Source organism: Rhinichthys klamathensis, unplaced genomic scaffold (assembly GCF_029890125.1).
Source record: "Rhinichthys klamathensis goyatoka isolate OS25496 unplaced genomic scaffold, OSU_Roscu_1.1 h1tg000079l_1, whole genome shotgun sequence".
NCBI classification, from domain to species: Eukaryota; Metazoa; Chordata; class Actinopteri; order Cypriniformes; family Leuciscidae; genus Rhinichthys; species Rhinichthys klamathensis.
In genome coordinates, this window is record NW_026606621.1 from 3428085 (window position 1) to 3572263 (window position 144179).

General features: G+C 40.4%; 2 protein-coding genes across 2 annotated transcripts in view; both read left to right on the plus strand.

The window, feature by feature from the left end:
- The first annotated feature begins 58887 nt into the window (after positions 1–58887).
- fam199x (family with sequence similarity 199, X-linked) lies at positions 58888–115455 on the plus strand. Its single transcript, XM_056251237.1, has 7 exons — positions 58888–58971; positions 64950–65123; positions 90018–90237; positions 90367–90519; positions 91342–91503; positions 99081–99329; positions 115056–115455. The coding sequence occupies exons 2-7, from the start codon at positions 64957–64959 to the stop codon at positions 115227–115229; spliced, it is 1125 nt and encodes a 374-aa protein (XP_056107212.1). The 5' UTR covers positions 58888–58971; positions 64950–64956; the 3' UTR covers positions 115230–115455.
- A 15775-nt stretch (positions 115456–131230) lies between these two features.
- Positions 131231–144179, plus strand: part of il1rapl2 (interleukin 1 receptor accessory protein-like 2) — a 524364-nt gene continuing 511415 nt past the window's right edge. Inside the window, exon 1 of the mRNA XM_056251238.1 lies at positions 131231–131597. The gene's annotated coding sequence lies outside the window, so the exon portion shown is untranslated. The remainder of the gene's footprint in view (positions 131598–144179) is intronic.

The window sequence follows — 144179 nt, forward strand, 5'->3', positions numbered from 1 at the left end:
AGGCATACAAAATAACTAACTCATTCCCATATGCCGATGCACATTGCTGTCATCTCTTCGTTGCACAACGGAATTAGTTATTTACGGTTAGTTATTGTTAATCCATTGTGATACATTCTGATTCTTCATTGCAAACATTTTCTTCAATACACAAATAAATAGTTTAGTTGTAGTATGCAATACGATGCGAATGCAAATATGTTGTTTGGTTTATTTTTCATTGCACCTGTGCTATGTTAGATCTTTTATGCAATGGAATGCAACGAGCTTACATGCTATTCTTTAAAGCGTTGCAACGTTAGATCACATTGTAATGGAATAGCTATTTCAATGATTTCCATTCAATACACAAATGTTAGTTGTGTAAATGCAAAAAGCATGTTGTGTATTTTCATTGCCGAGAAGAATAAGTTAGATATTTTATGCAATGCAATGTAACACAAGTTATCAGTATATTGCATACATACTAACTCATTCCATTCTGCATTGCAATTAACTAACTTAGTCCTCTGTGAAATAAAAACACATAACATCTCTTTCGCATTGCATTGCATACTACGTCTGAACTATTCATTGTGTAAAGGAATAGCTATTGCAATAATTTCTCTTCATGCAATGTAATGCAAAAGCACAGAGGAATAAAGATAGATCTTCTTTGCAATGCAATGCAACAGTAAAAATCCTATCTCTTCATTTCAGATCGGAATGAGCTAGTTATTGTAAGTATGTTTGCAAGCTTACATGTAATTTCTCAATGCAAACGTTAGATCATTTGTGCAATGCAACAACACATATGTTATCTCTTTAATGCACATTGGAATGAGTTATTTTTGCTATGCAATGCAATGCAACAAGTGCATGGCTTATATGTTATTTTTCAATGCACAACCGTAGATCGTTTGTGCAATGAAGTGCAAAAGAATCTATGTTATCTCTTCTTTGCACAACGGAATGAGTCAGTTCTTGTATGCATTGTAATGCAATTAGGCGCTTAGATTGTATGTTATATGAACATCGTTAGATCCTCTGTGCAATGCAATAACAACAGCACTCAAGTTCTCTCTTTAATGCACAAAGGAATTAGTTAGTTCGGGCATGCATTGAAATGCAACATGTACTTGGCTTATATGTAATTTTTAAATTCACAACGTTACATCGTTTGTGCATTGCAATGTAAATGTAATGAAGCGCTTAGCTTGTATTTTATTGTTATATGAACATCATTAGATCCTCTGCAATGCAATACAACAGCACTCATGTTTTCTCTTTAATGCACAAAGGAATTAGTTAGTTCGGGCATGCATTGAAATGCAACATGTACTTGGCTTATATGTAATTTTTAAATTCACAATGTTACATCGTTTGTGCATTGCAATGTAAATGTAATGAAGCGCTTAGCTTGTATTTTATTGTTATATGAACATCATTAGATCCTCTGTGCAATGCAATATACAACAGCACTCATGTTTCTCTGCAATGCACAAAGGAATTAGTTAGTTCGGGCATGCATTGAAATGCAACATGTACTTGGCTTATATGTCATTTTTAAATTCACAACGTTAGATCGATAGTGCAATGCAATGCAACAACATATGTTATCTCTTTAATGCACACGAGAATGAGTTAGTTCTGGTGCAATGCAACCAGTGCATAGCTAATATGTTATTTTTCAATGCACAACATTAGATCGTTTGTGCAATGCAGTGCAACAGAATTTATGTTATCTCTTCTTTGCACAACGGAATGAGTCAGCTCTGGTATGCAATGAAATGGAATTAAGCGTTTAGCTTGCATGATTTATGAACATCGTTAGATCCTCCGTGCAATGCAATAACAACAGCACTCATGTTTTCTCTTTAATGCACAAAGGAATTAGTTAGTTCGGGCATGCATTGAAATGCAACATGTACTTGGCTTATATGTCATTTTTAAAGTCACAATGTTAGATCGTTTGTGCATTGCAATGCAACAACACATGCTATCTCTTTAATGCACACGAGAATGAGTTAGTTCTGGTATGCAATGCAACAAGTGAATAGCTTATATGTTATTTTTCAATGCACAACATTAGACCGTTTGTGCAATGCAGTGCAACAGAATTTATGTTATCTCTTCTTTGCACAACGGAATGAGTCAGTTCTGGTATCCAATGAAATGGAATTAAGCGTTTAGCTTGTATGTTATATGAACATCGTTAGATCCTCTGTGCAATGCAATACAACAGCACTCATGTTTTCTCTTTAATGCACAAAGGAATTAGTTAGTTCGGGCATGCATTGAAATGCAACATGTACCTGGCTTATATGTAATTTTTAAGTTCACAACGGTACATCGTTTGTGCATTTTAATGTAAATGTAATTAAGCGCTTAGCTTGTATTTTATTGTTATATGAACTTCATTAGATCCTCTGTGCAATGCAATACAACAGCACTCATGTTTCTCTTTAATGCACATTGGATGGAGTTAGTTCGGGCATGCATTGAAATGCAACATGTGCTTTGCTTAAACATTATTTTTAAATTCACAACGTTAGATCGATAGTACAATGCAACAACATATGTTATCTCTTTAATGCACACGAGAATGAGTTAGTTCTGGTGCAATGCAACCAGTGGTTATTTTTCAATGCACAACATTAGATCGTTTGTGCAATGCAGTGCAACAGAATTTATGTTATCTCTTCTTTGCACAACGGAATGAGTCAGCTCTGGTATGCAATGAAATGGAATTAAGCGTTTAGCTTGCATGATTTATGAACATCGTTAGATCCTCCGTGCAATGCAATAACAACAGCACTCATGTTTTCTCTTTAATGCACAAAGGAATTAGTTAGTTCGGGCATGCATTGAAATGCAACATGTACTTGGCTTATATGTCATTTTTAAAGTCAGAATGTTAGATCGTTTGTGCATTGCAATGCAACAACACATGCTATCTCTTTAATGCACACGAGAATGAGTTAGTTCTGGTATGCAATGCAACAAGTTGCATACCAGATGCATACCAAAGTTTATATGTTATTTTTCAATGCACAACATTAGATCGTTTGTGCAATGCAGTGCAACAGAATTTATGTTATCTCTTCTTTGCACAACGGAATGAGTCAGTTCTGGTATGCACTGTAATACATTATACATTATTCTTCAATGAACACTGTTTGATCGTGTTTGCAACCGCATATAGGATATCTCTTCATTGCAAATGGAATTAGTTAGTTATTGTATGCATTATGACAATGCTCATATGTTCTTATCTCTTCAATACACAATAAAATCAATTAGTTGTTGTATGCAATGCAATGCAATGAAAGTCCTCAATCATGTACTTTATAAAATATTTCTGGCCAAAAAATACTCGAAACTTGAACTTTCTTGTTGACACCTTTAGAATTTACATTAGCCCTACAGCCATATTTGACCCTCTGAAAATATTACTGGAAAAAGTGTCCTTGATCTTGAAAAATCCGCGAACAATAACTCACAGATACAGATAACTCACAGATAACTCAATCATACAGACAGACTTCTCGTAATGTTATATCAGGTAGACAGTAGTCCAAATCTGACCTTTTGAACTTTAAGTTCAAAGGGTCTCAAAAGGTTTTAAACTATATAATTATATATAGTGTTAAATTATAATTATATATATGATGTTAAATCAGAAACACAGAGGTTCATATCAGGCAAACACTAGTCCAAATTTGACAGATTGAACATATTTTTGGCCAAAGAATCCTCAAAAGTTTTTTTACTATTGTGAACTTATAGACTCTTTTTAATGTTAAATCAGCCATACAAAAGTCCATATTTGAACTACTGAACATGTTTTTCGCCAAAGATTCCTTAAAGATTCATTTACATTCAGATTGATTTCTTCTGATGTTATATCAGCAAGATGCCAGTCAATTTTAACTACTAAACATATATCTTTTCAGTAGGTTAGATGTCCACTTAGTTCTGGTCAAAGGGATTATAAACTGTATAAAGTTACAGACTCCATCTGCTTATAAATCAGCCATACTTAGGTCCCTTTTGACCTACTAAACATATTTCTGGACAAAGAGTTCTTGAACATTTACTTAATATGAATTCAAATTGACCTTGTAATGTTGTGTGAGACAGACAGTAGTACATTTTTGACCTACTCAACATAGTTCTGCCCTTAGAGTATTTGATCTTGAACTTTCTATACATACTCATAGAGTCCTTCTAATGCTTCAAAAGCCATTTAGAAGTCAATATCTGACCTATTGAACTTATTTCTGGTCATAGGGTCCTGATGAGGTTTTAGAATATATAAACTTATAGTCCTCCTGATGTTAAATCAGCCATAAAGCAGCCATTTTTAGACTTTTTCCAGTAATATGTTCAGGTGGTCAAATATGGACTTTTAAACTACTGAAAATATTACTGGCCAAAAAGTCCTCAAAAGGTTTTAAACTATATAAGTTTATCGACTCCTTCTGATGTTACATCAGAAATACAAAAGTAAAATTTTGACCTTCTGAACATATTTCTGGCGAGTCCATGAACATGAACTCACTATACATACAGACTGACTTCTCTTACTGTTATATCAGGCAAATTTAACAGATTGAACATATTTTTGGCCAAAGAATCCTCAAAATGTTTTTTACTATTGTGAACTTATAGACTCTTTTTAATGTTAAATCAGCCATACAAAAGTCCACATTTGATCTACTGAAAATATTCCTGAAAAAAAGAGTCCTCGATCTCTTTGGCCCGCATATTCTTCAGTAGGTCAAAAAGGGTCCTTATGTAACATCAGAAGGAGTCTTTAAGTTTATATATTCTAAAACCATTAAGGACCCTTTGACCAGAAATTAGTTCAATCGATCAAGATATGGACTTCTAAATGGACTTCACTTTTAGTAGGTCAAATATGGACTGCTGAATGGCTAATTTAACATCAGAAGGAGTCTATAAGTTTATGACAGCAAAAAGAGTTTTTTTTTGGACTCTGGCCAAGGACTCTTTTTGAGGACTCTTTGGCCAAGGATTTGATCAATCGGTCAAATATGGACTACTGTCTGTCTGATTTAACATTACGAGAAGTCAGTCTGTATGTATAGTGAGTTAATGTTCACAGACTCTGGCCAGAAATATGTTCAATAGGTAAAAAATGGACATATGTATGGCTGATGTAACATCAGAAGGAGTCTATGAGAATGTATAGAAAGTTCAAGGTCGAGTATTCTCTAGGGCCAGAAATAAGCTGAGAAGGTCAAAAATATGTTGAATAGGTCAAAATGGCTCATATACAAGAAGTCAATCTGAATGTATATTAAGTTAATGTTCAAGATCTCTTTGGCCAGCATATTGTTCAGTAGGTCAAAAAGGGTCCTTATGTAACATCAGAAGGAGTCTTTAAGTTTATATATTCTAAAACCATTAAGGACCCTTTGACCAGAAATTAGTTAAATCGGTCAAGATATGGACTTCTAAATGGACTTCACTTTTCTCAGTAATATTTCAGTAGGTGAAATAAGGACTTCTTTATTGGAAAATTCAACATCAGGAGTCTATAAGTTTATAATAGTAAAAAACATTTTGAGGACTCCTTGGCCAAAAATTAGTTCAATCGGTCAAATGTGGACTAGTGTTTGGCTGATATAACATCACGAGAAGTCTGAATAATAGGATAATTATGTATAACAAGTTAATGTTCAAGGCAACTTGACAGAAATAAGTTCAGTAGGTCAAATATGGACTGCTGAATGGCTAATTTAACATCAGAAGGAGTCTATAAGTTTATGACAGCAAAAAGAGTTTTTTTTTGGACTCTGGCCAAGGACTCTTTTTGAGGACTCTTTGGCCAAGGATTTGATCAATCGGTCAAATATGGACTACTGTCTGCCTGATTTAACATTACGAGAAGTCAGTCTGTATGTATAGTGAGTTAATGTTCACAGACTCTGGCCAGAAATATGTTCAATAGGTCAAAAATGGACATATGTATGGCTGATCTAACATCAGAAGGAGTCTATGAGAATGTATAGAAAGTTCAAGGTCGAGTACTCTAGGGCCAGAAATAAGTTGAGAAGGTCAAAAATGGACTACTGTCTGGCTAATTTAACATCACAACAAGACAATATGTATGTATACTAAGTTAATGTTGAAGAAGTCTTTGGACAGAAACATGTTCAGTAGGTGATAAGGGACCCCTGTATGGCTGATTTATCATCAGGAGTCTATAACTTTATATAGTTTAAAAACTTTTGAGGACCCTTTGACCAGAAATAAGTTCAATAGGTCAGATATGGATATCTTATGAAGCATCAGGAGCCTATGAGTATGTATAGAAAGTTCAAGATCGAGGATTCTTTGGCCAGAGATATGTTCCTTGGGTCAAATATGGACTTCTGTATTGCTGACGTAACATCAGTAGTCAAAAAGAATGAATAGAAAGTTCAAGTATCGAGTACTCCTTGGCCAGAAAAAATTTCAGTAGGTCAAATATTGACTTTTTTTAGGCTGACATAAAATTAGACGAAATCAATATGAATACGTAGTATTTATCCTAAAGGACTCTTTGGCCAGCAATATGTTCATTAGGTCCAATATGGAATTCTGTATGGCAGATTTAACATCAGAAGGAGTCTTTAAGTTTATATAGTTTAAAACCATTTAAGGGCACTTTAACCAGAAATTAGTTCAATCGGTAAAGATATGGACTTCTAAATGGATTTCTATATGGCTTACAAAGCATTAGAAGAAGTCTATGAGTACGAATAGAAAGTTCAAGATTCAGGACACTTTTATCAGTAAAATGTTCAGTAGATGAAATATCTACTGAAATATTGACTTCTGTATGGCAGATTTAAAGATCAACAGGAGTCCATTATTTTATAATAGTATAATAGTATAGTATAATATATAGTATATAATAGTATAATAGTATAATAGTAATTTTTTAACATTTTGAGGACTCCTTTGCCAAAAATTAGTTTGATCGGTCAAATATGGACTAGTGTCTGGATGATATAATTTCACGAGAAGTCTGTATAATAGAAGTAGACTCTAGCCAGAAATATGTCCAATGGGTCAAAAATGGACATATGTAACATCAGAAGGAGTCTATGAGAATGTATAGAAAGTTCAAGGTCGAGTATTCTCTAGGGCCAGAAATAAGCTGAGAAGGTCAAAAATATGTTGAATAGGTCAAAATGGCTCATATACAAGAAGTCAATCTGAATGTATATTAAGTTATACTCTGTGCAATGCAATACAACAGCACTCATGTTTCTCTTTAATGCACATTGGATGGAGTTAGTTCGGGCATGCATTGAAATGCAACATGTGCTTTGCTTAAACATTATTTTTAAATTCACAACGTTAGATCGATAGTGCAATGCAACAACATATGTTATCTCTTTAATGCACACGAGAATGAGTTAGTTCTGGTGCAATGCAACCAGTGGTTATTTTTCAATGCACAACATTAGATCGTTTGTGCAATGCAGTGCAACAGAATTTATGTTATCTCTTCTTTGAACAACGGAATGAGTCAGCTCTGGTATGCAATGAAATGGAATTAAGCGTTTAGCTTGCATGATTTATGAACATCGTTAGATCCTCCGTGCAATGCAATAACAACAGCACTCATGTTTTCTCTTTAATGCACAAAGGAATTAGTTAGTTCGGGCATGCATTGAAATGCAACATGTACTTGGCTTATATGTCATTTTTAAAGTCAGAATGTTAGATCGTTTGTGCATTGCAATGCAACAACACATGCTATCTCTTTAATGCACACGAGAATGAGTTAGTTCTGGTATGCAATGCAACAAGTTGCATACCAGATGCATACCAATGTTTATATGTTATTTTTCAATGCACAACATTAGATCGTTTGTGCAATGCAGTGCAACAGAATTTATGTTATCTCTTCTTTGCACAACGGAATGAGTCAGTTCTGGTATGCACTGTAATACATTATACATTATTCTTCAATGAACACTGTTTGATCGTGTTTGCAACCGCATATAGGATATCTCTTCATTGCAAATGGAATTAGTTAGTTATTGTATGCATTATGACAATGCTCATATGTTCTTATCTCTTCAATACACAATAAAATCAATTAGTTGTTGTATGCAATGCAATGCAATGAAAGTCCTCAATCATGTACTTTATAAAATATTTCTGGCCAAAAAATACTCGAAACTTGAACTTTCTTGTTGACACCTTTAGAATTTACATTAGCCCTACAGCCATATTTGACCCTCTGAAAATATTACTGGAAAAAGTGTCCTTGATCTTGAAAAATCCGCGAACAATAACTCACAGATACAGATAACTCACAGATAACTCAATCATACAGACAGACTTCTCGTAATGTTATATCAGGTAGACAGTAGTCCAAATCTGACCTTTTGAACTTTAAGTTCAAAGGGTCTCAAAAGGTTTTAAACTATATAATTATATATAGTGTTAAATTATAATTATATATATGATGTTAAATCAGAAACACAGAGGTTCATATCAGGCAAACACTAGTCCAAATTTGACAGATTGAACATATTTTTGGCCAAAGAATCCTCAAAAGTTTTTTTACTATTGTGAACTTATAGACTCTTTTTAATGTTAAATCAGCCATACAAAAGTCCATATTTGAACTACTGAACATGTTTTTCGCCAAAGATTCCTTAAAGATTCACTTACATTCAGATTGATTTCTTCTGATGTTATATCAGCAAGATGCCAGTCAATTTTAACTACTAAACATATATCTTTTCAGTAGGTTAGAGGTCCATATCTAACCTATTGAACTTAGTTCTGGTCAAAGGGATTATAAACTGTATAAAGTTACAGACTCCATCTGCTTATAAATCAGCCATACTTAGGTCCCTTTTGACCTACTAAACATATTTCTGGACAAAGAGTTCTTGAACATTTACTTAATATGAATTCAAATTGACCTTGTAATGTTGTGTGAGACAGACAGTAGTACATTTTTGACCTACTCAACATAGTTCTGCCCTTAGAGTATTTGATCTTGAACTTTCTATACATACTCATAGAGTCCTTCTAATGCTTCAAAAGCCATTTAGAAGTCAATATCTGACCTATTGAACTTATTTCTGGTCATAGGGTCCTGATGAGGTTTTAGAATATATAAACTTATAGTCCTCCTGATGTTAAATCAGCCATAAAGCAGCCATTTTTAGACTTTTTCCAGTAATATGTTCAGGTGGTCAAATATGGACTTTTAAACTACTGAAAATATTACTGGCCAAAAAGTCCTCAAAAGGTTTTAAACTATATAAGTTTATCGACTCCTTCTGATGTTACATCAGAAATACAAAAGTAAAATTTTGACCTACTGAACATATTTCTGGCGAGTCCATGAACATGAACTCACTATACATACAGACTGACTTCTCTTAATGTTATATCAGGCAAATTTGACAGATTGAACATATTTTTGGCCAAAGAATCCTCAAAATGTTTTTTACTATTGTGAACTTATAAACTCACTTAATGTTAAATCAGCCATACAAAAGTCCATATTTGATCTACTGAAAATATTCCTGAAAAAAAGAGTCCTCGATCTCTTTGGCCCGCATATTGTTCAGTAGGTCAAAAAGGGTCCTTATGTAACATCAGAAGGAGTCTTTAAGTTTATATATTCTAAAACCATTAAGGACCCTTTGACCAGAAATTAGTTCAATCGATCAAGATATGGACTTCTAAATGGACTTCACTTTTAGTAGGTCAAATATGGACTGATGAATGGCTAATTTAACATCAGAAGGAGTCTATAAGTTTATGACAGCAAAAAGAGGTTTTTTTTGGACTCTGGCCAAGGACTCTTTTTGAGGACTCTTTGGCCAAGGATTTGATCAATCGGTCAAATATGGACTACTGTCTGTCTGATTTAACATTACGAGAAGTCAGTCTGTATGTATAGTGAGTTAATGTTCACAGACTCTGGCCAGAAATATGTCCAATAGGTCAAAAATGGACATATGTATGGATGATCTAACATCAGAAGGAGTCTATGAGAATGTATAGAAAGTTCAAGGTCGAGTATTCTCTAGGGACAGAAATAAGCTGAGAAGGTCAAAAATATGTTGAATAGGTCAAAATGGATCATATACAAGAAGTCAATCTGAATGTATATTAAGTTAATGTTCAAGATCTCTTTGGCCAGCATATTGTTCAGTAGGTCAAAAAGGGTCCTTATGTAACATCAGAAGGAGTCTTTAAGTTTATTTATTCTAAAACCATTAAGGACCCTTTGACAAGAAATGAGTTCAATCGGTCAAGATATGGACTTCTAAACGGACTTCGCTTTTCTCAGTAATATTTCAGTAGGTGAAATAAGGACTTCTTTATGGCAAATTCAACATCAGGAGTCTATAAGTTTATAATAGTAAAAAACATTTTGAGGACTCCTTGGCCAAAAATTAGTCCAATCGGTCAAATATGGACTAGTGTTTGGCTGATATAACATCACGAGAAGTCTGTATAATAGGATAATTATGTATTGTAAGTTAATGTTCAAGGCAACTTGACAGAAATAAGTTCAGTAGGTCAAATGTGGACTGCTGAATGGCTAATTTAACATCAGAAGGAGTTGTGGTGGCAATTTTAATGATATTCATTGATCTTTAGTTAAATATAGATGATTCAAAGAATGTCACATGTGTGTCTCTCACTTGTAGTGAGAGAAGATTCTGTTTATGTACCTGGGGAGGCAGAAGAGGGAGACACTCCAGAGAACAGACGAACAAGGACCTCTGACCTAGATGTCAGAAGGCCATTTGGTGCAGGGGAGCTTAGTGGGCCAACTAGTGACGTCTATGGAAAACTACTGGGAGGAAGGCTCTGGGGGGAAGAAGGCCTTGAAACTAAGATAAAAGCTAGTTCAGTCTGTCTGGGGGTGTGTCACTCTTCTGCACAGGGTAACAACTGTGTATTAGACTGCTCCTATTATTGCAAGAATAAATACTTCTATTTTATATAATTTGACTCTGAGTGTCTCTTACGCAGTGATGTTTGTTTGAGACGAATTTTTGCCACAACAGTTTTGGTGTCAGAAGTGATATTCCTTGGACGTGCCTCCTGGACCTGAGATCGGACGGTGTTTGGCCACCTGGACTAAGTAAGTTCCAGCTCTACCTCGTAAACTTGAGAGAGAGGGGCCGACCGATATCAGGGCCGGGAGAATCGACCACTGGAATCTAAAGAACCCGCAAGTGGCATGAAACAACGTCTCTGGTAAGGGTCATTTAAATTCGGTTTAATTGGGAGAAGAGTGAAATTGAACCATATTGGCTGAAGGCTGTTTCTGTGGTACGTAATCTGAGATTAATTGAGTTCCCTTTCAAAAGCTACAATCGATGCTGCGCTGCTTAGCGCATTGGGAACGTCTTTAATCGTGACCCGCTGTGAATATAGTGTGTAAACACGTCGATAGAATCGACCGGAAGTAATATAGCCTCGGTCGGTGACGTCATCGTCGCGCGCCCGCGTGCACTCGCGCACACTCGCGTGCACCCGCGAGGCTATAAATAGATGAGCCGCAGGTGCATCGTCAGGTCTTTTGTCTTCAGAGACCTCTCTGTGTTGGTGTGCAAGCATCTATTTTCTCTCTGCTACAGATCTTTGTTAGGAGTTATTTAGCTTTATACCTGACAGTGTGCAGAATTTTCACTCTTTCTCATCTCTTAACGTCATTTAAAGAGTTTAAAAAGCAAAAAGAGAAATGAGTCAGCAAGCTAAGCGCTGTGTCCCTCCATGTTCTCGACCCATGTCAGAACTGGATACACACGCTTACTGCTTTGTGTGTTTGGGGGAGGAGCATGCGGCCGCTGCATTGGAGTCAGGGGAGTGCGAGCATTGTGAGCTGTTCACTGTTAAAATGCTTCGCGCTCGTCTTGGCTACTTTCAGTCCGCAACCGCATTATCATCATGGGGCTCCCGAATGGATTTGGCTGACGAGCAAGAGACGGGTCCGTCCCTTTCGCTTGCTTGTTCACCAGATCCACTCGTTCCCTCGCGTGATCCCGAAGCGCATCCCGGTGCTTCTTCGGCTCACGCGGGGGACGATAATTAATCTCTTGGGTCTACGGACTTCGAGCAGCCAACTTCTGAGCGTTCCTCGCGCGACGATAAATCTGTCGAGGAGCTTCTCGAGGTGGTTACTCGCGCGGTGGCCAGATTGCAGCTTGACTGGCATCGTGAACAAGAGACCCCCAAACGCAGTAAGCTTGAGGATAGGTTTTTGTCCGGTGGCAGGGGGGAGGGACCTCAACATCAGTCTCTCCCCTTCTTCGAGGACCTCCATGATGAGCTATCTAAATCATGGAGAAAACCATATACCTCTCGTGTCTTCGTGCCTTCGACGTCGACTTTTTCGACTATCGTGGGTGCAAAGGCGCGAGGGTATGCGGAGATGCCCCAGGTTGAAGAGACGCTCGCCAGCTATCTCTCGCCTGGGTCTGCATCTTCGCTTAAAAAACCTACCCTCCCCTCAAAGCCGTGTAGAATAACATCTTCGCTTGTGGGTAAAGCTTACCAAGCTGCAGGTCAGGCTGGTGCTGCGCTGCACACAATGGCTGTGTTACAGGCATACCAGGCTGACCTCTTGAAGGACTTGAGTGCGGGTACAACGATAGATGAGGAAGCATTTTCTGAACTGCGCCGAGCCACAGATCTGTCTCTTCGTGCCACTAAGCAAACGGCCCGTGCCATCGGCCGTTCTATGTCCGCTTTGGTAAGCACGGAGAGGCATCTGTGGCTCAACCTCACAGGCATCAAAGATAAAGATCGTGTCTTTCTTCTTGACTCTCCAGTTTCTCCCTCTGGCCTGTTTGGCGACTCGGTCAACTCAGTAGTCACCAGGTTCAGGGAGGTCAAGAAGCATGAGGAGGCGTTTGTTCAGTTCCTTCCTCGCCGCACTCAAGGGGAGGGGCCATCGGCCACCCAACCTCTCTCTGGTCCTTCAAAACCTAGGGAGGTTAAAAAGCAGAGCGTGGCGAGCCGTGCTCCTCCTAGTAAGAACTGGAGACAGGCTCGTCAGGCTCAGCAACCTCCCAAGCCAGACCTCAGGACTATCATCAACAGAAAGAAGAAGTCCTGATGGTCTGGCGCCCAGTCTGGTGGGGGTAGCCCCCCGCGGGACGGGGCGCGTATTATATCTGACCGCCCCTTCTCGTTACCCTCACAAAACCTCTCCATCCCCGCCACCTTTGGTGCTTCGGGGGGCAGCGGTTTCCAGCGAAATGTTAGATGTTCCGTTGCTCCCTGCTTTCATCCAGGGCACGGAACATCTAACATCCCCTCAAGAGGAAGTATTAAAACTGATACCACTATCAGAGAGTCTGGCAGCGTGGCAACTTCTGCCAGGCATTTCTGCTTGGGTATTAAGCATAGTACAAATAGGATACAGAATCCAATTTATTCATCGTCCTCCGCGTTTCAACGGCGTGGTCTCCACTTCCGTAAGACCGGAGCTGATGCATGTACTATCACAAGAGCTACAAACTCTTCTGAGCAAAGAGGCCATAGAACATGTTCCTCTGCCAGAGAGGGAGTCAGGCTATTACAGCAGATACTTCCTGGTCCCCAAAAAGGACGGGGGGTTGCGTCCAATCTTAGATCTTCGAGGCTTAAACCGTACAGTCAAAGCGCTCAAGTTCAAGATGTTAACCGTCAAGACGGTCGTGTCGCAAATTCAACATCACGATTGGTTCGTCACGATCGATCTGAAGGACGCATATTTTCACATACAAATATTGCCACAACACAGGAAGTTCCTGAGGTTCGCTTTCGGGGGCGAAGCATACCAATTTCGGGTTCTTCCATTCGGCCTAGCCTTATCACCCCGCACGTACACAAAATGCATGGATGCAGCACTGGCTCCATTGCGACTCCAGGGCATTCGCATTTTGAATTACATCGACGATTGGTTAATACTAGCACAATCGCAAGAGATGGTGCTTCAACACAGAGACATCGTGTTGGCTCATCTAGTTTCTCTAGGGTTGAGACTCAACACCAAGAAAAGTGTTCTTTGTCCTGCCCAGAGAACGACTTATCTCGGAATTGTTTGGGATTCGATTACGATGCGGGCACAATTGTCCCCCGCTCGAATCGAGACCATTCGGGTAACTATGAGCAAAGTCAGGCTAGGTCAAGATCGTACTGTTCGTCAGTACCAAAAGATGTTAGGTTACATGGCTTCAGCATCCACGGTGATTCCTTTGGGGCTATTGCACATGAGACCCTTTCAGTTGTGGCTAAAAGCCAGGGGATTTCATCCAAGGGCCAATCCTCAAAGGCAAATAAAAATGACGCGCCGCGGGCTACGCACACTATCTCTGTGGCTCAGACCCCGGTTCCTCGCCTTGGGTCCCACTCTAGGGGCGCCTTGTCGTCGCAGATTGCTAACGACAGACGCCTCCCTGTTGGGCTGGGGAGCGGTCTTAAGTGGTCGTCCAGCTCAAGGGGAATGGGAGGGTCATCAGCTCGATTGGCATATCAACTGCCTCGAGCTGATGGCTGTATTTCTGGCCCTGAAATACTTTCTCCCTCAGTTGAGAGGCTGTCATGTCCTGGTGCGGGTGGACAACACAGCGGCAGTTTCTTATGTAAATCACCAGGGAGGTCTGCGCTCACGCAATCTGAACAAAATAGCGAGGCAGATTTTCCTCTGGGCCCAGGAGAAGTTCCTGTCACTCAGGGCAGTGTACATCCCTGGGCACCAGAATGTGGGAGCAGATTTACTGTCCAGACAGAAACTGCTGACGGGGGAATGGAAACTCCACCCAGAAGTAGTCGATCAGATCTGGACCAGATTTTACAAAGCGGAAGTGGACCTCTTCGCCTCCCATCAGACAGCGCAATGTCCCCTCTACTTCTCTCTGAGTCACCCAGCCCCCCTGGGTCTGGATGCGATGGCGCACACATGGCCCAAAATGCGCCTGTATGCGTTTCCTCCAGTGGCTCTGCTCCCGGGAGTTCTAGCCAGAGTTCGCCAGCAATTGTCTTGCCTCTTATTGATAGCGCCGCGTTGGCCGAACAGAATGTGGTTCTCGGAGATAATATCTCTCCTCAACGGCTCGCCATGGGCGATTCCGGAGAGGAGGGACCTTCTGTCCCAGGCAGAGGGCACAATATTCCATCCCAGGCCCGACCTGTGGAACCTTCATGTTTGGCCCCTGATGGGTACCAACTGAGGGACACTGGGCTTTCGCCTGCCGTTATTGAGACTATTCTAAGTGCTAGGGCTTCCTCCACTAGAAAGAGTTATGCCAACAAATGGGGTGTTTTTGAAAGGTGGTGTGTTTTACATAATGCAGATCCGGTCAACTGCCAGATTGCTTCAGTTCTGGGTTTCCTGCAGGAAAAATTATCAACAGGCACATGCCCCGCCACTCTCAGGGTTTATGTGGCCGCTCTTTCGGCTTGCCACGCCTTGGTTGACGGGGTGCCACTTGGGAGACATCCTTTGCTCGCTCGCTTCATTCGTGGGGCCAGACGACTGAGGCCTCCCGTAAAACCAAGATCCCTTCATGGGACTTAGCTATAGTCCTAGAGGGTCTGGTTGAGACCCCCTTCGAACCTCTAGAGTCAGCTTCTGACAAACTTCTGACCCTAAAGATGGTTTTTCTTATGGCTATAACCTCTCTAAAAAGAATCGGGGATATGCAGGCTCTGTCAATATCGCCATCCTGCTTAGACTTTGCCCCAGGAATGGTGAAAGTGATTTTGCATCCTCATCCTGATTACCTGCCTAAAGTACCGTTTTCAGCTGTACATCCGGTCACTCTTGAGGCCTTCTGCCCTCCACCGTTCACAACGCTGGAGCAGGAGAGATCTCACAGACTGTGTCCAGTCCGTGCTCTTCAGGCCTACGTTCACCGTACTAGCCAGTGGCGTAAGTCAGAGCAACTATTTGTTTGTTATGGGGGCAGTAACAGGGGTGCTGCCGCTACTAAACAGACCATGTCACATTGGGTCAGGGAAGCTATTGCTCATGCCTATGAGGCGCGCGGCCAAGCTTCGCCAACGTGTCTAAGGGCTCACTCCACCAGAGGAGTCGCCTCCTCTACTGCTTTGGCAAGGGGTGCCCCCTTACAGCATGTTTGTGATGCGGCAGGCTGGTCCTCTCCGCACACATTCATAAGGTTTTATAGTTTAGATGTTCATGCCACTCCGGGCTCTCATGTCCTTGAGTCGACATCACAAGCTAATGTCTAGGGCTTTCTTGCGTTCTTGTGAGCACACCTACACAACCGTAAGGAGTCCAGACACCTTCAAGCACGGCGGCGTGGGTATTCTCGTTCCCAATGCGCTAAGCAGCGCAGCATCGATTGTAGCTTTTGAAAGGGAACGTTCCGGGTTACTTGACTGTAACCCTGTTCCCTGAAAAAGCGGAACGAGATGCTGCGCTGCTTTGCCGTGCTGATGATGTCCCAGGACTGCTCTTCAGACAAAATATCCTGACGATGCACCTGCGGCTCATCTATTTATAGCCTCGCGGGTGCACGCGAGTGTGCGCGAGTGCACGCGGGCGCGCGACGATGACGTCACCGACCGAGGCTTTATTACGTCCGGTCGATTCTATCGACGTGTTTACACACTATATTCACAGCGGGTCACGATTAAAGACGTTCCCAATGCGCTAAGCAGCGCAGCATCTCGTTCCGCTTTTTCAGGGAACAGGGTTACAGTCAAGTAACCCGGAACGATCTATATAGATCAAGAAATTTCAAACAGATACGAGGGAAAAATCTGAGATTAATTGAGGTCTGTAACAGAACAAGAAATTTCAAGCAGATAAATAATCTGGGATTAAGTGAGAACTGTAACAGATCAAGAGATTTCAAACAGATAGGTACCCTGAAAATTAGTTGTTCCACGACGGAGCAAATTGTTTTTAGGTACTGAGGCTAATTAGGGGGAACCAGAATTTTTTGGTAAACCATAGTTAGGAGGGCACTAATAGTGCAACCCGACCGATTTGGGTTAAAAGAAAAGAGTCGGATTTGTTAGGGACGCCTAACAGATTAAAGAAAACGCGCGTTGAAGAGAAATCCACAGGGAACAGAAAACAGCCAGTATGGGAAAATCTCAGAGTAAGCATGCCAAATTTGATACACCGGTTTTCTGTAGAACTAGGAAAGTGGGGATTGTTCAAACAATCATGTACTGGTTAGATAATGAAGGAACTGGCATGTAGGGAAAAGAAAGGAGAAATATAGTAGAAAACTATATGTGATGAAAATAGACATGGTCTGACAGAATTTATGGAAGTCAAATTAACTGTTTAAATGATATGAAAAGTTTTCGAATAAAATAAGGCATTGTATGATTGACGGGGATTAACATGATATGAAGAATGTTTTAAGCAGAATGGGGAACAATTCTAGATTTTGATAAAATAATGATTGAAATGATGATATATCTGCCTTATTTTATTAATGTTAAGAAAATAAGGGTATTGAAGCAAGTAGCTATAATGGTTGTCTGTGTAATTTACGGACTGAGTAATATAATCTGTTTTGGAGAAACAGTAGAGATAAGACTGAGACAATAATGATAATATTAAGTTGAATCTGCAGACTAACCATGTGATGGAAGAAAAAAGGCTTTAAACCAGTTGTAATGAAAATAATGATGTACAAATTGTTACACTTTATGAAGAGTAACGGAACAGTCCGGGAAAATAAATAAGTAAATAAATAGTGAGACAGAAGAGAGCAAATGCTGTAAACAGCTCTGCTCTGAAGATCTCCCTTTGAAGAGATTTGCAGATGATATTTTGTAAAAGATAAGCTGGGATAACAGCAACAGTACTTGTAATTAGTGTTGTTGATGATAATACCAAATTAGTAAGGTGTAAAGACAGCTATGTCCAAAGATTCTGGAAATCAATAATGTATAATGTTCTGCCAATAATAATGATGAAGATTATGATTTGGCTATTGTGATTAAATCCGCCATTGGTGGACTGTAAAAAGAATACAGAGAACTGCTTATCAGTGGCTCTGTTTACATTCCTGAATGGGACACACACTGCTTCAAGGGCGTGCAGTTAAGTTGAAGCCCTTTGGAAGCTCACAGTGATCAAACTGCAAGGTGTCTGATGCTGAAGTTGAGGCTGACACACGAACCAACCAGATGACAGAGAGTGTCTTGATTGTGGTCAGCAGGACCATTTAACACGTGACACATTTCTGATAATAATGTGGGGTTGAAAATAGATCAGTGTTTAAATGACGACAGTGACAATTTTTGGTCTGAGAAATAAGAGATAAAAAAACAAGGTCAAAAGATTGAAGTCTTAAAGTTAATCCTTTTGTGACTCCAACAAATGTGAGTTGCAAAATATGTAAAGGTAATATAGAGAGACAGATCTCAAAGATGATTTATAATAACTGCAAAAGATGCAGAGTAGCCTTGTCAAAGTTAGTGTGAATCCTGATTGGAGACTGATAAACTCCTAGAAGAGAAAACTTTGAAGTCAGAGATTAAGCTATGGTAATTGAGATTGAGAAATGTGAAACGTTATTGAGAACTAGAATAATTATCATTATGTAAGAACAAATAAGCAGAAGCAGTAGGCTACTGAATTAACAGTTGCTAAATGTAAAATGTGTTGAAAGGCATCTGATTAAACAAACAGCTTGAAAAGTTGACCATGAAAGAACTAGAAGCTGATGTTTTGCTTTCAAAAGATAAGTTTGTTATGGGCTGTAATGAAACAGTTCGCTTAACTAAAATCTGATGTGTGCTGTGCCTGAAACTGCCAGTGTGACAGAGACTCAATCTGAGTGGAAATTTGTAATGTCTAAATTCCCTGAGGTGGGCAAAAGACAAATATAAATAATATGTTTATTTGAAACCGTATGTAATTTCTGGCAAAGATGCCTTAAGCTGGGATAGAGTTAAAAGATAATAGATAAAAGTTTGATGTTAGAAGTATATGAGAGAGCAGTGTACCATCCAATAGAGTCTCAGAGTCTCTCTCATTCAATGAGTCAGCTAAAAGCTGGTATCTGTGATAATAAGTAAAGCACAGTGTTTCAGTTGAAGATCATAGACACAGAGATTTTTTAAAAATAAAACTGAATGACTTTAAAGAAGTATTTAAAATAATAATACAGATAGAGATGACATTTTGATTAGCTTATTTTAGGACCAGTAACTTCTTTGTCTCATTTAGTCTCCACCATTCAGGACCGATGGCTCCGGCTACAGATGAAGTACACTGAATGTACGGTTGTGATCTAAATTCACTGAGTATAATCTAAGCAGCTAGGTTTCTGCTTTTAAGATGGTTAATGGATTTAAGTGATTAAATACTGTTGTTATTGACCTGTCTCCCTGTGTGAACACTTTTAGGCAGTCGGAATGGCTCTGCTGACTCTTGAACGTGCCTTTCCTAAGCTCCAGAAAACAGCTGAGTTCTGTTGAAGAGAACTGATTGGGTGATGGGAAAGAGCGGTCACCAGTGGGCACGAGTGACCATCTCGATGACGGGTAAGACCTTCTTTGGCCAGACAGGGGGCAACCTAAGCCAGAGTGGATCAAGTAAAGTCATTGGGCATCTCCTGAATGGAGGTGTGTTATGTGAGACAGGTATGAGGGTTGAGCAGGAGCTGTGAGGCCAGCAGCGTCCTTATGCCGTTAAGGGGAGATGACGCGGTGACGAGTTACGGCATGTCTCCCCAATAAAGCAAAGCTCCTCTATATATACCACTCGCCAGAAGAAACCGCATTAGTTGTATGGCTTGTTTTTTTTATTGTGACAAGCGTCTGCAAATATGCCAGGGGAAAACACCCTGATGGAGATTATAGATAAAGGCTAACAGGAGTGGGCGAGCAGGAGCCAGCTGAGGCCATTGAGTGATTCCCATTAGTTGTTGTGGAGACAGTAGCAAAAAATTTTTATGTACTGGTTGCCTTATGGGCAAGGAAAATCATAGTGTTGATTTTGAACTAATAGGTCTATGACATAGTTTTAACTCTTGAAGGTCGTTAGACATGGTGGTGGCTAAAGATGAAGACAGCTTTTGATTTAAGGAAAGTCTGGATGACAAAGGTGAATGGTCAAAGGTTATTGTAATGAATACAAATTTTGTCTAAGTTACAGCCTTAGGAGGCTGGTGGGAAAATTATTTGTTTATAGTGAGAGAGACTGACAAATGACAACTTTTAAAGAAGCTGATAGTTGTGATGAAAAGACAATACAGAACATGGGACAAGCTTTAAGTTGATTGGCCATCAAGCTCTGTCTGGTAGTAATACTTTTGTCATACATAATGTAGATTTGAAGATCAGTTTAAGTAAATTGGAATTGTGTAGTTGTAGATCACCATCTGGCATGGGCTGAGATAAATGAAAATGTTGTAGATTTGAGGGAAACAACAAAGTGACATATTGGCTAAGTCAACATGAAATTATCAAGAGAGCCCCTCACATTTATGATTATTGTGAACAAAGGGGGAGAAATGATTGACTGACATTGACCAAGTCTGCACAGCACGACCTGACCTGATAGGGAAAATTGATGACTTTGGAAATGTTTGTAGATGACTGACTTGAAGAGACCGAACAACAGGCCTGAAAAGCAGAATACGCTGTGAGACTGAGGGCCGTTGCCTTTCAAATACTTCGATAAGAAGATGAGATTGTGGCTTTAAGTGAAGAATGTAATATTTTTGTTTCAGAGGCAGAGAAAGATGTCTGGAGGGAATTTGTCTGAAGGACAACGTTTGGGTTAGTGTTGATGGCAAACTTTATAAAAAACACTATGTTAAATGTTATGTTAAATTGATGCTCGAGTTGTGTCGTGCATCAAGAGGAAGATGGTAGAACAATTGCCAAATATGGTTTATTAAGGGGTTCACAGTTGCTGAATAAATGTTGGGAGAACACTAGGGGTAATTTGATAAAAGCCCTGAAAGAAGCCATTTTTTCTGCCTAACAAAATTGATGTCTGTGAGTGTGCACAAACCAATAACAAAGATTGTTTCAACAGGAAACGCCAGGGCATCGAAGGACACGGGAGAACAGTAGACAAAAGAAACTACGTACTTTACTATCTGACAATAACCTCGAAATTTGTTTCTCTTTACAGAGAGCATGCAGGATTGGGAGACAGGGCAAAATGTGCCCAATAAAATGATGGTTATGGATGAATTTGGCTAACTGTCCTAGCCTGGGTTATTATTGTGGCAGAAAGGTGCTACACCTGCGCAGCGCATAACTTAAAATTTTCCTTTTACAGAATGTCAGGATGGATTGGATCAAACAGAACTAATTCTATTCCAAATGTATAAATATTGTGTGGACATGAGCAAAGTGGGTTGAGTGTTTTTCAGGGTAAAAGGACCCCGAGTGCTATTAAGTGAGCAAGAAATTATCCGGTGATAATATGTTTCAGGTTGTTGATTCCACAGGTCACACCAAAGGGGACGAGCTGCTAGACAAGCGGTCACTAACAAAATACTTAAGGTCTCCATTCACAGGTGACAGTTCACTCCAGTGGGGGTGCGGTCGTGATATAAGGGAAAACCTTATAAGGATCAGAAAATGGTTGGAGAGTGTGACACCTGGGTCCAAGCCTCTCACCTACACCAACAGGCCACAACCATCCCACAGTCCATGGGGCGCACGAGATGATCAACACGCCTGGAGGAGGATGTGAACCAACTAATGGTTTAAGAATGTGGTTTTGTGATTATTTTGAGGATTTTATTTGATTAAATCAAAATAGGGCTTAGTATTGAAATACAGTAGATCAAAAGATTTGATTGGTTACTTATTCATTAGGAAATATTTAAGGAAAATGTTTTTGGGAAGAGAAGATCTATTAATTAATGTAAATTATAGGGATAATTGTTGAAACTTATTAAGTAGAACCACAGCATGTTTGAATTAAAAGTTAAAGGTAAAAGAACACGGAACGTCCGTGGGGCTAACGAGATGATCAACAAGAATCTGTTTTTGTGATGATTTTGTTTGATTGAATCAAACTAGGTATTGATTTGATTGTAAATGTAGAAAATATATTGATTGTGTCCGTAATGGAAATATTAGAGTTAATATTGAACAACTGCATTGGTTAGAAGAATGGATAAAATTATAAGACTTCTCTGGTTAGATTTGGTTAAATATGGCATTAAATAGAGCTTACTAAATTGAATTAGAAGTGAACAAAATATGGTTAGGAAAACCAAGGTGAAATATGGAGATGGGCGTAGATTAATGGAAAAGGCTTAATGATAGGAGTTAGGATTGTTATTCTAATAATTTTGTTATTCATGGGGGAATATGATTACAGTGACAGGTGAAACATGCTGTCTGTTCAATTGGTGAAAATGACAGTCTATCCCAAGGATGAACAAAATTATGTGACGATACAGGTAGCGGGAGCTACAGTGAGATATGTGTTAAATGTATGTTCTGTTTGTTTTTCTTCTATTTGTTTATTTTCTGAGAAAGATTAAGGGCAAAAGATTTAAAGAAGGTTACAAGCAGCGGTCATCCGTGTTACGAGATGGCGTACAAGGACAGGGGTTGAAACTGAGGGATTTTTTTATTATACTTTTTCTGTTGGTTTCCTTATTGTGTTATAACTATTTACTCCTTACTGGTGTGACTGAGGGTCTGTTTACAGGAGCGCAGGAACAGAGATTTCTCGTTTAGCCCGGCCCAGTAAAAATGTTTACTTGCTTGCTAAAATATTACGGGGCCTTTCCCCCACAAAAACAGCCTTATGCTTCTTCATTCTAAACTTTTCTTCACAGGTTCAAGGAGAGTGATCATTTATGGAAAAATCAGAGATGAAGAGTATATGATATGACTTAAAATTTGTCTTATTGTTTATTATTGTGATTATGGGTAATCAGAATGATAAAAAGTGAGGAGTTGTGGTGGCAATTTTAATGATATTCATTGATCTTTAGTTAAATATAGATGATTCAAAGAATGTCACATGTGTGTCTCTCACTTGTAGTGAGAGAAGATTCTGTTTATGTACCTGGGGAGGCAGAAGAGGGAGACACTCCAGAGAACAGACGAACAAGGACCTCTGACCTAGATGTCAGAAGGCCATTTGGTGCAGGGGAGCTTAGGGCCAACTAGTGACGTCTATGGAAAACTACTGGGAGGAAGGCTCTGGGGGGAAGAAGGCCTTGAAACTAAGATAAAAGCTAGTTCAGTCTGTCTGGGGGTGTGTCACTCTTCTGCACAGGGTAACAACTGTGTATTAGACTGCTCCTATTCTTGCAAGAATAAATACTTCTATTTTATATAATTTGACTCTGAGTGTCTCTTACGCAGTGATGTTTGTTTGAGATGAATTTTTGCCACAACAAGGAGATGGTATGTCACAACAGAGTCTATAAGTTTATGACAGCAAAAAGAGTTTTTTTTTGGACTCTGGCCAAGGACTCTTTTTGAGGACTCTTTGGCCAAAGATTTGATCAATCGGTCAAATATGGACTACTGTCTGTCTGATTTAACATTACGAGAAGTCAGTCTGTATGTATAGTGAGTTAATGTTAATGATCAAAAATATGTTGAATAGGTCAAAATGGCTCATATACAAGAAGTCAATCTGAATGTATATTAAGTTAATGTTCAAGATCTCTTTGGCCAGCATATTGTTCAGTAGGTCAAAAGTAGTGATGGGCGATACTGCAAATTTCTGTATCGATCCGATACCAAGTAAATACAGGGCCAGTATCGCCGATATCGATACCGATACCGATACTTTTTCATTTTAAAAGCATGCATTTGAACTTGTATGCACTTTCCTGTGCTAGAGCAGTGTGTCATGATTTATGAGGTGAATGCATCATTAATATGCTAAATCTGAACACGTTTTCATGACTACTAGTCCTATTTTGTGATTTGTGCTCTCAACTCCCCTTTAATTAGTCAGTGACTTTTACAAAACTACCCTAATTATAGTACTAGCCTACTGTTTAAAAGTTTGGGGTCTGTAAGATTTTTATTTCTCTTAGTAAAAACTGTAATATTACAATTTAACATAGGCTATCTGTTTTCTATGCCATAGTAAACTGTAATTTATTCATGTGATCAAGGCTGAATTTTCGGCATCATTACTCCAGTCATGATGATAATTCATTTTAATATGCTGATTTGCTGCTCAGGAAACATTTCTTATTATTATCAATGTTGAAAACAGTTTCATATTTTGTCGGAAACTATGAAACATTTTATGCAGAATTATTTGATGAACAAAGTTGAAAGAACAGCATTTATATGAAGTAGATTTTTTTTAACAGTGTAAAACCCTTGACTGTCACTTTTGATCAATTTAATGCATCGATCCTTGTTGAATAAAAATATTAATTTCATAAAAAAGATCTTACTGACGTCAACATTTTAAATCGTTATGTACAGTTTTGGTTTGTTTATTGCGAAATAACTCCCGATTGTTTCTCTGTCGTCTAAGCAAGGCTTCGTTTCCCAAACGCACTGGGCATGTGAGCTCAGCGAAGCACCAGCAGCGAACGCTCTCTGTGATTGATTGGTTTCGTCTTGTATACAGATGACTAGGAGAAAAGGTTCTATCCTACACAATTACCCGCTAACATTCGCTTATTTTTCGCACTGAATTGCGTGCTAAATTAATAAAAAAATACTGGTAAAAAAAATACCCATTTGGATCGATATTTTTATGTGAGGATCGATCCTTTTCGATCCCACGTCAGTATCGAAGTATCGATACTTTAGGATCGATCCGCCCATCACTAGTCAAAAGGGGTCCTTATGTAACATCAGAAGGAGTCTTTAAGTTTATATATTCTAAAACCATTAAGGACCCTTTGACCAGAAATTAGTTCAATCGGTCAAGATATGGACTTCTAAATGGACTTCACTTTTCTCAGTAATATTTCAGTAGGTGAAATAAGGACTTCTTTATGGCAAATTCAACATCAGGAGTCTATAAGTTTATAATAGTAAAAAAAAATTTTGAGGACTCCTTGGCCAAAAATTAGTTCAATAGGGCAAATATGGACTAGTGTTTGGCTGATAGAACATCACAAGAAGTCTGTATAGTAGGATAATTATGTATAGTAAGTTAATGTTCAAGGCAACTTGACAGAAATAAGTTCAGTAGGTCAAATATGGACTGCTGAATGGCTAATTTAACATCAGAAGGAGTCTATAAGTTTATGACAGCAAAAGGAGTTTTTTTTTTTACTCTGGCCAAGGACTTTTTTTGAGGACTCTTTGGCCAAGGATTTGATCAATCGGTCAAATATGGACTACTGTCTGTCTGATTTAACATTACGAGAAGTCAGTCTGTATGTATAGTGAGTTAATGTTCACAGACTCTGGCCAGAAATATGTTCAATAGGTAAAAAATGGACATATGTATGGCTGATGTAACATCAGAAGGAGTCTATGAGAATGTATAGAAAGTTCAAGGTCGAGTATTCTCAAGGGCCAGAAATAAGCTGAGAAGGTCAAAAATATGTTGAATAGGTCAAAATGGCTCATATACAAGAAGTCAATCTGAATGTATATTAAGTTAATGTTCAAGATCTCTTTGGCCAGCATATTGTTCAGTAGGTCAAAAAGGGTCCTTATGTAACATCAGAAGGAGTCTTTAAGTTTATATATTCTAAAACCATTAAGGACCCTTTGACCAGAAATTAGTTCAATCGGTCAAGATATGGACTTCTAAATGGACTTCACTTTTCTCAGTAATATTTCAGTAGGTGAAATAAGGACTTCTTTATGGCAAATTCAACATCAGGAGTCTATAAGTTTATAATAGTAAAAAACATTTTGAGGACTCCTTGGCCAAAAATTAGTTCAATCGGTCAAATATGGACTAGTGTTTGGCTGATATAAAATCACGAGAAGTCTGTATAGTAGGATAATTATGTATAGTAAGTTAATGTTCAAGGCAACTTGACAGAAATAAGTTCAGTAGGTCAAATATGGACTGCTGAGTGGCTAATTTAACATCAGAAGGAGTCTATAAGTTTATGACAGCAAAAATAGTTTTTTTTTGGACTCTGGCCAAGGACTCTTTTTGAGGACTCTTTGGCCAAGGATTTGATCAATCGGTCAAATATGGACTACTGTCTGTCTGATTTAACATTACGAGAAGTCAGTCTGTATGTATAGTGAGTTAATGTTCACAGACTCTGGCCAGAAATATGTTCAAGAGGTCAAAAATTGACATATGTATGGCTGATCTAACATCAGAAGGAGTCTTTGAGAATGTATAGAAAGTTTAAGGTCGAGTACGCTCTAGGGCCAGAACTAAGCTGAGAAGGTCAAAAATATGTTGAATAGGTCAAAATGGCTCATATACAAGAAGTCAATCTGAATGTATATTAAGTTAATGTTCAAGATCTCTTTGGCCAGCATATTGTTCAGTAGGTCAAAAGGGGTCCTTATGTAACATCAGAAGGAGTCTTTAAGTTTATATATTCTAAAACCATTAAGGACCCTTTGACCAGAAATTAGTTCAATCGGTCAAGATATGGACTTCTAAATGGACTTCACTTTTATCAGTAATATTTCAGTAGGTGAAATAAGGACTTCTTTATGGCAAATTCAACATCAGGAGTCTAAAAGTTTATAATAGTAAAAAAAACATTTTGAGGACTCCTTGGCCAAAAATTAGTTCAATAGGGCAAATATGGACTAGTGTTTGTCTGATAGAACATCACAAGAAGTCTGTATAGTAGGATAATTATGTATAGTAAGTTAATGTTCAAGGCAACTTGACAGAAATAAGTTCAGTAGGTCAAATATGGACTGCTGAATGGCTAATTTAACATCAGAAGGAGTCTATAAGTTTATGACAGCAAAAAGAGTTTTTTTTTTGGACTCTGGCCAAGGACTCTTTTTGAGGACTCTTTGGCCAAGGATTTGATCAATCGGTCAAAAATGGACTACTGTCTGTCTGATTTAACATTACGAGAAGTCAGTCTGTATGTATAGTGAGTTAATGTTCACAGACTCTGGCCAGAAATATGTTCAATAGGTTAAAAATGGACATATGTATGGCTGATGTAACATCAGAAGGAGTCTATGTGAATGTATAGAAAGTTCAAGGTCGAGTATTCTCTAGGGCCAGAAATAAGCTGAGAAGGTCAAAAATATGTTGAATAGGTCAAAATGGCTCATATACAAGAAGTCAATCTGAATGTATATTAAGTTAATGTTCAAGATCTCTTTGGCCAGCATATTGTTCAGTAGGTCAAAAAGGGTCCTTATGTAACATCAGAAGGAGTCTTTAAGTTTATATATTCTAAAACCATTAAGGACCCTTTGACCAGAAATTAGTTAAATCGGTCAAGATATGGACTTCTAAATGGACTTCACTTTTGTCAGTAATATTTCAGTAGGTGAAATAAGGACTTCTTTATTGGAAAATTCAACATCAGGAGTCTATAAGTTTATAATAGTAAAAAACATTTTGAGGACTCCTTGGCCAAAAATTAGTTCAATCGGTCAAATGTGGACTAGTGTTTGGCTGATATAACATCACGAGAAGTCTTAATAATAGGATAATTATGTATAACAAGTTAATGTTCAAGGCAACTTGACAGAAATAAGTTCAGTAGGTCAAATATGGACTGCTGAATGGCTAATTTAACATCAGAAGGAGTCTATAAGTTTATGACAGCAAAAAGAGTTTTTTTTTGGACTCTGGCCAAGGACTCTTTTTGAGGACTCTTTGGCCAAAGATTTGATCAATCGGTCAAATATGGACTACTGTCTGTCTGATTTAACATTACGAGAAGTCAGTCTGTATGTATAGTAAGTTAATGTTCACAGACTCTGGCCAGAAATATGTTCAATAGGTCAAAAATGGACATATGTATGGCTGATGTAACATCAGAAGGAGTCTATGAGAATGTATAGAAAGTTCAAGGTCGAGTATTCTCTAGGGCCAGAAATAAGCTGAGAAGGTCAAAAATATGTTGAATAGGTCAAAATGGCTCATATACAAGAAGTCAATCTGAATGTATATTAAGTTAATGTTCAAGATCTCTTTGGCCAGCATATTGTTCAGTAGGTCAAAAAGGGTCCTTATGTAACATCAGAAGGAGTCTTTAAGTTTATATATTCTAAAACCATTAAGGACCCTTTGACCAGAAATTAGTTAAATCGGTCAAGATATGGACTTCTAAATGGACTTCACTTTTGTCAGTAATATTTCAGTAGGTGAAATAAGGACTTCTTTATTGGAAAATTCAACATCAGGAGTCTATAAGTTTATAATAGTAAAAAACATTTTGAGGACTCCTTGGCCAAAAATTAGTTCAATCGGTCAAATGTGGACTAGTGTTTGGCTGATATAACATCACGAGAAGTCTTAATAATAGGATAATTATGTATAACAAGTTAATGTTCAAGGCAACTTGACAGAAATAAGTTCAGTAGGTCAAATATGGACTGCTGAATGGCTAATTTAACATCAGAAGGAGTCTATAAGTTTATGACAGCAAAAAGAGTTTTTTTTTTGGACTCTGGCCAAGGACTCTTTTTGAGGACTCTTTGGCCAAAGATTTGATCAATCGGTCAAATATGGACTACTGTCTGTCTGATTTAACATTACGAGAAGTCAGTCTGTATGTATAGTAAGTTAATGTTCACAGACTCTGGCCAGAAATATGTTCAATAGGTCAAAAATGGACATATGTATGGCTGATGTAACATCAGAAGGAGTCTATGAGAATGTATAGAAAGTTCAAGGTCGAGTATTCTCTAGGGCCAGAAATAAGCTGAGAAGGTCAAAAATATGTTGAATAGGTCAAAATGGCTTATATACAAGAAGTCAATCTGAATGTATATTAAGTTAATGTTCAAGATCTCTTTGGCCAGCATATTGTTCAGTAGGTCAAAAAGGGTCCTTATGTAACATCAGAAGGAGTCTTTAAGTTTATATATTCTAAAACCATTAAGGACCCTTTGACCAGAAATTAGTTCAATCGGTCAAGATATGGACTTCTAAATGGACTTCACTTTTCTCAGTAATATTTCAGTAGGTGAAATAAGGACTTCTTATGGCAAATTCAACATCAGGAGTCTATAAGTTTATAATAGTAAAAAACATTTTGAGGACTCCTTGGCCAAAAATTAGTTCAATCGGTCAAATATGGACTAGTGTTTGGCTGATATAACATCACGGGAAGTCTGTATAGTAGGATAATTATGTATAGTAAGTTAATGTTCAAGGCAACTTGACAGAAATAAGTTCAGTAGGTCAAATATGGACTGTTGAATGGCTAATTTAACATCAGAAGGAGTCTATAAGTTTATGACAGCAAAAATAGTTTTTTTTTGGACTCTGGCCAAGGACTCTTTTTGAGGACTCTTTGGCCAAGGATTTGATCAATCGGTCAAATATGGACTACTGTCTGCCTGATTTAACATTACGAGAAGTCAGTCTGTATGTATAGTGAGTTAATGTTCGCAGACTCTGGCCAGAAATATGTTCAATAGGTCAAAAATGGACATATGTATGGCTGATCTAACATCAGAAGGAGTCTATGAGAATGTATAGAAAGTTCAAGGTCGAGTACTCTAGGGCCAGAAATAAGTTGAGAAGGTCAAAAATGGACTACTGTCTGGCTAATTTAACATCACAACAAGACAATATGTATGTATAGCAAGTTAATGTTGAAGAAATCTTTGGACAGAAATATGTTCAGTAGGTGATAAGGGACCCCCGTATGGCTGATTTATCATCATGAGTCTATAACTTTATATAGTTTAAAAACTTTTGAGGACCCTTTGACCAGAAATAAGTTCAATAGGTCACATATGGATATCTTTTGAAGCATCAGGAGCCTATGAGTATGTATAGAAAGTTCAAGATCGAGGATTCTTTGGCCAGAGATATGTTCCTTGGGTCAAATATGGACTTCTGTATTGCTGACGTAACATCAGTAGTCAAAAAGAATGAATAGAAAGTTCAAGTATCGAGTACTCCTTGGTCAGAAAAAATTTCAGTAGGTCAAATATTGACTTTTTTTAGGCTGACATAAAATTAGACGAAATCAATATGAATACGTAGTATTTATCCTAAAGGACTCTTTGGCCAGCAATATGTTCATTAGGTCAAATATGGAATTCTGTATGGCTGATTTAACATCAGAAGGAGTCTTTAAGTTTATATAGTTTAAAACCATTTAAGGGCACTTTAACCAGAAATTGGTTCAATCGGTAAAGATATGGACTTCTAAATGGATTTCTATATGGCTTACAAAGCATTAGGATGAGTACGAATAGAAAGTTCAAGATTCAGGACACTTTTATCAGTAAAATGTTCAGTAGATGAAATATCTACTGAAATATTGACTTCTGAATGGCAGATTTAAAAATCAACAGGAGTCCATAATTGTGTAATAGTAAAAAACATTTTGAGGACTCCTTGGCCAAAAATTAGTTTGATCGGTCAAATATGGACTAGTGTCTGGATGATATAATTTCACGAGAAGTCTGTATAGTAGAAGTAGACTCTAGCCAGATATATGTCCAATAGGTCAAAAATGGACATATGTATGGCTGATGTAACATCAGAAGGAGTCTATGAGAATGTATAGAAAGTTCAAGGTCGAGTACTCTCTAGGGCCAGAAATAAGCTGAGAAGGTCAAAAATATGTTGAATAGGTCAAAATGGCTCATATACAAGAAGTCAATCTGAATGTATATTAAGTTAATGTTCAAGATCTCTTTGGCCAGCATATTGTTCAGTAGGTCAAAAAGGGTCCTTATGTAACATCAGAAGGAGTCTTTAAGTTGATATATTCTAAAACCATTAAGGACCCTTTGACCAGAAATTAGTTCAATCGGTCAAGATATGGACTTCTAAATGGACCACGTTTATCAGTAATATTTCAGTAGGTGAAATAAGGACTTCTTTATGGCAAATTCAACATCAGGAGTCTATAAGTTTATAATAGTAAAAGACATTTTGAGGACTCCTTGGCCAAAAATTAGTTCAATCGGTCAAATATGGACTAGTGTTTGGCTGATATAACATCACGAGAAGTCTGCATAGTAGGATAATTATATATAGTAAGTTAATGTTCAAGGCAACTTGACAGAAATAGGTTCAGTAGGTCAAATATGGACTGCTGAGTGGCTAATTAAACATCAGAAGGAGTCTATAAGTTTATGACAGCAAAAAGAGGTTTTTTTGGACTCTGGCCAAGGACTCTTTTTGAGGACTCTTTGGCCAAGGATTTGATCAATCGGTCTGCCTGATTTAACATTACGAGAAGTCAGTCTGTATGTATAGTGAGTTAATGTTCACAGACTCTGGCCAGAAATATGTTCAATAGGTCAAAAATGGACATATGTATGGCTGATCTAACATCAGAAGGAGTATAGAATGTAGAATGTATAGAAAGTTCAAGGTCGAGTACTCTAGGGCCAGAAATAAGTTGAGAAGGTCAAAAATGGACTACTGTCTGGCTAATTTAACATCACAACAAGACAATATGTAGATGTAGCAAGTTAATGTTGAAGAAATCTTTGGACAAAAATATGTTCAGTAGGTGATAAGGGACCCCTGTATGGCTGATTTATCATCAGGAGTCTATAACTTTATATAGTTTAAAAACTTTTGAGGACCCTTTGACCAGAAATAAGTTCAATAGGTCAGATATGGATATCTTATGAAGCATCAGGAGCCTACAGCGCCGCCGCTCCCACCACGCGCATCACGCGCTGTGCGTAGGGCACCAAGTGCTGAGGGGGCACCAAAAATAGCCTAATGAAAAACCAATCATCAAACTTCTTGTTATAATCAGATTCAGCGCGTTCTTCCTCTTCATTCCGCAGCGGCGCCGAGCAGAGACAGAGAGCACGTCAGAAACACAGGACAGGGTGTGTGCGTGTGTGTGTGTGTGTTCGTGTGTTCATCTGAGCCTCATTGGTCTGTCACTGCTCGTCAATGTCAGAATATTTGAGATGACCAATCAAATCAAAGTAGGCGGGCTTTATGTTCACAGACGCTGAGCGCGAATTTGAACAGTGCAACTCGACGCTTCAGTGTACGGTCAAGTGCGAGATAAGATGTAAGTAGCTAAACTTAACTTTATTTGACAGTTTTTTTTAGGTCATAAATGTTAAACGAATGACAAAAAATAATTAGGCTAACTAATATAGTTTTGTCTAATTTCGCCATTTTGAACTGAAAACAGGCCTATGTAACATGTAGCCTATAGTGTAATAGTTTAGGCTACTGTCATTGTGAGGGGACAAGAAACATGAACAAAGCCGTTTTCATCATGTTAGGCACAGGATTTATAATGAATGTGTACATATTGAGAATAAAATACAAATTGTAACCTTTAGTAAATTAAAAAAGCCAACTTTAGGAGGGGAAGAGACAGGGCAAGATAAAAACAAAGAGAAAAAGAGTGTGATGCTGATGAGGAGAGAAAAATAATCAGCTGCCCACTGACATGGTTTTAAAGCTGTTGTTATCGATTTTTTTTTTTTTTTTTTGCCTTCACAACATCTTAAAATGCACATCTGTAGTTCAGAAAAATCCAAAATTTCCCCCGAACACCCCTAACTAACCTGCCTCAAATTCGGGATCCCAGTGATTATAAAACCATGCCATTGCATGGTAATGAAACTAGTTAATAGTAAGCATTAGACCCTAATCTAAAGTGTTACTTTTTAGCTTTTTATTTTTTTTTATAAATCATACCCTAAATTTTTTTTTAGGGGGCGGGGCGGGGCGGGGGGCGGGGGGGGGGGCATCATAAAGGAATTATGCTTAGGGCACCAAAATGGCTAGCAGCGGCACTGGGAGCCTATGAGTATGAACTACAAAAGTAAACGTCTGAACTATTCATTGTGTAAAGGAATAGCTATTGCAATAATTTCTCTTCATACAATGTAATGCAAAAGCACAGAGGAATAAAGATAGATCTTCTTTGCAATGCAATGCAACAGTAAAAATCCTATCTCTTCATTTCAGATCGGAATGAGCTAGTTATTGCATGTATGTTTGCAATGCACTCATAGCTTATATGTAATTTCTCAATGCAAACGTTAGATCATTTGTGCAATGCAACAACACATATGTTATCTCTTTAATGCACATTGGAATGAGTTATTTCTGCTATGCAATGCAACAAGTGCATGGCTTATATGTTATTTTTCAATGCACAACCGTAGATCGTTTGTGCAATGAAGTGCAAAAGAATCTATGTTATCTCTTTGCACAACGGAATGAGTCAGTTCTTGTATGCATTGTAATGCAATTAGGCGCTTAGCTTGTATGTTATATAAACATCGTTAGATCCTCTGTGCAATGCAATAACAACAGCACTCATGTTTTCTCTTTAATGCACAAAGGAATTAGTTAGTTCGGGGCATGCATTGAAATGCAACATGTACTTGGCTTTTATGTAATTTTTAAATTCACAACGTTACATCGTTTGTGCATTGCAATGTAAATGTTATGAAGCGCTTAGCTTGTATTTTATTGTTATATGAACATCATTAGATCCTCTGTGCAATGCAATACAACAAGCACTCATGTTTTCTCTTTAATGCACAAAGGAATTAGTTAGTTCGGGCATGCATTGAAAATCAACATGTACTTGGCTTATATGTAATTTTTAAATTCACAACGTTACATCGTTTGTGCATTGCAATGTAAATGTAATGAAGCGCTTAGCTTGTATTTTATTGTTATATGAACATCATTAGATCCTCTGTGCAATGCAATATACAACAGCACTCATGTTTCTCTGCAATGCACAAAGGAATTAGTTAGTTCGGGCATGCATTGAAATGCAACATGTACTTGGCTTATATATCATTTTTAAATTCACAATGTTAGATCGTTTGTGCATTGCAATGCAACAACATATATGGTATCTCTTTAATGAACACGAGAATGAGTTAGTTCTGGTAATCATGCAACAAGTGAATAGCTTATATGTTTATTTTTCAACGCACAACATTAGATCGTTTGTGCAATGCAGTGCAACAGAATTCATGTTATCTCTTCTTTGCACAACGGAATGAGTCAGTTCTGGTATGCAATGAAATGGAATTAAGCGTTTAGCTTGTTTGTTATATGAACATCGTTACCAGAACTCTGTGCAATGCAATACAACAGCACTCATGTTTTTGTTACGATATAGGTCAGCCAATAGAGGGCACCAGTGAGCTATCTTGGGATGGGGGCGAGACAAGGCGAAGGAGCGTATAAAAACATCAGAAATGCACGAGGATAGCTATGTGAAGTGAGCTGAATAAAAGCTAGTGTTTGACCCATCACAAGTCTCCTTTATGAACATGAAACATGGTGTCAGAAGTCAGAACCAACAAAGACTGCTCCAGCCGAACAAGCAAGTAAATAGTAGACATACTGACGGACAACGTATTTGTTAACTAAGTTACTCGTTCAGTCAAGTCAGATCAACAGCTAGCAACCATGGCATACAGCATCCCGGTTCCAGAACCCATGGACATAAAAGGTGACGCATACAGCAACTGGGCGTTTTTCCGTGCACAATGGGAGAATTATGAGATTGCCACGGGCCTGGACAAAAAAGACGCAAATATTCGAGTTGCTACACTATTGACAGTGATGGGTAAAGAGTGTCATCAACTTCAACGCCATCTACACATGCCGTCGGCAGACAGGGAGGATCCGACTAAGATACTAGATGCATTACAGTCACATTTCGAACCATGCAAGAATGTGATCTACGAAAGGTTTGTGTTTAATGACTGTAAACAAACTCAGTGTGAGACAGCAGAACAGTTCATTGCAAAGCTATGGAAGTTAGCAGACACGTGTGAATTTGGTGAATTAAGAGAAGAGTTGATCCGTGACCGGCTGGTCATAGGCACAAAGGATTCAAGTGCACAAGCACGGATGTTGCGTGAACCAAAGCTCACACTGAACACGGCTATAGACATGTGTCGCGCGAGTGAACAGGCGCAACTGCAAATACAGAAAATAAGCGGAGCGGAGCGGCATGACGTCATCAACTTCACTTCCAGAGAAAACTATTCCGAACGCGGCAGGCAGGGGTACAAACAGACAAACGTATCTGAGGATCACAAAAAAAGGCAACATAACAACTCATGCCAGTACTGTGGATCACTGCATGCAAAAGCCAAATGCCCCGCTTATGGTGTAATCTGTAAAACATGTGGCAAACGAAATCATTTTGCACGTGTTTGCAAACAAAGACAACACAAACCACAGCTGAACTTAGTAGAGGCAGACGTCCAGTCTGAAGAACAAGCAGATGCAATGTGGTACATCTCACATGTAAACTGTATGCAAGCCAACCAAAGCAAATGGTTTATAAATCTGAAGCTGACCCCACACAACGTAAAGTCATTCAATGACGATTCCAATTATACCCTGAAGTGCCAGCTAGACACAGGCTCCACAGTCAATGTAATCGGTTTTCGTGACCTCCAACGCTTACTGCAAGACGGCAATCCAGTTTTAATGCCCAGCAAAGCCACACTCAAGCTGTATGATGGCACGCTAATCAAGCCTAAGGGTGAATGTGACCTCAAAACAGACCATGAAGGGCACAAATACATCCTCAGATTTCAAGTAATGGAGACATCGCACACACCACTGCTTTCAGCTGAAACCTGCCAGAAACTCAATCTACTTCAATTAAACACCAACCACGTAATACACAATATTGACACGAAAGAGGAGTCAGTCGCACCCAACACAACGGATGAAATCATCTCCATGTATGAAGATGTGTTTGATGGATTAGGATGCCTCCCAGGGGAACTACACCTTGAGATTGACCCCACAGTCCAGCCTGTACAGCAGTTACCAAGACGGATTCCTATTCCCATCAAATCAAAAATGATCAAAGCCATTCAGGAAATGGAACAAAAGGGGGTCATTGCTAAAGTTACGGAACCGACCCCGTGGATAAGCAACATGGTGGTTATAGAAAAGAATGACAAGCTGCGCATATGCATCGATCCTACCCCATTGAACAAAGCTTTGCTCAGATCACACTTCCAGATTCCCACAATTGAAGAAATCCTTCCAGAAATAACCAATGCAAAAATTTTCACAGTTCTCGATGCTAAGGATGGCTATTGGCAAATCAAGCTGGATGAAGCCAGCAGCTACCTCACCACATTTTGGACGCTTGAAGGAAGATACAGGTGGCTTCGGATGCCATTCGGAATAAAACCGGCAGCTGAAGAGTACCAAAGGAGACAGCATGAAGCATTGCAGGGTCTTAGAGGAGTCAGTGTGATTTCAGATGACATTCTTGTCTATGGGTGTGGCAACACTACAAAAGAGGCAATGGCAGATCATGACAAGAACATCTCAGCCCTACTACAGAGAGCTAGGGAAGTCAATTTGAAGCTGAACAGAAAGAAACTTCGGCTGAAGCTCCCTAGTGTAACGTACATGGGTCACCTCCTCACAAAAGAAGGCTTACGCCCGGACCCGCAGAAAATAACTGCAATCCAGAACATGCAAACACCGACCGATGTAAAATCCCTCCAAAGGCTTTTGGGGTTTGTAAACTACTTGTCAAAGTTCCTGCCACGTCTGTCAGACATATGTGAACCTCTCAGAAGGCTGACAGACAAGGACGTTGACTGGGCGTGGCTACAAAAGCATGACGCTGCTTTGGAGAAGATCAAAGATTTAGTCACTCACTACCCTGTACTGAAATACTATGACATCAAAGAGGAGGTCACACTGCAATGTGATGCCAGCGAGAAAGGCTTAGGGGCAGCCCTCCTACAGAAAGGACAACCTGTTGCATTTGCGTCCAGGACACTGACCCCAACAGAGCAACAATATGCTCAGATTGAAAAAGAATGCCTTGCCATTGTCTTTGCGTGTGATAAATTTGACCAGTATCTACATGGAAGAGAGCACATCACTGTACATAGTGATCACAGACCACTTGAAGCAATCTTCAAAAAACCCTTGCTGACAGCACCCAAGCGGTTACAGAGGATGCTATTGAGGCTACAGAGATATCAGATACACCTGCAGTACAAACCAGGCAAGGATTTGCACGTCGCCGACTTCCTCTCTAGAGCGCCTCAGACGAGCATGACACACTCACAAATGCAGACACCAGCCTCAGTATACACAATGGGTCTTACATCACAGGACTTTGAACAAGTTAGCCATTCCAGCGGTATCAATATCTCCACGAAGACATTGGAAACCATCAAAACACTCTGCCAAAGACACGCTATTCCAAAAACTACATGCCTGCATTAAAACCGGTTGGCCCAACCACAAATGTGCTGTCAATGGCTTACTGCGACCATTCTGGACTTTCAAAGAGGAATTAGCCAGTGACAGTGGCCTGATATTCAAAGGACAGAGGATTCTCATTCCTGAAGCTTTGCGGCCTGCCTTTTTAGAAAAAATCCACACTGGACACTCTGGAATTGAGGCTAGCCTGAGAAAGGCTCGTGAGGCAGTTTTCTGGCCTGGCATCACAGATGAAGTCAAAAACTTTGTCAGCAGTTGTGCCACATGCAACACTATCCATGTGAAACAGCAAAAGGAAACATTGATTCCACACAAAATACCTCACCTTCCATGGTCCAAAATAGGAATGGATCTATTTACTGCAAACGACTCCATGTTCCTAATTATGGTGGATTACTATTCTGACTACTGGGAGATAGACAGCATGCCAGATTACACATCATCCACAGTCATTGAGTGCTGCAAAAGACAGTTCAGCAGACATGGCATTCCCCTTGAGGTTTTCACAGACAACGGACCGCCTTTCAGTGGCATGGATTTTCAAAAATTTGCAGAGGAATGGGACTTTAACCATGTCACATCATCACCATATCACTGCCAAAGCAATGGTAAAGCAGAGTCAGCTGTAAAAATAGCAAAAACACTGATAAAAAAGTCCACCTTGGAAGGGGGAGACCTCTGGAAAGCAGTGCTGGCATGGAGAAACACCCCAACAGAAGGCCTTGATAGCTCTCCAACTCAAAGGCTCATGTCACGGAGAACACGCACCACACTGCCTACTGGAGAGGCCCTTCTGCAGCCTAAAGTGGTGCAAGAAGTTGTTACAAGAAAAACAGCCAAGGGAGCAGCAGTGAAGCAACGCTATGACACTACAGCACGCAACATGCCAAGCATAATTCAAGGGCAGACAGTGCGGGTCCTTCTTCACCCCAATAACCCAGCCAGTACATGGGCGCTTGGCATCTGCATCGATCAGCTCAGTGACCGTTCCTACGTACTGCTAGTGAAAGGCAAGAAATACCGTCGCAACAGGAAAGACATTCGTCCCGTGCCTGAACAGCTCAAAGTCACCTTACCAACAGACCAACTCACCATAAATGATGAATACTGGGGGACAGGAGAGTCTTCAGAGAGCACCGCACAGCAAATAACAAACAAAGAAGATACCGTACCACCCACAGTCCCAATTCTAAGACACACAAGAACCAGATCCAACATAAAAATGCCTGCTAGATACTCTAAAGACTATGTTATGTAAAAAAAAAAAAAAAAAAAAAATCATGCTTACTGAAATATTCATTAAGCTATTCACAGAATAACAGTTAGTTTTGTTAAACCTGTTAATCTGTATAAGGGGTTTTCTGATTAAGTTGGGTTATGTGTTCTGTTGTTCAATTTCAAGAACTTTCCTTTGTTATGTGAAGGGAGATGTTACGATATAGGTCAGCCAATAGAGGGCACCAGTGAGCTATCTTGGGATGGGGGCGAGACAAGGCGAAGGAGCGTATAAAAACATCAGAAATGCACGAGGATAGCTATGTGAAGTGAGCTGAATAAAAGCTAGTGTTTGACCCATCACAAGTCTCCTTTATGAACATGAAACAGTTTTCTCTTTAATGCACAAAGGAATTAGTTAGTTCGGGCATGCATTGAAATGCAACATGTACTTGGCTTATAAGTCATTTTTAAATTCACAATGTTAGATCGTTTGTGCATTGCAATGCAACAACACATGCTATCTCTTTAATGCACACGAGAATGAGTTAGTTCTGGTATGCAATGCAACAAGTGAATAGCTCATATGTTATTTTTCAATGCACAACATTAGATCGTTTGTGCAATGCAGTGCAACAGAATTTATGTTATCTCTTCTTTGCACAACGGAATGAGTCAGTTCTGGTCTGCATTGAAAAGGAAGTAAGCGTTTAGCTTTATGTTATTGTTATATGAAAATCGTTAGATCCTCTCAGCAATGCAATACAAAAGCACTCATGTTTCTCTTTAATGCACATTGGATGGAGTTAGTTCGGGCATGCTTTGAAATGCAACATGTGTTTTGCTTAAACATTATTTTTAAATTCACAACGTTAGATCGATAGTGCAATGCAATGCAACAACATATATGCTATCTCTTTAATGCACACGAGAATGAGTTAGTTCTGGTGCAATGCAACCAGTGCATAGCTTATATGTTATTTTTCAATGCACAACATTAAATCGTTTGTGCAATGCAGTGCAACAGAATTTATGTTATCTCTTCTTTGCACAACGGAATGAGTATGCAATGAAATGGAATTAAGCGTTTAGCTTGTATGTTATATGAACATCGTTAGATCCTCTGTGCAATGCAATACAACAGCACTCATGTTTTCTCTTTAATGCACAAAGGAATTAGTTAGTTTGGGCATGCATTGAAATGCAACATGTACTTGGCTTATATGTAATTTTTAAATTCACAACGTTACATCGTTTGTGCATTGCAATGTAAATGTAATGAAGCGCTTAGCTTGTATTTTATTGTTATATGAACATCATTAGATCCTCTGTGCAATGCAATACAACAGCACTCATGTTTCTCTGCAATGCACAAAGGAATTAGTTAGTTCGGGCATCCATTGAAATGCAACATGTGTTTTGCTTAAACATTATTTTTAAATTCACAACGTTAGATCGATAGTGCAATGCAATGCAACAACATATATGGTATCCTTTTAATGCACACGAGAATGAGTTAGTTCTGGTGCAATGCAACCAGTGTATAGCTTATATGTTATTTTTCAATGCACAACATTAGATCGTTTGTGCAATGCAGTGCAACTGAATTTATGTTATCTCTTCTTTGCACAACGGAATGAGTCAGTTCTGTTATGCATCGAAATGCATTAAGCGCTTAGCTTTATGTTATTGTTATATGAACATCGTTAGATTTTCTCAGCAATGCAATACAACAGCACTCATGTTTCTCTTTAATGCACATTGGATTTAGTTCTGGTATGCAATGTAATGCAACAAGTGCATAGCTTATATGTTATTTTTCAATGCAAAACATTAAATCGTTTCTGCAATGCAGTGCAACAGTTTTTATCTTATCTCTTCTTTGCACAACGGAATGAGTCAGTTCTGGCATGCATTGAAATGCAATTAAGCGCTTAGCTTGTATGTTATTGTTATATGAACATCATTTGATCCTCTGTGCAATGCAAAACAACAGCACTCACGTTTCTCTTTAATGCACAAAGGAATGAGTTAGTTCGGACATGCATTGAAATGCAACATGTGCTTGGCTTAAATGTTATTACACATCGTTAGTGCAATGCAATTTAAAAACACATATGTTATCTCTTTAATGCACATGAGAATGAGTTAGTTCTGGAATGCAATGCAATACAGCAATTTCATAGCTTATTTTTCCATGCACAACGTTAGATCAACGTGCAATGCAATACAACAACACTTATTTTATATCTTTAATGCACATGGGAATGAGTCGGTTCTGGTATGCATTGAACTAAGCTTTGCTTATATGTTCAACATTGCTTCAACGCTAATTCTTAGATCGTGTGTGCAATGCAATACAACACTTATGTTATCTTTTCGTTGCACAACGGAATGAGTTATTATTTGTGCATTGTAAAGCAATAGCTAATGCAATGATTTTCCTTCAATACACATATGAATAGTTGGTTGTAGAATGCATGTGTTTTGCACAGAGTACAGCGGATTTAGTTAGATCTTTTATGCAATCAAATGCAACAGCACTATGGTAAATGCGTATCAGAATGAGTTAGTTCTGGTATGCACTGTAATACATTATATGTTATTCTTCAATGAACACTTTCATTGAAGTGATTGAAGTTTGATCGTGTTTGCAACCGCATATAGGATATCTCTTCATTGCACAAAGGAATTAGTTAGTTATTGTATGCATTGTCATGCAACAGCTCATATGTTCTTATCTCTTCAATACACAATAAAATCAATTAGTTGTTGAATGCAATGCAATGCAATGAAAGTCCTCAATCATGTACTTTATAAAATATTTCTGGCCAAAAAGTACTCGAAACTTGAACTTTCTTTACATGCTCATTGACACCTTTAGAATTTACATGAGCCCTACAGCCATATTTGACCCTCTGAAAATATTACTGGAAAAAGTGTCCTTGATCTTGAAAAATCCGTGAACAATAACTCACTATACATACAGACGGACTTCTCGTAATGTTATATCAGATAGACAGTAACCCAAATCTGACCTTTTGAACTTTAAGGTCAAAGGGTCTCAAAAGGTTTTAAACTATATAATTATAGACTCCTTCTGATGTTACATCAGAAACACAGAGGTTCCTTTTTGAACTACTGAACATGTTTTTCGCCAAAGATTCCTTAAAGATTCATTTACATTCAGATTGATTTCTTCTGATGCCAGTTAATTTCAACTACTAAACATATTTCTTTTCAATAGGTTAGATGTCCATATCTAACCTATTGAACTTAGTTCTGGTCAAAGGGATTATAAACTGTATAAAGTTACAGACTCCTTCTGCTTATAAATCAGCCATACTTAGGTCCATTTTGACCTACTAAACATATTTCTGGACAAAGAGTTCTTGAACATTTACTTAATATGAATTCAAATTGACTTCTTGTAATGTTGTGTGAGACAGACAGTAGTAAATTTTTGACCTACTCAACATAGTTCTGCCCTTAGAGTACTTGATCTTGAACTTTCTATACATTCTCATAGAGTCCTTCTAATGCTTCATAAGCCATTTAGAAGTCAATATCTGACCTATTGAACTTATTTCTGGTCATAGGGTCCTGATGAGGTTTTAAAATATATAAACTTATAGACTCCTCCTGATGTTAAATCAAACATAAAGCAGCCATTTTTAGACTTTTTCCAGTAATATGTTCAGTTGGTCAAATATGGACTTTTAAACTACTGAAAATATTACTGGCCAAAGAGTCCTCAAAAGGTTTTAAACTATATAAGTTTATCGACTCCTTCTGATGTTACATCAGCAATACAAAAGTAAAATTTTGACCTACTGAACATATTTCTGGCGAGTCCATGAACATGAACTCACTATACATACAGACTGACTTCTCTTAATGTTATATCAGGCAAACACTATAGTCCAATTTTGACCGATTGAACATATTTTTGGCCAAAGAATCCTCAAAATGTTTTTTACTATTATAAACTTATAGACTCTTTTTAATGTTAAATCAGCCATGCAAAAGTCCATATTTGATCTACTGAAAATATTCCTGAAAAAAAGAATCCTCGATCTTGAACTTTCTATCCATACTCATAGACCCCTTCTGATGCTTCATAAGGCATTTAGCAGTCAATATCTGACCTTTTGAACTTATGTCTGGTCAAAGGATCTTCAAAAGGTTTTAAACAATTATAGACTCCTTCTCATGTTAAATCAGCCATACAGAAGTACATATTTGACCCAAGGAACATATTTCTGGCCAAATAATCCTCAATCTTGAACTTTCTATACATACTCATACTCCTGATGCTTCATAAGCCATATAGAAGTCCATTTAGAAGTCCATATCTTGACCGATTGAACTTATTTCTGGTCAAAGGGTCCTCAAATGGTTTTAAACTATATAACTTGAACATAGCTTTTATGTTATTTTTCAAGTCACAACCTTAGACCATCTGTGCAATGCAATGCAAAAACACATATGTTATCTCTTTAATGCACATGGAAATGAGTTAGTTCTGGTATGTAATGCAATGCAACAACACACATTATCTCTTTATTGCACAACGGAATGAGTTAATTCTGGTATGCTATGAAATGCAAAAACACATATGTTATCTCTTTAATGCACATGGGAATGAATTAGTTCTGGTATGCAATGCAATGAAACAACACATATATTGTCTCTTTATTGCACAACGGAATGAGTTATTTCTGGTGTGCAATGCAATACTACAAGTGCATAGCTCATATGCTATGTTTCAATGCACAACGTTAGATCGTTTGTGCAATGCAATGCAACAACACATGTTATCTATTTAATACATGTGGGAATGAGCTAGTTCTGGTGTGCAATGCAACAATGTAAAAAGTGCATATATATGTATTTAGCTTATGTTATTTTCCAATGCACATCGTTTGATCGTTTGTGCAATGCAATGCAATAACACATGTTATCTATTTAATGCACGTGGGAATGAGCTAGTTCCGGTGTGCAATGCAATGCAAGTGCATAGTTTATGTCATTTTTCAATGCACAACCTTAGATCGTTTGTGCAATGCAATGCAAAAACACATATGTTATCTCTTTATTGCGCGAAGGAATGAGATAGTTCAGGCATTCATTGGAATGCAACATGTGCTTAGTTTTTATGTTATTTTTCAATGCACAGGCCAAGATCATTTGTGCAATGCAATGCAACAACACATGTTATCTCTTTAATGCACATGAGAATGATTTAGTTCTGGTATGCAATGCAGTGCAACAAGTGCATAGCTTATTTTTCAATGCACAACGTTAGATCATTTGTGCAATGCAATGCTACAACACATGTGTTATCTCTTTAATGCACTTGGGAATGAGTTAGTTTTGGTATGCAATGCAATACAACAAGTTCATAGCTTATTTTTCAATGCACAACGTTAGATCGTTTCTGCAATGCAATGCAACAACACATCTCTTTAATGCACATGGTAATGAGTTAGTTCTGGCATGCAATGCAAAAAGAGCATAGCATAGCATAACATAACAAGCATAACATGCATAGCAAGTTATTTTTCAAGCTTACGTCATTTTTCAGTGCACAACATTAGATCATTTGTGCAATGCAATGCAACAACACATATGTTATCCCTTTAATGCACATGGGAACCAGATAATTCTGGTATGCAATGCAATGCAACAAGTGCATAAATTATATGTTATTTTTCAATGCAAAACGTTAGATAGTATGTGCAAAGCAATACAGCAACACATGTTCCCTTTCGAACGGTCACTTCGTATTGCGTAGCTATACGCAGTGGGGAAACTCCTTTTCCTCGATTTACTGAAGCCTATATGTAAAACGCATTTGCGGCTGCACAGCTAGCACACTGAGCGTCTGGCACGCTCATAGGCTGTGCTGCAGCAACTGCACATCCAATGGTGCGGGCGACTCTCACGGGCGACCAATGAGCTAGCCTAACGTCAGAGCCCGCCGAGGGGGTGTGGCCCAGCCTATATAGACCCCCGAAACCGCCATTATAGCTGATTTTTACTCCTTCAGCGACAGTACACATGTCCCTGAGCTTCTACTGATTATTCGCCGTCGAACAAGCCTTTCAGCCTGAGCGTGCTTCTCTTCAGCAGACTTCGCCTACACGACGATTGTCTCCTGACGCCGTCTCACCTGTGGCTATCCGGCGACAGCCTATATCCTTTTGACAAGCATTGTGTCATTTTCAGATGCCTCGTTCATCCTGCGCCACGTGCGGAGGCCGTCTGCACGAGGCAGACCGACACTCGAGTTGCATTTCCTGCCTGGGGATCGACCACGCGGAGAATGCACTCTCTGCCGGCGGATGTGCGGCCTGCGAAAGCATGCCTATCTCCGTGCTGCGCACTCGGCTAGCTCTCTCCCGAGACGGCGATGCCGCTTCAACCACGCTTTCTGTTCCAAGGAAGAAGAAGCGTCGCAGCCAACGGCAACCGGAGGGTATGGAAGTTAGTGAATGCACGCCGGCCGCGTCCCCGCGTGCTTCACTTTCTCCTACTCACACGCCATCACCGGTCCTTTTCGTAGGAGACCAGCGCTCCCACGTGGCAGGCCTCGTCTCCTTCGGCGGGTCTCTCGAACGTGACAACAGCCTGTCCATCCCCACTTCTGAGGATGAGTGGCCGGGCTCTCTCGACCCCGTCACCGCTTCTCAGTCTGTGGCCAGTGGTTCAGCGACCAGGACAAACTCCAACGCCGAAATGCTTCGGATCCTGACGAAGGCCGTCGCGGACCTCAAGCTAGAGTGGGCCACGTAGTCGGCTGGATGGATGGTTCCTTTCGGGGCGCCAGCAGGCCCCTCGTCACAAACCAGCGCCATTTTTCCCCGAAGTCCACGAGGAGCTTACCAAGGCCTGGCGCGCTCCTTACTCTGCACGTGTGGGTTCTGCAGTTTCCGCGACGCTCTCCTCTGTGGATGGCGCAGCAGAAAAGTGTTATGAGTCTTTGCCGCCCCTCGAAAAGGCCGTGGCCGCTCATCTTTGCCCGAGCACTGCAGCTAGCTGGCGAGCTAGAGCCGCTCATCCCAACAAACCTTGCCGAAACACTTCAGCCCTCGCTGGATGCGCGTATTACGCCTCCGGTCAGGCTGCTTCGGCCCTGCACACGATGGCCGTGTTGCAGGTCTACCAGGTCAAACTCCTCCAGTCCATGGACGAGGCTGGCCCGGACCCGGAGGCCTTTCAAGACCTGAGAAGTGCTACAGACCTAGCGCTGCGTTCTACTAAGGCTACAGCACAGGCCATCGGAAGGAACATGGCGAGTTTGGTTGTGCTCGAGCGCCATCTTTGGCTCAACCTCACCGAGATCAAGGAAGCCGACAGGACTAGATTCCTCGACGCCCCGGTTTTCAGCTTCGGTCTCTTCGGCCCGGCGGTGAAAGGATTCTCTGAGAGGTACACAGAGGCACAGAAAGCGTCCCAGGCTATGCGACACTTCTTGCCGAAACGCTCGAGCTCCTCGACCAGCAAGACCAAACCACCGCCTTCGCCTCATCCAGCCAAACCGGTGAAGCAGGCCTCTCAGCCCCGCCCTGCGGCCGCTGATAGCCACCGCCAGTCAAGGCCCGCGAAGCGCTACCCGCTCCCCCGACGTCAAGGCCCGCGAGCCAGCGTCGTGATTGACCAGGTACCACCGAAGTCGTCCTAGCAACAAGCGGGAAGAGAGAGGTCTCGCACTAGCCGGACCACCCTCAAAAAAGCCAGCAAAACTTCCCACAGGTCCCTGTTCAGTTCAGGCGGCTGGGGATTTTTATTATTGTAAACAGGCCCGCAGTAGTGAGCACGTCTTTGCAAACAAACGCCATTTTCACGGCGACCCAAATAAAGCACAAAAAGAGCATGTTTCACAATCACAACACACAGGTTCACGGTCCCCCTTCTCTAGGTGGCCCCCGCCCTGTTGTAACACTGACTTTCCCCCGGGCAAAAGCCTGTATAGTCAGTCAAGCACTCAGTATGTGCACAAATCACATTATAAGGGTATCAGGTCCCCCTATGTTAGGCGGCCCGTCCCATTCAGTGTGTCAAGCCCTAGCCACACGGGCCATGGCCTGGCAAGCTATTGGGTCATGAACACTATAAAGCGAGGCTACTCGCTCCAATTCGCTCGCAGACCCCCCAAATTCCAGGCGTTTATCGAGACGTCGGTGAGAAGCAGCGTGGGTCACGTGCTTCACTGTTCACTGGGTCACTGTTCAGCCCTTACGGATATTAACCATGTATAATTTTATTATAGTAAAAGTGTAGTAATCATATGTTTTTTTTTTTTGGCGGCTTGATTACCATTTGTATAACCACAGTTCTACTACATATACCATGGGAGACGTTACGTCAATACTGACGTATTGGGGTCTCGCCTGGGAGCCCAATCACCTCCAAGTGGTAACAAAACAAGCCAATGAACATTAACCAGTGAAATTTGTATGCCGAGTCACACCTCCCTGGACATACACGTTCAAGAGCACATTCAGATAATTAACCTTATTAACACGAGAGGAGAGCATTCAGTTCATCCGTGCCGAGGGTCCCCTCAGTCAGGGAATAGAACAACTGGCTGTGGGCGGATTCCTGGGAGGCAAACAGGTCTAGCTGTGCAACCCCGAATCGGCTCCAAATAACTGGACCGCTTGGGGATGGATTCTCCATTCTCACACAAATTTTGAATAAGTGTTTGTTGTGCAACAAAATAGATAATGCACTTGAATCAATGATCATCATTGTGTATCATCCAGGTACACAGTGCAACACAGGGTCAAAGAAAGAACAGATGACAGAGAGTGACATCAGTGTTGCGGAATGTTTATTAGGCCACTGATATGCTTGAGGATGTTATTACACGAATTTCTTTACTGTAATTACAGTTTTAAAGCTTCAAAAGGTAAGGTAACTGTCATAATCACCTGTCACCTCAGAACTTCATTTCCCATAATCTTTTCTGAATCCTATTCTCAGCTTAGTGTTTGCTTCTGATTATTGAACTCAGTCACTCACCTGCTTGCATCGCTTGTCTCCAGCTCGTTCATGCAAATAAACAGCTTTTGTGGAAGTTACCAAGTTAACAGGTTTGTGACCGTAACAGAAGAACATAGCAATAAATAAATTGCTATGTTCATACATAAAATATGTATTTAAGAATATTCTATATCTTCTCCTTTATTGGAAATCAGTGTAGCTGTAATCATTCAGGTGGTCTGGAAGTTTTGGTTAAACAGGGAAAGTGGAACCTTAAATCTTGTGATAATTTGTTTGCATAAAAAAAAACAATTAAATTTCAGCAACATTTTTCATCACTGTATGACGTTTACAACCAGACAGCAGACAGTTCACAACCAGAGAACATGGAGAATGCTGAATAATCTGGCTCGGAACAGGATAACACTGGATAACACGGTCACAATATACGCTGATGTGGCCATCCATTAAAATGCTATATGTCTATAAGCTAGTTCCCCAATTATTTTAACAAATTGTTTTAACATCTTTATACATTATATTATAAACTGATATTTTCTGATATTAGTCAAGGCCATTATTAATAGCCTATACTCCTTCATTCTCTTCATTCACTCTTCTCTCTATTTTAATTTTTTTTAAATTGCTTGACTGAAATACAAAACATCAGACAAAAACTTTTCAATTCAATTCAAATAAATCCAAAAATCAGCAAAAAACATAAATACAAAGGAAAAATAGGACAAATGAAAAAGAAGCTCAATCAACATAATATACCTCTAAAAATGTACTTTTTTTGTTTTGCATAAAATGTAAAGATTCTGAGAACACCATTCCTTTTGCAAAAGAGAGTAGATGGGAGGATTTACATTTTTTTAAATCTGCATATGTGTATAAAATTGTCCATGTATGTATCGCTGCAGCCCGGAGACCTGCAGGTGGGAGGAGCTTACGCCGCAAGTGGGAGGAGCTTATGCCGCAAGTAGGAGGGATTTCACAAATGTGCAAGTAGGAGGAGTTTACGCCGCAAGTGGGAGGAGCTTATGCGGACCCAAGCGCAAGCTATCATTGCCGAGGACGGCGGTGAATGAGTATGGCAGGAAGTAACGACAGTAATGAAAATAAACGATCAAATATTACGTTCCTCATCATGGTCTGATTTCTTACAGCTTTGTTATTATTGTGTGTGTCCAATACCACTCACTGTCAATGATGAAGTCACGTCTTTACACCTTTTACCATACTTAAAGTGATGGTGTTTTAAATTCATTAGGCTGTAGGCCTTATTTCAAGCATATTTCTGAATATTAGCTACATAATCTACAATTCTACAGTATCAAGTAAATTAACATATTAAAATGTGATGCAATTGGACTCAGTGAAGTGAATGCGTAAAAACATGAAAAACATTTGGCTAATGTAAAAAAAAAAAGTTACCATCCATCTTTACTGCATATTTTTTTCAAATACAGACTAATGTTCTTCTGAACATTTTACACATATATTACATTTAAATCTCAGGGTGGATACATTTTTTTTTTTCAATGAATAAAATCATGTACAAGTCACTCAGAATTGATTGCAAAAGTGTTTATTTTATTTTATTATTTTTTGTCTTTTTTTTTTGTTATTTGTAAGGACACTATATCAGCTATTAGAACTGATCTGCATGCAGTGAAAACTGCAAAATCCAGGGTGGAAGGTTTCTAAATAAATGCCCAGGAGCTCGCCTCGCTTTCCTTAACCTGGTGGATACACAAGAAGTACAATAAGAACTAGGGTTTATAGTTGACATTGAACATTTACAAACATTACGAATAATTTCTCAGCTTTGTAGGTCCATGCCATGCAAGTGAATGGTGTCCAGAACTTTTAAACTCCAAGGGATGACATAAGTAAATTAGATTTTTAGTTCAAGTTCAAGTTCATTTTATTTATATAGCACGTTTTATAACAGTCACCGACTGACCAAAGTGCTTTACAGAACTACAAAATTAAAAGACAATAAAACCATGCATAACAGCAGAGCACATATAAGTACAGCAAGCTAAGAAGAGCCTTAAATTAGATTTTCAGTTTCCTTTAGACTAACAACTAGTTTATTCATCACCAATTTACACAAAACGTACCAGGTGTGCAGCATTTGTACTCAAACCCACACTCCAAACAAGTGAAGATTGAGTACATCCTCCAGAAGAGCTGTTTGTAGTGAGACGACTTATTTTTCCAGCATGCAACACCTGAGGTGAAAAAAAAATGAACATAACATTTAACATTATCAATGATGTTCTTGTTATGCGTTTTATTTTTTAATGTCAATATTTACATATAAGAAGTGTGCCTGATTCTTGAAATTGTCATCCCCAACTATGTCCCTGAACCTTGAGCAAGCCAATGACAGGGGCATGTAGGGAGCATCTTCTTCTTGAAGAACAACTTCAAGTAGTATGTTCTTCAGCAACGCTCCTGATAACTGAAAAGATAGCAACAGTTAGCACAGGCCGTTAAAAAAAAAGCAAAAAAAAGCACATTATATAACATTATTCAACTACCTTGAAGATGAAGCATGATGGAGGGTCATCGTCTTTTAACAGCTCATCCTTAAAGAAAAATATAAGTGGATTAAAATTGTTCTATGATACACATTTTAAATCATCATTAAAATTGATTATGCATACCTTGCTAAAAACAGAGGGCACAACTGGGGTTTGCTCTGCTAAAATGAAGTAATTTAAAATTAGCTGACCAATATTATAGTTACATAATTTGAAACCCAGCATAGTATATGTATTTTGTTTCATATCAAAGTTCTTACTTTCATATGCAAGTTCAGTTTTTTTCTTCCTATAGGTTTCAGGGAGTGCAGAGCATTCTTCTTCTTCTGAAAGAGGATTAGAATAAAAAAAAAAGTGATACAATTATCCATTAATTTTTAATTTGACAAAAAAATATCAGCAAAATATAAAAAGCTGACAATACCAGCTACAACAGCTCGTTTTCTCTTTCTCCCATGTCTTCCACAATTTGATTGTCATGCAAGAAAAACAAATAAAGTAAGCAATAGAACAAGTACAATATCAAAATTAATTGAATGCAAGGATGCATTACATTGATCATTACAGTAAAGACTTTTGTAAATACAAAAAAAAAATCTAATTAATGGTCCAATTTTAAATATATAAAAAAAAACGTATTCACCAATGAATACAACCACATTTCAAAATCTTGCCAACCCCTAATAGTATTAAGAACAGATATTAAAGGAGTTTGACAGAGCAAGTAGTGTTTATACCCGCTGATTTTTATAATCACTGAAACACTTTGCTACTCCTTTTCACTCAAAGGGTCTGCAGAATATATTTTTACTGAAATAGTGTTATGAGCGAGTCACTAAATCATTCCGTTCCATGACTTCCCAAAACAATTTACAGAGTGAACAAGATTTCTTCACTTCTTTAAGGGTTTCTTAAAAACAACACGTGTTAAAAGTACAGCTAATTTTTTCACACTTACTCTAAAGAGAAATTTTCAAGCAAGATGGCACCACCATTTTCTTATGTTCTTCATGTTTAGCTGTGTACATAAAGTAATGAATTAGTATAATTTTCAATTATATTAAAATGCATATAGCTACACAAAATAAATACTTACTTCAGTGAAGTCAAACTTCTGTCCCTGAACAACATCCAGTGCATACTATAATATGCAAAGAAACACAAATGAATGGGATAGTTCACCCAAAAATAAAATTCTCACTTATTTTACTCGCCCTCATGCTGTCCCAGATGCATTTTACTTTCTTTCTACAGATAAATACGAATTAAGATTTTAAGGAAAGTAATCCATCTCTGCGAGTCCTAAAGATGCTTTAAAAACCACACACAGTGACCGTGATGTCCATGCGACCTCAGTGGATGAATCAATGCCTTCTGAAGTGAAACAATAGGATAAGAAAAATACTAATAATGTAAACTGTTTTAACTATTAAAAATCACTTCCGACCAACTGTCATAGGTACAATCCACTTGTCTTATATGGACTCACAGAGATGGATTATTTCCTTAAAAATCTTTGTAATTATGCATTTTGTATGTATATTATGAGAATATTACATGTATAGTATGCAGTTAATGTTTTGTGGCTTCTGGTCTTTCCTGTCACAACATATCCAAGACTTTCACTTTGATACTTGTGTATATGCTGTAGTGACAATAAAGAATGTAAATTTATTTGATTTTTTATTTAAATTCATTTAACTGATTTTATAAGTCATAATTGAACCTGTTGATGATTGTTCAAATATATTTACAATTTTAAATGTTAGAAGATAATATTAACTAAATGAAATAAATAAAATTATCAGCATGATTAAAAAAATGGCAACAAAAATAATCTTTGTGTGAAATATGTAATGAAATGCCCTATGAGGTCTGTATCATCTGACAGCAAGCCACGATTGTAATTTTCATAGTTTAAATTCCTCTTATTTAAATGATCATACATTTTGATGGTGTAAATGCATATGGTAACAATGAGAAAATTTGATGGCCATGGTTGCCAACCTTGATTACCTGGTTGAAGTGAAACTTTCTTGACGGCTGAATATATCACACACGTATACTAGTGTGTATACACACGTATACTATTCTCTTTAAATTGTAATAGCACAACCTAATCAGAGCCTAACATGCAAAAGAATCATCAGGAATAAACAAATATTCTCCTAAAACATTGGACACAATATTTTAAGTAGGCATATACAGTAGGCCTACTTTGATGTACAATTACACCTGAATAGACTGAAGAGATCTCTTGCGCTCCTAAAAGTTTCTGTTGACAAAGTAGTAGCAGCAGCAGCTAAATACAGATAAAATTCAAAAACAAACATAACTTAATATCACTAAAATTAAATAGAAAGATGCGCTTACAGACGCTCACATCCACACAAGTAAACGCAACACTGACTACGTTTACATGCAGCCAAATTTCGGGTTATGGTCGGGTTAAGGTCACTATTCGGGTTTCTGAAACATTAGGGTTAACCCGTTTACATGCGTGAGCAGAGAGAGTTACTCCTGTATACATGGAATTGCAATATCCCGATGTAAACGCGATGCGCGGTTAGCGTCTGGACGTACGGACAACCAGACGCAATATGCGTCATTTCCACTTCTTCTTCCTGTATCCAAAGACAACAACAACAGCAGCACGCGGATAATGAATAGTTCGGGGCAGATAGCGATCGCCTTTGTTTGCGCTTTGGTGCTGGTACTGACCTCGCTCCAAAAGTATGCTGTGCTGCGTCTCGCCATGTTTACTTCCGGTATACTGCACGCGGGTTTTTGTATGCGCCGAGAAGTTTCTCGATTCCTTGCGAATAGAACATGCGCAGAACACACATCACTATGGGGATATGCCGATGCGCGTTTACATGACCAAAAATTCGGGATAGAAAAGGGGTACCCCAGGTATAATATCCGGGATATGAGCATATTCGGGTTTTTGCCGGTGTTTACATGACCGTTCGCGACCGGGTTATTGCTAATATCCCGGTTTTGAACGGGTTATTGGGTGCATGTAAACGTAGTCACTGACGTCTTCACTTCCAGGTCAAGAAGCTGTCAATCAAAAACTCAGTAGCCAATGAGAACACACTGCTACTAGCCCCGCCCCCACGAGAGATTTGTGTCGGAACAGCGAACGAAAACGTCTCTGGTTACTCACGTAACCGTAGTTCCCTGAGAGGAGGGAACGAGACATTACGTATGGGGAAATCTATTTTCCTCGAATCATGAAGTCTGATAGAATAACTCTTTTGCTTGCAAATAGCCAATGGCGGTCCCGCCATCACCTGATTGGCTGACACTGCTCAATATAGGTGACGGCGGGCGCCAAAAACCTCAGAATCTTAGCTGAACGAGAGTAAGGAGACTGAGAGTCCCTCCCACACGGCAGGTTACGTAATGTCTCGTTCCCTCCTCTCAGGGAACTACGGTTACGTGAGTAACCAGAGACGTTCCCTTATCGAGTCGGTCTCTCGACATTACGTATGGGGAACAATAAAACCCCCGCCGCGTGGGAGAAACCCCGCCCAGCTCTCAGGAACAGACACCGGACCTGGTTGAAACATCTATTGGCACAGAGCCAACTCGGCATCTGCACCAACGAAGGCCCCTCCCATCAAGCTAAGCACGCTGAACTGAATGGAGGGAGATTGCAGCAAGTGATTGGTGCTTAGGAAAATACTGCCGGCTATGAATGCGGACATAACAAAGGGCACAATATAGTGAACATGATAGCTATGCAAATAATAACTCGCACTGTCTGACGACTAGTCGAACCGTGGCTAGAGCGCGCGCCATCGGGGCAGTCTAGCCTAGTCCAACGACAGCTCAGCTTTCTCTCCCTGCACTGACAGACATGTGGTGCGAATGAAGGGATATTCAAGTTATAGAATCTCGCGAAGGTATTACGAGACGACCAACCTGCCGCGAAACAAATGTCTTGAATAGACATGCCTTTCGCCCATGCCCATGATGACGCCAAACTCCTAGTGGAGTGGGCGTGCACCCCTATAGGGAAACGGCTTCCCGTGAAGCATAAGCCAGCCAGTGCACAGCCTCCACTATCCAGTGAGATAGCCTCCGTTTCGACAGCGCGCCGCCTCTTAGCACCCGCGTAGCAGACGAAGAGCTGCTCTGAAGTTCGAAACTGGCTAGTTCTGTTCACATAAGCACGCAGGGCACGCATGGGGCACAAGCGTACTTCTGAGACTCTGAAATACTGACCTCATCCGGGCAAAATGCTGGAATTGCAACCACCTGGGCTCTGATGAATATACGCAGTAGATAATAGCCCCATAATAGCATAGCACCTCAGTAAACAACAAACACATAGCCGTAGCTACAACTGTGAGTAGACGAGTTAGCACAGAATAGCCAGTTGCACTGAAGGAAACGGGGCAACATAACAGCATAGCACATGTACGTAACAGCATCGGTCGCTGTAGCGCATCCATGCATGTACATAACGCAGCATAAGTCACCGTAGCGACAGAACTGCGTAGAGACAGAAACTGAGATGTACAGTTCGATCAGGATGGCTAGCTGCACGGAAACGGGGCAGCATTACAGCATAACACATGGTAAATTGCACATCCGTGTACGTACATACATTCAGAAACTGTGAGTATGCACAGTAGATTAAGATAGCTAGTTTTGCACTGAAAGAAACAGAGCAACAAAATAGCAACACGCGTCCTTATACGTACATAAGTGCAGTGTAGTCGCTGTAGCGACAAACTGAATATGCAGTTAGATAGGATAGCTGGTTGTTGCACTGAATGATAGAGGGCAACATAACAGCATAACACATCAGTGTGCACATTTTAAACATCTGTGTGTATAATGCAGCTCAAGTTGCTGAAGCGACCGAAACTGCATGAATATGCGTACACAATGGTCCATTACATTGAAGGGCAGCATAACGCTTCAATATCTACACAGATGCAATGCAATCGCCGTAGCGACGACTGAGACTATGCACAAGCATAGTTACATTTTTGTGTACAAAAAACACAGCGTCAGAGGCATAGCGACATCGACTGTAAATACGTAGTTAATCGGAATAGCCGGCTGCACTCAGGATACAGGGCAACATATAACGGCATAAATCATAGACACATATCAATGTACATAACACAGCGTCTGTGGCATCGCGCAACAACTGTGACTACACAGTAAAAGAGTAGCCAGTTGCACTAAAGGGTACAGGGCAATATATAGCGGCGTAATAGTTACACATATCAGTGCGTTGTGTGTACACAGCGTCAGTTGCATCGTACAACAATTGTGAATACGTAGTGATCAGAATAGCCATTTGCACTGAATGACACAGGGCAAAATATGACGGCATAGATCATAACACATATCAGTGTGTAGTGTGCACAAACACAGCGTTAGTTGCATCGCACGACAACTATGAATACGCACTGCGTAGTAATCAGGATAGCCATTTGCACTGAATGACACAGGGCAATATATAATGGCATAAATAATTACATATAACAGAGTGCGGTGTGCACAAACACAGCGTCAGTTGCATCGCACGACAACTATGAATACGCACTGCGTAGTAATCAGGATAGCCATTTGCACTAAATGACACAGGGCAATATATAATGGCATAAAACATTACACATAACAGAGTGCGGTGTGTACGTAACACAGCGTCAGATGCATCGCGCACGAACTGTGAATACGCACTGCGTAGTAATCAGGATAGCCATTTGCACTGAATGACACAGGGCACTATATAATGGCATAAAACATTACACATAACAGAGTGCGGTGTGTACGTAACACAGCGTCAGATGCATCGCGCACGAACTGTGAATACGTTGTAATCAGAATAGCCATTTGCACTGAATGACACAGGGCAATATATAAGGCATAAATCATTACACATATCAGTGTGTAGTGTGTACAGCGTCAGTTGCATCGCACGACAACTGTGAATACGTACTGCGTAGTAATCAGAATAGCCATTCCACTGAAGGATACAGGGCAATATACAACGGCAAATTCATATAGTGTGCAGTGTGTACATAAACACAGCGTCAGTTGCATCGCACGACAACTGTGAATACGTACTGCGTAGTAATCAGAATAGCCATTGCACTGAAGGATACAGGGCAATATACAACGGCAAATTCATATAGTGTGCAGTGTGTACATAAACACAGTGTCAGTTGCATCGCACAACAACTGTGAATACGTACTGCGTAGTAACCAGAATAGCCATTGCACTGAAGGACACAGGGCAATATATGGCATAAATCATTACACACAACAGTGTGTAGTGAGTACGTAACGCAGCGTCAGTTACATCGCGCAACAACTGTGAATACTTACGGTGTAGTAATCAGAATAGCCATTGCACTGAAGGACACAGGGCAATATATAATGGCATAAATCCTTACACATAACAGTGTGGTGTGTACGTAACACAGCGTCAGTTGCATCGCGCAACAACTGTGAATACACACTGTGTAGTAATCAGAATCGCCATACAGGGCAATGAATGCTGCGGCGGGGGCTGGGCGCCAGCCACCGGGAAAGCATTGACTGCTATATGAAATGGTATAGCTCGTCCGCGGCATCATGCACGGGGACATAGATAGCCATCGCCTCGGGTTTCCCCGAGCTTCCGCTCTGCGATGCGTCTCCCGTCTATGAGGCGGGTAATAATGTTGGGGAAAGAAGCTCTTTTGCTGAGACATGTAATGTACCTTGTTATTGAAACAGAACACAGCAGTTTCAGAAACAACACATTATCGTCGAACTCTGGGCGGGAACACGCCCTCTTCGCACCGGTCCGACGAACACGTACCGCGCTCTTTCCTCCCTGACACGCACATCAGGAGCGCTGTTTTTTTTTTTTTTTTTTTTTTTTAGCGACTTCCTGAACTGCCTCTCGCTTCAGCTTTACGGCCCGCGCCGAGGCCACCTTTCCGACGGCAGCTCCTTGGGCGCTGTCCACTCCAGCACCATATCTGCCACCGCCTCAAGCCTTGTTTATACTCGACGCGTCCGCACGAGCGCGAGTCTCCGCTGACTGCGCGCGGACCTCTCCATATGGACGAGGCGTTTATACTTGACGCGCTCGCCGTTGTGCTATTCTGTGAAACGACAGGGGGCGACTCGGAGTAATTCTCCTCTAAACCACCAGGAATCAGCAGTGAAGAAGTAGTTTGCCATTTATTAGTAGTTTATTAATTTCTGATTCGTATAAAAAGAGTAATAAATGCAGTAGGTTTATTGTACTTTCACTGCATGTAAACTAGTAAACAACTGAAGCCTTATTGAAGAGTGTTTAAACCTTAATTTCATCAGCAGGGCTTACTTTTGCTATTGTAGGCTTATTTTGTAAATATAAGCAGTTACTTTAGAGTGCAAACTGGGTGCTTAATGTAAATGTGTTCCTATTCAAAAAATGAGAGGCTTTTATGGTCGCCCATCAATGCAAATGTCTCTGTGTATAGAAGGATCATAAACATGCTGATACAGACGCACCAGTTCGGCCAGATTCGGCTCGAAGTCGTTCATCTTCGGATGCGGCGCCGCGCGCGATGTTACAAAAAGTGCCGTGCACACCGCCAGGCGAAATGGGGTCTTGCGCACCCAACGCGCACGACCGCCCACACCGCAATGACGTCATTTTTGCCGCGCGCACTTCGCGCTCTTGCGGACGCGTCGAGTATAAACAAGGCTTCAGTGAGAATGGCCATAAGCTCCGCATCCAAAGAGGCGAGGGCGCCTTCAGACGGAGACTCGGACCATTGCGGTCGTCATCGTCGTAACCGAACGAGATAATTCCCGTGCTTCCTCAAGAGGGCGGTAAATGGCCTCAAGAGTAACTCACGGGCTCTGCCACGTGAGGATGGCGTGGACCTTGGGCCGACGTCAGCGCCTCAACAGAACCCGCGAATGGAGATCTCTGCCGTCTCCCGGTCCGCGGCTCGAAGGCGGCAGACTGGGGAGAGGCAGGAGACACAAGGTCGTCGCTACGTGTAACGGCCAGCCTTGCACGAAGGATCTGATGGGAAGCTCCTCACAGGCGGGACATCCCGATCCCTCGAGTGCCGCCTCTGCGTGGTCCCGACCCAGGCACAGCACACAAGTTGTGTGCGTCCGGGGATTCAATGGGTCCACCACACGGGCGACAAAGAGACATAATATAATCCACCGGAACGCGAGAGGGGAATTAAAACTCCTTAATATACTCCGCTCTGAATGCGTACATCAACGGTGAAAACAGACTCGAGTGAAGAAAAAAGATTCTGAGGTTTTTTGGCGCCCGCCGTCACCTATATTGAGCAGTGTCAGCCAATCAGGTGATGGCGGGACCGCCATTGGCTATTTGCAAGCAAAAGAGTTATTCTATCAGACTTCATGATTCGAGGAAAATGGATTTCCCCATACGTAATGTCGAGAGACCGACTCGATAAGGGAACTCAGGGAGCGTAAACGAAAACTTCAGAAGCGTAAATGAAAACTCTGGAAGCGCATTTGTAAGTTTGGATCAGTAAAAGAAATATGAAATGTGGTAAAAGAAAGCAAAACATGCAGTGTATTAAAAACAAAGTCAAAAAATTGCTTGCGATTCATTCTTTTTCAGTTTCAAAGATATTTTATTCAATTTCAATTTATATTTTCATTAGTTTCTTGAAAAGTTACGTTCATTATTATCGGCACAAAAATAATTCCATAATTTTAGGCTTGACGCATCACCCATGTAAGAAAAACGGTTCGTTGATCAGAACAGTAGGGGGCGACAATGCTCCTAAAGAGTGGACAGCCATTCATCAAGAAGAAGACGTACATCCGTACATCAGAGGAAAACAATGACGTCAATTGAGTGACGTATCAAGCGGATGAGGATTGAGATCTGATGTTCGTGCTGGTCATATTGAACGCTTAAAACAGATAATACTGCAGGTATGTGTAAAATATAAATATTCAATTATTTAATTAATGTTAAATTTATTCCGAGTGCAGTTATCAGGCAGGTTAGAGAGTGAAATGTTTTCGGTCATGAGTTTACGGAGGTGGAAGGATAATCGCTAATATTATGAGATCCTAGTTACTAAAATAAGGATGACATCAATTAAACGATGTTAATTATTCCCCATAATGAACGACATAAGTTATTTATTCTTCAACTGTGATTTAATACAGGCCTAACTGATGATTATAGCTGCTGTGTAGCATGGTAGCTGGCCTGCTAGCAGAGCTCGGAGTATTTACTTGCATCACAATATCATTTAATTCAGACAGGAGAGCATTTAATACACTGTCATTTTCACTACATTTTACAGCCTTAAATATTGATGACCATTTATCATCATATAAATGTTTTAATGGCATGGACTTTGTGTTCTAAAATGTCCAGTTTCCAATTTCCACCATATAAATGCTACCTTATATTTTTCTCTTGTAAATTATTCATACTTTAGCCCTCAGTCAGAATCTGTAGCAAGAGACCATTGCAAGTGCTGCATCTTTAAATCGACACCAGTATATTACTATATAGTTAGTCAAAAGTAGTCTACCGGTACTTAAATTGGTACTAAATCAATACAACATTTTATACAATACCAGTCTTTCTGCAGTACAGTTCAAATCGGTACACATGTAGGCTATTATTTTACTAACAGAACATTTTCATCATATCAGTATTATTAACAAGTATCATTATTAACTAGCTAAAAAACTAAAATATTCACTGTTTAATCGCTTTTTTTTTATCAGATTTTTTTTAGATTAGCTATTTATTTGCCCTGTCAAATCATTCACTGGCCTTGCTTAAAGAAATGAAGTTATTACACAATTCTCGATTTCAATTTACGATCACAGCAAAAACTAATACTAGCTTAACTAAAATAAAGTTCAAACATTAAAGACAAGTAAACATTCAATTATAAATTAAGAAGGAATAAAGTAATTTCAAGCAATAGCACAAATAAATACAAGAGAACAAAGATACAAATTAAACTCTTTACAGTAGGCCTTTGTGAAAACTGTTTTACTATATGAAGTAAATGTACAAAGAAAGATACTATTAAAGCTACAGAAGTTATTTAGTTAAGAGCAATGAGTGATTATCTCTTTTTCTTTTTTTGTTTGGTTAACATTATTGAAACAGAAGGTATACAGTGGTTAAATTGGCTTTTATAGGGAGGGGGAGCCCTTATTTACGGTGAATGGTCATCATTCAAAATCACGCTGTAAAATGACTTAATGTGTTTTTACACCAAAGAGGCTCTTTTTCCAGTATTAACGTGTACGGTAGGGTTGAGTACTTATTTAAACAAAGAGAAATACTTTACAATTCACTTAAAAAAAAAGAAAAAAAGTTTACCTTTAATGTCAACAGACAGGATTTCACCCTCGGAAAATGAATGAAATTGAACATGTTTGAAAATATTGGTTGGCAAATATCTTTTAAAACAATAAAATTATGTTGATTTAAAAGAATCAGGGCCAATTTCTTTGGCAGTTTATGTTGTTTGATTTAATCACACTGACACGCAGAGCCGTACGGTTTTTTTTTATAACTAAATGTTCCCAAAAATTATCTTGCTAGGGGGGTTTGGGGGCATGTCCCCCCCAAGAAAATTTTGATTTTCCTGATCTCGACATGTCCATTTTAAGGTGTTTTGAAGGCCAAAAAAATGGACAACAGTAGCTTTAAAAGCATGTCAGTGGTCAGTAGCATGAAGTAGGCCTATTTTATCAGATAACAGATTCTTTAACATGATAATCAGTTTAAATGTCACAATGAGTGATCCACACTATAAAATGGAAATGCGGAATGTTTATGCATATTGATGACAATACACAATCACATATTCGAAACGGGAATGTCCTTAAAGGGGGGGTGAAACGCTCAGTTTCAGTCAATCTCATGTTAATCTTGAGTACCTATAGAGTAATATTGCATCCATCATATCTTCAAAAAGTCTTTAGTTTTATTATATTTATAAAAGAAAGATAGGCTGTACCGAGTCTTTCCGGAAAAAGCCGAGCGGGTGGAGGCGTGCCGTGTGGGCGGAGCTAAATAATCACGAGCGCGCAAAGTTTTAGAACATTTGTGTGTCTACTCGTGGTTGATGAAGACATGATTTGGTTTTACAACAAACAAACAGACACCTACAGTAGCCACCTAAACAAATGTATTTAAACAAACACACAACATACATCGCATGCTCCATAGATACATTAACTATTCGTGATCATGTTGTTTAGCCTACTTGCTCGCTGTGCTTAAGTTACACGCCGATAGACACAGATATTTGAAGCAGTTCTACTCACCGCGGCTCCAATGCAAGACCGTTAACCTTTAGTGTTGGGACTGCTCCATCCTTGAGAACTAAACGATTAGCAAATCCGGCTTCGAACTGGGCCTTGTTTATAAAAAAATCATCCTCGAAATGCATGGAACAAACAAGAACACTTGCACAACTGTGTTGATGTTCTGGAAAAACAAACTCCATCCACTGGTCCCTTAACGCTTGATTCTTTGGGAATCTGTGCAGTGTTGTCTTGCCTTGGCAACCGAAAACACACTTCTTTGGTGACATATTCGAGCGCAGCCGATGCACAGCGCTTTGATGGCTATCGCTCTACAGCTGCGCGCGCGCCCTTCCAAAAGAGAAGTGCCCTTAGGACCGTATAAGGAAATTCCGGCGCATCTGACGTCATACGCGCCCATACTAGAAACAGAAATACTCAATCAGACGTACAACTTAATTTTTGAAACTTTGTCCATGTTTAGCATGGGAATCCTACGGAGCCCCCCTAGTCCCACTTTGTCAAAAAAATGTATTATAACTATCTCGTGGCCTCAAGATAAGTAACTCGTGGCCTCAAGATAGTAACTCGTGGCCTCCTATCGTGGCCTCAAGATAGTATCTCGTGGCCTCAAGATAGTATCTCGTGGCATCAAGATAGTATCTTGAGGCCACGAGATAGTATCTTGAGGCCACGAGTTACTTACGAGATAGTTATAATAAATTTTTTTGACAAAGTGGGACTAGGGGGGCTCCGTAGAATCCAACTCTTTAACAGTGTAAAAAACTCACTATGCATGAAATAGCATTTCACCCCTAGCCTGGTTAAAACTAGACCATTCTCAGTTGTAACTGAGTTATGGTCTGGCAAAGCGTCATAGACAAATCATTTCCAGAGGGGCGTCACCAACGGATGTCGCGGATAGACCTAAAACCAATGAGAGCGATGAAGGAGATAACGTATGCAGAGCGGCAGAAACATCTCCGAGTGTTGTTCTTTGCTCGGTTTTTAACAAAAAGGAAACGTTCAAATCGCTTAAAACAGACGCGATAGCTGATTCGAACTAGTGATGTTCGACGGTGGATATCCATCTTTGTAATGTAGACTACAAAATCAATAATAATGGCAATATATTTAATAGGGTGCTTGTGTTGTTAAATTGAGCTTATAGCACTGTCTTTGATCAAACTGATTATTTCTGTCGATCATTTAAAACTTCTATCGACAAACAGCTGTTTAGATTAGCTACTTGCATCTTATCTCGCAGACGCGATAGCTGATTCGAACTAGTGATGTTCGACGGTGGATATCCATCTTTGTAATGTAGGCTACAAAATCTGCTTCAAAATCCCAGCGCTGTCGTCATCGTGTAAAGCCCGCCCCAACGTTTCTGATTGGTGCCTCGATTTCGGCGGATTGGAAATGAGCTTGAATGAGCTCTTTGCCAGACTAACTTTCAGAGCAAATCTAAATTTGCCGGAAGTTGTCTGGGTTTTCCCAGGCTATTTCACCCCCCCTTTAAATAAGAAATGATTCAAGGATTATTTTGTATGTTACATTTCAAACAAACGCCAATGCAATCATTCTGTGCCCAGAGGCATATGAGCAATTAGAATGAGCATCAAAGATCAGTTTCAGCTACTTTTTCTTTCCTAAATTAATCAATATTTTTGGACTAGCTAATCTGTTCAATGGTTCAATTGCTCACTCATAAAGACAGTCACTTGTCGCCGCCTTCTGGCTTAATGATGCAAGTTGCGGAAACACGAACAAGCGGAGTGATACAAACAGTGAAAAGTCAAACACATTCGAGGTAACGTTATACAAATATATTACAATAATAATGGCAATATATTTAATAGGGTGCTTGTGTTGTTAAATTGAGCTTATAGCACTGTCTTTGATCAAACTGATTATTTCTGTCGATCATTTAAAACTTCTATCGACAAACAGCTGTTTAGATTTCGCTACTTGCATCTTATCTCGCACTGTAGGCCTATGCCTGTTAACTGAAGCGTGAAGGTGCGTTGGGATTCGTGCTCGGCTTGCACTTCTGTGAACATAAATCCCACTTGCTTTGATTGGACTCAAACATTATGACATTGACGAGTGGGTGAGTGCTCAGCTCAGATGAGAAGGTCAGTTATCGTTGCGTTGCGATAGGCGAATCATTGCAGCACCAAATTCGAGTTAATATTAGCCAATTATTTTATAACTTTCATTATATACACTCAACAAAATTGATATATTTTGTGCTGAAGGAGACGGAGCTGAGCTCCGGCAGGGTGTGTTTTGGACCCGAGGAGGCGTAGCTCCGCTACGGTGCGCTCCGCCCCAATTTAACCAGTGAAGGTATATGATTCGGCTGTCGTTTAACACCTATTGATGTCACCTTATATTGACACACATCCGATATTTTCTTAACTGTTTACGTTCTCTTAAGACTGTGTTTACGTGGATGCTTGTCAAAACAGGCATTTTTACATAATAGGCCTTTATCTCACTTACGTGTTCGAAAAGCGGAAGCTTCAAATAGGAGCGCAATCAATGGCTGTGCCCATAGCACAGGATTGTTGTGATTTGTTTATGTAAAATTCAGCACAGATACTTACTTCTAAAGACACCAACCCCAGTTTACAATGATTAACTGAGTATTGTGAAACAAAGAAAAAAGGTGTCTTAATATTCCAAGAATTTCCGACGCATATTTTGTGATTTAAAGGGTTCCTATAATGTTTTTTCAACTTTAGTTAGTCTGTAATGTTGCTGTTTGAGCATAACAAAGATCACAAGATCCGGAAAAAAAAACTCCGTAACCTTGCAGAAGTCATAATGTTACTCATTTAAATAATCTCCGCCCTAGAGAAGATGAAGAAAGAAATTTACAAAAAAAGTACCACTTTGAAACATTCTTTGAAATCCGTGCTTGCAAAGTCCATGCTTGAAATCTGTTTTGCACGATCCTCTTGTTCATTAACATTGTCAGGGTCTGAATCAGATACGAATTGGCTTGATATTGATGCCATCCTTAATTATCAACACCAGAGCTGAATTCACTGTTATGAAGGGGTATGACATTTCCCGAACATGCGCTAAGCGGTGCCAAATCCGATCACAACACACTGGGCCAGCTAACTGATCACAGCATATTTTGTATTTCGGAAGGAGACGCTTCCTCAAAAATGACGCGTGAACCAGACGCGTCAACCAGACTGGGGAGAGAGGAGCTGTAATAATGTAAAATATGTGAAAAATAATGCGTTTTTTTGAACAATCAAGCATGAAAACATTCTAGTATACCCCAAAAACAAAATCAAGACTTTATTTAAAGGGGTCCTATTTGCCCTTTTACAATGTTATATATAATTAAATATAATAAAGATAATAAAATGTAAAATTAGGGCGTTGTCATGTCGCCGGAAATAGTCATCAACTGTTCTAATGTGTAGTTAGGGTTAAGTTTGTATGTGTCTGACAGTTCAATAAGCTTTAAAGCTTAACTGACAAAATGGCAGATAGCAACAAGGCTTCTCAGCGCAGCAATTTGATTGAATATTTAGGCTGTTGGTCGTTTATCTGTTGTAAGGTCAATTCTGATGCCATTATCTGTTCTTGTGATATAGCTTCCAGATGTCTGAGCATGTCTATGAGAAGTTCCTTGCTCCAGAAGAGCCATTTCCACTGCTTTCACAGGGAGGAAACTTCAGTGAAAATGCCACACTGGATATTAGCGAATTTGGGTGTCAGTTGTCATCATGTCACCGAACAGACCCTTTACACCGCTTTCACAGCAGCAGGTAAGTGACTGGTGATTAGGCAGGAGTTTATTAGTGATGTTCAAGGGAATGCTAATATTAATATAAAGAGAGATAGTTCACCCAAAAGTGAAAATTCTGTCATTAAATTTCGTTCATCTTCGGAAAACAAATGAAGATTTTTTTGATGAAATCTGAGAGCTTTCTGTACTCTCCATTGATAGCTACACAACTACCACTTGAAGCTCCAAAAAATTCATAAACAGATCGTAAAACTAATCCATATTAATTGAGTGGTTTGGTCCAAATTTTCTGAAGAGATTTGATCGCTTTATATGATGAACAGGTTCAATTTAATTCACATTTAAACATTGATCAGCAGACATAAACAGAAGCTCAATTGAACCTGCTTGACGCACAAGATATCCATATTTAAAACTTTATAAACTATAACTGGCTTCCGGTAATGGCCGTACACGAGTCTAGTACCGGCAGAAGAGTGACCTATGATCCTACGTATGACGTACGAGTAGCGTAAGCTTAGGTGAGAGTAGACGCCTCCCGCGGTTCAAACAAATAGGGCTGGGCAACAAATTCAAGCTCCTCCGTTGGGCTGGGCCATAAAACGATAATGATAATTATCACGATATAATTTTCCTTGATAAACCGATAACAAGAGTTTGATAAATGTTCAATATAATGTTTATGTGCCACAAGTGGAATGAAACAGCACTACTCATTTGAACAGCACGCTACACAAATTATTTATCCGCTCGGCTCAAAGTTCAAACTATAGCGCAGCGCGAGCTTACATGTTTACTTGCTGTCTTGGTCTCGGAAACAGTGCTGTGAGGTCCAGTGAGAAGCGCTTGCAGACAAACTGGAGAAACACAATGATACAGTCAGATGGCTTTTCAATCTACAAATCTCCATCATTTACCATGAATTTACTGTAGTAACACTGACTGCACCATGGTATTGTGGCTGAAATGTGGGATTTTCAAATTTAATTTTATAATAATATTAATTATTATTCGATTCAGGTCTATATCGATTGATTTATCGATATTTAGATATTATGTGCCAAGTTTACACAACCAGTTAATTAACTCACAAATGCAACCAAAATATATAACGTGAACGTTTAATTAAACTCTTTGAAAATTGCAGACCTTCTCCCAATTAGGACATTTACAACAGAAGAGTTCATTTGCAAAAACAGATAACTCCGTTCTTGTTCATTTTCATAAATCTTTGTTTTTTTTTTTTGCATTCCAAGTAATATCAATCAAACTGCAGCTGGGTTGTTTTGATTAAGTAATAATAACTAAAAAAATACAGGTAACTTAAAAAATTAAAGTTAATTAAAAGTATGTGTTTTATATAGTTTTTTTTTAAAGTTTTTTTTTTTTTAGCAAAAGCAGAAAACTCTACATTTCATGTTTCAGAGTTAAACAAAACCAAGTAATTGCTATGATACATAATAAAACACTCGGTTAATCTTTTTAACGTTAATCTCCTCAGCTGACATAGACGCCTGACAAACTTTGTTGTTGTGATAACACGCAATACAGGGATCTTTTCCCTCACCACGTTTCCGTGAAAAAATGTTCAGCTTTTATTCTCCTTTTACGCCCCGAAGAAGATTTCACGGGTTTATCAAGTTCATTGAAATGATCCGTCCTCGATCACTTTTAGTCAGCTTTGACGAAACTCCTCTCAGCTAGCGCATATTTTCAAAGTGACTAGCAGTCTTGTCACCTGACCTGAATACTGTGCGCTGATTCGCTAAAACGGACTTATCGGGTTGTGTTCAAAAACATCAAGGGTGCTTGTCGGTTTCTGCTGTAAAACATGAACTCGCGATGTCTTGACAGTGGACAATACCGGTTTTTGTGACAAAACGTGTTTAGGGTTCAGTCAATCTTGTCAGTCGTTTTTTCAGCTGAGAAACGTTACGTGAGGATGTGGAGTGTCAAAATAAAGGTACCATATATCGATGTTTTGTGTGGCATCGATGCATCGTATTGTTAGACGTTTGATCGATGCATCAATCCATATCGATGTATCGTTACACCCCTAACTGTTCTCTTACGAGAGGTACTCTCGTATTGCGTAAGCTAGCTTACGCTACGGAAAGATTAATCTTTTCTGAAATATTGAAGCCAAAAAATTATCCTTAATTTTTGTATCAATTGTCAACGCAGTGCAGCAGCTGCAGACCTTGAGCGGGCTAGCTAGCGAGCTCATTGGTTGCTCTGCGGCAACTGCTGCAGCCTATAGTCGAACTGAATGAACTCGCGTCCAATGAGAGGCGCTCGCGCCTTCATCGTGTCACAGCCCGCCAAACTGGGCGTGGCTAGAGTGTATATAAGCGAGGTTCGTAGGCTGCTTCCCTGATTTTCATCTCTTCAGCGAAGCTTTTCGCATCTCGGAACTGCAGAAGCCGTGTCGCCGTTCGAGGGGCATTTTAGCGAGCTTGGACAGCGCTTGAAGAAGCCGGCCGTCTTCGCCACCTTCAGCCATCCGGCGAGCTACGCCATCCGGCGACATATCCTTTTAAGCTCTATATTCTGTATTCTGTGTTCTACACTTCCCAAAAGAGCAGCGAGACGTCTTTTTCAAGATGTCTCGCACTTCCTGTGGCTTGTGCAGAGCCGCTCAGCGCTGGAGACCGTCACCTGCGCTCTCTGCCTTGGCCAGGAACACGCAGGCCTCGCCCTCTCGTGGAGGATGCGAGCACTGCGAGGAACTTCCGATGTCGACCCTGCGGGCTCGAATCGAAGTCTTTAACCACAGCGCCTTGCGGCTAGCTCTCTTTAGGTTACAAGAGAGCTACCCCGCCCTCGCGCCCCCGTTTCGCGCGTCATGCAGAGCCCTCTCGAGCTCTCTGCATGACCCGGACGGGCATCAGCTGTGTCGCATGAAGGTCCCGTGCCCACTACTAGTGCGCGCGCCCTCATACAAACACTATTCCCGGTAACTGCTCGACCAACGAGCACGCGGCTAGCTCTCTTTACGTTACAAGAGAGCTACCCCGCCCTCGCGTCCCCGTTTCGCGCGTCATGCAGAGCCCTCTCGAGCTCTCTGCATGACCCGGACGGGCTTGCGCGCCGCCGTCGAAATGTCTCGTCTCGCCCTGTCAGTCCCCTTAGAAAAGGCTACTGCGGCGGTGTATTCGGCAGCCAACGAGCCGGTAATGCAACCCGCTCGCCTGCACACATCCGCCGTTCTCGCGGCGACCCAGAGAAATCTCAAAGTGAGTACAATGTCTGGTTATCCGGCTCACGCCGTTGGTGTCTTGAGTGTAGAAAATGTGCCCACATCTCGGTGTTCACCCCTACACACAAGCACGATACCCCCCCCCCGTGTCTCTCGCAGAGCCCACTCTCATAAAGCTGGCAAATGCCGCTCAAGTGCTAGATGTAGGAAACGTGCCCACAACTCTGTGCTCACGCCTATTTTATGCCCGCTCTGTCTCGGCCAGAGCAGCCAGCTGTCGCTGTCAGCGAGCCGCCATATTTGAGTACTCATATTGGTAAGGCTATGAATGAAAGTTACGTGCCCGCCCACGAGGGCCTCCGGCGCTGCTCGCACATTACAATGTTTTCACAAAACGTTTCCCGTTCAAGCAACCGGGACGTCACATGTAAAACAGCCAGCTGTCGCTGTCAGCGAGCCGCCGTACTCAAGTGCTCATAACTGGTCGGGCTGTGAATGTAAGTCACCTGCCCGCTCACGAGCGCGCACGCTTACTGGCAACGCTCACACGGCCATTAAAGACTCATATCAGTCAGGTTATGAATGTAAGTCACATGCCCGCCCACGAGCGTTCACGCTTACTAGCACATACCTCTCCCCGAGCGCCGCCCGCGCATCTAAGAGTGACTATAAAACGCCGCCCATCCCAAGCGATCGGGGCGTCACTTATAACTGTAAGTCCTGTGCCCGCTCAGAAGCACTCACGCTTACTAATAAACACTCTGCCCATAGCGCCGCGCTCGTGTCTCAAGGCGATCAAAAAAAAAAAAACGCTCCCCGTCCAAAGCGATCGGGGCGTCACACTCATATCTAAGCCTCGTGCCCGCACACAAGCGCTCACGCTTACTAATAGACAATTACGCTCCCCGTGTCCCTATCAGAGCCCACTCCCATAAAGCGGGCACAGCCTGCTCGAGTGTTAGAGTCAATAAACGCGCCCACGAGCCCGTGCGCGCGCCCCCTCTCTGCCCGCTCTGTCACACGGCCAGCCATCACCTCTCTGTATGTAAGTCCCGTGCCTGTGACTATGCTCGCGCATCACTTAACAGATGTGACTCTTTCCCCATTCACCTCAATCGGGAAGTCACTCACAGAACAGCCTGTTCCTGCTGTTTGCGAGCCGTCATGCATAAGCACGGTAAGCGCGCTCACACATTCTGTTCAGCTCGCTGTGTGCGGCAATCAGGGCGATTTGGCCATTCACCCTCTGGCGCTACGCTTCAAAGCGTGGTAAGCTATCCCAGGAATATCCAAATGGGTGTTAAGCACGATAAAACAAGGTTATTTGCTACAGTTCGATCACCGCCCTCCCCGCTTCCGAGCGCGGCTCGAAACGACTGTGAACACGGCAGCAGCCTGCATGCTTTGTTCAGAAATAGCAAACCTTCTGTGCAAAAGGGCCATAGAGAGAGTGCCGCCTTCTCTGAGCGAGTCGGGGTTTTACAGCCGTTATTTTCTTGTTCCCAAGAAAGACGGCGGCCTCAGACCGATTTTGGATCTCAGATTTTTGAACAAGGTGCTTGCGAAAAGACCGTTCAAAATGCTTACAGTCAGGAAACTCCTCGCGCACGTGCGCCAGGGGGACTGGTTTATTTCTCTCGATCTGAAAGATGCCTACTTTCAGATTCAGATAAATCCCCGTCACAGGCCATTCTTGAGATTCGCCTTCGACGGTCAGGTTTATCAATACACCGTCCTTCCGTTCGGCCTGTCCCTAGCACCCCGTACTTTCATGAAGTGCATGGATGCGGCGCTCGCACCCCTGCGGAGCCAGGGCTTGCGAATCTTGAACTATTTGGACGACTGGCTGATTTTGGCACAATCACACACGGAGCTGCTGTCTCACAGGACAGTTCTCCTCAGTCATCTGAACCGCTTGGGTCTCACAGTCAATTGGACCAAGAGCTCACTACAGCCCAGTCGAGCGATTTCCTTCTTTGGAATAGAACTACACTCCGTGGCTATGATGGCTCGCTTATCAACACAGCGCGCGCGCCGTGTTCAGCGACTAGCCGCATCTTTTCAGATGAACAACCTCACGCCTCTGAAACATTTTCAGAAAATGCTAGGTTACATGGCCTCAGCCTCAGCAGTACTCCAGCTGGGTTTACTGTGCATGCGCCCGCTTCAACATTGGCTAAACACCCGCGCGTTTCGCCGGGCTTGGGCCACAGGCCGCCAGCCGATCAGAGTGACTCAGACCTGTATCTCAGCTCTGCAGCCCTGGACAGTGGCCGAATGGTATCAGCGGGGAGTGATGATGGGAGCTGTATCTTGCCGAAAAGTCATCTCGACAGACGCGTCCAACACGGGTTGGGGCGCGGTCTGCGAGGGCTCACCGGTTTTTGTCCTATGGTCAGTTCAGGAAAAGCTCCTTCACATAAATTATCTGGAAATGATAGCGGTCGAGTACGCGCTCGTGCGCTTCCTCCCGATCATTCAGGGTCACCACGTCCTGGTCCGCTCGGACAACAGATCTGTGGTATCCTATCTAAACCGTCAGGGCGGTGTCAGATCCAGGAACCTCTTCCATCTGACAGAACGCATACTGAGTTGATCCCAGTGCCATCTGCGCTCGCTGAGAGTGACGCATGTGCCTGGCCACCTGAACGACGGCCCAGACAGACTGTCCAGAGACAATATTCCCCCAGGGGAATGGTCCCTGCACGCTCTAACAGTCCAGATGTTATGGCGCCTATTCGGCAGAGGAGAACTCTCACTGCCCAGTATTTTTCTCGAAAAGCGAGGACGCGCTGGCCAAGGACTGGCCCAACCGCCCGCTTTACGCCTTCCCTCCCGTCTCGCTATTGCCACAGGTAATGCCGGGGATCAGGGAAACGCGCTGCTTGGTGCTCCTCATAGCCCCGCACTGGGAGAATCAGACATGGTTTCCGGAGCTTACGCAGCTGTCACTGACAGCCCCGTGGCCCATTCCAGTGAGAACAGATCTCCTCTCTCAAGCTTGCGGCACGATCTGGCATCGCCACCCAGAGCGCTGGGCGCTGCACGCGTGGGTGATCAACGACTACCCGTCGCTTTGCCAGAGGAAGTAATAAACACTATCATACACGCTAGAGCTCCTTCCACGAGAAGACTTTACGCGTCCAAATGGTCTGTGGTTTTAAAATGGTGCACCGACAGAGATCTGGACCCACGGACATGTGGGGTTTCATCGCTGCTCGTGTTCTTACAAGAGCTGTTGGATAAGGGCAGGTCCCCATCCACGCTCAAAGTATATGTGGCGGCCGTCGCGGCGTTCGCTGAACCTCTGCACGGCCAGTCACTGGGAAAAAAAACGAGCTGGTCATCCGCTTCCTTAGGGGAGCTAGAAGGATCGGTTCCTATCTGGGATCTTTCTATAGTTCTCGAAGCTATGAAAGCCCCTCCTTTCGAACCGCTTCAATCCGTGGATGTGAAATACCTTTCACTCAAAACCGTTTTTCTGACTGCCCTGTCATCAGTTAAACGTGTGGGCTGCGTGTCTTGAGTTTGGACCAAATGACTCCAAGGTCATTTTAAAGCCTAGACACGGCTATGTCCCCAAGGTGATCGGTACTCCGTTCAGAGCACAGATCATTTCCCTATCGGCTCTGCCAACATTCGATAGCGAATGTGACGCCAATCTCCTCTGCCCTGTGAGAGCACTGAGATTGTATACTGCGCGCTCTGCCTCTTTCAGACGCTCTGAGCAGCGTTTCGTTCGGAGGGCGCACCAAGGGTCTCGCCGCCTCGAAACAGACACTGTCTAGATGGATAGTGGACGCTATTGCTGCTGCGTACGCGTCAAAAGACCTGCCATGCCCGTTAGGCATTAGGGCTCACTCCACTAGAGGCATGGCCTCCTCGTGGGCGTGGTCCAGCGGGATTTCCATTCACGACATATGTGTGGCAGCGGGCTGGGCTTCCCCCTCCACCTTTGTCAGATTTTACAATCTGGACGTGCCCGCCCTGCAGGCAAAATTACTAGCGGTCTAATACGCTACAGCTCTCCTGGTGAGCTGCACTGATGGGAAACTTTCCACACAGACCGGCACCGCCGCTCTGTCCCTTCCCACTACGTGCTTATGTACACACTGGCCCGCACTCTTGCTGGCCAAATACTTTTCCCCACTCATAGGGCTCCCCGGGGTTCTCCCCCTGGGCTCATGCAGTGGATGCTTGGCGCACACGGCGTTGACAATGGGTTCCCGTAGCGTAAGCTAGCTTACGCAATACAAGAGAACCTCTCGTAAGAGAACGAATCGGTTACCTAACGTAACCTCGGTTCTCTCTAGATGAGGGAACGAGTATTGCGTAGCCGGCCATGCTCGCGCCTATGGGATTAATATCCTGCCATGATTCAAAACTGAAAATAAAGTTCTGAAAGGTTGAAACTAAGTGTTCGAAAACTCAAAATCTAACAAAAAAAAGTTTTGCAAGATCGAAAAATAAGATTTGCAAGCTTGCAAAATGTAAAAAAATTAAAAATATCTCTGCAAACATTATGTTGTTTTTGAGATTTCCTTCTTCAGAACTGCAACATTTTTTTTATGATGTTGCGCAAACAATTTTTCAGAGTTTCACATTTGTCATTGTTCTCCCACTGTATTAGTTTGTTTTCCAGGTTTGAAACCTTGTAAATGGTGATCTGAAAACTGGTGTGCGAATGTGTGAAAAAAAGTTTTGAAACTCTGAAAACAGACTTTTGCAGGCTTGCAAAGGGGTAAAAAAAATTAAATCTCTGCAAACATAATTTTGTTTTTGAGTTTTCCTTCTTCAGAAGTGCAACACTCTTTTTTACGGTGTTGTGCAATCATTTTTTCAGAGTTTCGAATTTGTCACTGTTCTCCCAGTGTATAGTTTGTTTTCCAGATTTGAAACCTTGTAAATGGTGATCTGAAAACTGGTGTGCGAATAGGTGAAAAACAGTTTTGAAACTCTGAAAACTGAGGTTCGAAAGGGCGAAACTTATTACATTACATTACATGTGCACTCCTATTGCAGACTATTTTTTCAGAGCTGAGTTTACAACACCCAGTTTGCGGACATACGCCCACACAGGTGCGAGCTTGCGACTCACGTGATTTGTGGCAGCGTTGTCACGCAGTTCTGCTCTGAAACTCTGAAACTCAGACTGAGCGAAAATGAAGCTTCGCAACCTCGCAACTTAAAAAAAGCCTGGAGGGAGGGCCTTCTGCTCTTGGCCAATGCTTTGCTGTCTGCTGACGTACAGTCCAATCACAAGTCGTATTTGCTGGAAAGGTGGGATTGACCGACTGCTCCGCCAATGACGAAAGCGTATGGGATGAATATAATATATTCATGCATTCTAGAAACGGAGCAATGAATGCACGCGTTTCACCTGATCAAAAATTGCACATCTTGTTGCATGCACAAGTTCTGAGCTACATTAATACAAAATCGAGGTTTTGTATTAACAACTATATGGCTCTAGTTGTACAAAATGCTGCATATTCATGTGATTCTGGATTTTGCGCACACATTGAATTGTATTAGTTTAAATGTAGTGACGCACATTTATGAATTTGTCAAATAGATGTGTAGTTGTGCCCAAATTAATAATTAGCACCAGGCCTATTCATTTGTAGTTGTTTGTGTGTGGGTTGTGAAATTCTTAAAACCCGCAAAAAGAAAGTCTCAAAATCCAAATGAATCAAATGAGATTGACTCAGAAAAGACGTCAATGAATGCACGCGCGTCACCTGATCCACACATTCACGTCTTCTTTGTTGGATTCGCAAATTATGAAACACTAATACAAAAGAAAACATTTGTATTCACAAAAATGTCTCTATTTGTACAAATTGCAAATCTTGTGTGATGTCCTACTCCTAAACTGGCGAGATAATCACACAAGCGTGCTAGACGTCCACTAATGACACGTCCGATACGCAAACGAATGACTCATTTTAACTATTCACTTTAATGAATAGTTGAAACAACTGACATGTCCAACACTGAACTCACGAGACCTCTGAATCGGTATATAAAAAATCGGTAACACTTATAGATTAGTTAACATTTACTATCAACAAACTGCACTACTACAGCATTGTTAATATTAATGTAAATATTTAGAGAGTCTGTATAGGCCCACTATATGTGTTGTAGCCATTAAATAAGCGCAGTTAGTTTCATTTTTGTTAAAATATTATAATGTTATTTTTTTCACATCTATGCTGATTATGAAAATTGAACAGCATGTGTAAGATGGATGCGCAATATATCGGAAGATATGATGGGTCAGACATGATTTTGACCACTAAATTAAGTTTTGTTTTGTAGAAAGCCTTTCTTTAAAGTGAATTTCGTTTTGTATAAATTGTATCTTCATTTTAATCAATTTTTCATCAACCAATTGGATATATAATAAATAAGAAGCAAATAGCTGACAATATGATCATGGAGGCACGGGCGCGATTGCATTGCACATGAGCTGGAGCATCTCATTATAAATTTTGCTCATTTAAATAATAGTGTGTGTGTGTGTATGTATATAGCCTATATATATATATATATATATATATATAATTGTGCAGCTCCCCCTGTCAATAATCTAGCACCCCCTCAGCACCTGCGTTACAAATGATATGGCGCCGCCCCTGAAAAGGCCTGTTGAAAGGCCTTTGGTTGTGGATAATAAAACATTTCTGCAACATTAATCAAGTTCATTGATAATTGTGCTTGCACGTGTTAATCATTTTGATACTATATTTTGATACAGCACTTTGGCCAACAGCTGTTTTTTTTAAATGTGCTCTATAAATAAATATGACTGACTATATTCATCCCATACGCTTTCGTCATTGGCGGAGCAGTCGGTCAATCCCACCTTTCCAGCAAATACGACTTGTGATTGGACTGTACGTCAGCAGACAGCAAAGCATTGGCCAAGAGCAGAAGGCCCTCCCTCCAGGCTTTTTTTTAAGTTGCGAGGTTGCGAAGCTTCATTTTCGCTCAGTCTGAGTTTCAGAGTTTCAGAGCAGAACTGCGTGACAACGCTGCCACAAATCACGTGAGTCGCAAGCTCGCACCTGTGTGGGCGTATGTCCGCAAACTGGGTGTTGTAAACTCAGCTCTGAAAAAATAGTCTGCAATAGGAGTGCACATGTAATGTAATGTAATAAGTTTCGCCCTTTCGAACCTCAGTTTTCAGAGTTTCAAAACTGTTTTTCACCTATTCGCACACCAGTTTTCAGATCACCATTTACAAGGTTTCAAATCTGGAAAACAAACTATACACTGGGAGAACAGTGACAAATTCGAAACTCTGAAAAAATGATTGCACAACACCGTAAAAAAGAGTGTTGCACTTCTGAAGAAGGAAAACTCAAAAACAAAATTATGTTTGCAGAGATTTAATTTTTTTTTACCCCTTTGCAAGCCTGCAAAAGTCTGTTTTCAGAGTTTCAAAACTTTTTTTCACACATTCGCACACCAGTTTTCAGATCACCATTTACAAGGTTTCAAACCTGGAAAACAAACTAATACAGTGGGAGAACAATGACAAATTTGAAACTCTGAAAAATTGTTTGCGCAACATCGTAAAAAAAATGTTGCAGTTCTGAAGAAGGAAATCTCAAAAACAACATAATGTTTGCAGAGATATTTTTAATTTTTTTACATTTTGCAAGCTTGCAAATCTTATTTTTCGATCTTGCAAAACTTTTTTTTGTAAGATTTTGAGTTTTCGAACACTTAGTTTCAACCTTTCAGAACTTTATTTTCAGTTTTGAATCATGGCAGGATATTAATCCCATACGCGCCACGAGCGTTTTTCGCTTCATTCAATGAAAACCAGGGAAGCAGCCTACGAACCTCGCTTATATACACTCTAGCCACGCCCAGTTTGGCGGGCTGTGACGCGATGAAGGCGCGAGCGCCTCTCATTGGACGCGAGTTCATTCAGTTCGACTATAGGCTGCAGCAGTTGCCGCAGAGCAACCAATGAGCTCGCTAGCTAGCCCGCTCAAGGTCTGCAGCTGCTGCACTGCGTTGACAATGGATACAAAAATTAAGGATAATTTTTTGGCTTCAATATTTCAGAAAGATGAATCTTTCCGTAGCGTAAGCTAGCTTACGCAATACTCGTTTCCTCATCTAGAGAGAACCGAGGTTACGTTAGGTAACCGATTCGTTTTTCTTAATGAAAATAAATTTACATCTCCATAACGCAACTTTCAAATGTGCATTTCTAAGAAAGAAAACATGCAATATTATTTATATTGTAGGCCTATTTGTAGCCTTTTGTATAGGCATATCCCTATATGGTAGTAACACTAGTTACGTATGTAACTGGTTCTGTGAATTCTGGATGACCACCAGAGGTGTTGCTAAGCATTTGTGGATAATCACTGCGCCAGCTAGATACGAGAAGAATATAACAACAAAGTCACGTCATGACGCAGACCGAGACGCAAGGATATAAACTACACAGCAGCTCAGTGCCCAGCCCCGGAATGCTTTCTCGCGCATTCCGAATAACAGGGAACTCTGGCGGTCAACCGGAATTCACAGAACCATAGTTACATGCATAACTAGCGTTCTGTTTCATTCCTCCTGACCGCCAGAGATGGTGCTAAACACTAGTGGATGATTCATATAAACATAGTCATGAGGAAAGCCACCCACCTGCAAACATCAGGGTTGCTCCAGAAGGACTGCAGAGCTCACATTGAAAGGAGGTCCCGTCTGATGAGAAGCTGTCTCCCTGTAACAGACTCAGAAGGTGAAGAAACCTATCTGGCCATCGGGCTGCAACTAAAAGCACCCTGTGCTTGTATAGGAATATTCGGTGTAATGTTTCCCACAGAAGTGGAAGAGAAAGTAACGCATACAACAGGCAACTCAGCCACTCATGGGCAGCAGATCCCTAGACAGAGCATCCGCCACTTGATTGTCCGATCCCGGGAGATGAACTTCCCTTGACAAAGCCAGCTGGCCCTGAGACCATTTAAGGATCTTGCGAGTTAGCTGTTAAAAAAGCAAGAAACCTGTTGCTGCCCTGATGGTTCAAATGAAAGATCATTAGCCGCGTTTCCACTGCCGGGCTAGGGCCGGGCCAGGGCTAACAGCGAGCCGAGCCGAGCCAGTGGCCTCGGGCCTCAAGCACCGGGCTTGCGTTTCCACTGCCGGGCCAGTAGCCCAGCAGCGCTGCCCTAAACCCCGCCCCTAACACGCCTTTCTGGATCAAACGTCATACAACCCAACCCATTTCAGCGGGTATTATGAATTTATTTATTTATTAAGTTAGGAAGATAAGCATGTATATTAACTCACCGACCGTGGCTGCAATAGTGTCCCGATTGTCTCGCGAGTCGGCACTAACAGAGGGACGCAGCACACCGTCCATCAAGTCGATCCATGGAAAATCCCTTCTCTGAGCTCCGCTTTGTTCATTGTGCGTTTTAATCGCCTTGTACAATACTGCGCCCGCAACTTTTTTTTTATTTTTTCCTGAACTTGAAGCGTTGCTCGCTGAATGCTTAGCTTAGAAAGTTCAGCATCGATGTATTTTATAACGTCCTCGTTTCTTCACACGCCGTCAAATTGACGTTGTACCCTTTCTTCTGCCCAAATGCTCAGAAGATATAAAAAAGTGAAATGTGCATCTTGCTTCAAATCATAACGTTCCATAACACTGATAAACTCCGCCTTTTACCTTGAGCACGCCTCTAGCCCGAGCTGGCCCGCTTTGGCCCAAGGTATTCGACGGGCCAGAAATCCTGGCCGTTGGCCCCGAGTGAGCCTCGATCAAGCCCCGGAAGTGACAGTGGAAACGCGACTGGCCCTGGCACGCACTAGCAGTGGAAACGCGGCTATTGACATGTTGTCGGACCGGACAAGCACTTGACGACCCATCAAATTTGGTAAGAAGTGTTGTAGAGCTAAGAACGCTGCCTTCATTTCCATGTCACCAATTCCCCTCTGGTTCCACGTTGCCCCCCCATCCTGTTAGTGAAGCATCGGTCATGATCACTTCTCGATGGGAGGACACCGCCCCTAGTGGCATTCCAGCTTTCAGAAATGTTACCCGATTCCAGGGTTTCAGTGCATAGACAGAAACGACATGCTGGAGAAAAGACAATCATGCAATGACGATGTCTGAAGAGGCCCAAATTGAAATTGTGAATTGAAAATACGCCATTGGAAACACGTTAATTTCTCAAAAACTCCCATTTATCGCAAAAAACTTTTTACGCTTGTTTTTCAGGCAATTCAAAAAAGGAAATATTTCGCAAAACTGCAATGTAAACTGTTTGTGCGCATTTACAGGTCACCTGACGTAGATGATGTGGTATGTTCGTGGTATGGACAGAATATGAGACAGAGTTCTCTATTAAATTCATAAAAGACAAGAATTACAGGACTACTGGATTCTAAACCTCAAAGAAATGCCACAATCAAGACCTCCAAGCAGATATGAGGGAGAAACACCAGCCGCTCCAAGTATTCCTTACCATTAATGCTTGGATAACACACATGTCTCCTTCGATTAATAATAACAATAACAACAAATAATAACAGCCGTCGCCATGATTTTTGTAATGACTTATTGCGAGAGGAAAAAAATTATGTTTTAGTCGCATAACATCGGTTAATGGAAACGCCGTCATTTCACAATAGTTTTTTGTCGACATTTAGAAAAAAATCGCAAAAGTTTTGCGCAAATCTGTAATGGAAACGCGCCTAGTGTGGCAGACAATTCTGGGACCAAGCGACTCTGTGTCGTTCACATTAACACCGATTTCACACCGCACACGTTAGCAGAGCGTAAGCAGCGCATATTTTTTTCTGCGCCCATGTTATACAGATTAGAGCATTCACACCCGCGGCAGCACGTAGCAGGAGCAGACGCAGCAGTGGCGCGATCGTTTTGGCGCCGAGTCTATTTTTGCTGCATCGCTCACGCTGAATTAAAGTGACAATGCATTGATCACGGTTCTCTAGAAGTAAGAACCGCTTACGTCAGCGGCTGGGGGCGGGGTTACCGTGACCAACAAGACGAACAGAAACTTGTGACCGCCATTTTTTAAATAGCAGCTAATCGAGCTAATAGCAGCTCGATTGTAATCTCCGTTTATGCAAGTCACGATAAGCTGCATGAACGCGTTGTATTCGCCGTGTTTGGATGCCGATGTACGTTAGGTTCGCAAAGCCATGAGCATCAATTGTAACGCAACAACCGCCATTGTTGATAGAAGGCTTGTTCGAGATGCATCGGAGCGGCGCGGACCGATCGGAGCTGTGGGAGTGTGTGGAGAGCATACGACTCCTTGTGCTTTTCGATCGCTTTTGTAGTGCTTTGATGTCATGCGCCAATCGGTCTGCGAGAAGCCGATGCATCTCGAACAAGCCTAGTGTGTTTGTGTTTGGCGCTGCCGCGCTAGCTAGGGCTGTCGCGGTGAAGGAATTTCCCTTGCGGTAATTTTGAGTGGCTCAATATGCGGTATTACCGCCATTTATTTATTTATATTGATTTGTTGCTATAAATACGTGTTATGACGTGGTCAGCATACACAAAAACAATGTAACCAATGTAACCGAAACTAAACAGCGTCTCTGCGCATTGAAAGACTGTCACTCAGCGCGCAGTTACATTGTTATGCCAACGGACTGTCTTTGAGTGAGTCATTAAACCGTTCATTCAACGAAAACGTTCAAAAAAGCTGATTCCTTAAATTATAGATGTAATGAAACAAGGCGTTAATTTTTTTTTTTTAAATTTGAGCTCCACTTTTCAAGGCTCAGCTGGCCAGCAATGCTTCACTTTTGGGCAAAGCTGAAGCAATGCTTCAATTAATAGAGACCAATGCGTGACTCGCTGCTTTCCCCCCACGGCTTCCTCGCGCTGTGTAATGCTGACCAGCGCTGACGCCATTCATGGTAAATAGCCTACCCTTACACGTTAAAAGGATGATACGACAAATATTTCGCTTTCCTTGGAAACGGCAACCTTTTCACGAATATACATGACTTGACTTCAGAGACAGACGCAGGTAATCGCACGCGCTCAGGCGATCTCATTCACTGTCTGTTTAGGCTTAAGTCCAAATCCACGAAGCCTCTGTACAAATCACCATGATAAACAGTCTTGTTATCATTATTAACTTATTTAACATTCAATACACATGGTACGAACTACGAAGGGTGGCCTTATGAAAAAAGAAAACGCGGTTTGGCGGTTGCTGCGGTTACTTGCATTCCTCTGCGGTTGGCCTGTCAGTAGCGCGGTACCGCAATATTGCGGTTATCGCGACAGCCCTAGCGCTAGCGTTGCTGGGCAACATGAGATGTATACAGTGACGTAAGACCTGGCTCTGTGGTGGCTCTCTGGCCTGTGGAAAGGCAAACCGGTTCTTAGAAAGCTCGTCAGTCGAACTAACTCCGAACCCGCAATAGCACTAGCTTTGAACTAGCACCTGGTTCTTGCTGGTGGAAAAGGGGTAAGAGTGGTGAGTTCCGACAGATGTGGCTGCGTAGCGCATTTCAAAATAAAATGATTTTATTTGCAAATCGGTTTTGAAAATGGCTGATACCGATAACCATAAAAATGCTTAATATCGGCGTCGATAATTGGTCGACCCCTAATATCTATTGTGTTTTAAACAGTCAATCAAATGACCTTCAGCAATTTAAAAAGAAATCAATGTCCAAAAACAAAGATGAACCAAAAGTTATATAAACGAAATTAATACAATAAGCTTCTTGACAAGTCTTTTCTCTTAAATGTATTTGAAATGGAAATAAAGCAATGCGAACTTACCCATTATAGAGTACTCTGTCTGTACACAAGCTGCGGTTCAGCCGCGCACGACAAACGCTAGCAGTGTGAAAGCAAAACGGCCGTGTGCTGTTCCCGCTCATCATACGCACTGCTTCTGCGCTGCCTCCGCTCTGCTGACGTGTGCAGTGTGAAACCGGTGTAGGCCCAGCCTCTGAATATGCTCCAGCACAATCTTGGTGTTGTCTAGAGCATGTCGTCTTGTTGGGGCACAAATCAGCCAATTGTTTTAGTAGGGCAGAATCCTCATGCCCTCGGACCAAAGAGGAGACAGGGCTGCACTCATGCATCTTGTAAAAACACGAGGAGCCAGAGATAGACCGAATGGTAGGACTTTGAACTGATAGGCTTGATCCTGTAAGCAGAATTTTAGGAACTTCCTGTGGTGGGGAGCAATGGGAACATGGAAGTAAGCATCCTTCAAATCAACAATCACGAACCAGTCTCCTTTCATCACAGATTTAAGAAAGTCGACTTTGCGTAACATTCGGAAAGGAAGAGACTTTAAGAACATCTCAGGTCCAGAACTGGCTGAACACTGCCATCTTTCCTTGGAAAAAGGAAGTACATGGAGTAAAACCCGTCCCTCTGACAGAGGGAAGGAACTTCTATGGCTTCTTTCTGCAACATTGAATGAATTTCTAAGGAAAGGGCCATTGAACTGGTTACATTTTTGACAACCGTCGGAAGGATTCTTAAACTTGGGAGGCCGGCGTTGGAACTGCAGAATGTATCCCCTGCTCAAAGTCACCAGAACTTTGGGGTCAGACACTGAATTTTTCCAGTAATCTAGATGTTGCATGGTGAAACGACCGACCGCCGGCCCCAGAGCTTCAGGGTTTTTGACTTCTGCCTTTAGGACCTGTGGGGGTAAGGGGCTGACGTGGCCCCCCTGATGGTGACAGTGAAAAGGATGGCGTCCCTTGGCCTCTCCACCCCCTCTATGTCGCTGTGGTGCCTGAAGCTGAGAAGTGTTGTGTTGACACACTCATTACTCTGAGCGTGGGTGAGCCGGAGCCAATGGCATCCTAAAAAGTAGTGCCCAAGGAACCTGAGTTAGTTGTCGTGTAGCTTCTGACAACTTCCTTCTCTTTTCCAATACCTCAGAAACATTGGGGCCAAAAAGATTGCAAGAGTGCTGGCTGTCTTTGACCTCCTTCTAGGCACAATGGGACCTGGAAGTGCACTGGAGAATTGTGTCACAAAGTCCTTACATGGTGGCATTTCAAACGCATTACTATCAGCAGCTTGTCTGAAGAACACATTGGTTTGAACGGGCTGGACAACACATTGGTTTGAACGGGCTGGACAGGCGATTTGTCAAGACCAAAACGAGCTACCGCCATCTGCAGAACAGATAAAATATCATCTGGAGAAGATGGGTCTGCGCCTGATGAATGCACTGCTCGAACCACCTGTAGCAGATAGGCTGGAGAAAACATCATGTGGGAGGGTGGGTTGCATGGCAGGTTCCACCAATTCTGCATCAAGAAAATGTAGTCATGGAGAGAGCATCTAAACCTATAGCATGCGGGGGTTGGAAATCACTCATACACGTGTGTGTGTGTGTATTTGCGGCTGACACTGGGGCTTGTAGAAGACGTTTCATCTCCGCCATTTCTGAATAGAGAGTTGCCACAGTCTTCGATAGCAAATGTTCTGAAGTTTCTGTCAGTGGTAAAGATTTCTTCTTGCTCGGCAGAGTGCGAGCAGCTGCCGACGTGCAATGCATTTGAGAGCGCCGTGGCTGTTTTGCGAGACTAACTAGAGTTAGTGTCTAACTAAGCAAGGCGAAGCTGGCTCTCTGACAACGGTAGCATACTACAATGCAAATACGGATCATTCAGAGCCTCCTTCAGGTGTTGAATCCCTAAACATGATGGGCATCAATCGTGTCCGCTAGGGGTGGAACTGTACACAGAAGTCACGGTTCGGTTCAGACATCACAGTTCGGTACGAGTTCAGTACAATGGAGGAAAAAGCAAAACAAAAATGCAGAAGGCAAATGTTTTTTTTTATTGTGCATGTCTCAGGCTGTACCACCTAGTGTCATACAGTCTCTCCCCTGAGCTAGCCTGAAGTGTGTAAAGTAAGATGTAAACAGTAAACAATAAGTACCCCACATCATCTCCAGACTACATCTGTAACTTATAAACAAAATAAGACAATCAGCTATACAACTGAAAATACAGCATCTCTTATTTATGAAAGTGCAAATTACATAGAATATTAACAAAAAAAGCAGCACTAGACTCTAAGAAAAAAAAGCTAAGCACTATTTCCCAGAATCCAATGTGTAGAGGACTGAGCGCGCGTGAAAGTGCGGGAGCGAGCGAGTTTAAACCAGAAATTACTTTACAGCTTTCTTATTTCTGCTTTAACATTTATTTCATGTTAATTTTAGGGTTTTTTTCTACCTTTTTTTTATTAATCATTACTTGTATAAAACATTAAAATATTGAGACAATATTATATAGATGAATGTTAAAATTAAATTAACTGATATTAATAAGGTCAACTGTATAGGTATATATATATTTTTTATTAAAATATATTATTTAGGCATTAACTCAATTTAATGTGTTTTACTATAAGCCAGGTGTTTTAATAATTGTTTAATAATGTGGCATTGTTGTTGATTCGTTAAACTGTAAGGAAGAGATAATAATTTGGTGGATGATTTAAAAATATTCATTAATAATCTGTAAGTAACGAATGTAAGTATAACGGTCTCCTGAGGGCGCTCAACGACCACGTCATCTGTGAGCGTGAGATTTTCTAACAATTTCAATCGATGAAACTACAAAGCTGGCACGGAGGTATATATAATTACAAAATAAAGTCATTATGATTGTTATTGTTGTTAATATTATTTTATTAAGTTACATGTAAGATAAAAGGAGTTTTATCACTGTGTGATGAAGCCGTTTCTGCGACAGCTCCAGCTCTCCGACGCACCGTGTAAACGTCAGCCTCCGAATTCACTCACTTTATTTCGTTCAACTCCTTGCAGATATAGTGCACTCAAATGCCATACACTATAAGGGATTAGCGAATGAGTGAACGAGTGAGCGGTTTCAGACACAGCTTCTGATTTATTCACTGGAACGTCGACCTGACAAAAAACTGCATACATGGCTACATAGGCGCCAATCAGAGCTAAGGCGGGGCTACAGAGGTGTCCCTAAAGAACCCACGTATCTAACAGTAGTTCTGCATTACATTACATTAATTTGCACACGAGTTTTATTTATTTTTATACCGTGCATTCTCCGTGTAAATTCATGCACCGAACTGTGACGCCTATGCCGTTTCGGTTCAATACGAATACATGTACCGTTCCACCCCTAGTGTCCGCAGAATAAGCAGAGAGCCCCTCCCCCACGCAAAATAAAGTTTTTTTCTTAGCTCTGTCTTCAAAATAAGCTCCGACTTTGCTCTCTTTCCCTCGCACATATTAATCAAAATCAACTGCTACGATGGTAAAATTGCTATGTCCTAAGTCTTACAGTCGGGATTAGCACATGTCGCTTACACGTCCGCTAATTTTTTTAATAAATGTTTAAAACAACTGATCTGTCCAACGCTAAACTCACGAGACGTCAGTCTAAATCAATGTATAACAAAACTAATTTAGTTCAGTTGGAGAACAAACACTACAATTTAAAACTGAACTCGTCTGCTCAATTTATTGTGAACCGAATTAGTCACAGCACAGATCAGAAATAGGAGTCAGATTTCATTTGTCAAGTTTATCATTTATCAGTCAGAGTCCAAAGCGATATGTCAAGGCACCTATTTAAGCGAGTTTTTCAAAAGCGAGTTTTGTTGTTGTGTTTTTCATTAAGAATAATAATACAGATAACAATAATAATAATCCACAGTAGTTGATTGTCGAGTTTGCGCGCGCGAACAGTGAGTCTCCACTGTTGCTTAGTTACCAATGATCGCGAAATGAAGTAAAGTAAATACCAATGAAGTAAATACAGGTATGTGAGCTGGCTGAATAAACATCATTTTTATTCATATCTTTCACATCTACTGCAGTCAGATTCACTGTGTTCACTTTGAATAAAATCACTCACATGGCTGTGCACTTGTAATGACACATCAAGGATGTTAAGAGGGTAAAAGCAGGTTTAAAACTTGCCCCATTTAAGTCAACAGGGTGCAAATTTTAAAAAGAGGATAACACGGTGTAGGAAACACCGATTTTTGTCGTTGTTCTCTGTACTGACAGCACTCCAAATTTACAAAAAATTTAGCTCAATGTTAAAATTGTTAACATTATTTGAGTTCTCCTTTAAGAATTGATCGAAGATTGTACAGTCGGTTTGGTGGACAAACAGATGAGTCTATTTGTAAATTAATTCTGCTTGTATTTCTCTTTTAAGCTGATCTAAATATTTTTAATTAATTATAACCCATTATGATTAATCAAATATATATTTCCCTTTTGAGCTAATTTGCTACAGGATCTGCATTGGCCAATCATAATGATGACAAAAAATCGGTAGTCAGTATCGGCTGCAAAAATCCTGATCAGGGCATCCTTAGTTATTATTAGTCCAGTGGTCCTGTATCTCTCTTCTCTCCTTCTCATCTCATTAATGCGCCAGTGGGTGGGGCTAAAGATGAGATAATGTAGAAGTAGGCGTTGATTCTGCAAAGGCGGTCTTTCATTGCACTATTACGTCATAATGTGACAAAATCCTAAATTAGTTGTTTTCGGAGATTGGTTTCAATAAAAGTTGTTTTTGCACTACCGAGAAAGTTTTGAGTTCAAAAACTTACAAGATGTTTTAATTGTACAATGACACCTTGCACGTCAAAAGATCAAAGCAAATTTGATTTCTCAATTCATGACCCCTTTTACCAATAATTTTACATTTCTAACATATTTGTTAAATGTAGCAAATAAATGTTCTTCTTCTACTATCTGTATAGTAAGGTATACTACCACAAAACTATGCATGTGGTGAATATCTCTGTTTTGTTTTCTGGTGTTAAGTTGATGTCATTGAAATATCTGGGAGAGAGTTTTACTGTTCTGACTGCCGTAACCGAATGTGACACACCATGTCTTGCTGTCTGTCCAGCTTTTTGTAAATTTTTGCAAATTTTAATAAAACATGAAAATATAGAGTTATGGGTTAATTTTTGTTAATTAGATTTAGTTGATTAGTTTGACCTCAACTGCATTTAGATTCATTTCATTCATTCATTTTGGCTCCTGCGATGGGTGGGGGGGGCGTCCCATCCCTGTGCGTTGAGCCGACCAGATGAACCAGTTGTTTCCAGTGCTGACGGTCTTGTGCCAGCTGCTCTGCATCCTCCACAGCAACTCCATGTTGTTGGAGGTCGCTCGCAAGGACGTCGAGCCATCGGGTGCGGGGTTTACCTCGTGGTCGTCTCCAGCCTGCGGCCCTCGGATCAAACTGGAGAATGGCTCTCGTCGGATGGTCAGGAGGGAGACGGAGGACATGGCCGAGCCAGCGGGTGCGACGTTGCGCAGCCAGGCAGGATGCTCTGGGCTGGCACGTGCGGGCTCTAAGCACTTGATTGGAAACCCGCTGGGGCCACCTGATGTTCTCGATGGTCCTGAGGGCCCTGCTATCAAAGCCATCTAATCTCGCAGTCAGTGTCTTATTTAAGGGCCAAGTCTCCGAGCCATAAAGCAGGATGGAGAGTACTGCCGAGTTGTAAATCCGGAGCTTCGTCTTGCGTTAGATGGTCTGATGCCGCCAGAGTGGTTTCCAGAGAGACTGCAGGGCTGACGCAGCCAGGGCTCTTCTGCGGGTAATCTCTGGTTTTAGCTCCCCGTTGTCTGTCACTAAGGATCCCAGATACACAAAGCTCTTGACAGGCTCTACAATGTGATTGCCAAGCCGCAGGGAAGTTGGATGAGGTCCGTCACCGACATACATGAACTTGGTTTTTGTCCAGCTCACCTGAAGGCCAAGCTTCTCAGCCTCTTCGCTGTATATGCCCAGAGCATCTCTCAGCTGGTTGTAGGACGTGCTGAGCAGGATGGTGTCGTCAGCATACTCCAGATCAGTCAGGTGGTAACTGCCGAAGGACACTCTGGGGACCCGCTCACACACCCTAGACATCAGATGGTCAATGATGCAGTTGAAGAGGTCAGGAGCAGCCACGCAGCCCTGGCGAACGCCACTGGAGATGGAAAACCAGTCTGAGTCTTTGCCATTGATGTGGACACAGCTCTGAGCGTTGCTATAAAGCAGCTTGAACAGGGCAACGATTTTGGGTGGTGCTCCAAGGGCGTGTAGGATACTCCACAGTGAAGTGTGGCAAACGGTGTCAAAGGCAGCCTTCAGATCTATGAACCCGATGTAAAGATGGCGATCTTTACGGAATTCATAGGTCTTCTCTATCTGCAAGCGAACGGCGGAGATTTGGTCTGTTGTGGAGCGGTTAGGCATGAAGCCAGCCTGCTGGGGACGGCGGCTGCTTCTGATGGCTGGGAGAGCATGAGTGAGCAAGATCCTGGTAAAGAGCTTGCCGGGGATGGAGAGAAGGGTAATGCCTCTGTGGTTGCCGCAGACTAACCTGTCGCCCTTACGTTTCCAGAAGGGCAAAATGACTCCTCTGGTCCAGTCGCTGGGAAGCCTCTCTGTCTTCCACACCTCATTGAATATGTGGGTAAGCCACTCGATGATGGTTTCACCGCCGGATTTTAGCATCTCAGCGGTTATTGCACAGATGCCGGGGGCTTTCCTGTTGTTAAGTTTTTCCAGAGCGGCTCTGACTTCCTCAGGTGTGACAGGGTCAGTACTGCAGACAGCACTAAGGACTGCAGCATTAGCGGTCGATGAGATGGTGGTATCGGCTGGGGAGGTACCGTGCTGCAGAAGGAGGCTGAAGTGCTCTTTCCAGCGTTCGAGGCAGTTTGCTTCAGTTGCTATAAGGTTGCCATCGGAATCTTTCACCAGGGCTGTCTTGATGCGTGGACCATTACGGGCTTGGCGCAGCAGACTGAAGACCCGGCTCATATTGTTGTTATTGGCCGCGGACTCTAGGTGTTTAGCTTCTGCTTGCCAGAACTTCTCCCTATCCTCGGCTATAGCCACATTGCGCTGGCGGTTCAGTCGCTGATACTCCGCCATGTCGCCTCGGAGCCGGGCCTCACGCCGCCGGTCAATGATGTGGAGTGTCCTCTCCGATATCCCAGGCTTTTTCGGGGAAGGTCGAAAGCATCCGAAGACATTGTGAGCTGACTGGATGACACTTTCCTTGAAGGTCTGCCAGTCGTTCACCTTGTCGATAGTCAGGTTATCAAAGGTGCGGCGGATGGCGCAACTGAATTCTGTGGCGATGTTTGGATCACTGAGTAGGGAGGAGTCGAGGCGAGGCTGAGTCTTAGTGTGCTGGTTGGCTCGCAGCTTTAACTTGAGCTGGGCCACCAGCAAGCGATGGTCTGTGTTGCCAAGCTCTGCTCCTCGGTACACGCGGCAGTTGGTGACAAACGGCTTCCAGCGTCGAGAGATGAGGATATGGTCCAGCGCTTTCCTGGTTCTGCCATCTGGGCTGTACCATGTCCAGTGATGGATAAGCTTCCGAGGAAACCAGGTATCAGCAACGCAAAGGTTGTTGCGATGGCAGAGAAGGAGAAGGCGGTTACCATTGTCGTTTGTGGACCTGTCAGCAAAGGTTGTGCCGACAGGTGAGCCTGTGGACCGATCACTGCTAGACAGAGAGGCGTTGGCATCGGTGAGGATGATGGTGATGTCATGTGGTGAGGCTTGGCCAACAGCCTGATGGAGTTGGTCAAAGAAGGCGTCCTTTGCATCCTCATCAGCGACATCGGTGGGGGCATAAGCTACGATTACTGTCATTATGCCATGTTGGTGGAGAAAGCGGGCTGACAGTAATCTGTCGCTCAGGGGTGTCCAGTTGATGAGGGATTTGCGGAGGGCCTTTGGGATGGCAAGTGCCACGCCATAAAGGCCTGTCCGTCTCTCGGGGCCACTCCAGAAATAGCAATGGTCGCCTGCTGTTGTTTCGCCATTGCCGTGCCATCGAACTTCACAGAGCCCTGCCAAGGTGATGTTATAGCGGCAGAGCTCTCTGGACAGCAGGGTGGCAGCTCCGGGGCGAAGAAGTGTCTGGACATTCCATGTGGCGACTCGGGTACTGCGGCGAAGGTTTAACCGTACTCGTTGGTCGGGGGCAGGCAGGGGTCCGTTACCGTGTTGGGCTGTCCGGCTACTTTCTCTGATCGGTTTCGTAACAAAATAGTTTCTCCTGGGTGGGTTGTTAGCCCTCCGCAGGATAGTCGGTTGGTGGGGCTGCCACCTTGCAGCATACCGACATGCTGGGGTCTTTGTTTGTCTGGAACCTACCCTGGAGACCGGCCCGCCTAGGGTGACCCTACCAGGAGCGAGCTCCCGACGGTATCGCTCTCCAGGGTCACTGGAACACGCAAGCCCCCTCGCCACGTCAAGGCCAGACCCGAGAGAGAGAGAGAGAGAGCATTTAGATGGTTTTCTGTAATCAATCTAACAACAGTTTATCTTTTTTCCGCAATTGGGTGAGCACTTCCAAGGAGGTAAACCGCTCATAAGCTCATAGCTTTGTTTCACCTCAAATGAAATGGAAATGTATATTTATTTTAATATTAAGAAGCACAGAAAATTGTATAATAATTAGGGTCTTCTTGGGTCCATTTGGTAAAAGCACATTTATTTAAAATGACCTTAAACCTGTGGCCACTAAGATCAGGACCGATCAGTGCCCGAGGCACTCGTCAAAGTTTTGGACCCGAACCCGCTTGGTTCTTGGGTCAGACCTCGGATTTTCGGATCCAAGTGGACCTGTGAAGACCTCTAATCTAAACTGCCTTTAAGTCAACAACGTTCACCTCTTTGCAGATGGAACCTGACGTCATGCGGCACAAGTGTTGCCAGTTCAGAGTGCAGTGAGGAACTCTTCTCCTCTGTTTCTGTGGGCGATCAGGATGACTGCTACTCCCTCCTGGATGATCAGGAACTCACCTCCTTTGACCTGTTCCCAGAAGGCAGTGTCTGCAGCGACGTGTCGTCCTCCATCAGCACTTATTGGGACTGGTCAGACAGCGAATTTGAGTGGCAGGTAAGCCCTTAGTTTTGAAGCCGTTTTTTAATTTTTTTTATTTCACTTTCATTGTATTTTATTAACATATGGATAAGCTGTTGATTATTTCATTGAAGAATTTGCTGAACAAAAACTGTGCCATTGTAGTTACCAGGCAGTGACATAGCCAGTGGCAGTGATGTGTTGTCAGACATCATACCCAGCGTGCCCAGTTCACCCTGCCTTGTATCCAAAAGAAAAAACAAACCACACCGAAATCTGGATGAGCTTCCCTGGAGTGCCATGACTAATGATGAACAGGTTGATTTATTTTATTTATGCAATGAAAATATAAAATACTCCCAGTATGTGTTGTCATGTGTTCAGTGTGTTACACTCCCGCCCGGTCCCGCAATATGCATGTCCACTCCCGCCCGCACCCGCAAAACTCTGAGAATTTATTCCCGCACAATATGAGAGATGCATTGACTTTGTGTCTTCTCCCGTCCCGCAAGAAAAAACACGTATTTGTATTGCTGTTATTAAAGAGATTCATGGGGTTGTTTGTTTCGTTTCCCTGGCCTCCATGTATTCTGACGCACTGATCAGGAAGGTGAAGGTGCCTTGCTTAGGTTTTGTGCTGTAATACCTCGTTTGAGGTTCTTTTCCACATCATTGACATCTCCATCATGTCGCTAGGTTATCTCCCGATCCCGCTGTTGTTTTTTTTAACCGCCCATTCCCGCCCGCAGCAAAGTTAAAACCGCCCGCTCCCGCGAGATTTGCGTTGGGTCCCGTGGGACCTGGCGGGACTCAATCCCAATGCAGCCCTCTAGTCTGAGACCAACAAATAACAATAATTAACATGGATCATCAGGTTTTGTCCATGTCAACTCCAGTGCTGTTGTCAATAAATCAACATGGGATAACATTTCTCAAATGCTGAGAAATGTTTAGTAATGTCATTTTTTTCCCCTCAATATAACTTTTATATTGATATAGTGATAATATAATTTTAATGAAAAATGCTAATTAGACAATTATGAAAGAAAGGAAGACTTTTCTCTGCATTTACTTGTTGTTCTGTTTCTTTAGAGCTTCTACTGTTCTTAAAGCAAACTAACTTTGATTTTTGTTTTTCAGGTGGAATATATTGAATATTTAAGTCGAAAAGTGAGCACAGAGATGGGTCTTCGGGAGCAACTTGATATCATAAAAATAATTGACCCGAGCGCACAGATACTGCCGACAGACAGCGAGTTCATCATTGAACTTAACTGCCTCACAGATGAAAAACTTAAACAGGTAATGAATTACACTAAGTACATACCATTCTAAATGAGTTAGGGGAAGTGACCTGGTTAATGCCCACTCAAAACAAAATGGCATTCATTTATCCACAGTGTTGTTTTTCCTAATTATTACTTCTAAGACATATGATAAATGGTTAACAAAAAGTACCCCCTAACTCGAGATTTGACTGCATTTTTCCGGCACATAGATTCAAAAGTTTGACATTCTGTTTAAAACACATACCATACCATACCATCTTCTTCCGCTTATCTGGGGCCGGGTCGCTGGGGCAGCAGTCTAAGCAGAGACGCCCAGACTTCCCTCTCTAGACACTTCCTCCATCTCTTCCGGGGGGATACCGAGGTGTTCCCAGGCCAGCCGGGAGACATAATCCCTCCATCGTGTCCTAGGTCTTCCCCGGGGTCTCCTCCCGATGGGACGCGCCCGGAACACCTCCCCAGGAAGGTGTCCAGGAGGCATCCGGAACAGATCCCCGAGCCACCTCAGCTGATTCCTCTCGATGTGGAGGAGCAGCGGCTCTACTCTGAGCTCCTCCCGAGTGACCAAGCTCCTCACCCTATCTCTAAGGGAGAGACCAGCTACCCTACGGAGAAAGCTAATTTCGGCAGCCTATATCCGGAATCTTGTCCTTTCGGTCATGACCCACAGCTCATGACCATAGGTGAAAGCAGAAACCTAGATTGACCGGTAAATCGAGAGCTTCGCCTTGCAGCTCAGCTCCTTCTTCAACACGACAAACCGGTACATCGACCGCGTTACTGCAGAAGCTGCACCGATCCGTCTGTCAATCTCCCGTTCCATCCTTCCCTCACTCGTGAACAAGACCCCAAGATACTTGAACTCCTCCACTTGAGGCAGGAACTCTCCACCAATCTCAAGAGGGCAAGCCACCCTTTCCCGACTGAGAACCATGGCCTCGGACTTGGAGGTGCTGATTCTCATCCCAGCCGCTTCACACTCGGCTGCAAACCGTCCCAGTACATGCTGAAGGTCCTGGTCTGATGGGGCCAACATGACAACATCATCCGCAAAAAGCAGAGACAAAATTGTGTGGTCCCGAAACCGGACACCCTCTGGCTCCTGGCTGCGCCTAGAAATTCTGTCCATAAAAATTATGAACTGAACCGGTTGACAAAGGGCAGCCCTGCCGGAGTCTCAACATGCACCGGGAACAAGTCTGACTTACTGACGGCAATGTGAACCAAGCTCCTGCTCCGGTCGTACAAGGACCGGACAGCCCTTAGCAAAGGGCCCCGGACCCCATACCCCCAGGCACCGGAGACCTTACGGCCACAGCTCCGAGCGGCTGCGTCGACAATGGAGGTGGAGAACATGGTCCACTCGGACTCAATATCTCCAGACTACCTCGGGGTCCGGTCGAAGCTCCGCCAGAGGTGGGAGTTGAAGATCTCTCTGACAGGGGACTCGGCCAAACATTCCCAACAGACCCTCACAGTACGCTGAGTACTCTGACAGACTCTGCTGAGTCTGTCCAGCTGCCTCCCCCGCCATCGGATCCAACTCACCACCAGGTGGTGATCAGTTGACCGCTCCGCCCCTCTCTTCACCCGAGTTTCCAAGACATACGGCCGGAGGACAGATGAAACGACCACAACGTCAATCATCGATCTCCGGCCTAGGGTGTCTGTGTGCCATGTGCACTGATGGACACCCTTATGCTTGAACATGGTGTTCGTTATGGACAAGCTGTGACTAGCACAGCAGTCCAATAACAGAACACCGCTCGTGTTCAGATCAGGGGGGCTGTTCCTCCCAATCACGCCCCTCAAGGTGTCCCCAGTCGGAGCACTTTCCAGCACCCCTCCCAGAGACTCCAAGAGGGGCGGGTTCGGCCCGTAGGCACACACGACAGTGAGAGACCTGTCCCCGACCCGAAGGCGCAGGGAAGAGACCCTCTCGTTCACCGGGGTGAACTCCAACACATGGCGGCTGAGCTGGGGGGCTATAAGCAAACCCACACCAGCCTGCTGCCTCTCACCGTGGGCAACTCCAGAGAGGTAGAGAGTCCAGCCTCTCTCAAGGAGTGGTTCCAGAGCAGTGCGTGGAGGTGATCCCGACTATCTCTAGTCGGTACCTCTCAACCTCCCACACAAGCTCAGTCTCCGTCCCCGCCACGTTCCACGTCCCTAAAGCTAATTTCCGTGTCCAGAGATCGGGTCATCAGGACCCCCGCCTTCGACTGCTGCCCGATCCACTATGCACCTTCCGGTCCCTCCTGCAGGTGGTGAGCACACGGGAGGGCGGCCCCACGTCACTCGGGCTGAGCACATGGGGGGAGGCCCGGCCACCAGGTGCTCGCATGCGAGCCCTAACCCCGGGCCTGGCTCCAGGTTGGGGCCCCGGCTGTGCCATGCCGGGCGACGTCTCTGTCCTTGGTTGTATCTGCTTCATAATGGGATTATGAACCGGGTGAATGGGTTTAAAACACTTCACCATGAAATTTATTGTAACAGATGGAACTTACTTTCTGTAAGTTTTGTCGTTACCACAGGATTCTTTTGGCCTTGTAATGGATTTTACAAGTTACCTTCCTCAAATTTGACAAAACACTTGAATCTCATCAATATCAGCATGTATTATGGAAACAACTAAATTCCAACAATGCACAATTCCCCAAAACGCAATAAATAAAAAATAATTGGGTCCATGAGTTAAATTTATATTAATTGAATATTGGTTGAATAGTCTCTGGGCGGCCATTGACTTTCACTCAAGAAGAAGATAAAAAAAGATAAAAAGAAGCTCGACTCATAAATGCACAATATTTAAATTGTGACTCGATTGAAGCTCATAAATAGTTGTATAATATAATCAAAATAAAATATATATATATGCCAACTTAGATTAAGCGACTTTTCAGACCCCTTTCGTGACTACTTTTTTCCCCAAAAAGTGCTTAGCAACTCTTTGGACAAACCTTAGTGACTTTACAAATGGCTCCAGTACTCTCCTGCAAGCGCAGGGTTTTTCTTTCCTGCTGCAGTCACACCTTTTTCTGCTCCTACTTTGTTCAGTGAGTGGGTGAGAGTAGAGCCCTGCACAGGCCAAAAAATCCAGCCCTAACCCGGCCCTGGCCCGTGGTGTTCAAGCCCTAACCCGGGCCCAGCCCGACAACGTCTGCAATTTTTCAGCCGGAACCTGACCCGACCCGAGACCAACATCAATATCACTTTAAGCTCTCTCTGACACGCGCTCTCTGATGCGCGTTGTCTCTGCTACACGCACACACGCGCTACTAAGAGGTAAACTTTTATTATAGGCCTCAAACATAACTACCACCACTGACAATCATGCCCACAAATATTAATACAGACTGTCCATTACAGAGAAGCATAAGCATGCAGTAGAGAATTGTATATAGCCAAATGTGATCCAGCAGTAAATAAAGATTTACGGCCTACCTTTTTTTGATGTTAAGTAACTTTACTGAAGAACAACGTTTCAAAGAGCTCTTCGCCAACTGGTTAACGTTAAATAATAATACAAATATAATAAATAAAAAAATCTGTTGAACTGAGTAGGCTACATGTACGTTGGTCATCATTCACTGTTTATTCGCGAGTGTTGTGAAGAAAAAGAATACCATCCACAGTTGAAGGCTTCAGGCTCATTGTTTGTTGTGGTAATCAAATCAAAACTCTTTCAAAATGCAGCTTAAAGGGACCAATTGGTTAACAAGAAAAGAAAAGGGAGACTAAAAATAAACTGACACAGTGCCATGGAAAAATTCAAGCACAATATTTAATAATACATCCTTTAAACCTTGAAATATTATCCTTTAAACCGCTTGACCCAAAGCCAGCATCTGGGTCAGTAACTGTAGCGAATTTGTAACCATTTACAAACATGTTGGTTCAATATATAGGCACAACAAGGCAAAGACTAGATACCAAACACTCAAATTTCACATACAGATCATACAAATCAGTTGAGCAAAATTGTTGTTGAACAAAAAAATCCCTTACCTTCCAAGAGAGAGATTCTTACCTTATGCCACTTTGCTCACCACCTCACACACCTTCCTAATGATAAACACAATTGGTTTAGACTGTGAATCACAACTGTTGGAAAAAAATAAATAAATCTGCACACACACATCTCACCAGGAAGGAGCGAAAAAACCCAGTTTAAGCGGAACAGATAGCAGCAGCGAGTATATTTTCAGCTATTTTCCATAAATTTTAATTCGTCTTAATACAGAGACCTTTACATTTAGCCTACTGGAATAATAAATGACAATAACATATTCAAGGGAACTGAATATGGGTGTTCTTATGGAACATTCTACCTCTGACCTGCTAATGTATATTCCCTTTGTTTGTCCTTATTATCTTTAAGTGATCTTTCTGCTTTACAACTGTGGACAAATTAGCTTAAATTGCATAAAACATTTTAATATAATGTACAGGCCTATTCTACATCGTTTTTCCACACAATGTAGAGCATACAAAAAGAAATGTACTATTTTAAAAAAAAATTGTAAGAAATCTGACTTTGGTAATATTAGCTAACTAACGCTAGTTGTTATATATAACGTTTGGAGTATATGGTAGGTAAAGTTAACAGGTACAGTTTCTACAGTAGTCAACATTTGAACTTGAAGTGGATCAAAAAAGTTCATCAAGTTGTCCTAAGACAAGAACTGTTGTTGCCAAAGTTGGCAACCCTGTGCTTTATACGTGCAGGTCAAGTTGGATATACTTCTAGTAGTTGTAAATTGGAATTAGGAATGGAATGAAACCTACAGTATAAGGTTTTGATCAATTTATAACAATTTAGTGTAGTTAGTTAATTAAAAGTCATGACACAATACTTTTACTCGGGGCGTCAGGTTTTGACGATTCTAAAGGCAAACAAGGCACATACTTACAAATTGGGCACTCCAAAGCTCCGCCCCAACCAGTCAGATTCAAACATTCAAAAATCCCAAGCACTGCTTCAGCTGGAGATACAAACATTCCAAATGGATTCAGCGGGAGATTCAAACATTCCAAATGGATTCAGCGGGAGATTCAAACAGTACACGCACTGCTTCAGCGGCATCAACAAGAGTAAATCGAACTAAGCCATGTGAAATGCCACCATGTCTCCTGACACTGGACATTTTTTCTTTCCACTATAGAAATGAAGTCATATCCACTAGCAAGTTATTTAAAGAGAAAAAACCCTTTTTATTAGTCAAGTTCATCACATGAAGTTTGCTACACAACCGCCCTCACACCCCCCCCCCCCCCCACACACACACACTGACTTACAAATTCGCTCTTGAATTTGATGTTCCAAACACCTCAAACTCACGCAGAAATGTACGTTATTGCTAGGAGATGCATGACAAATGACAATAATATGTGTCAAGTGCGTGTGTGTTGTCTTCAAGAAAAAGAAGGGATTCAATTTTTTTTATAATGTATTGTCAACTCTGACAGCTTAAATTGCTGACTGTCTGTCTTTCAGCAACTAACGTTGACTTGTCCAGAATGCAAATTGGAGCAAAAATCGTGAAAAAGTCCTTTAGCGTGTATTTTAGCCTTAAGGCTTGCCAGTTATTATCTCATACAAGTAGGTTAGTTTCATACAATGAGCATAAAATTGGGTAACACTATAGAATACGGTATCTTACTTACTGCATAACTAATAAGGAATTATTGAAGAACTAGTAGGTAATTCTTCATTAACTACTTCTTCACTGCTGTTAACTACTGTTAACTCCTAAGGAAGATGTGTTAGCTAATTAGTATGTAATATAATTTTATGATTGTGTTAAGTTACAGTTAGTTAATCAATAACTAATGAATTCTGTCATACCTCCTGAAGAACTACTACTAATTATCTACTAATTAAGGTTCAAGAAAAATAACTAAGAAGTAACTAATAAACAGTCATACAAAACTAACCTCAGATTAGTTTTTATATATACAGTACTGTGTGTGTCTGTTTTCCTCAGCATAGAATGCCATTGAGTAAATTCATGTATTTTAGGCAACAACTGAGGGGAACTGAAAATATAGGGAACTTATTAGTAATTAATAAAGAATTATTAGATAATTCTTCAGGAATTATTTATAACCTGGAACAGTATTCTAAAGTGAAAATACAGGGAACCCATTAGTAATCAATAAAGAATTATCAAATAACTATCCAGGAATTAGGCTACTTATAACCTGAAACAGTATTCTAAAGTGAAAATATAGGGAACCCATTAATAATTAATAAAGAATTACCACATACTTCTGACTCAAATAAAACTTACTGTAAAAAAAACACTATTAACGTAATCATCTATAACCTTTGTAAAATACACTACAATGACTTGTTTAAGCTACATGATATCTTCCTTTATTTCAGATGATATTTTGTTTTAACATGTATACTGCCTACATTTAAACTCGTTTAACAAACATTTTAAAATCAAAAGTTAAACCTTTAAAAGTAATACAAGTAATCAACTGGTCTCGTTTCCACGGTAGTGGTGCTGGATCTCTTGCGGGAGCTGGGCTCGTGTTCAGCAGGGAAACTGCTTTAACTTCAGACCTCCGCCCTGCGTTTCACTCATAGCTGAAATATGCTGTGACTGACTCCATAACCTGCCCATAAACAAACAGTGCACAGCTCTGAACATATTTTAACATCTGATGTAAATAGATTTACTATCTTTATGAATAAAATAATTTCCATCACGCAAAAAAGACTGACTCAGCTAGGTAGGCTAACTGACATCGCGTCCTTGTATGTTGCCTTGCATAAAATAAAATGATTTACAGCACAGTAATGATTTTATAGATTAAATAAAACGTACACAACCCTGTATTTCGCAGAAGAAATGCACCAAATCGGCGGCACTGAGAACTCTCCAGAAGAGGATGCAAATGCCCGCGCTCTTGCATCACCAAATCACTGTAAAATGTGGGCTACCGTGATATTGCCGGAACTTGAATGGTGCAAAATAAGTTTAAAATGTATAAGAACTAAGTATAATAATATGCTTTTTACTTTTTAAGTACTTTAAAAAGTAATTACCTTTGTACTTTTACTAAGGTAATTTTGAAAATGGCCTAATTATAATTTTACTGGAGTAATATTTTATTGGGCTATCTGTACTTTTACTCAATCACTTGATTTGTGTACTACTTCCACCACTACAATGCTAAAAAAAAAAACTGGATTATTGTAGTGACTACTGTGTATGACTGTTCATTAGTAGTTACTTCATAGTTATTTTTCTTGAACCTTAATTAATAGATAATTAATGGTAGTTCTTCACGAGGTATGACATAATTCATTGGTTATTGATTAACTAACTGTAACTTAACACAATCATAAAATTATATTACATACTGATTAGTTAACACATCTTCCTTAGTAGTTAACAGCAGTGAAGAAGTAGTTTAATGAAGAATTACCTACTAGTTCTTCAATAATTCCTTATGAGTTATGCAGTAAGTAAGATACATTATTCTAAAGTGTTACCTAAAATTGTTGCAAGTTAATCTGAGATCTGTTGGTCAGTAAAACTCTTAAAAACATTCAGATTTCTATTGTTAATTTAGGTGAGGAGCTACATACGTGAGCACAGTCCACGGCAGCGTCCCAGCATGACACGTGATGGCTGGAAGAGGAGCATGGCGAGCAGTGGCAGCACCAGTGGTGTGAGTGCTCACAGCAGCAGTAATGTCAGCATAGTAAGCAGTGCCAGCAGTAGCACCACTTCCACGGGGTCCAATTCTTCCACAAGTATCAGCCGTGCACACAGCGATGGAAACCTGGCCACCGCTGCAGAGCGAATACGAGACTCTAAGGTACTTCCGGCACTCATTTACTTTAAGACATCAAGAAAAATAGCACAAGACATTGTACTGCTAAGGTGACATGTCTTAAAGCTGCAGTCGGCAAGTCTGGCAGATTGAGTGGATTTAGGAAAATTTTGAATGTTTTCAACTCTCATGCCCCTCCCCCACTATCAACGGATACCCTCCCACCCAGTTCATGCTCGTCAGTGCGTGTGCACCAGATTTTCAGTGAACGCCAGGGCTCTCAAGTGTCACGCGTGACAGTCACTCATTTCGGTCTTTTGTCACGCTCTCCCGCCACACATTGTATTTCTCACGCTGAAAAACTATTTTTAATATATTTAATATGCCGCAGCGCCCAAAACTCTGGCCGCGCCGCTCTCACTGTGGAACCGGCATGAATCAAGCGCGTTTCCTCTGGTGTTGTTCGTCGAGCTACACAATAGCCAATCAGAAAATAGCACTATTGTATCTGGGTAAGATTTAACGCAACAACCAATGACAAAAATGTATCCAACCCCCTGTCGGCTGGGTGTCACTCTTACCTGTTTTCAAAACTTGAGAGCCCTGGAACGCGCCCGTCTCATCAGCATCCATCAACACCATGGAGTATTTGGAGGTATGCTGTCCTGGCTAATCTACCGATAGATTGCAATTGCTAACGTCATTTATACTCTAAATGAGCTTACTTGATTTTCCGCCATCACTCTTCGTTACTGTGCGAACTTCAGGCGTGTGCATGTGATTGTAACGTGCGCGAGGGGTGGCGTGTGCCCGATCTGTGATTGACAGTCAGATCTCACACCCCCCTGCGCTGATTGGACATGATGAACCGGGAGCTGTGGATTTTTGCAAAACAAATAACAAGCTCCAGGTGGAGTTAGAAGCTCGGGTTTTTTCTAAAACCACTTTATTTATGTTGTTCTGTCAGATTATAGTGTCGATTTCACTGAATATGATCAAAAAAATGTTGCCGACGGCAGCTTTAATACAAACATACAGTGCAGCCAGTGTAATCTGATTCACAAGGAAATGTCTCTCTTAAGTGATTTCTCTTGAATGAAAAAAAAATACAGGTTGAATCAGTCTAAAAATCATTCACTGTACGAACTAAAGTAACAGTAACTTATAGTGATGTTTTTTTTAATACTTCCCTGATATTCACAATTTTTTTTACTTCCCTGTTTCATGTAACAAATATTTACACACATTCCACTAGACAAAACAAAAACTGAATTTACACAAATGGTCTTGTTTAAAAGTTTTACATCCCTTTGGTTTTTAATATGGTGTTTAGTTTCCTTAAAGGCACAATATGTAAGATTTTTTCGCCACAAGAGGGCGCAGTTTCCAACAATAACAAAGGCGTAGGTTGATGACGCAGTGATGAGCTGAATGATGGGGCTTGCTGTCAAGCTGATGGATCTAATAATGTTTATGGATGAGTGCAAACATTCATGTTTTTTAACATTACAGTGGTATGAAGCAGGTCGCGATTGCTAAAGAGACAGATATCACACGCGAGTCCCGTGGATATAAAGGAATAAGGACATTTAATTCTACCGAACTACCCGCAAGTGCTGGATTACTCGCACAGGTCAGTTTATTAGACGAATTAAACTTGTGAGGTAACGCAGCGCTACTTCACTTGGTCTAACGTTACACTATCACACTAAACGGCATTTAAATGTGTGTTGAAAGTTATAATGTTATACTACGTCGTTTGCTATACGAAACTAGCAGTAAGCTAGATCAACATTAGAATAACATACTGACCATCAGTGTTGGGGAAGTTACTTTTTTTTTTTTTTTGAAAATTTTATTTATACAGATTTTTTTATTTTTTTATACACAGGTGCACATAATACAAACAAAAAAAGGCAGTAAATCAGACAATTAAGGCACAAACAACAACAAGCAAAAAAAAAAAAAAAAAAAAAAAAAAAAAAAAAACACATACAGCCAGCAGTTACACATTCTATATAAATATACGTGTCAGTACAATGAATAGATATCACAAAAACCCCATTCACAAATTGAGTCACGGAGGCCTGAGCCAGAGGGGAGTGGCAGTCTCAGTAAAGATAACTACCCAAAGATTTAAAAAAAAAAAAAAAAAAATTTTTTTTTTTTTTTTAAAAGTGCATTGCATTTAGGTCCCAGTTTGAAATCTATTCTTCCTGATGTATTCTATGAAAGGGCCCCAGATCTTCTTGAACTTATCTTGAGAGCTAGACATAGAGAACCGAATTTCTTCAAGGTGTAAACAGGAAACCATATCATTAAGCCACCTCTTGAAGCAAGGAGAGGAAGCAGACTTCCACTCCTTTAGGATAACCCGTTTTGCAATGATCATACCAAACATGAGGGCTTGTTGTAAAGCGGATGGAAGAGCCAAAGAACCTTCGGAGCAGCCCAGTATTACTAAGAGACAGTCAGGAATCAGTTGTCTATTGTAAACAGCACTGTACAAACTGAAAATGTCGACCCAGAATTTAGTGAGCTTAGAGCAGGACCAGAAAAGATGCCCAAGAGTTCCATTAGTTGCTTTACATTTATCACAAGTGGGGGAGACAGCCGGAAATAATTTGTTCAGTCTAGTCTTGGAATAGTGCAACCTATGAACTAGTTTGAACTGAATAAGCTGAAGTCGAGCATTAATAGAGCATGCTTTTATCCTTTTTAACCCTTTCGCCCATAGCTCATCAGATATAGCTTCGCCGGTGTCCTTGATCCACGCCTCTTTAATATGGAGAGAGGGGGTTGCCACAACAAAGAGGTTAACAAACCGGGAGATCAAATGCTTGGAGGTGGGAGGGCTGGTCATAATATCAAAAAAGACATGTTGCATGGGGGTCACATCTAGGCGAGAAAAAGTATGCTTAACAAAATTCCTAATTTGTAGATAACGAATAAATTGGTTAGTAGGGAGTTTGAACTTAGCCTGGAGCTGGGCAAAAGATGCAAAGTGATTATCAATGTAAAGATCCCTGATAGTAGTTAAACCTTTATCTGACCATTGCGTAAAGACAGCATCCATCAAACCAGGCTTGAAACAGGGATTCTGACATATGGGGGCATGAATTGAATTTTCTGGGAGTTTTAGAATTACCTTGATTTGCTTTAAAATTTTAATCGAATTGCAAAGTAGAAAATTGCGTAGCGATTTAATTTTAATGTCAGGTTTTGAGAATAGAATGGCTGACAAGGAGGCACCAGTAAGTGACACGGCATTACTAAGCTCAATCTCAGGCCATCTAGGGCAGGGTCCACCCACCTCTGCACCCCCAGCCGTGGACTGATTCCAGAAAACCCATGCTCTGGCGTTGCAGGCCCAGTAGTAATGTCGAAAGACAGGCAGGCCTAAACCACCCTCCTCAGTGGGCTTCTGTAAGTGGGCCTTTGAAATACGGGGGGGCTTGGAGGCCCATATGAAGGGCATGATAATAGAGTCTAACGTCTTGAAAAAGGAAGAAGTGAGGAAGATGTGCACATTCTGAAATAAATAAGTAAATTTAGGGAGCACGACCATTTTAACAATGTTGACAGGGCCAATCAATGAGAGGGGGAGAAGTTTCCATTTATCTATCATACCCTTGAGCCTGCCAATCAGATCCATATAATTAAGTTTAAAAAGAAGTTTTGGATTTCTGGGGATGTTAATCCCCAGGTAGGAAAAGTGGTCATGAGAGACTCTGAAGGGCAGATTGAGAAGAAAACTGGAGTCAAGACTGCTAGACAGAGGCATAAAAACATATTTTTCCCAGTTTATAGTAAACCCAGAGAGTCGCCCAAAGCCGTCTATCAGATTAAGAAGGGGTGAAAGGGATGTTTTTACATCTGAAAGGGTCAGAATTACATCATCTGCGTACAGACCGATGGTGCACTCGGATGTGCCGCACCTTATACCGGAGATTTGGGGGTTGGCTCTAATGGCTATGGCCAGAAGATTGTTATAACAGAAGATTGGGGGCTAGCATACAGCATTTTTAATATATTCATAAATTTCTACCCAAAACCAAATTTGTCAAGAGCAGCGAACATGTATCTCCACTCCACCTGGTCAAAGGCCTGCTGGGCATCTAGTGAGATCACAGCAGAGTGGGGCAATTTAGTTGAATACATTAAATTAAGCAAACACCTTGTGTTTGAGAAGGAAAATCTATTGGGGATGAAACCTGATTGATCAGGATGAATTAAAGTGCCAATATATTTGTTTAACCGGTTAGTCAGGACTTTAGCTATAATTTTTTGGTCAGAGTTGAGCAGAGATAGGGGACGATATGCAGAGACATTTGTTTCGTCTCTGTCCTTTTTTAAAAGGACACAGATATGGGCGTCGTAGAGAGTATGAGGGAAGGTACCCTTTTTTACAGAGCAACTGACCATCCGAAGCAGGAGGGGGGCGATAACGTCAATGTGCGTCTTGTAAAATTCTCTCCCAGCTCCATCTGGACCGCATGCTTTGCCACCGGGAAAAGAACGAATAGCATCTCTAATCTCCTCCAGTGTAAATTCAGATTCCAACTCTAGTCTTGCGAACTCAGAAAGGACTGGAATGTCTAAAGTATGGAGAAAATTGGCAATATCTGTATCCGTGGCAGTAGATCTGGAAATATATAGCTGGCTGTAAAAACTAAAAAATCTGTCATTAATCTGCTTGTGATCAGTTAATAGCTGACCGTTGGAGGAGGCAATTTTATGTATTGCCCTATCAGATATGACGCCCTTCAGTTGCCTAGCGAGCAATTTATCGGCCTTCTCACCCAGCTCAAAGTGCTTCTGCTTTAGTTTACGAATATAGTTCCCAACCTGCTCGCCCAAAATATGGTTATATTCATATTTCACTTTCAAAATAGAGCTAAGTGTGTCATCAGAACCTGTGTTTCGATAATCCTCCTCCAGTTCAGCTAGTTCAGCCTCAATATCAGTGCGACGCCTGAGCCTAGCCCTTTTGCGAGACGACTGATACGAGATGATGTGCCCTCTGATCACGGCTTTAAACGACTCCCACAAAATAGAATTTGAGACAGCGCCATTGTCATTTATGAGCAGAAAATCAGCCATCTTGGTAGATATATAGCCACTGAACGTGTCATCTAAATATAGAGAGGGGTTGAATTTTCAACTATAGTGAGTGGCATAAAGTTTAAAATCAATCACCAATGAGAGGGGCGCATGGTCGGAAATTAAGATGCTATGGTAAGTTGAGCTTATTACATTCGAAATAAGTCTAGAGTCAACCAGCATATAATCAATTCTTGTGAAACTGCCATGCACAGGGGAGAAAAAATAATATTTCCTTTCTAAGGGGTGCTGGTGCCTCCATATGTCAACCAGGTCCAGAGATTTGGCAAGGCTATTGAGAACAGGGACAGATCTCAATAACGGGGCCACAGACGAGGAAGACCTATCTAATATCGGATCAAAATAGCAATTAAAGTCGCCGCCTATAATTATGTTGTAATCATTGTATTCTGTGACAAGGTTGAATATTTTACAGAAAAAATCAGGGTTATCGAAATTTGGGGCATAGATGTTTAAAAGAACTAAAGGGACTGAGTTGACCGTACCCGTGACAAGTATGAACCTCCCACCTGGATCGGTAGTCTGCGATTCGAATACAAATGGGATGGTTCTGCGAACAAGAATGGCAACCCCCCTCGCCTTGGAGGAAAAGGTGGACTGGTACACCTGAGAAACCCACGCAGATCTTAAGCGCCTCTGCTCTGAAGGTTGGATATGGGTCTCCTGCAAAAATACAATATCAGAAGACAGGGACTTCAAATGTGAGAATACTTTACCTCGTTTTAGAGCCCTGCCCATACCCCTACAATTCCAAGTAGTAAAAGTGATGTGACTCATCCCTGACCTAAGTGAATAAATGACATAGATCTATGCGGAGGGACATAAGGTGAAGTTAGATATGCGACATACCAAAGGCTGGCAAAACAACAAGTGACAAAAAAAAAAGACAGATGAAAAAATAATAATAATAAACCCCCCCAAAAAAACCAAACCCGCTAAAAGAACTAAGCGGTACATCCTACTAGCTAACAAGGAGGCTGCCGGGTAACAGAGCCAGCCAAACTACACACCAAAAACCCCACTTACCACGGGGCCCCGTGCACATCTCCAACACATTAACTAATGTTTAAATTGCACCCACAAGAAGTATACAATGTACACGATATTCAGAACACACGCTTGGTGAAATATAGATAGCAGGTGGTAGGGTATAAACGGTGCAGCATATAAAACATCAAACTTAAGAAAATAAAAATAAAATACCATAGGGAAGAGTGTGTTTATATGAAAAAGTAAACAAATTAAAACATATAGCCGGGAGTATCAATCAATATTAATACAAACCTAAGGTAAAAAATGAAATTGTCCCAGTACTGGATTTGTGTACCCAAAAAAGCACACTGTGTGACACACTATTTAAACACATAACGTTATGCTGCATCAATGACCAACTGAAAGTAAAAGTTGAACTGAACCTTTATCAAAATGCTGGATAGGAAATTATCCAGTCCGGAAAAAAAAAATATCTATATATATATATATATATATATATATATATATATATATATATATATATATATATATAAATATATATATATATATATATATATACATCCATATATACATATATATATATCTATACACATATATAATAATATCTAGGATTTAAGAGTCATTCGCTGGGCCTAAAGAGTTGGCAAACCGTTCCGCTTCAGCTGGAGACACAAACACCTTCGATGTGTTGTTGTAGTCGACGTGGAGCTTGGCTGGAAAACGCAGGGAACATTTAGCACCAGCTTCGGTTAGCCGCTTCCTCACGGTTGTATAGGCTTGCCGCTGAGCCGAGACCTCCGCCGTGTAGTCTGGGAAAATGGAGACTCTCTCACCGTGATAGTGCAGAGGTGCTTGTTGACGGCTGAGTCGCAGTATGTCGATCACGTCCCGATCGTTGTGGACCTTGGCGATGATGATCCGTGGCCGCTCATTAGGCTGAGGCTTCGGTCTCAGGCTACGGTGGGCCCGGTCTATTTTTACGGGTCTGCTAAAGTTGTCTTGGCCGAGTAGCTCTGGGATCAGCTTAGAAACAAAGTCAGTAGGGCTGCCTTTCTCCTCCCCTTCTTTGATGCCCACAATCCTGACATTAAGTCTGCGGGAGCGGCCCTCCAAGTCGTTCACTTTAGCCCTGAGGAGACCGTTAGCCACCTGTAGCTCGTTGCACGTAGCTTCCAGAGCTGTTATGCGGCTGTCACTGGCTGACATGGCTTCGTCGAAATCATCAAAGCGTCGCTCATTTTCATTGTTTTTTTTCTGAAGCGATGATAGCGTTACTTCAATTGCGTCGAGCTCAGCCCCGTGGTTAGCAATACCAGCTAGTATAGCTTCGTTGCTAGCGGCCGACGAGCTCGACTTGGAAGTATCCCTCTGACTATCGTCTTTCTTAGGCATGTTGACATAAACTCACTCCCGACAGACTACAACACAATTTTAAGGGCAGGCCAGCGTAAAATAATGTTAAAGTGCAATGATGAAAAGTAAAATAAAGGAGATGTCGCGGAGCACGCCGAAAACACGTCTACTCCATCACTGCGCACGAGCGCCCCCCCCGGAAGTTACTTTTAAAAAGTAGTGTTTGCTCGTTACTTGTTACTTCTTAAAAAAGTAATCCGTTACTTTACTTAGTTACCCCCTTTGGAAGGTAACTTTTTACGTTACTCGTTACTTTTATATTGCTTGAGTTTGGGCAGAACCCAATATCTGTTCCTAAATGTGTAGGCCTTTATAAAGTTCTACTATGAACTCTACTTATTGAAAAACAGTTCTACTATGAACTCTACTTATTGAAAAACTAGAAGAAAAAAGAGAGATTTTGAATTAGAAAAAAATATATTTTTATTTAAAAAACATTTGAAAAAACTGTATTGTGAACACCAAAGAACAATATTAACTATTGAGCAGTGGTGATGCCGCTCATGAAAAATGGTGATGCGGTGGTGACGCCGTTCATGAAAAATGTCACAAAGAACCGGCAAAAGTACATTTCAATTGTTTATTACTAAACAAGTGTTTTCTGTCAGTGTCGGCTGCAAAGATGAAGTTGACGTTTAAAAGTACACATTTCAAGCTTTCTATATATTTCTCAGCAGTGTTGTGCCTGAACGCGTTCAATGAACTCGTTCATATTTTGGGTGAACGTGAACTGAACGTACTGTATTACTGCCTGATGAACGTTACTGTGAACTCGTTCATTCTGGTGTCTGTGAACGCACGCTCTCAGTTTAACTTCGTTCAATAGGGTGCCAGATTTCTATAGAGCCTTTCAGGCGAAAACCCGGCTAAAACACACGTAAACAGGCCTTAATATGTAGCGAAAAAAAAACACCCAATCTGGCAACACCAGCCACCAGTGTCGCACCGCGGCCGCCGCATGCGTCATCAAAACAAAAAGCAGCATGTAGTCGACAAAGCAGCGAGGAGGCGTCGTATGATCATTTAAATGAGTTTTATGACAAGGTCGGTGAGGAATGAGGATGGGAAAAACCTTACATTTCTGTGCAAAATTTGCCTGTCGATAAAATAATTGCTGTCTGTGGTTGTATATGGGCTGTGGCAATAATAAAAAATAAAAAAAGAAGCTCGCAGCAACATATGGAAAAAAAGAACTATGAACTAGGTCATTTTTTGAAGTATGAACTGAACTAGTTCATTTTAAAATTTGTGAACTGAACTTTGAACTAGTTCATGTAGAAAATGAACTTTCCCAACACTGTTTCTCAGGTATTTGAGGCAAAGCTTATACGCCGAGTTTGGACTCATTTATGAGGCGAGCTCCAGTTTACGCGCCGGCACGGAGCTCCTGAGAAGTCCTGATTATATTGCCTGTTATATTTACTTTTTTTATTTATTAAATCCAGGCAATTGGTTGATGAAACATTGATTACAATTAAGATACAATTAATACAAAACGAAATTCACTTTAAAGAAAGGCTTTCTACAAAAACAAACTTAATGAAGTGGTCAAAATCATGTCTGCCCAGTCCATTTGTCTCCCGATTGCGCATCTTATGATCTTACTCATGCTTTTCACTTTTCATATAATCAACATAGATGAAATTAAAAAATGTATTATTTTATTTAAACATAAATATGAAACTAAATCGTTTTCTTTAATGACTAGGCTACAACACGTAGGCCTATTAGCCTACAGTACAGAGAAATTTAATGTCGGAGCGGAATTTGAGTGAACGCCGTCTTACTGGTGAGCATGTGGGGGAGAGGTACGATTTTCGAACAATCATCGAATATTATTTTGCTTGCTATGCCAATCCTTAATATTTGGTGTTTTAAATGGCAACCCTTTTTCATCCGGTGGGTTGTAATAGTTTTGGTTTGTGCAGTGTAAATCACAGAATTGACTGCTCTGCTACCAGCCTCTGTCACGTACTGTGTGGAGCTTGTGACTATTGCAAGTGCGCAGCTGAGAAGACAGTGTCGCTGTCAAATCTGTCCCTGGGAAAAGTAACGTTGTGACGAATTGAAAAAGTAACTACTTTGTAACGCGTTACACACAACACTGCTGACCATATTCTAACATTTCATCATGTTGAGCTAACGTCATATAACATTGATTTGTTTTATGTACATTTGCTCACCTGTCTAATAAAGCTGTCAAGTCGTGACTCGTGAAGCTCTGTCAAGTCTAATTTAGTCGCGGACTCTTGGCATCTCAAAAACGCCACGCTGATATTGATCCTCATTTTAGTTCTCCTTGTTTGTCCCAAAGTCTGCTTGCCATGGTCTATGTTTGAAAGAAACAAGAACTGCGTGCCGCTAAACGTTACGCACTACGCAGTTATCCACGTCTGTCACCATGGTTACTTCATGGCTATGGCAGTATGAACGGAAACCGAGGATAGCGCGGATATTGCGTCATTGACAGGCGAAATTTTTTTCCGGGACGGCCACTTATTTAAAATGGGAATTTTTCTGAAATAAAAAATCTTTGGAGACTTTTGGGATATTGTAAGTACACAACTGCATGAAATATATCACACTGTGCAAGTGATTTTTGGATATTTTATTACAAAATTCTTACATATTGTACCTTTAAAGGGATAGTTCGGCCAAAAATGATATTTAACACATGCATTACTCACCCTCAAGCCGTTCGAGATGGATATGTCAATCTTGTTTCAGACGAACACATTTTCAGTTATTTTAGAAAATGTCTTAGACCCTTCAGTGGATATAATGTGAAGCAATGGGGTCCACCTCCTTCAAGTCCCAAAATGTGCATACATCCTTCACAAAAGTAATCCATCCGGCTCCAGGGGGATAAACGAAGGCCTTCTGAGGGTAATCCGTGCGGTTTTGTCGTAAAAATATCCATATTTAAAACTTTATAAATGAAAATATCTGACTTCCGGCAACGATCGACGTGCGTTCACGGGTGATGGAAGTCGGCGTACGAGGTATGACGTAGCGTAGGAACCGTCATGACGTAGAACGAACGCGTCTGCGCAGCCAGAGTGCAGAGCAAAACAAAACTACACTCAGTTCACCCGTGAACGCGCGTCGATCGTTGCGGGAAGTCAGATATTTTCATTTATAAAGTTTAAATATGTATATTTTTACGACAAAACCACACGGATTACCCTCAGAAGGCCTTCGTTTATCCCCCTGGAGCCGGATGGATTACTTTTGTGAAGGATGTATGCACATTTTGGGACTTGAAGGAGGTGGACCCCATTGCTTCACATTACATCCACTGAAGGGTTTAAGACATTTTCTAAAATAACTGAAAATGTGTTCGTCTGAAACAAGATTGACATATGCATCTCGAACGGCTTGAGGGTGAGTAATGCATGTATTAAATATCATTTTTGGCCGAACTATCCCTTTAATGATCAGTGACTATGGCTGTGTTTACACTGCAAGTCTTTAAGGGGTCATGAACTGCATTTTTTTTATTGTTTTATAATGTTTCCTGTAGACTTATAATGTTAGTATGATTTTTTACATCAAAAATTGCCATAATTTAAAAATAAAGGCATTTTTCCTACCCTGATTTTAGCCCTCTGAAATTAAGTATTACATCTTTACGTTTTTACTATTACAGCTCTCAAGATTAACTAATCGTGAAAAGTGTTGATTATAGCATTATATTCAGATCTATAGCATTATATTTAGAGCGTGACATTAAAGGGTTAGTTCACTCCAAAATGAAAATTCTGTCAGTAATTACTCACCCTCATGTTGTTCCAACCCCTTAAGACTTTCATTCATCTTCGGAACACAAATTAAGATATTTTTGATTAAATCTGAGAGCTGTATCACTCCTCGATAGGCTTCTTAAGGGATCGAAACTGGCCGGCCCAAAAAACAACACGAGGGTGATTAATTACTGACAGAATTTTCATTTTGGGGTGAACTAACCCTTTAAAAGGTTGCAGTGATGAGCGTTGTAGCCGGTCACAGACATGTTGAGAGCATGAATGCAGCGATCTCGTCATTGCAACTCGATTTCTGAACACTAACGAATGGTTTCTTCATAACTAACAGTGCAAACACAATGTAAATAAGAGATTAGTTGATTAGTACATGAGTTTTGGCACGACTCCAGATTAGGGCTGGACGATTAATCGAAAAGTAATCGAAACCGAAATGCAGAGTCTCTAACCGACGTAATTTTCCCATGTCGTTTATTTTTATTTTTAATCCTGTTAATACTTTCCCCTTAAAAACATACTACCGTATGTGTAGTCACATGATTCCACCCTGTCCAGTCAGCAGCATGGAAGCAACATGGAGAACTCAAACTCCGAGTCAACTGAGAAACAGGAGCAGCTTGTACAAAAGAAAAACGCAGTGTTCGTTGTTTGGACACATTTTGGCTACAGTAAAGAACACACACACGCAGACAGCGCGCGACATCTCACTTGAGTGCTCGCGAGCTGCTTTCTGTGACACAGAGCCAAGCCACATCGTGTCTCTGACAACGCGGAAGCCAGATCACTTTCACTTCATTTTCATTAAATTTTGTCAATTGTATGTTTTAAGGCTTGCCAGTGTCAACATTCCAGCGATTTTTAGATCATCGGATGTGTATCATTTTATTGAACTACTGCACTGATACATTGTGGCACACGAACACTCATTTACATTTATGCATTTGGCACACACAGGACAGCGTTGACAATGAGTTTCTGCGCTCCTGAATGTTTCCCTGTGCGCGTTATCTTACAGACAGACGTGAAGATAACGCACACAGGGAAACATTCAGGAGCGCAGAAACTCATTGTCAATGCTTTCCTGTGTGTGATCAGTTATAACATACATTTTTCTACTTTTGAAGTAACTACAACCCACAGCTTCACAATTCAATAATTCACACATGCAATTGCTCTCTCATTAATGCATCAAAATAAATGTACTGGTACTGTGCTAATTTACCTGCATCTGATTTACAACGAGCAGAAATCTGTAAGAAATGTTACGTCTTACAGACATAAAAACTGATGAAAGTGAGCTATGTCGGAGTAATGGCACTATGCACAGCGCCGTGACACTTTCTTAAGCCAACATCAAAGTTTGTTTCCTTCAATTATTTTAAAATAACAAAGATAAGAAATACACTCTTTTGTTTAGAAAAAAAAACATCTCACCTTTAACAGTTGAGCATGTTTACAGCACAACCCTTGTCAGTGAACTATGAGGGCAAAAAAAAAATTCGTTCATTGATCGTCATCGAGGTAAAATTTTCAATGAATCAAGATTTTGATTTTAGGTCATATCGTCCAGCCCTATTGTGAGTTTTAGTGCGACCCCATACAGGCATGTCTGCTTCATATACAACATTAAAAAGCTATCTTTGTGTAAAAACGGCCACTCCCTGGCCCAAAGCAAGGTATCTGCAGATGAGAGTGTGAAGCAAGCACTTGTGTTGTCCTGTACCACTTTACAGATGATGAGTGGAAAGAGAAGTTTAGATTGACATGACATGTCATTTATTATAGTCAAAAACAACATCAGCTCGTTCCATGCTTCATAGGTCAATTCTATGTCATTGTACATAAAAACACTAGAACTGGAAACGTTTGTGTATATGTCCTATCGAATTTATTAGAGAAAGTTTATCCCACCCCTCTCAAACCAATTAAACTTTTAGTTGGTTTGGGCATTTTTATTACGATTGAGGTGTTTACATGGAGCACTTTAATTTGGATCATACTTTTAAACCGATTGTAATCGGAGTACTATGCTCCATATAAATGCACCTAGTGTAATTAGATTAGTTTAGATTAATTACTAATAAAAAGTATTGTATTACTTATTACTTTCTTAATCTCATATCAACCTCAATCAGTTGAACAATACAAGGATAGACATGAAACTGATCTTTTAATTCTTTCAAATAAATAATATAAATTGCATAAATAGTGCTTGAACTGACCAAAGCATTTAAAGGGAGAAAGTTAGATTAAAAACAAATTTTTAACATAATTTTTTTTGTTTAATCCACTATTGTTTTATATAGAATTGTTTTATAGTCTATAAACTATTTAATGCAAGGACATCAGAAGTAACTTATTCAATTACAGAAAAATTAAGAATAATCCCTTACTTTACTTTTTCAAGGGAAAAGTCTTACAGTAATTACAGTAATTAATTACTTAGTAATGCATTTCACACAACACTGACAGTGAAATATGTAGTTGGAACATATACAAAAGTTTTTAGTGATCATCATTTGGATGAGGTAATTATTTATTTTCTTTGTTAAAGTGGTCATGAATTGAGATTTTTCCCTTGATCTTTTGACATGAGGTAATTGTACTATAAAAACATTGTAAGTTTCTAAATTCAAAACTTCCTACAAAGCTTTCACTGAAAACAAGCTGCCAAAATGACTCATTCTGTTTTTATTATTTCTATGAAATAAAAATAGATTTTGATGAAGTTTTCCAAATGTTGTGCAGCTCTTAGTTGTGGAAGAACATCATATCTGCATACCTTCAGAAGAATTCTAAAATTTGGAAAGTGTCTGTTTATTTTCAATGAAGTGTCTGATAATTCCAGTAGGGCATAATTAATTGTCACATTTGGATACAAGCTTTGCAAACACATACACACAAAACTCTGGCTATTGGATTTCTGCATTCAGCACTGGCTACAATGCTTGCTGCAACAAAACAAAACAAAAAAACTTAAAGGAACCTTTGGAGTAGATATAAACAATACTGTAATACATACATAATCGTGTTTCAACAGTTTCACTTTGTAATACTAATTTCATAAGAAAAGATTTTATCCAATCATAGAAAGTGGGTGTATGAAGTCTTAAAACATCTCAATATAGCCAGCCTAAACCAGTTAATAGCCTTCCATTAAGCTTAAGAACAAGCAAGCTAGTCTGGCGTTGGTGTAAAATAGCTATTTTTGCTAGATATCGCCAACAAAATGGTTCCAAACAAAGCAGAACAGTTATGTCTCCTAACAACACAGTGGTGTTTGAACTGTGTTTTTGGATGAATTGGGAGTCAATGATTCAGTGACTCATTCATAAAGACAGTAGGTACGTCCCAAATGGCATACTTATGCATTGATATGTATGCAAGTCTTCTGAAGAGACACAAACGCTTTATATGAACGTTTTGGGTGAATGGGTGTTGTGATTTTCTCATGAATTTAATGCTAAAAGTGAGTATAAAAATACAGAAGCACAGATTTCCTGACAGTTTTGTAAACCGTTTATGTACATTCCTCTGCACATAAGCTTCACAGCGTGCTTGCGTCATGTTGAGAGACCGCAAAAATTCGACCCTCTCATGAATGCACGCAAGACAGTTGGCTGAACATTTTTGCACTCATTCACTTATGGATTCATAGAGATTGTTATTTTTCTGAAAATCTTTGTGTTCATCTGAAGAAAGAAAGTCATATATCTGGAATTTCATGAGGTTTAGTAAATGAGAGAATTTTCATTTTTTTGGTGAACTAAGAAATAAATCACCACAACCAAAGAGACTAAATCTCTTTAAATTTCAAAGAGAGCTCACAACATCCGGTGACAAGAGCAGGCTCTGGCGACCGGATGTGTCCAGCGACAACCAATAGGAGAGGAGACAGTACACTTCCTCTCAGCTACTGCGGGTGATGGAAGAATGGAGGAAAACCTTTGAAGCTACCTGGAATACCCACAATCTCACATACGCTTTTCCATGCATTATAGATAAATAATGCATGGAAAAGCGTATGTGAGATTGTGGGTATTCCAGGTAGGTTCAAATCATTGCCAGTAAAATTGACTTTTAACTTATGAAAATCTGTTACATCCAAAACCATATAAATACAAAAAATGTATTGAATAAATGTACCATATTAGTAACCGTTAATATTTTAATAATATTGAGTAAACCGTGCTGTGAGGGGTTTCCAATCCTGCTCCTGGATGGCCAATGTCCAACAGTTCAACTTCAATAAACACACTTGCCTGGAAGTTTCTAGAAATCCAGAAGATCTTGTTCTAAGACCAACCCTGGTCTAACCAACAATAGAAATTCACTGTATCACTGTGCAAGTGACAAAGTTGCTGCCTGTGTGGATGAAGCTTAATTGACCTATAAAGACTGGATTGGTGCATCCCAACTTTAAATGCTTTGCTATTCTTAATAGTAAAAAACATAATGTTGTGATCACCATCTTTTACAGAAACGCTCCAAGCAGAGGAAGATGCAGCAGAAAGCTTTACGCAAGCACCAGCTGAAGGAGCAGAGACAGGCTCGCAAAGAGAGATTGAGCGGCCTCTTCCTGAATGAGGAGGTCCTTTCACTTAAAGTCACAGAGGAGGAAGACCATTGTGATGATGTTGATGTATTGATGTGACGAGAGTAAATTATTCAGTGTTCCTTCTAAGCCTCTTCCAATGCAGCATTAATTACTCTGTTCTAGACATCTCTCGGCAACCAGGGGCCTGATGTATAAACGTTGCGTGCGCACAAAAAAAGGCATTGAAATATGTGTACGTAATTTTCCCCGCACATATCAGGATTTATAAAAAAATAAACTTAGCGTAAATATGTGCGTATGCATTCTTTTACTGGAGTGAGAAAAGTAATGAAGTAAACAGAATGATTATAAACTGTTTTCAGTTTTGATGCATTTCATTTAAATATTCCACTCATTAATGGAGTTAAGCACACAAATTACATAGTCATTATCCAGAAATTAAACAAAAAATAATGAATTTAGAAATATTTGAAGTGGATGTGCTGCTTTGATCTCTTTTCCTGTGGCATGCTACATTTTCATGTTTTAGTGACAGTGAAGAGTGCTAGGCGCATGATAATTCCTCTTTAATCTAAATTGCATTACTCTTGTTCTGAGAAAATATTTCTCGTGAGAAAAATAATCAATGATGCACACTTTTGTTCACTGGTAGAGCGGTCCATTGGCCGGTTTGAATGGGTCTGATGACAACACTACAACCACTGCTGCACGCAGGTGTTCTGTTAATGTCATGAGCAGTTATGACGACTCCTGTGATCTTCCCAACATTGTGAAGGAAACCAAGATCTGCACGTTTTATTAAAAAAATGTTTTGTCGAAGAGTCAGAATAAGGCCAGTCTGTTTCCATTAAAAATATATAAACATTCTAAAACATGTTTATCTTTTAAAGGGACAATTGCATTGATTTTATTTGTTTAAAACAACTAAAAAACTGTTTGGCCAGTGAAAAAGAAAGAGAATAGCTCTTCTCTAAAAATTTTTTTAATACAATTTAGCTTTTGCAGATATTTTGATATATTTATTCTAAAACAAGACAAGGATACTGTAATTTGACTGCACATTTATAGTTCGTATCTCATATTTTCCTAATGTCTTGTACCGTTAAACATGGTATCATGTGGATGGGAATATGCATATGCTAATGATATGCAGATGACGTTATGCATAGTGAAACTAGCTCCATATATAGTTATTTCGTGGTGGAGGTGCATGTACGTACAATCTTCCGCTGACTGGGTTTTATAAAAGGAATTTTGTGCACACACTTAGAATGAAATCTACGCAAGGTTTTATACATGAGGCCCCAGATCTTTAGTTGTAATAATAAAGTCTCTCTGCAGTTATCCTAACAGTAAATGCTGTCTGACCAACATCTCCAGTGACCGTTTATCATATATGTAAATGTTAATGTACATCTCATCAGTTTTCTGAAGTAAAATCATAGGTGCACATACCTACACGAAATTGGTTGAAAGAAAAGTTGTGCATGCAGTCCACAGACCCATAAAAGACTGCTGCCTCCTAAAGTTGTTCGTACTTGATGCATGTTACTAGTCAGTACCAGTGGCAATGAGTTTCATGATTCTTGGTACCACAGCAAAAATGTATGTGCTATTTAACACAATTAATTGTTTAAGCACACAGTTGCATCTGTTACCAAGTTTAATCTGTACTTGGTACAATTTTAGTCAGCACATACTGTAAATGATAGGAATTTTTTTTTTAATGGTTTGCCAGACTAGTGATGAACGTTAAACCTTAGAGTCTGATAAATATGGAGGGCATTGAAAAAAAAATGTATTTGGTTTACATTTTAAAAAAAAGAAGTGTTTTGACTCTTGCCCAGAAGATAAAACATCCAGACATCTTTTTGTAACAGCGCAGTTAAATGTGCATTGTACCTTACGAATTCAAGTTCTTAAATAGTGTTTAAAAACTTTAAAAGGACAGTGACGAATATTTGAAAATATATTTCATCATGTTATACAATGACATCATTATGTACATAATTTATTGGGTAATTATTGCTTGTAGAAGTACATACAATATGAACTCAGGCATAGAGGGAACACTGACAAATTAAGTCATTGCCTTCATTTTGTATCTACTTTAAATTCATTTGAAAGGTCATACAAATATGTTTTGGAACTTTTTGACATTTAAATTTCATATTAAAAACTAGTAGAACACGATACCTGATTTTTTTTTACTTTGCTCTCTTTTAGCCAAGTTGGAGAAAAGTAATATTTCCAAATTTTTATTGTGATTATATTTCTGTAATTGGGTTAAATATTGGAAGTGAGGGGACTACTTTTTAGTGTAAAAAAAATACATTACATCTTGGAATTTGTTAAGGTTATGCAACCTTAAGGTTAGCATTAGTTCAGTTACAGAACTTCATTTTTTTTTTTTACCTTGCAAATGTGTTATTTAAGCATTCTTTATCCATTTAAACATCCTTTTATTGCAAATGTGCAGAAAACAACTTTGTGCAAAAATTAAGATTTTAATCAACAACAAAAAAAGGATTAACCTAAAGTATTTTTTCTTTGATCTTTCAAACATAAATGCGCAGATTTTCAAACAATGGGATAATTCCCAAAATTCTGTTTAGTTGCAGTGTGTCTAAATAACATACATTTTTGGAGAAGACCATTTTGTTATTCTTTACACTATTTGTAAGATTAGTACATAGATATTTTGATCCGGACATAAATGTGTAAGATGAAGTTAGTATGATTTAACTGCTTTGCTGAAATGTCTGAATATTCTTAATTTCATCAAATAAAATCAAAGTATGACATGATTGAGGTGTGAAATATATTGCACTAGCTTTTGTGTCAATTATATATTTTCTTGACATGAAATACTTTCAGCATTTAAATCTATCTTTACAGTAAGTGTATCGTCTTGGCAGTCATGTAATTGTGCAGTCAAACATTTAGCATTTTTATAAATGAGAATTAAACATAGTTTAGAGAGTTATTACTCTTTATACATATGTATAAATATTTATTTAGTCATTTGAAAGGCTTTTTTGGCTAATGTGCAGGCAATAGGTTAATGTTAACAAATAGTATAACCATTTAGGAATTGTTCCTACTATGGAAGGTAATGCAGCCTTTTAAAATTATTTGCCAATACACAGTAATTAGAGATTTTCTGAATTGCTAAAACATTTCTCGAGACCTTAAACAAAACCAAATCTTCAAACTACATTCAGAGAACATCTGACTCTTCTGGCAAAATCAAACAATTGCCTCAAAATCATTTTATCTGTGCTCAAAATTAAATGCTTTCAGTCAGTCAAAATATAAACACCACAGATAATTCATTAGACACTACATCAAAAAAGGAGAATACAGCATCCAAAGCATGCAGTTACAGAAAATATATATATATTGTAACAGTAAACAAATTTTGCAATTATGTATAAATGTATAGTAATCGCAACTTACAGTAGTAAAGTGATTAAACTGTAGATTGTGTGCACTGCAAGTTTGTATTGAATATTACTGAGTGTCTATATATTCAGCACTTGCATGTAGCCAAAAAGTTTTTTATTTATTTAAACTAAATGAAAAGTATTTTACAGTACACTCAAAAGAGTTGTGCAACTGCAAAATCAAAGTCAGTGAGACATTTATTCAGCCTCAGCGTGATGTCTTCGTCTTGGGTCTGACCTGAGGACTCGCAGGTAATGTTGTCTCTGGTGTGATGGATCCAGCCTTGACAACACTGTCCACGGAAATTTCAATAAAAATGAAAAGGAAGAGGATCTTTCTCATCCTCTTCCTCCTCATCCACCACCTCTTACACATACTCTTCCTCTCCTTTTCAGGTTGTTTCCATCTATTGTTCATATCAACATTTAGTGCACCTGTGTCACCTGAGCACTCTGTACAGTTGGTTTGATCACATCATTAGAAACAAGTGTGGACAATTTTGAGTCGCTGTCATTGTTTACAAATGACAACTGTGTTGTAGTGGTGTTTAACTTTTGCCTGCCTGTGTTTAGCATTTTGCAACACAAGTGCATCACAGTGTTAAATGTGTTTTAGTGAGTGAGAACATGTTTAGAATTTTGCACAAAAGAGTACAATTTGCAAATGGTGTCTAACTGCCTGAACTTGTTTAAGGTTTTGCAGAAAGAGTGATTAATTCGACAAATTGGTTTAGGCTATTGAGAATTTGGTTCAGAGAATGAGGTTTGGTGTCTTAGAAATTCAGAAATACTTTAAATGCTGAATAACATTATTGTAATAAAGGTTATGCCAATAATTGGAAGAAACAAATTACAAATTAATAATAATCATTAACATTAAGTGATGCTCTTAAAGGAGAACTTGAGAACTTGAAAAAAAAAGAAAAAGAAAAAAAAAAGGCTTGCACCTTGGAACCTATTTCAAGGTTTGCGTTCTAGAGCCACCAGGCACTTTTGTTGTGTGAATGAGCAGGCCGGAGCGTGTTAAGGGTCTTCTATTAGAACGGTGTCGTGTTGCGGCCCCTAAATTAACACATTTAATCCCACTGGTCACAATTGTGACCACAATTTTTCCTTGATCTTTGCAACGGAAGTAAATCGATCAAAACTAACTTTAGCTGGACAATAACTTTATTCTGCTGTAAAGCCAAAGCAATCTATGTTACCTTAATTTCCTATTATCACTAGGGCTGGGTATCGATTCAGATGTTCAAATTCGATTCGATTTCGATTCACAAGCTCACAGTTCGATTCCTGATTCGATTCTCAATTCGACTATAATGAATATAGATGTAATACAAATCTCAGTCTAAATATCAGTTATCATTTTTTAGACCATTTTTTATTACATTGATCTCACTTAAATGTTTGTTTTTACAATGGGGTAATTTTTTTTGTTAAGAGTTTATGCAACACATGGAAGCTTGATTTCAATCTTTGAATTAAATTGAAAAAAGTAGCACAAATAAATACAATAGAATAGGCCTAAAGACAAATAAAGAGACATAAAAAAGAAAAGTTTTTGGGTAGGTCAGAAATACTACAGAAAATGAATAAAGTAATCCAATGTAAAATAACACTGGATAGTCATTTAGTCCTGACTGAATTAAATACATAGGCTATTAATTCTGATTCCTTACAATTAATGCTATATTATGTTGTTTTGACAACAAAATTAATGACAGACACGTATGGCTGCGTTCACTTTAAGAACTAGTGCACGGATCCATTACTGTTTCATTATACTGTCTGTCACACGCGTTTTATGCTTATTTAAGACATAACCGACTGTCTTTACGAGGTTACTCACCAAGACCAGAGTTTTGACATCATTTTGCGTGTTTTTAACTGTTAAAGCGATACAATCCACGAAAAAGAACTTTTGTTACTGGCGAGCTGTTTGTGAGGCGGATTTAGGCGTTTTATTGTATGTGCACGCAATGAAAAACATGCACGAGTGCGCGAGCACAGGATAGTTTAAAATTGCTTGAATGTTTAAACTGGTAAAACTTAAAAAAGCGTAAAAGTTAGTTACGATGCAATGGGCTCTATGCACGGCGGTATTTCCGGTGAAGGTCTAAGGATGCTGGATTACTTCCGCCTATCGTAGAGTCCAATGCTATACCGAGAATTTATATTGGTTTTTATACTCTATTGCTATACTAAAGAAACGTTAGTCACAAAAACAGACAAAACAGACACCCCTCATTTTGTTTATGCTTCTTTGTTTATTATATTAAATAAACATAACTATATATAAAATTACATCTAAATGTATTTAAGTTTCGTTTCAAAGACGAGAGGACAGTAAATTTTGAAGACTCTGCCATAACCCGGTTTCCTCGGTTTTCCTCCGCTTTAAATCTCCCCAACCGGAAACTGAAGAGCAGCCTTGCGTCAAATGCGGAACTTGTGCGTGCATAAAGCCTATGCTGGCCCGATTGTGCAAGTGAATCATGTCCCGACTCCTAAACACTAGTGTGTATCGACGCCTGCAGCGCTTGACGCCGGTTTCACACTGCACGCGTTAGCAGAGCGTAACCCCTCATTTACACTGCACACGTCTGCGGCGCATTACGGCTGCGACACGGCTACCGGAGCTGATCGCGGCCATTCTAGTCAATGCGTGTGTTTACACCGGCCGCGAAGCGGCGCGTTTCAGAAGCTTACCAGAAGCTGCTCTCCGCGCCGCTTCGCTAAATATAGGCGCCTAGTCTATTTTTGACGGACGCACGGACGTAAATACAAAATAAAAGTCAGAAAACACTGTCAATTTCATAATAAACACCCTGTGCAGAATCCCAATTGTATTGCACACCAATATATCCTTGGTAAAATCCATAGACTGTAGGTAGACACACAAAAATCAAGAAAAACCACGCCGGACAGGCAAATCACGTGGTCTCGCGCATCCAGTCGCTTCGCGTCTGAAATGCTCCTGGTTTGAGTTGGCACTGTGTGAAGGACGGAATAAAGCCGTGTCGCAGCCGTAACGCCGGTTTCACACTGCACGCGTTAGCAGAGCGTGACGGTGCAGATCCACTTGTCCGTGCGACACTTCTGTTGCGCCGCGCTCCACTTTATTCCTATGGGTCACGCGACTTTAACGCGCCCGCAAAGCATCCCGGGAAGGCGGCGCTTCAGTTGGAAAAATGCTGCGCGTCAAAAAGCTGGCCGATGCCCATCTTTATGCAAATGAATTCCGTTGAACACGACGCGACTATCCAATAGAAGCAGAGCATATGTAGACGGGGGGAAGTCTCTCGCAGGTCCTCTGTTCTAGACTGGCCGCTGGCTCAAAACCACGCCCATAGCGGTAAACTTGAGGAACGCCCATCAATGTACAAATGTGGGGAGGCGTCGCGACACCACGCTACAGTCGTGTCGCAAAAGTGGATCTCTACCGTAACCCCTCATTTACACTGCACACGTCTGCGGCGCATTACGGCTGCGACACGGCTACCGGAGCTGATCGCGGCCATTCTAGTCAATGCGTGTGTTAACACCGGCCGCGAAGCGGCGCGTTTCAGAAGCTTCCTAGAAGCTGCTCTCCGCGCCGCTTCGCTAAATATAGGCGCCTAGTCTATTTTTGACGGACGCCGCGTCCAAGCCGCACCGTAAATACAAAATAAAAGTAAAAAAACACTGTCAATTTCATAATAAACACCCTGTGCAGAATCCCAATTGTATTGCACACCAATATATCCTTGGTAAAATCCATAGACTGTAGGTAGACACACAAAAATCAAGAAAAACCACGCCGGACAGGCAAATCACGTGGTCTCGCGCATCCAGTCGCTTCGCGTCTGAAATGCTCCTGGTGTGAGTTGGCACTGTGTGAAGGACGGAATAAAACCGTGTCGCAGCCGTAACGCGCCGCAGACGTGTGCAGTGTAAATGAGGGGTCAATGAGGGGTAAGCAGCACAGGAGCAGTGCGTACGGTGAGCGGAAGCAGGACACGCGCGTTTTGCTTTCATACTGGCAGCGTTTGACGCGCGCGGCGTGTTTACAGACAAAGTACTCTATAATGGGTAAGTTGGCATTGCTTTATTTCGTTTTCAAATACATTTAAGAGAAAAGACTTGTCAAGAAGCTTATTTCATTAATTAATAGGCTATATTATATAACTGTTGGTTCATATTTGTTTTTGTTGACTTTGTTTTCTGTTTAAATTGATGAAGGTCATTTGATTGACTGTTTAAAACACAATAGATATCCAATGCGCTTTTGGGTCAAACTGCTGTGTATTTTGGCCATGATCAATGCATTGTCACTTTAATTCAGCGTAAGCCGCGCGGCAAAAATAGACAGGACGCCGAAACTATCGCGGCACTGCTGCTCCTGCTCTGCTCCTGGTCCTGCTACGCGCCCCCTCTGCGTGCGGTGTGAATGCTCTAATCTGTTAACATGGGCGCCGAAAAAAATACGCGCTGCTTACGCTCTGCTAACGCGTGCATTGTGAAACCGGCGTGACGCCGGTTTCACGCCGGTTTCACACTGCACGCGTTAGCAGAGCGTAAGCAGCGCGTATTTTTTTCGGCGCCCATGTTAACAGATTAGAGCATTCACACCACACGCGGAGGCGGCGCGGCAGCGAGTAGCAGGAGCAGAGCAGGAGCAGCAGTGCCGCGATAGTTTCGGCGTCCTGTCTATTTTTGCCGCGCGGCTTACGCTGAATTAAAGTGACAATGCATTGATCATGGCCAAAATACACAGCAGTTTGACCCAAAAGCGCATTGGTGATATCTATTGTGTTTTAAACAGTCAATCAAATGACCTTCATCAATTTAAACAGAAAACAAAGTCAACAAAAACAAATATGAACCAACAGTTATATAATATAGCCTATTAATTAATGAAATAAGCTTCTTGACAAGTCTTTTCTCTTAAATGTATTTGAAAACGAAATAAAGCAATGCCAACTTACCCATTATAGAGTACTTTGTCTGTAAACACGCCGCGCGCGTCAAACGCTGCCAGTATGAAAGCAAAACGCGCGTGTCCTGCTTCCACTCACCGTACGCACTGCTCCTGCGCTGCTTACGCTCTGCTAACGCGTCCAGTGTGAAACCGGCGTGACGCTTGCCTTGTGCAGAGAAGACGCAGCACCGCGAGCCCTGAATATGAAAAAAAAAAAAAAAACGATTCGTGGCCGTTGAGAATCGATTTTGAATCGACCACATTGTAGAAAACGATTAATCGAAAAATCCATTTTTTTGCCCAGCCCTAATTATCACTGTAAAGCTGCTTTGAAACAGTCCATATTCTTAAAAGCGCTATATAAATGAAGGTGACTTGACTTGACCAGCCAATAGAATCTTTTGTCAACATCATATATGACATCACTTGTGTCATACACGACTGTTAAAACACGGCCAAATTCTGACAGTAACACACTGGTTTCCATTAAAACAGCAATGTTTTCTATTACTTTATAAAACAATGCATTTAGGGCAATATTTTTCACATTAAGCAATTACTGTTAGGCTACTGCGCATTTTCAACACAAATGCATTTATGTATTGAACTGTAGTAGGCATTTTGGGCTGGTCCATTTGAAACAAAATTACAATGGTGCTAAACGATTGTTTCACAGTGAATATAGGAGTTTCAGTACAAGTAGGGGACGTTTATGTTTGTAACATGGGAGATTTGTAACGCCACCAATTCCACCAATCAGGGATAAGCTATGAGTCCTTGATCATTTCATTATTTACTCACCTCCTCCCAGATCCCATATGAATGGTTGTCAAGGCTGTCAAGGCTTGTCAAATGCAGATTTCATAAAGAAAGAAAAAAGATTTTTAGGTAAGAATGTAATTTTTTGACTAAAACTAAATTTTGTTTAGTGCTTAAGCATTTAGCATTTGAAGAAAACAACAAACACTTCACACAACACTACCTGGCAAGGCAGAGTTGTGAAGCCTCCTGACAGGCTACGTTTGTAGTCAGGGAAAGGCATGGTAAAGACGCCTTGTGGAAGTGATGTGCTAGTACCTCTCTTTCTTAGTTACACATGTTGATGTTCAACGTTGTTGTGATTGATTGTGTCATTGACTTGACTAAGTTGCATACAAAGATGTTCTAATGTTTCTTAATTATTATTTGGATGTGCAAGTTATGCAAATTCCAGAGTTAAAATAAACAGCAGTATTTTATATATGCAATATCTGCATATGTATGCAAAGTGATTATGTTGGCATTCTTGTTTCATAGTTAGGAGGTGGACATGTATGTATTGTCATTTTGACAATGTTTCTTTAAGTGATGCTCTGGCCTCCGTAGTTGTCCCTATGTCTCCTCCGACTTTGTATGTGCTCTGCAGTACTAAGTATGAGAATGGCTCTGTACTGAAGCTTTGTGTCGGTTCCATTCAATTATTTTACAAGGGCAAATTGGATTAACAAGACATTCTTCATGACAATGCAATTCCAAAACATCATGTGGCAAGTATACAGGTAAATAGTCCTTTCCCCGTAACAGGACAGTTAGAAACATCAGACTATATCAGTCCATCAATCAATAGGAATTAAAAAAAACTTAACTGAACAGATTGATTCTTCCAGCAGATACGTAATCACAGGTAAATCTATCAAGACTTCTTGAACACAGGAATTATAACGGCTAAGTATAACAGGTGAGTGTGTAACACTCAACAGGAGGCAGGTAAATACTGTGGTGAGAACATCAACAAAGGATACACAGATCTTTAAGTACAATAGCAGAGGAAGAACGATCATTCAGGACCCCAGTTAAGTGTCTAATGCTGCGTTCCAGGCAGGTTTTTGAGCACGTAAATCACGACTTCAAACCACGACTCACGACTTTGTAGCATTCCAGGCCAGTCACGCCAAACTACCTGAGCGCAATATACATACTTATTTTTTCAGACACATAACATTGTAATACATAATCGTGTGTGTATATACATACTTATTGTTTCAGACACATAACATTGTAATACATAATCTTGTGTGTATTATTATCATTATTATTATATTATTATTCATTTGACTGCAACGTTATATTGTCCTAAAGTGTATTCTCACTGTGTACCGCCTGCAGAAACACTGCATCCGTAGGGGCTGCCATTGTTGTTTTGTATGGTTTTGCGGGCTATGTGACGTCAGAACTCGTAACTGGGAGTACATCGATCTAATACGAGTTCACGGGTGGGAAGTCACGGGTTTGACTGCCGTTCCAGTGCACTTTCACGGGTATAAGGTTGGAAAAACACGGGTTACAGGTTGCCTGGAACGCGGCATTATTTAGGATTATCACAGGATTATCTTCAATACAGGTAGCTTCTCAAAAGGGTCCTACTCAAACAGTCTCAAACATAAAAAAGTAAGGTAAGCATTGAACACTTAACTTGATGCCAAACTGAAGTCCTTTCCACATCCGTCCATACAAACTAAACCCACAGGTTGAGATTCAGATAATTGTCCAACAAGAATTCCCAGAGCAACTATGAATAAGACAGGTAAGCATTAACACAGGTCAGAAAGAGCAATGATCGGAAAGTGAGTCCTCACAAACAGGAGGGTGAGTCATGTGAGTCTGGAAACAACTTAATTTCACAGATAGGCAACTGGACTGCATGGATCTCACTTTAATGTTAGTTCTCTTAGTTTTTTAACATTAATATTAGTTCCCCTAGCCTGTATTTGGTCCCCTCGTGTCTAGAATTTTCAATCGGTGTAAACCGAGCTTTGGCTATTTTTCTCTTCTCTGCAGCTCAGACGTGCTGATCTTGAATCTCCTCATTATGACGTCATAACGAGGAAAGGTTACCTCCCCTTTCTCTGCTTTGCCCGCCCGGAGGAGAATTTGGCCCACCCATGAGAAAACGAGTTAGGAAGTTGGAACAGGAAGTACGAACGCGCCGATTTCAAAACCTCTGCTAGAAATCGTATAATGGGCCGAGGTTGGATCTTCTATCAGGATAATGATCCAAAAACAAACATTAAAATCAACAGAAAAGTGGGTCACTAAGCACAAAATGAAGCTTCTGCCATGGCCCTTAAAGAGCAACATACAGGTTGGACACCCCGATCTGAACTGGAGTAATATATATTTAGTCATTAACGATATTTTGAGATAAATTGTGATAAAATAACTTCCGCGTCTTTAAAGCACTAACCGGAAGTGACGATGGGCGAGGGAGTCTGGTCAAGTTCAAGCTCAGGTTACAATGGATGTGAATGAAGAAACCGAGTTCTCCGATGTTGACGAGCATGCCTATGGCCCACAGGTAGGGATGGGGGCGATCCGATCCAGTGTCGGTATCGGGACAGATACCAGTGTAATTCATGTATTCTCTTCACCTGCACAAAACGCACCCAAGAACGAAAAGCCTTGTTTTTCCTAGAAGGAAAATGATGGACACGATGTCCTGACAGGCTGGAATTCGTGCAACCAGCACAAACACAACAATTTACCATTATGGCATCTCTAAAACTCGATCTAAAACTTACTGTCTCTCACTACCGCTCTAACTACAGCTGACCGCGAGCTCTTTGCCTCGGCCTACGTCATATGACGCGTTGCTAGCGGGAAAGGCGTATTCCAGAGCCTAGCACATTTTCATCAAAATCTCTACATCAAATGAGATTTCATTAGTAATTTCTACATATGTGTTTTTAAAAGACCTCTTCAGACAATATCAAGTATTAATTCAGTTATAAATTCAACCTGCACGTTGCTCTTTAATCATCCATCACAATGAGTAAAACCAGAGAATACAGTGATTTTAGTTTTTCCTAGAGAAATAGCTTTGAGATTTGAGTTTTCCTCGAGAGATATCATGGCTTGCAAACGAGCGAAGCATGGCAGTTGATCAGTGTTCGGATGTACAAATGAACACAAAAGTATTTTTTAGTTCCTTCATCCGAGCCTCTGAAGAAACAATGGGTTAATTTTATTTTCTCTGGAAATGTGCCGACTGAAAGCATTAGAGAGAGTGCAGAAACTGCGATGCAATGATAAGATCTTCATTCTCGCGATCAACAGACTGTCATCTGCTTGCGCAATGATCATCACGGCAACATTTTATGTGATGGGAATAGATCTAAATACTTTAAAAACTTCTCACGATTCGTTAATCTCGATAGCTGTAATAGTAAAAACGTATAATAGTAAAAGTATTCGAGAGAGTTTCACATGTAATACATAGCTATTTCATATGCAAGCATGTCAGCCAATCACAGCAGAGGCCGGTTACACACAGCAGACACGCCCCTTCAAACAGAGCGTTCAAATCAGAGGCTAAAATCCCTTACTGTCTATGCTAAAATCAGGCTAGGAAAAATGCCTTTTATTTCTAAATTATGACTGTTTTTGATCTAAAAAACATACTAACATTATAAGGGCAACCCAGGAAACATTATAAAATAATAAAATAACCCCATGTCAGGGGACCTTTAAAACCTGAAAAATACAACATTCATGTCAAGACGCATGTCTTGTTACAATATTTTATTTTACAATAATGCTTTATATCATCAATGTTTCTTTTTTCTTAAAAACTTGTATTGTTTCAACCATAGCCAGTATGGATGGTATGCATACTGAAAACATATCCCTCACATAACATCTCTCCTGCTCGGAAAAAGAGAACAGATGTGAACCAACTAGAGACAAAGGAAGGAACGCAACCATTAACTGCCTGAGTGAGATCCCAGGGACAAGTCATAACATATGGAAAAACAACCTGGCACAATCACATCCTGATTAGAAAACAGATGGACTCACACTGTACGACCACAGGGGAAGTGGAGGTCAAGGGTCACGGTGGATCATATTTTCTTCAATATTTTCTTATCCAAATTAATATGCATAATAAGATGAAATATACAGTCATGGTCAAAATGATTGGCACCCTTGGTAAAAATGAACAAAGAAGTGTGTAAAAATAAATTTGCATTGTTATTCCTTTTGACCTTTAATTAAAAAACTAAAAATCGAACCTTCATTAAATTAAAAGAATTGAAAATGTGAGGAAAATCTCTTTATGAAATAAATGTTTTTCTTCAATACACGCTGGCCAAAATTAATGGCACCCTTTTATTCAATGCTTTTTGCAACCTCCTTTTGCCAAGATAACAGCTCTGAGTCTTCGTCTATAATGCCCGATGAGGTTGGAGAACACTCGACAAGAGATCAGAGACCATTCCTCCATACAGAATCTCTCAAATTCTGGTCCATGTTAGTGCTTCTTCTCTTCAGTTCACCACACTTTTTTAAAAATAGGGTTCAGTGCAGCTCAGTGAAGAATTGTGAAGCTCAGCAATCTTTTGCTGCACATCAGAACTATCTTCCTGGCAGATTCGTAACATCTTTAGTTGATTGGAACTTCTTAATTATTGTCCTGATGGTCATAATGGGGATTTTCAATGCTTTAGCTATTTTCTTACAACCACTTTCTATTTTGAGATGCTCAACAATCTTTTGCTGCACATCAGAACTATATTCTTTGGTTTTACTCATTGTGATGGATGATTAAGGGAATTTGGCCATTGTGTTTCCTCATATTTATACTCCTGTGAAACCAGAAGTCATGGCTGGACAATTTCATGTTACTGGTCACCAGTGTGCTAATTTAAAAAAAAAGATGAATGGGAATATACTTAAGAGATATTTTACTCATAAGAATTTCTAGGGGTGCCATTTATTTCATAATGTGACCATGTAAATCCATGTAAATCCATTATTTATTAATGTAGAATTTAGTCAGATGATTGATGTGACACTTATGTTATGTTTGTTCCAAAAACTTGTGTTTAAATTTTGGAAAGCAGGTAATTAGATATTTAAAAAATGTGAAAAAATAAATGATAAATTGTTACTAGACAGATGGTCAGTCTCTGTTAGTGTTGGTAGGGTTTTTTCAAAGATTTCAGTGCAGGTTACATTGTTACGTCAGTAGGTGGCGGCAAGAGACTGTCTTTATGAGTGAGTTAGTCAGCTGACCATTCATTCAACAATTTCACTAAAAAAATATGCTTTATGCAGGAACAAACAACATGTTTTTTTTTACAGTCTATGGTTGAAATTATTTGAACTTTGAACTGAAGCTGACACTTCACTACAAAGATCATTATTTTCAACATTTTTGGTCAACATAATTATTTTTGATGTCAAGTCAGTTTTGATGACTGCAATAATTATATATAAAAAAAAAAATAGTAGTCGAATGAAAAATTTGTTATTGTTATTATGAGTTCAAATGAGTAACAAGTAGCAAGTAGCTCTAAAACAAGTAAATCTAAAAGAAGTAGCCTACAATTAAAATGATTTCACTCAATTAGCCTAATGAATAGCAAAGATATCTAAAGTGTAAGCCATGGCCTACATCTAACTCATGGAAATGAATAATAACCCCATGAATTACAATAAGAAAAACAAAACAAAAACATTAACATGTCCACAAATGCCGATTTAACAAATGGACACAAAGCATAGGCCTAATACAATGACACATATCACTATTTTCAGAGACACAAACTTAGATTTGCCTACATGGTTAACGTAAAAACTGTTTTGACTGACTAAATTTTAAAAATGGATATTTAGATGAAATTAAAAAATTAAGAAGAGCACATTCATTCATCAAATGTTGAGAGGAGCTTTTGTGCCATCTATGGTCAAGAGAAACAGTGCCCCGGGGTGCATCTTACCCCGTCTTACCCTATTAGTAACAAAGAACATGAGCATGAATCACGCAATATCTGCCTTTGATATCATAGGTGGCTGATCCAACAAGAAGTGAGAACTGTCTTGAGTGCATTTATTTCACTCCTCCACTGACTACAGCCACCTACTCTCAAACAAGAGAGTATTTTTTGATTGGTTAAACTCAAATGGACAGATCCAAGTGTGTATTGAGATCAGGAAAGTCTCAAAATACCCACACTCAATCCAGGGATATTCACACACGTGATAGACCACAGGGAGGCGCTAACTCGGATATTGTCATAAAGCACTGCAAAACTATTTCAGCAAACACTCATTCTATAGCTGTAGGCTATGTATGTTCAAACAGATACATGAAAAAAATGTATACTTATAAAGAGTTTTCTAATAAACGGATTGAAGAGTTAAATGCTGAAGAACAGTTCCTCAGCAGAACTAACGCTCTATATTCTACACACTAGTAGCCTATTGAGAGGTCCTATACGTTTGAACGAGTCGGTTCGTTCGGACTGTTTGTTTTAAAGAAACGGTACACTGATTCGTTTCATGACTTAAAAGAGTTCGCATAAGTAATTTTACGTGTCATGTTGCAGTACACGTTTTAATAACATACGGCTGTTAATCACCTTTTTTCCAATTCTTGTTTTACAGAATCCAGCGTCGTATGAAGTGTTACTCGCCGTCCTCACTGTCGAGTGATTCACAGATGCTGCGCGAATCGGATCTACCAAATCACTAAAAAAGCTGTTCAAAAGATGATTCATTTGTGAATCGAACACCAATAGGCTACTGTATACTGCATTCCTATTAGGAGTAATATGGTAGTGTGCCGATCTGAAAAGCCCTGTAACCGCATGTGTGTGATACGACTGAACTCTCCATCTATGCTTCCTGAATTAACGTTACGTGTGGAGGCGCTTCCAAAGGATTGAATTCACTCTAAAGCAGAGAAAGGGGCAGTTATCCTCCAGGTGCTGGTTAAAAAAAAATCTGATAGGATGGAAGTTCTAAGTGGATGTCAAAAACTAACAAGTCGAGCAGATGATATATGACGATCAGCAGAAATAACTTTGGCGACTTTGACAAACTGCATCGTTATATTGACTGACTCCGTCTCGCTATTTACGGTTCTCCTCAGTTTATCTCGTTTAATTTCATCTGCGGGTTCTGCCCGTGATAAACCACATCTTCATGAAGTACATCTGATATAAACTTGTGGAAATACATCGCAAAGATTATTCGTTTATCTGACGTGCGAGATTGAAAAAGCTTCAGCACCATCCGGTAAGTGGACTATATGAAAAAATGGATTGATTGTCTATATTGTATCTCTCGTGTGGCGGATTATACGTCATTATAATTTTTTGTTAACCTCAAGATTTTTTTATTTTGCACTACTTTACCCACACTGATAGCGATCTGTTATGTTAAATGCTTAGCAATAAATGTCTGGGGATTTACTATATGGGATACTTAAAACTGGCAAGGGACGGTTGGCCCTTATTAAAGTCACCATGGTAACCACCAAAAAGATGGTCCTTGCACGGATTTATTGTTGCATTGTAAAAAAGTGGAAATGTGCATTACTTTTTGATATAACCTACTGTAGCTTTAACCTAGTGTAGTCAGATTTATTCGGTAAAAAATACGTTGATACTGTTTCCATATTACTTTGTTCTACAGTGGTGGCTTTATTATTATAAATAAATAAATAAACAAATAAAACATTGCAGAAAGCTTTTGAAAGCTACTTTCAATGATCGAAGGAGCTGTAATAATATTTTATTATGATTTTACCCTATGAACAACAGGCCTGCATGTGTCTTATAAAATTTACTATAGTAACCATGACAGTAATCATAAGGTTCAATATAACTTGGATGGTTTTATATGTTGATCATTGTATATGAGATAAGACATACTATTAGTGCCACTTTAACATGGATATAAACATTTGCTGATATTCCATGGCAACAAGCGTTCTTCTGCACCATAGTCAATCTTTGATTATTTCTTTCTTTCTTTATATATTTATTCATTCATTCATTCATATAGCTTTTTACCCATGATACGTTTCTCTGTGGTAAAAGCTGATATAGTGAATGAGTGGTTAAAGGTAACGGATGAAGCTTTATAGACAAAGATTTAGAAAGATTAAAATTTTTTAGAATTTTCTGTGATTGTCGTCAACATACATTTCAGACCAATTTTTTTGTGTGGGGTTTATAGAAGGTGTGCAGGCCTTTTTGAATCCTGCCTGAATGACGGTATTTCCCCCAACACTGCGGAATGCATCTTACTTTACCCTACCTCGCGTTAGTTGTTTGGAATAGTAGCTCTAGATTGCAATATTTCATATCTGACTCACATTTTCAAAGCATTTCTCAGGCAGATTGGGCATTGATGCAGTTCTACTAGATCTGTTTCTACAGTAGGTTTCTTTAATGTTGATAAACTTAAATCTTGCAGAGGACTGGATGTTGTACTGTGCTTACCTTCACAAACTATTGGCTTGATTCATAACAAAGAAATGCAACTCCATCAATGAGCTTTTTCCACTGTTTCTCCCTGCTTAATTTTGTGTTTTAATTACCACTGATGGAATTGTAGCCTACATTGAAGACTGACGTGAAAGCAGTACTAATGGTTTGTTCTCTAATGTACAGCAGCAGTGCTTGATAATCTTAGGTGCAAATGTATAATGGATTAGGAAAGTGAAGTTATTGTATGCTGTGGCTGTTTTAATGTCTCTTTAATTGCAGTCTTGTTCACTGACACTAAATAGTTTGAGGTTAAGCTTCTTTTCTAAAGTCTGATCTTTACTAATAATTTGCATATTTTCTATTTCACTCATTAAGAAATAGATTATGTTTGTTAGAGGAAAGCAGCAGATAAATACAGTATATATATATATATATATATATATATATATATATATATATATATACTGTATATATATTCCAAATATAGTTTGTAGTCAACACAGTAGATATCAAAACAGTGAGAACTCTATTTCAGTATTCTTAATCAAATTAACATCCTGTGTTAAGATGTGTCAGATTAATCAGATGTGGTATTGTTACAATATTTGCTGTACTGCCCCTATAATTAATGTCAAAGTAACAGATGGTTAATGTATTTCACCATCAACATTATTTCAATTGACAATTCGGCACAGTACACATGCAGTCTTATTTGAAGCAAACCTCAAAATGAAAATTTATTCATCATTTACTCATCCCCATGTTTTCTTTTTCCATGAAAAACTAAAGTAGATCGATCATATCAGAATCTCCGAGCTTCTGTATTTTTTTCTCTTCAAAAAGTAATCTTAAAAATGTTGCTTACATTTTGGTCTGTTCCCCACACAAATCTCATGGGAGTAAGAACATAATATGATGGGTAGGGTATGATATGAGGGTAAGTAAATGACAAAATGTAAATTTTTGGGTGAACTAGTCCTCTATGGAAAAAAGGCTTTGTAGACGCACATTGAGTTTCATTGGTATATTGGCAAAGAGTGAATGAACGAATGGACGTGAATCCACTTTCCAATCCATGTATAGCCCAAGACTGGCGAAAGAGTGAGGGTGAGTGAAATTAACCATCTCAATTTCCAGTAGAGCATCTTCACGCGTTTTGCATGCAAGAGTGCCATGAATCTCTGGCTAAATGAAAACAGATGACAGTGCCAATCCCCACGTGGGTGCTGCTGTGCCTCTGCCACTACCATTTATCACCGTCAACTCCCTTGGCCTCTTAGAGGAAAAAAGTGCACTCATGTTTGCCATGGAAGAAATTCTAATCTGCTGTCTTCAATGGAGCTCTTTGTAGCTTTGTAGCTAGGATGAAATAGCAAGTGGAAATGCGTTTCCACAAGCTGAATTTTATTATTGTATAAATTGGTGACAAGAATTCACATGCATTCCTTGACATGATATTTCAAATGAAGGTGTCATGAAGAAGACACTTTTTAGCTACTAGAGGCGTGGAACTCATTGTGGATTGTAGAAAGAGTTTTTTTTTTGTAAAGATAAATCACCAAGTGCTGGCATATTTCCACATGCTCTTTCTGTATGAACCCTTCACTCCACTGAAAATAATAGCTGTATCCCGAAGTTGAAGAGATTTATGTGAAAGAATTTTGAAAGCATACATTTATAATTAAATTTCACAAGTGCAAATCCAGTCTTGATGGATGGTCATCTGACCAGTGTATGACCATAATCAAATAGACTGAAAAAGACAAGGCTACTTAGCATTTAAATGGCCTGTGCAGTGTTAGAAGCCAGCGAGAGGCGTATAAATATGTAGAAAGAGGTATAGAAAGAACATATTTTTGTATGTTTATGCTGAAATAGTAAAATCAGTGTTCTAAACTTTACTGCTTACTAAAATAAAAACATTTTAAAATTTCAATAATTTCTAATATTTTAATTTTGCTTACAAATATTATACTGTTCAGCAATCAATAACTTAAAACAGGAAACATATTTTGTGCAGATTTTGTTACTATTAACTGTTATTCTACTATTATTATCAGGGCCGTTAACAGCTATTTTGGGGGGCAGGTGCTCAAGTGAGAAAAAAGGGCACCCCTCTCACAATTACTATAAAAATACATACAATTTAAGTAAGTTACATACTGTTCCGTCTCGGAGAATTAGATTTAATACAGTTAAACAATAAATGTACTTAACCCTCTGGGGACGGCAAACGCACCAGTGTGTTTTGGCAAATTTGTTCACATAGCAGAAAAATAGACTTAAACTACTCCATCATTTCTGGTCATACAGAGTTAAGACATATTAAAAAATAAACTGTTAAATGTCTACTTTTTTATGTGCCCACCTACAATCGAAATAAAATATTGTGCTTTTGTAAAATAAAGAAAATAAACAGGGTGTGCGTTTTGCTTCTCCGTGTATGTATATGTGTGTGTGTGTGTTTGTGTGTGTGTATATTGTCCTTGCATTCTTTCTTGTGTGACACACCTGAATGAAAGGCTCATTAATATGCGGGTCTTTGTCTTCTCAACCACCTAATTATTCACAATGGGGTTGGGCCGTTCACGCCCATTCGCATATTGCCTTGGCTAACAAAAAAATGTTTTTCACAATTTAAAAGAATCTATTGTGTTATGTGAATCATTTTGAAGCAAAAACTCTAGGCCACAACTTCCATTAGTCAAAAGTCTTGTGGACACATATTTAGTATGTGTTTTGTGGCTTTATTTCAGAAACTTTAATTTTTAGTTTTTTCAATAACCATGCATAAACAATATTCTCTCAAAAATACATGTACATACATGTTGCTCACATATTATGGTAGCCCTGTTTGTGCTAAATAGAGTGTAATTTCACCTGTGCCATTAATATGTTTATAAGCAACTGAAAAAAGCACAAATGTCAGGGCATGTCAAAACATCTCAAGGACCCCAAAAACACCTTGGTCCCCAGAGGGTTAAAAAGAAAAGGGCACTTACCTAGTCAGAGACCAAAAGAGCAGGGGCTTGAGCAGCACTTGGGGCCTCTTTGTGCAGGTGCTTGATTATTATTATTATATAAAATATTGTCCTAATCAGAGTGAAACAATAAAGCAACAAGTGATAAAATGTATATCTTCTGTGTTAATATATTTTTTTAAACAAATTATTAATAGTTTATTGAATTCATTTGAATTCGGGTCCATTCCCACTACTCTGACCCATTCAGGTTGATTTACAGAAAGTTTGTGAACATGAGAGACGGGCATTATGTCATTCCCATGGTAAACAGTCGATTTCGCAATCATAGTTTGATGGGGATGCTTCCTCCTCTCACATGGCTTTTCGTCTGGATTTTGCCGTTACTCCCTCACAAGGAGGGGAATGAGACAATGCCTATTTCCACTGGTGTTGGATAGTGTCACTTTAATTTTGTTATTTGTGTGACAAATGTCTATTTTTTATTTCTCATTACATTTTAAATTATTTATTTATTTATTATTATTATAATTTTTTTTGAGACACTTTGTCACATTCCTCCTTGGAGAAAATACCCTTCCCTGATCCATATGTGCATATGTATTATATATAAGCATGATGCATTCATGAGACACATGCTTGCTCCATATGGGATAGTCAGTTGTATGCTTTTCCCGAACACTTCCATTGTAAGTGCATAACTGTCAACGTTTTTTTTATTGTTTATTTACCTTATATTTAACTTTAGAGCTGTACTATCTCCCAATTTTCAGTCTGAAGAGTCCATATCCATTGAAATAATTGTATTGTTTCTGCTGCTTCCAGTGGTGTGCGGTGGTGTTTTAAAATGAGAAGGCAAAGTCCTCACATTTATTTGTTTTTTACACATATATCAAATGCAAATTTATGTCCCTGTTACACTTAATTTTCCTGGTTAAATAAACATTATATAAAAAAGAGAGACAAAATACAATTCTATTTTGTATTTTTACACTAACTATATAATAGGGATGGGACGGTATGAAAATTTCATATCACGATTATAGTGACCAAAGTTATCACGATTATCAATATTATCACGGTTTTGTTAAAATGAGATGGAAATGTTCAAAAAGAACTGATGCTCACCCTGAAAACATTTGAAAATCAACAAACAAAAAATACAATTAGCAGCTATATGCACTTTTTTAAGCATAAACATTATATTAACATTAACATGGAGCCCTGAGAGTGAGAGGTATAAGTTTTCCTAGTGCAGGTTTTAATATACTCGTCATTAAACCCTATCATTAATAATGATAATAACACTTATGGATGTGTGTATGACTGAATATTATTATTATTAATAAATAAATCACTTTCTCTCTCACACACACACACGCGCGCGCACGCACGCACACACACTTTAAATGAACAAAATATGTTGGTTGGGTCAGCACTACACAGCGCACATCCATGTCTCGGATCACCGTGGAAGCAATCTCTGGTTTCATTCAAATGTGTATGTCTTGCGTCTCAGTTTTGATTGTATTGAAAATTAAATCAGAGTATTTTAGTATTAATACTACTACAATATTGTTGTAGTGATCACATTTACTTTACGATTGATTTGGACACTGTAACTTGTATAATGGATTTATAAACCGGTAAGATTTAAAAACATTAAGTTAACCACAATTCAATATTTCATGTCCCTGAAATTATTTCTGTGGTAAAAAAATAAAAAATAAAACTGTAATAAGTTTACTATGAATGAATACAATACATTATCCCTTAAATGTCACCCTTAATAGTTTGAATATGTTCGTTCGTCTTGGCTCAAATCCACTTGCTGTAAAACTTTTCTCTTCGCGGAAGCTTTGCAATAATTACAAGTGAGATAATGAAATAATTGATCTCCAATAAATTTGTCTAATTATTTGCCCAAGTTAGTTGTGGTATTAAGGTAAAAATTAACTCAGTGGGTGGTTGTCACGTAACGTTAGATGACTTAGCAGATTTGACGTGTTTCCCCCTTTTGCAGCGAATTTCCTCTAGCAAGATTTGCAGACAGGGTGCCCATCCTCGATTAAATTGCCCTTGGGACTCTTGTAATAGCCAAAATACGACCATACCTCCGATTTTGTCCTCTTTAATGGCTGAAAAATCTCCCGTGCGCTGTCACTGCCTTCCGCCATGTCTTCTCGCGCAAAAAAAACAACATTGCATCTGCGCGCCTGCTCGAGCCTGCGTCAGACTGATTCTGGCTGGACAGGATTTACCGCGAGTTTTCAAAATCACGATAATCAAACACGGTTTTTATGATAATTAAATTTTAAACGATAATACTAACCGCCAGGACATTTTATCGTGGTTTATCGTGAAACCGGTAATCGTCCCATCCCTACTATATAATGTTTTATTTATTAAAACCAAGTATAAATTTCATCAAGTTAGTGTTTTTGCACATTTTTATATGTATTCCAAAATAATATCGAAAGGCAGTAACAATTTAAACAATATATATTATTTGTGAGCTAACGTTCAGCTTTTTTTTTTTAATAGTCAAATTATTTTCAGCAGTCATCAAGCTTGTACACTCTGGTCACAGACACGAAGATGTACCTTTAACCCTCTGGGGACCAAGGGGTTTTTGGGGCCCTTGGGATGTTTTGACATGCACTGACATTTGTGCTTTTTTCAGTTATTTATAAACATGTTAATGGCAAAGGTGTAAATTCACTCTATATAGCACAAACGGGGCTACCATAATATGTGAGCAGCATGTATGTACATGTTTATATTTTTGAGAGAATATTATTTATGCATGGTTATTGAAAAAACTAAAACTAAAAGTTTCTGAAATAAGGCCACATGATTATTTCTTCACAAGACTTTTGAAAATTGTATCACATAGTCTAGAATATTTGCTCCAAAACTATGTGAGAATCATCCTGACTACTCATTCAGATAAGTCAATAAAGTCTTTTAGAATGTGTATGACGTGTTTAGTGTGAGAAAGCTTTATGCGAGGAGGCGTGATCTCTCATTAATATGTATGGCATTTCACACCTGAGAAAGACAAAGACCCTCCCATAATGGCCCTATTAGGTGCTATCAGGCCATATCAGTATGAGGAGCCTTGCACAAAGAATGAGGAGATTTAAAAAAGAATAGCTTTTAGATTGTTTGGATTTATTTACAACACAACATAATCCAAAGATACACAACAAAGGACAAAAAAGCACATTAGTTAACACACTGATCTAAAGACAGAGGCTTGAACAGTCACACAACATTGTCCCATTCCTGAAACATAGTACATACCTGTCATTTCCAAGGTGTTTGATTTTTCATTTTACCATGTTCATGTACAGTCTCCTGTGAATGTTGAAGTCAGGACTCATCAGTGGCATCTCATCCCTGTAAAAAATAAAATAAACACCTGTGAACATGCTGATATCAAGAGAAACTATATGGCTGCACGACTTTGGGCATGCATTGTAGATTTTTCTGGTTAAAATTGCTTTTTAATTATATATATACACACACACACACACACACACACACACACACACTGCTTAGAATAAGTGAACACACCCATGCTAAAGTTGACTAAAAAGAGGAATAAAAAATCTTAATGCCTTAATTAAAAAAAATGAGGAAAACTCCAACCTTTAGGGACATGAATAATGTCCCTGAATTCTTTGTGAATGAATAATGTATCGCAAATAATTAAATGTTCTTCTTTAAAATACAGGGTGCATACGTCTGGACACTTCTATCACACACCCTTCACCATATAGACATGGTTTTATTTCAGTTAGTTAATAATAATAACAATAGCCTAGCATGCGGCCTATAAATCGTTAAAAAGGAAAACTTCAGTACACTAGAAAAAAATATATGGATACGTTTACTTCAAATGTTTCCATTCGTTACAAACACAGTATTTAACAGTAAACATGTTTCTAAACATTATAATATTCACCATATTAGAGTAAACACTGATACTAGCCTAACATAAAGCTGTGTTTTATTAAACATAAAAACATCCTCGTGTCGTACATGACAAATACATTTCCTGCCTGTTATGGCTATAGTTCATATTTCAACATGTTTCTGTCGATTTCATAAATTTTAGTCTAGCAACAGTTCAACTGGAATGTCAAGTGTATGCAACAATAACACTAACTAATATAATTCATAATACATTTCTTACCTTACATCTTTCTTGTCTTCAAATCGCGTTCTTCTTCTGATGTAACTAAATCCAATGTAAGCTCACTGCGTGTCTTCCGAACTCGACGAAAAGCAGAGGACTGATGAAGTTTGGTGCTTTGTTTTTGAGGTAATGAGCGCGCTCGCGTTCCTTCATGGAGATTTGCATATCAGTCTCTTTTGCGGGCGTGGGCGTGGTCAAATTAAAAATAATGAGCAAGCGTTTGAGAAACTGGAAATCTTGTTAGTTTTATACAAATTACTTAAACAGAGAAAATTTGTTTTTGTTTTGAATCAGATCATTTAAAAGTACAAACTTAAATGATTAAAGATATACATTTCAGGCCTGGGTGAATAGTATTAGCTGAGTTTTGTTTAAGTTTAAGAGACATGCTCCAGAAAAAAAGTTCAGGGAGAAGGGGAGGTGTCAGGAGCCAATCAGATCCCTCACATGTCACCACGCAAAGATCACTGTCCCCAGATTACTGATCACCTGCACCTGTTTCCACTCAGCACTCACTTCCCAGCCAGCGTAAAAGCACCCGATTCACTCCCAGTCATTGTCAAGCCTCCAACAGGAACGACCCTTACCAGTCACCACTTGTCTCACTCTGAGCCATCCTTCAGCAACGGACGTAAAGTATACTTACCTGAAAGAAACTAACCTTGTTGTCCTTGTTCTGATGTTCCCAGGATCCGCTCCATGACTCATGTTCTCCGTTTCCTGGAATCCGCCACGAGTCCCGTTTCCCACTGGATGAGCTGCAAGAGAAAGCAAAAGTATCACTGAACTGGTGAGCTCATTGTCAAGTGCACTTCAAAGGATCTACTCACCTGGAATCCTTCCTGAATCACGCCTATCCACGAACGATCACCGTTGAACTCCCGAAACCCTGCATACTTACCTTTGAGTTAAATAAAGATACATTTATGTTTATCACTTACCTCTGTCTCCGAGCCTCAATCCTAACAGAAGGCTTGACCTAACAACAGAAAGAGGTGAGAGATGGATTCCGGACAGCCCGCTGTTGCTACCAGCTCCACACCTACCACCGATCCTCCGACAGAACCCATGTTTACTCCAGTGAGAACTTCCGCGAGCGCCGCTTCTTCGATTATCTGCTTTGCAACTCCCCCGTCGCGCCCAGCGCCCTTCTCTGGCCGGGCGGAGGACTGCAACGGATTTTTACTCCAGTGTTCGCTAGCTCTGGAACAGCAAGTTCAGCTCTATCCCAATGAGAGATCGAAAGTGGCATTTATCATTCAGCAACTCTCTGGAGCAGCTCTGAGGTGGGCAGAGGCGTTATGGATGCAGGAATCCACAGTGGTTGCGTCAGTTCAAGAGTTTGTCAAACATTTTAAGGAAGTTTTCGGACGACCCGCGGATGATTCCTCATTTGGAGAACAGCTCCTACAAGTACGTCAAGGAAAGAAGTCATTGACTGAGTATTCTGTGGAATTTCGCACCCTTGCATCAAATAGTGGATGGAATGAGAGAGCTCTGATTTCTGTTTTCCGTCGAGGTTTAAACCCAGCTTTGCGCCTCCAACTGGCGATCTATGATGACAGCTTAGGAATTGAGAAATTCATTCAGCAAGCCAAGCGAGTCCATCAACGATCTTTGAGTTGTTACGCTGATCAGTCTCATCACCATCCTGTGTCTTTTCAGAATCCCAAGAATCTCAATCCAGAAAATCAAGTTGAAGAGATGCAAGTCGACACTTCAAAAATTTCTCAGGCTGAACGTGTTCGTCGAAGAGAGATGAAGTTATGTATGTACTGTGGTACCAAGGGTCACTTCAGACTTAACTGCCCAATTCGACCGGGGAAAATGATGGTAAGCTCAGTCTTTAATCAACCCATTGTCTCAGCACCACTCACGATTCCTGTGATATTAAAGATTCAAGAAAAACACATCTCTGTAACAGCTATCATCGACTCAGGGGTCCGCGGGAAACTTCATTTCTGGAGAACTCTGTAAGAGGCTCAGTCTGCGAGAGATCAACACTCCCAAGTCTTACGCCATCTACGCTGTAACGGGTGAGTTAATTAACAAGACGAACGTTACTACCCAGATTGGTCCTATTCAATTGTGTGTGGAAGAGACGCACCAAGAGTGGTTTGAACCATTTGTGTTGATAAACAGCCAAACAGATCTCATCCTTGGTCGGCCATGGCTCGTCCATCACCAACCCACCATTGATTGGACGTCTGGGAAAATCCTGCAATGGGGATGTCAATGTCCAGAGATCAACGATCCAGTATCCCGTTCATCCAGTAACCCAAGGACCCAAGTGCTCAAAGTTAACTCCACGTCCATAGAGAGTCCCACAGAAAACTTGTCAACTAATATCCCAGCCTGTTATTCTAAGTTCTCTGACGTCTTCAATCCTGTCACTGCTTCCAAGTTACCCCCTCATCGACCATGGGATTGTGCTATAGACCTGATCCCTGATGCACGTCTCCCCAAGGGTCGGATTTACTCCTTGTCCATTCCAGAGCAAGAATCCATGAAGAAATATATCCACGAAGCTTTAGATCAGGGTTACATCCGACCTTCCACATCTCCTGCCGCCGCAAGTTTCTTCTTCGTGGCCAAGAAAGACGGTGGTTTAAGACCATGCATTGATTACAGAGCCTTGAATCAAGTCACTGTGAAGTTTAGCTACCCTTTGCCTCTCATACCCGCTGCTCTCGAACAACTCAGAGAGGCAAAGATGTTCACCAAGCTTGACTTACGGAGTGCGTACAATCTAATCCGTATCAAAAGAGGAGATGAGTGGAAGACTGCTTTCATAACCCCTGCTGGCCACTACGAATATCTTGTCATGCCATATGGTTTGGTCAACGCTCCTTCCGTTTTCCAAAGTTTCATGGATGAGATCCTCAGAGACTTTCTAGGGAAGTTTGTTCTGGTCTATATCGATGACATCTTGATCTATTCCAAGAATCCAATCGAACACCAGAGACATGTGTCTCTAGTCCTACAACGTCTCAGAGAATTCACTCTGTTCCTGAAAGCTGAGAAGTGTACCTTTCATCAAAGCACCATCGACTTCCTGGGATACATACTCAGCGATCGAGGAGTGGAGATGGACCAACAAAAGACCGAGACCGTCCTGTCCTGGCCAACTCCCAAGTCCGTGAAGGAGCTTCAGAGATTCCTCGGGTTCGCCAACTTCTATAGGAGATTTATCAACCAGTACAGTCTTCTCACTTCTCCATTGACCTCCTTGCTAAAAGGAAAACCTAAGATCCTGCAGTGGAACCCCAAGGCTGAGAAAGCTTTTCATGCTCTGAAATCTGCCTTCACCAGTGCCCCTTTGCTTCACCATCCAGACCCTGAAAAACCATTCATGGTGGAAGTCGATGCCTCCACCACCGGGGTTGGAGGAATCCTGTCCCAATGTTCCGAGTTCTCCTCAAAGCCACTCCCTTGTGCATTCTTCTCCAAAAAGTTTTCTCCAGCAGAGGCAAACTACGATATTGGAAATCGAGAACTTCTCGCAGTAAAACTTGCCTTGGAAGAATGGCGACATTGGCTAGAGGGAGCCAAACACCCATTTCTAGTCCTAACCGATCATAAGAATCTCCAATACCTGAGAGATGCCAAGCGGTTAAATCCACGTCAGGCCCGATGGGCGTTATTCTTTACACGCTTTCATTTCAAGATTGCCTATCGTCCAGGATCCAAGAATACCCGTGCAGACGCTCTTTCCCGTATCCATGCCCCTGAGAGCCCTGTTGATCAACCTGAGACCATTCTACCCGAGAGGTTATTCGTAAATCCTATCCAGTGGGAAATAAACGAACAGCTTCAAGAATTGGCTCATCAGCAACCCAGAGTTCCCGGATGTCCTCCCGGGAAGATTCATGTCCCTGAAGAATTTCGCAACGCTTTGATTTCCTCAGCTCATTCTTCAGTGGCCACTGGACACCCAGGTATAACCAAGACCTTAGCCACACTTCAGGAGAAGTATTGGTGGGCTCACATGCGCCAAGATATCACTCAGTTCATTCAAGGTTGCATCCCATGTGCCATCTCCAAGGTCCCAAGAAATCTGCCAGTGGGGAAACTGGTCCCCTTGCCTATTCCAAATAGACCTTGGTCCCACATCGGAGTGGACTTTGTTACTGACCTTCCGATTTCTGACGGAAATACTTGCATCCTAGTAGCCATCGATCGTTTCGCGAAAGCATGC

Bases quoted from the DNA above. Each gene is read 5' to 3' on its own strand.
- fam199x (XM_056251237.1), top strand. From the start codon at position 64,957: ATGTCTGAGCATGTCTATGAGAAGTTCCTTGCTCCAGAAGAGCCATTT. The intron at 65,124-90,017 runs GTAAGTGACTGG...ACCTCTTTGCAG, and splicing joins CACCGCTTTCACAGCAGCAG to ATGGAACCTGACGTCATGCG. The intron at 91,504-99,080 runs GTAATGAATTAC...TTGTTAATTTAG, and splicing joins CAGATGAAAAACTTAAACAG to GTGAGGAGCTACATACGTGA.